Below are 144,179 nucleotides of genomic sequence, written 5' to 3'. Positions count from 1 at the left end.
AAATGAGACAAGACCAACTGACGAAATAAGCTAAGAGTGGGGATTTAGATTTATTGTAAAGAAAATCAGGTGCAGGTGGAATGTGATGAATTCTGCAATTCTTCAGCATTAGGAGGAGGAATCGGAAGAATCTCCTTCGAGAGGATGTACATGATGATTATTTGTGCAAAGTGACCTTGTGATCTAAAAGCCATTAATTTGCTAGCACAGAACATGATCGCCACCGCGTGGTTGCTGGTAGAATTAGGCTAATGTAATGTGTTCCCTAATTAAAAAGTAATTAGTCCTCCTGCTGTCCTCAGCAAAGGTTTTTGCATGCAGTTTTGGATGCAGCTGGGAGCTCGAAGGGGATGGAACAACGCTGGTTGCTCCCTTGGGAATGGAGGTTGAGAGCTAAGGTTCTAGCATGACTGGGGAGAAGGGATTTATTTTGGAGATGTTTAGCTTCCAAAAATGAGAGTCTTACCTCTGTATGTGAGCTACGTATTTTGTAAGTTCCTGAGTTGTCATAATTTGACTTTATTTGCATAAGATGATGAAAGATATATCCCAAACAAAAGCCATATGGGAAAAAATGTATTTTTCTGTAAATCTACAATAGAAATTGCCCAAACATTTTTCTTGAAATTTCCCATGAAAAAATCATCCTGGTACAAATGCCTAGAGGGGACTATCCACAACATTAATCATAGTTTAATAAGAAAATAACCTTACGCTTCCTTAGCAGTTTTCTGAGAGAAATCTCTGCCTCTGAAGGGTAATTTTTTGTGGAAGATATCTGTACGTAGGCTATTTTGGCTGAGAAGTCTTTCTCCTTTCGCAGAGGAAGAGGGAGAAGATTAAGCCCCTTACTCTTTAACCATCTTATATAAGCATCTTCTTATCTTAAAACTTCAGCTCAGTTAAACAAATTTATCAGCAATATAAAATGCACGCCTATAGCAGGGAATGTCAGGTGATGTTTTTAATAAGCCTGGATGCTATTCCTATCTGTATTTTTGTGAAAGTTGCCCACTACTGTAGGCCAATAAAGCCAGGTACAGTGCAGCCAAGTACAGAAGAAACCTTCCACACGTCAATATTGCTGTATCCCTCTGCATAGGGAGCTTGAGTTCCGTGTGGGACAGTTGGGCTGTCTGGGGATGGGGATAGGGTCCAGGTCTTGTAGCCCTAGCGTGCAGGAAATTTCTGCAGTGTGGACCTTGGCTTTGATGAGGAAGAAGGTTTTGTATAGCATGTAGTGAGATCTCGTTGATGTTGTTTGGTTGGTTTTCTGCATCTTTGTGTTGGGTGATAAATCCCTCCTCTCTGAGAGGAGCTGGTCCCTTCTCAGAATACCTCTGCAGTGCCATACTGTTTCTAAGCTATTCAGAGAGGAGATCCAAGGGTGGCCAGCACAAACTTTACTCACCTATAATTTAATTTAATTTAGAACTTAAAGCCCTGAAAAGTTAAGTGCGTGCATTTCACCCACAGCATACTTAACCTTCAGCACAAATAAACCGGTACCGACTGCCCACCTTATGGCGGGAGCTTAAGCTAACGTTTTTCTTCTACCAAATGCTTTTCCATCACACCGAGATCCTGTAAAGGACAGGAATAAATATAACCAGTCACCTCAAAATCAAGATTGGAGGTGAAGAAATATAACTGCAGCGCAGTGTTACCATAGTAACAAAAGCTCTAAAGTGATCTAATCTACTGTTAAATTCCGGCTCAGAGATGAACAAAATCAACATAACAGAATAAATGTTACATTAAAAAGGGAATGAGGATATTTTGAGTGTGCTATTATGTTTGTGTCCCAAAATATAGCATTAAAACCATATTTGAAAAGAGGGGGAAATTTTAGGCTTTAGAGTTGCACATTTATCATATTTGTTTCTAATTCGGACTCTAATTAATATCCTGTGGGGTTAGCTGTCAGGTGACTTTTTAACATACTGCCTGAGTTTACTCACACAGATGTACTGCTTTTCAGAATATTCCCCTCCTGTCACTCTGGTTGCACAGATGGAGAATGGTGGTCTGTATGCTGTACATCCCAGATTTTTCAAGCCATTCAAGCCTCGCACCCCTTGCTGTTGCAGGGTCTAAATGAGTTTGAATGCTGAATCTCTTCTAAAAACTGGGTTAGACCATGAGGAGCCTCTCAAAGGGGCTTGCATTGCTGTACAGAGCTGTTTTCAGCTTGTGTTTCTCTTCGTGGTGAATGATGGTATGTCAATAACTATTTTCATTCTGTTTCAAAAAAGAAGCAAATCTCTAAAACTTCCCATGAAATTCATTCCCCCCAAAATGTTCTTTGAGACGAATTGAAGTCCTGAAATATAAAGGTTTCTTGCATCATTTCTTGGTGTGTCTGAATACAGACACCATGAATACCTGAGCAGGCAGAAAATACTGATTTTCTTTCGAATTTTGTTTTAATATCATTAAGGACACTGGAGCTTCAGCTATCAATGAAGATTAGCTGTGATTTTGGTTTGGGGGACAGGAGGTTGTTTGTTTTTTTTTTATGTTAAGCGGTCTCTGCTTGTGCTGTAAGTTTGAGATTTTAAATACCTGCTATTTAAGCATTTCTAAAGTAAATAAGATGAGAAATTCATAGCAGTAGTATAGCTGAGTTCGATATAATTTTGATATATGCGTAATAATGTAAAAGTAAATAGAAAATATCTGAACTAGCACCAAGACATTGAAATAATTTCCAAAGGAATTAGATAATAGACATTTTTAAACATTTGATATAAAAAAAAAATACATTGAAATGACTGAGTTTGACCAAAAAACCCAGTCCCTCTGAATCCAAGCATCTGGCATATATTTCACAAGAAGATGTGTCTTTATGATCAAAGGCACCCCAGAATTTCTCTCTGCTTCATACTGAAGAATAAATTACCTTTGTATGTATTTCAAAAGTAGGTCTTTGACTGCATTTCATCAGCAAGAAACAGGTGAAAATAGAGTTTGCAGAGCATGTCTTTCGGTTTACCTTAATAGCTTATAAACAGCATGTGAGCAGCATGTTTTAGAGTTAAGTTTTCCTTTTCCAATGGGAGGAGATGTGCTCTTAGAAAATGACAACTCATTTGCATGCAATTTACACAGTGCATTTTTGCAGGAATACATTTGACTTTTTGCACTTTTCTCTAGTAGTTGCACTTAATTTTCTCAGTGCAGAATAGAAGCGTTAAGATCAGATTTTAAAAGACAGATCCTACATTCTTTGCATACATAGACTTAGGAGCCCTATTTGCAAAGAAGAGAGGCCCCTCTTTCTAGCTCTGTCTTGCACACTGTGTAAAATATAATAATTTTTTTCCTGGTATCAAATCATGTATATGTTTCTTTCCCCTTTATACCATGCTGATCACTGTGGTATCTTCTATAAAGGTCTTGCCTCATTATTGAAAAGTAGGAAAAGTAGAGCTATTTCTGAGGCAATAATCCTTGCTTTTATGGTCTATTCTCCTTCACACTGATTGCTTGAATTTGAAACTCTCATGACATTTTGCAGGCAATAAAAAACAGAGGAAGAACGTGTTTCTTTTTGCCATGTATTCTTATTAAGCTAGGCAGAGCTGCTTACAAACTTGGTGCAGTCACTGTCACCAAATCCAGGTAAATGAGGAAAAAGAGCAATTTCTGTGAAGGATGGAGCTAGAGTTTCCTTCAGCTGCTTTACAGGTATCCTTTTGCTTTTTCAGCTCAGTTTGTCCTCATTCTGTTTGAGCCTTCACTGAGCTTGAATGGATGAAGTTCTCTGGGGAGGAAAAAAATACCATCATTCTCCTCTCGCAAATTAGGCACTAAAAAAAAATATTTTAATGTGCAGTGCAGTTTCCAAAGGTACTGGGATAACTAAAGAGTCTCTGTGCCCCATGTACATTAGGATGTATTATGCTGTAATGGACTTTTTTGGAGTTCTGTTGGAGCTACATGGTTTCCTCACATTAATGTAGTTAAGTAAATAGTGCAAGATGATATATGTTGATACAGAGGAACAGAATCAAACTCATGATTCAGTTTTCAGGCATAATCTCCTCAGCAGGGTTAAGATCCCTGTTGCACGTGGAAGACACCAAAGGATGCAAAAGAATATTTATTCTGTTTCTTTTCATACTTTTTATATATATTTTATGGGTTGCTTCAGGTAAAGATAGCAACATGCAGAGAATCTTATAGGTGAGTACCACTGACATCTTCATTTTGTCAAACCTGAATTATGATTTTAGTTACATTTAGAGATTCTGTTGTTGTTTCAATCCCTATAATTCTTGCATTGTGCAGTCATATTTTAAATGGACTGAGCAACATAATTTAGTATTTAATAACTGGGAAAGGGAAGATATAAGTGAGAGCAAAGGGGTCTAGGCTTATTACAGAGGAAGCAGGTGGTTTATGATGCTGTGATAGGATGGGAATGTGAGAAATTTGAGATCCCAACTCCTCACCAAACTCTGAGCAATTTTGAGTAGAATTTTGTAATCCTGAGAAATGGCCTGTTAAAACCTTTTAGTTACTGGGGACCTTTCTCATGAAGCCTGTATCCAGCTGCCCAGAGCAGCAAGCTGCTCCCAGCCAAATTCAGACTTAGCATAAAAACGTCTAACTTCTCAGAAATATGTGGCCTAAATATAGTGGGGAAAGAATCTCAATATGAGTAAAAGTGGCAAAGAAGAACAGTGTTATATTTTATAGATCCACAGTACAAAATGAGCGAAATATAAATGTCTAAATGGACAGGAGACAAAGTTAGCAAAAAGAAAAAAAAAAGTAAAAAGAAAATGAAGATCCACAAACTAAGGGGTGGCTACCCTTTTATTAAGTCCGTGTCTGTTCTCTTGGTGTTTCTCATTGCCAACCACTTAGCAGACAATGAACACAAGACTGTCTCTTACTGGGGGTGATCAATGGTCCATGTGTCTTGTTTCTGATATTGGCCAGGAGCAAATATTTGTGAAAAAAACAGAGAGGCAGAGCAAGTACATAGTTACATTTCTCCCAGCACTTCCCCAGCTTCTGGTAGTCTATAGCCATTGACTAGCAGATCAAGCCCGCTGTTGTAATCACGTCTTTCTGGCTGTTATAGGTCATTCCTTCCATTAACTTATCTATTGCTTTTGTGGTTTTGTCTTTCTAGACCTGTTTATACAGCTGGCTCGCACAGTGTCCTTGGCAATGATTTTTGACATTCTACTTATACATTGTGGTCAAAAAGATAAACCTGTTTTCTTTTCCTAGTTTTAAAACTGCTGCCTGATAACACAGAAATTAGGAAGCATCAAATCAAACTGGGGCATAATGAATAACTTGTTCTCTAAACATCTTTGCAATGACATTCCTTATTTTTGCATGATTCCATCTTATCTTTCCTTGGTCATTCATTGTTTTCCAAGTTTAGAAAGACTTAGTCTGTGTGATCTTGTATATAGATGCTGTGTTGTTTCTTGAATCATTTGGTTGTCCTTATCTCTTTTCTTCTGCTGCCCTATCCTGTTAGAGACAGGGTACCCAGAAAGGCATGCAGTATTCAAGCTATGGGAACACCACGGGTTTATAAAGTGGCGTAATGATGCTTTTACGGCTGTTTTTCATTCCTTCTTAATGATTCCTACCATTCTATTTTCCTTGTTCATTGCCCCTGACCTGTGAACTGATATTTTCAAAGAACTATCCATAATGACTCCAAGAACTTTCCTGGATGTTGAGAGATAATTTAGAGTACATTAATAAATATATATATATTTAGACTGGTTTTCCTCAAATGCTTTGCTTTAAATTTCACCTGACATTGATTGATTTCTCATCATTCAGTACTGTGAAATCATTCTGCTACTTGTCGCAGTCAGTTTTGATTTTTAGTACCCTGAATAATTTTTACTCATGAAGAAGCTCTGTTGCCTTACTGTTCATTGCTTTCCTGAGCTTTAAATATGTTGAAGAGGATTCATATGGGCCCACAGTTTAGTTTCCCTGTGTTATGAAAAATCACTATTTATTCTTATGCTTTACATTCTACCTTTTAATAAGACATTTATCCCATAAAGGACCTTCCTTGGAGTTCCATGCAGTTTAATTTTTTTAGAAACTTTGGTGAGAAGCCTTGTCAAAACCTTATTGGAAATCCAAGTAGAGCAGAGCAGATCAATTGAAACAGCCTCATCCTCATCTATCATCTCTTTCAGAGAGCTTGAAATACCCTCAGGAGATGTGACTTTGTGTCTTGGCTTTTCTATGTTATATTTATTTGTCTGCCTGCTACTTCTTTCTTTATTACAGTTTTTATCAATTCACTTGATATAAAAGTCAGATTTGCTAGTCTGAACTTTCCTTAGTTTTCCATTAATCCCTTAAAGAAAAACTCAGAAGTCCATGTGTCTCTGCTGAAGCCTGTTTAAGTGAGGAGTACACTGTGATTTCTTTTAGGACTCTTACAGGAATATTACTACTTACTCTTTTCTGATTTTAAACCTTCCTTCTTTACATTTCAGTTTGAGGCAGTTTCTCTGACTTTTCTCCTGTAAAGAAATTGTGTGCCACCTCTCTTAATTATTTCCTAGCCAACATTGAAGTAATTGGCTTCAGTTCTCTGATAAAGCACAGTCCTTTTGACCAGTTATTGCTTCTAGAAACTCTTCAGCAGACATGCTACTACTGATATATTATTTTGAAAAAAAACTCTTTGCTTTTTGTAATTTTATCCTTAAAAATCTCTTTTGCCTGTCCGTATTATGGTTTTCAAATTTGACTTCCTAACATGCCCATCCCCATTTTCGTCAGCTCAGTGAGGCTTCCAGTTCCTGATCTGTTGAATTTGCTGGAAGATTGACTGTGGCTTCCAATGTGATTTGTTATCCTCCTTCCTTCAGAAGAAAAAAATGAAATGGTTAACAATATTGACGTGCGAATTATCTCCGCAAGGCACTCAAATCAATCCTGTGCTGAGGGATTCCACCACCCCCACTGCTTTCAGGAGACTTGATGAAACATGAGGATAAATGAAGACAGGAGTGTGGGCTTCACTGTGCTGCTGATGCACTGCTGGCTGTAGTCAGTGCTGCTATATCTCTGGAGCTAGCACTACTGGCAGTGGGTAGACTGAAGCTCGGTAGCTTTGCTGCCTCCTCCCCTCTGCCTCAGCGTAGCCTACAGCAGAGCTTTTTGCCACCTTAGGTGTCTGAGGTATGCCACCTTAGATGGACACCAGCTTCAAACCCAAACGTAGCATTTGTCGTTCACTTTGTCTGCCTCTATATGGTTTCTACCAAACATCCATATATGTTCTGAAATCAGTATGCCATGAAAGCAGCTGTGTGAAGACACTTCATAGAATCACAGAATGCTATGGGGTTGGAAGGGACCTCTGGAGATCATCTAGTCTAACCCCCCTGCCAGAACATGTCCACCTAAAGCAGGTTGCACAGGAACATGTCCAGGCGGGTTTTGAATGTTTCCAGAGAAGGAGACTCCACCACCTCCCTGGGCAGCCTGTTCCAGGGCTCTGGCACCCTCAAAGGAAAGAAGTTCCTCCTCATGTTTAGGTGGAATTTCCAAAGTTCAAGTTTGTGCCTGTTACCTCTTGTCCTGTCACTGGGCACCACTGAAAAAAGACTCGTCCCGTCCTCCTGACACCCACCCTTGAAGTATTTATAAGCACTTGTTATTGAAGTGCCTCATTTATTTTGCTACTAATATGCCTAGTGCTGCTACTGTCATCGGTAGAACATCTTGCAAAGAAAATGCTTCTTTAAAAGGAGAATCGGCAAGCTGGTTCACCATCTTGGAAATAACGAGAGGGAAAACTGTAGGTACATGCTGCCTTGACTATACAGAAGGCTTGCTTTTCCATTTTAAGGTGAGCCTTTATGAATATCTTGGTCAGAGAATGCAAGGGTAATGGCAGGTGGCTGAAGGGAGAAAAGGTGATGTTTGGGAGTTGGACTAGATGATCTTTATGGTCCCTTCCAGCTCTAAAAAATTCAGTGAAAAATTCAGTGAAATTCTATAGCAGAAGGTTTTGTTGGCAGGAAGCAGACTTAAGTTTAGACCTACAGCCAGTTTATGAAACAAAAAAACAAACCCACCCCCCAAACCAGATTTCATCAAGAAAATATTTAAGAAAAGACCAAATATTGAGCTTCTCTGCATGGGATACTCTCTGTGCGTGTACTTCAGGTTTGCTTCATCTACTGTAAGAGCTAGCAGCTGCGTTTTAGGTAGATGTTACGACACTCACCAGAATATCCTTTCTCATGAGCTACCCTGCTGCCTGCCAAGTCAGTCCAAAGCTGGACCTCACAGCATTTAGGCTTCAGGTTTAAACTTCAGTTTCGTATACTAAATACAGGGACTATATCTGCATAGCTAAGTATGCCTCAGGTGCGGTAAACACAGGAGTTGCGAAGTTTGTGAAGAAAACTGTAGGATGTTATTCGTTAAAACTAAACTTTGGGAAAAAAGCCTTTCTGTGAAGATATCTAGTTTCAGAATCTTTCAATGTCGAACAAGGTATTTAGGCGACTATGTTGTAAAGCTTGTAAGAACATAAGGTCTGAATGAATTAGGGCTTTCTGCTTAGGAAATCACACATAACTGCCACAATGTTAGTAAGTGTAGTATTTCAGATTTCAAGAATCTTTTTCTGTGAAAGTATTCAATATTTAATGACTCTGAATTTGGAGTTTTCCAAAGCTTTTTACAGGTTTCACTCATATTTTCTGTCTGACTCTAATATCAATTGCTTTTAAAATGGTTAAACAATCCTTAATAAGTATGGTTTCTACAGTCTTGGTTTTGCATTGGCATTCCTAGCTTTCCATATTTATAGTAATGACATTTGTTAGGTTACGTGTCAGTCTTTATCGGTTCTTCCTATTCACTTCAGTTTCACTTTTGCATGTGGAAGACCATTAGAAATCTCTAATGGGTTATTTAATCTCCTTTTAACTGTAATAAAAGTAATTTCCCTACTGTAGACCATCTCTAATCCATGGATTTCCCAGCCTAGGATATTGCCAGGATATTCTTAATATGCATGATACCTTATTCCTAATGCTGAGTGTTGCTGTCATTATTTCACTGTATCTTTTCATTAATTTGATGACAAAGTGAGTTTGGATGCTTAAAATAGTCTTACATTTTCTCCTGAACAAGCAGGGTATAAGTTATTCTGTCAGGTTTTAAACACTCCCCCCTCCCTCCCCCCCCCATCAGTCACTTCTAGACTAGTCTTTGGACTAGAACACTGGTTTGTGTTTGTTGTTGACCTTGAAAATAACTTTTATTCTTTATAAGCTACTGTATCCCACTTGCACCTTCAAAATTGGGCCCACCCATTCACAAAATGTATTCATTTCTCAGAGTTTTAAGATTTCTAGGCCAAACGTTGAGTTTGGAGTAAGGGAAAGGGGGGGATTATTCTCACTTTGAATATTCTTTTCAGACATCTTTCCTTTAAACTCCATTTCTGCAGGTCTCTTACATATTTATATACAGTAATCAAATATGTTTTTGAAATGTAAAAGATTCTTGCAAAACTTTGAAATTATTTCCTTTTACGTTAAGGTATCCGCAACAGCCACCACTTGTGTTTTACTCAGCCAGGGTCTTTCTCAGGTCTGAAAGGCAGAACTTTGATACTCTTCTTTGGCTACATCTAAAGTAGCTCTCGCTCTGTGCACCAGTAGATCAGTAAAAGAATATCAATGTTTAGATCTGTGATGCAAATGTCAGAGAAAAATTTGCACTAAAAGCTAGTACAAAAGATACCGGAGCTGTAGAAAGTTTCCATTGATTTGTATTAATATTATACCTTTGTGGGTAATTAAGCTGTTAACCTGTCAGCTTCATATGAAACGTTTTTAGCAATTTGTATCTCGTGCCTTACCCATAAAAGATGTAAGGCAAGTAATGATTTAAGGGCCTGTTCTAAGATGATACCACCACAGTGTTTCTAGTACTGTACCCTTTTCCATAAAGTTAACAGGCATTTGTATGAATCTGGAGTTCTCCACAATTAATTTCATCATAATACAAGTAAGTGTAGGATTCACCCATGTTCGGAGAGAGAAAATCAGACAGGTTATACTTACGCTTGTTCCTCTGTTGGGAATACAGAGCAGGTCAGTTGCACTTTCTTTTTCTAAAATACACCAAAAATTCTGCTTAACACTGAATTTCGGGGTTGCTCAGAGTGTTTCACATACAAGCGAACAAACATTGTGTATTTCAGAAAGCTGTAAATCCTAGTACGGGGCTGAAAAGCAGCCCATGGGAATGTAGCCTTGGCTGGCAGTCCCTCTTTGGGCTGACAGTTCCTCTTCTCGGAGAGAGGGAGGAAACAACTTCCAGTGTTTCTCCTCTGTTTGTAGACTGTGGGGTTAGTTAGTATGCTGCAGCTGTGCAGATTTTCATTTCTGATAAAACTTAGCCTGAGAGGTATTTGCTGATGATTGTCAACAATCAAATGAATTATAGATGATGTTGGTAAACAAAATGCTGCCTTGATGAATGATGAGTTGGCTATACTATGACATGACTGCTAAGTCATTCAAAGCACTGATTAAACCCATTACAGTAAAATAATCACCATCCATTACCTTTAATGTCGTGAACTGACAACCTAGTTAAGGCAGCTGATGGTGTCAGCAAAATGATTTGTTGGTCCTCATGTCCGATGACAATAAATCACTTCGATAAATCAATGAACAGTAGCAATAAAACAATATATTTTCATTTTTCTTGACATTCAATTACAGAGTGTGTATACAGACTTATTCTTAAACACTCAGTGATATGGCAGGATTCAGCATCCACCAGCAACTAATACATACAGTTGTTGAAAAATTGTTTTGTCCAATCATGTTTTTCCCTTAGTTTTGTTTTCTGCTGCATCTGCTGTTGTGGTACACCACTTGTCTTACAGATTCATTCTCAGGTATAAAAGGTAGAATTTTTATATTCTTTTTCACTACATCTGAAGAAGTTTCTTCTTCTAAATAAGTTTCTCTAGGTGTAGTATTTTTTTCAAAATATCAAGAATGGTGGTAGCATTCCTGGTTTTTCTCCTTACTAATAACACCTCTAGGCTAACAAAGTCTATAATTTGGCTTGTGAGTTAAAATAGGAAGTGCGCTTAAGTGTATGATCAGCCAGAACTGAGTTCAGGCTTCTGTGTTGCTTGCAAACGAGCAGTCCATGACACTGCCAAAACCCAACTCAGCCAGCAGCCGTGGTCTTCCCTCTGTTCTGCCATCATCAGAGCTGTGCTGAGCACCAGTCCTGGCAGGCAAACAGAGGCTATTTTATTTTAGAAGTATACGTCTGTTATCTACCCATTTCTCCCTCCCTTCATAGATATGTTCATGTATGCATATGTGTTATCAAATTTTGGGCATGCATCAAAGTACCAATCCCTGAAGTCAATTGAAATGGAAATTATGAAGGCCAAGACACCTCCCAAAGACTTGAAATTATCGTGTATTTTTATTAGGTAAGGCCTTGTGCTTTTTAGCTATAGGTTGACAAGCCTAAAATCCTTTTTTTTTTTTTTTTTTTTTTTTTTTTGTTTCCCTTTATTTTCTTCTTTCGGCTAAAGTAAAGGTTTGGAATACTAAAACATTTTTCTCTGGCTTCATTCCTCTGCCCTATCCATGCGCACATACACCTTATGTATTAAGGTTAAATATAACTTAAAATACACTGAGGAATTCACAGGGCATAATTTTTAACATAATTCAGAGAAATGCCAGGTGGTTAATAAGAAGACAAAGATGGAAAACCAGATGGCTGTGGATCCTCTGTACTGAGCGCTCTTGCCGTTCATGTGCCCCAAGTCTCTCTACTTGGTTGGATTTGATTTGTTTGTGTCACATTTTTATAGTGGGGAGTTTGCCATCAGCAGGAACAGGTCTTTTCCACATACATGCAAATTGAAGAAGGAGGGTCTGTGGAGGATTTTTTTCCCGAGTGTAGTACCAAAGGTTCATAGAATCATAGAATGGTTTGAGTTGGACGGGACCTTAAAGATCATTGAGTTCCAACCCCCCTGCCGTGGGCAGGGACACCTCCCACTAGACCAGGTTGCTCAAAGCCCCATCCAGCCTGGTCTTGAACACTTCCAGGGATGGGGCATCCACAGCTTCTCTGGGCAACCTGTTCCAGCGTCTCACCACCCTCACAGGAAAGAATTTCTTCCTAGTATCTGATCTGAATCTTCCCTCTTTCAGTTTAAAACCATTAACCCTCATCCTGAGGTTGAAAGGAAGAGCTCTGGCTGAGGAAGTAGGTAGCACATATCACATCTACGTTGACTAATGCTTAGAGGTACAGCTTAAGTTACTTTAGTATTCTGGGCCTTGTCTTTAAATGGTTGTGTTATGCACAGTAGGAAGTTCTAAAGATATACATCAACTTTTACATGGCTGATTTTTATTTCACTGATACAAGTTTGAAAATCATGGCCAGTGTGCTTTTCTGCACCACTCATCTGGAGAGGTCACACAGCTGGGCACACAGGGTTGCATGGGTTCCCAGTGTCAGCTCCTGCGCAGTATACCAAGCCTCCTCTGAAAACAAGATTAAATTTTAATTTGCTTCTGGACCCAGCTCAGTTTGAGGAGGTGATTTAACAGGGGATCTGTTTCCTTGAGCATTTGGCTGCTGAAGACAGAAAGATCATCATGGCGATGAAACTTTTTTGATGTGGCTATATCACGTGGCATATGAAAGATTTTCTCATTTCTTTCTAAAAATGGATCTGTCAGTAAAGAATGATTGGTCTCACTGGACATATGGGCAGTTAGAACTAGAAAAGCTGAATGTCACTAAGGGATGGTAGAAATGAACTGTTTGATTATAAATTATTTTTTATGTCATATTTAGATTAGAATATAGAAAATGCAAGTAGTCAATATGAGTTATGTAGCAGACACCAGAACGTGTCAAGAAATGCTCTGGTTTTTGATGAAAGTAAACTATGATGGAGACCCTGCACTGACTTTGCAGGAGGCATAAGTTGTCAATACTTAGTCCAAAGGTAGTATCTACAGCACATGCTTCTGAAATTACTACTTTCAGAACATTGTGGGATATTTGCTGTGTAAGGGTTATTAAGAGATCATTTGAGATAACCATCTTCAATTTAATTCTGGAAAACCTCAGTAATTGCTCAGAAAATGGGCAGTAAAGTGGACTACTGTCCTGTATAGAATCATCTGCATGTGAGATCTACACAAGCAGTTAAAGTTTGTAAAAGGTAGAATTCAGAGAGTTTTTGTGAAAAAGTCAAGTGTTCTCAGTCTTTCTATTAAGTGCAGTGGATTACTTGTGATCATCAGTGAGAACTGGTTTATTTTCTGTAATGGTGATTCATTTAGCTGATTCATACACTATCTTCCAAACTGTGCACGTCTGTATGTTCAACCTCATGCCCTTTTCCAGGAACTTCTTGGCACTCCGGTGCCTTGCCTTGCAAAGCAGAGTGTGTGCCTTTTATCACCAGGCACGCTCTCACTGAGAAACTTGTGTCTTTGGGCTCTATTTTGCCTGGTTCATACTTGCTCTTAATTCATCAAGTCAGCTTTAAAATGGTCAGAACAGGGCTGGGAGCATGGCCTGGAGGCTGAGCTTCCTTGGCTGCTGGTGGTGGGGTGCTTGAGCATCGTGGATCAGTTGGTGCTCCCTCCCGGTGTCACGCTGCTGTGGTTCCTGCTCTTGAAAGGAGAGGAGGGGAACGGTGTCTCCACCGGCCCTCTCCTCTGTTGCCTAAAGCTTGGACCAAAACCTGTGGGAGAGCAGGCTTAGGTGCTCCCTCATCCCAGCCTCATCCGAAACACCCTGCCAATGGCCTCTGGCAAAGTAGTTCGTTTTGAAGTCAGGGCTGAAAATCAAAGCAATTCTGTCAGTGTTGAGGTGAGCGCAGGGCGTTAGAGTCCTCACCAGAGACTGACAAATGTCATTTGGTTTCCAAGCTCTGGAGCAAAGTTAAGATGGAATTTCATTTGAATCTGAAGCAGGTCTGGCCATTTCTAAGTTTGACTTGGCTACGGGGTATTTCAGTTGGTAGAGACACAGACTAATCGGCAGTCTGCCTGCGGGGAACAAGAGCATCTGTACAGCATTTTTCAGGATATGCTGTTCCATACCTTGCTAACACTGTAAAGAATAAGAAAATGGGTGATGCGCAGTAGAGAAACTTTAAAAATAACATTCAGCTGATAATAGAGTTAGGGTCCTAACTCTGAGGAGTCATGTAATGCTTTTTTTTTTTTTTCTAAAATGAAACTATCACTTTTTGTACCTTCAATGGCTAAATTACAAGATTGTTGCACTATGGTAGTGCTTACATACTGTTCCTTTGGAAAGCATTCGTCGCTGTGTACTGTGTGTGTCTGAGAACATCTACTTGAAAGGGAAGGATTGCATGGATGAGGCAGAGGCAAGTTGTTACAAAATGTGCTTTCCCACTCTTCATTTTAAAATTTCTGGAGATCAGGCTTCAGTATTTCTGTTATTATTGCTTGAAGGTTAACAAGAATATGACACAACATATTTATTTAAAATATGTATTTTTACATAGGCATTAAAATTTTAAATATTTTTAAAGTTGTCTATCAAAATTACTTTCATTCAGTGTATATGAGGAGACCCTATTATATATGATAGGGTATTATATATGGTAGTATATATACTATATGATAGTCTGTGATGCTCCTTGACTCAGGAAAGGATGAATATATTAACCTTTTTAAAATGTCATCTATAAAATCCATGCAATGAAATAGTTAAGTATGTAAGCTCCATCCAAATCAATAATTTATTTCTTGGTAAAATTGGCTCTGCTGTATATCATTGCCATGTCTATAAACATTTCTATAGCAACCTTAACAATTGTGTCTGTTTCCTTCCAAAGCTGCTGTAGAATTTTTGAAGGTGTCCTAATTTTTTTAATAGCACAAATATTAGAAGCTGACCCCAAAGTTTGCTTCCCAAAGTCCTTCTGGTCTTGCTCATGGCTGGAGGAAATGAAAAATGAAAGACTGAGACTGCACAGTTCCTGTCATCCAGCTTGAAAGATATAACAAACCCTGGTGATCCTTGTAATGCATCATTCAGTATTGCTGTGTGTGGCTCAGAGAAGATTTGGCTCATTATGGCAAGTGCAATTTGAAGGTGTTCTCCAAAACAGGGGGAAAAAAGAAAAACAGGCAAGCACGGTCCAGGAGAGAGGATTAAAAACAATAATAATAATAAAAAGGCACTGGACAACATCTGAAATTTAGCTAGAATTAGTTTTTTGGTCACATTTTATTTCCTCGTGGGCCACTGCCGCCATCAGAGCAGCAGTGTGTGGAGTGACTTGTGACACAGCTGGCAGTCAGCGGCGCCTTGGGGCTCGGGCCAGCAGGGATGCTGGCTACTGAAGCATCCTCTGCTCCTCGCAGAAAGTGCATCCCCACCAACTAGGACAAAGATCAGTATAAGGACGGTGAGGGGGAAGGCAGGTGGGAGAAGAGGAGTACAAGCACATCCATCCCATTTTTATAACTCTCACAAGTGCTTTTCCTTTGTCTTTGACGCCTGCCCTAGAGTACACGCAGCACACTGTTAAATAACATCTTGTCACAAAGACCAAAGCAATGATTACTCTGACTAGGTTATTAAGGCAATTTTATTTCACACTTGTCTATTAAGGTATAGTAAGTAACCGTACAGCAAAGATGATCTTCCGGGAAGAGAATGAGAGGTTCTTTAAATTGCCCTGTTTTTTAATATCTTGCCATTGAAACCCTCAGAGTGCCGGACTGCAATCATATAATAATATTTAAAACAAAACAAAACAAAAACCAACCAGACCATCAAAAAAAACTTTGTTAGGAATGCATTTGGTGTCACTGCTCACCAGCAGTTTATCAAACAGATTTTCCATTTTGTCAGCTCAGCATATGGTGTTCAAAACCTGATTTTTTTTTTTTTTATTTTTTTCTTGCTAGAGGGTTGGGTAGAACAATGTAACCAGCTATTAAAAGTGTGCTTCCCAGGACTTGTTGGGGAAAAAACAATTAAAACTTACATTTCATCATTAAGTTTGCTGTTTTGATTAAAAGGTAAAAGTCATTCACTTTATTTCCTTGTAAGGCTTCCTTACTGGCCAGTAATCTCAATTTATACCTTCATTTCTCCCGTAAGAAGAATGTACGCAGGGCTGGGAATTTGGTATGTATTGAGAATACATTTGTTTTTCAATTTTGAATTGGTAAATCGGAAAGATTTACCAAAATATCAGTGAGATTCAGAGCAAATTAACTATTAGGTGAAAATACAGTGATAAGCAAAGTAGTATATGTATATTTACATCCTATCTTGCAGAATGTTCTCCAGAATAGCTTTTATTTTGGATCTATATTGGAATATCTATGTTAATGGAGCTTAAGAACACATTTATCTTTCTCACAGCTGTAGCCAGTTGGTCACCCATGGTCTCCATGATTCTCTTTATTTGCGGGGGTCCTGGCAGCTGGACACCATCTCCTGTAAAGGGAGAAGGAGGAGAGGACACTTTTGGAGTATATGGCAAATGAACCCTATGAAAAACATCCTCCAGCAAATCTAGCTGTACCTGTGTAAGATGCTCCTGGCATCTGCTGACTCTCTGTAGCTGTGGTGCAAGGGCAATGTGACCTCGGCATCTCAAACTTGCATGGACAGCTTTGTTGTTGGGACTTCATATTCATCACTAAGTGAATAAATCATCCCTGCTGTGGCATGGACGCACTGCCACTGAGCCATCCCTGCTTCTGGTCGGTCACTTTTAATTGGGGGACACTTATGTGACACCTTCAGCGAGGGAGGTTCATTTATCAGACAGAACCTGGAGCCTGTCTTTGCTCCGGCTCAGTCAGTCCTTGGGAGAAGGATTTCTGTGGGCAGAGCCTGACGATACCAGCGTGGGTGCGCCACGAGGCTCTGCTTACAACCGGCGGTAACAGAAAGCATTTCGCTGATGTTAAACAAATTGCCAAAAGAAAAGGACTGAAAAAAAAAAATTAGCCTTATCTTTTTATTTCACCTGGGGGAAAGATTTCCTGCGGTAGAACTCCCAAGTGGTGGGGGAGATAATAGTTCAGTGGCTCTGTGTCGCCTTGTTACACAGCTCCATGGGAGGCAGTGCCCCCTCAGTTGAAAAAAAAAAATGCTGCTTTCCACAGCCTAATGAACAAACTCCTTTGTAATGTGCACACCCAGCAATCAGGGAGAAAAAAAAAATACCTCAAAATGAATATATTGTTAGTGTTCCCAAAGTGAACAGGAATAAAACATTTTGTTGTTCAGATACAAGACTTTAATTTTTTTTTATATCCTATTTTGTTGTCCCCAGGAAGGGATCTGATTTCTCTTGTCTGAAAAAGGTTGTGAACAGTAGAAGGTTTTGTCAATATGAAGAAATGCATTAGTATCTTCTCTATCTTTGCATTAACCTGAAAACAGGAATATTTCAGGTTGGGGTTTTTTCTGACATCTGATTTTTCAGTGTTTTTTCCTAAATAATCCCATGAATTGCAGAATTTGTGTTGTTATGTCATTCCTTGCGTAGCCTTGTCCTGTTGAAACATTTACGAATCTTATAAAACACAAGGGATCTCACTCCAAATGTTTATTTATACTGGGAGCCACGTTGTCTGTCTCAATTCACACAGGTTTTGTTTCCTTTTTCCTGGTGGCCATTCTGTCATCCCACACCAACAGCAAACACTCAAAGCAAAAGGCTTCACAGACCAAGCACAAGTCCTTTTCTAATGTATTTTCTTTCAAGGTACCTTGCAAATATCTGCAAAGACACACAAGGACAATCAGGCTTGATCAGAAAAACCAGCTGTGTCCAGACTCTGACATGACGTGGTTGTGAGTTGGGAAAGGCAAGACAGATACCCAGCAGGTTTGTATGATGACCCAAACCTTTGGCACATTTTTTTTCAAATGATCGTGAATTGCTTTAGCTTAGCACAAATGAAAACTGATTGTAGCCCCCTTCACTCCATCTGACCCTGTTCCTATTTCTGTAATGAGAGATATCTTCAGAGGACCCATTAAATGCATTCATGGCAGGAAGAAAGATAATGGTTGAGGAAAGTTGAATAGTTTGATTATTTATTTTTTTTAAATGGATAGCATGGGTTATTCGTTAACCTGCTTTGCTCTGATGGTTAATGAGACATACTGAACTCCAAGGAACAGAACAAGAGTAAATGGGTTTGTCAGTTATATCCTTAGTACTCATGGCACGGGACAAGTCTGTAGGTCTCTCTGCAGAACACCTCCCCGGGTAATAGAATATAATTTTTTATATATATATCTATTTGGTTTATGTTGTTGTTTCATATATATTTGAATTCTGCATTGTGCTAATGCTCAGTTATTGGGCGTGGGTTACTGTGTTCAGCTGGGAAGGATAGCTCCTGGGAACTGAATTTTAAGGATGTTTCTGTTGTAACTACTAGAAACGAGTTACCACATGGTAATGAGAACCACACACTACACCATGAGGAGGAGTCCAAAGTCAGTGCAGAGTGAAGCACATTTCTGTGAGGCTCTTGGCTTCACGTGTTCTCTGACATCTCTCCTGTCAAGCCAAAAAGATGGCATGATGCACATCCAGCATTGCTTCATTGTGATGATGTAATGATTAACTACAGGGGCCTGCAATGAGGTAAACTTGTTAAACCAAGTCTGTAGTGTGCAAATACAAAATGTGACGTAAAGCCAGAGTAAAAAGTATTCAAATTCAAACACATATTCACAAAGAAAACTCACGAGTATTCTTATTGAAGGTGCTTATCTGGCTGCCTAGAAAGATACTTGCAAGTTTATGAACTATCCCAATCGTGACACCAGAATGGACTGAATCCTGCTTCAGAAATTGCAAAGATGCTGTAGGAAACTGGTATCATCATTTATGCTTGTACTTACTAGGTTATGGTTACACATACTGTCTTTCTCATTATTTTTAATTTTTTGCAGCTTCTTTAACGTAAGTAAATCAGTGAAGTATTTCACCACTCTCCTCCTATGACTCCGTACTAGATCCCACATGCATTTGTGATTTAATTAATGGTTCCCTTAATTAATCATTGAGTGAAAGGCCTGAAGTTTATTTGTTTCTAATGTATGCAGTCCCTGTGGTTATTAATCAACTAAGAAATAAATCCAAAAATAAATAAATAAATGAAATGAAAAAGAGCAAAAAATTCTGCATTTATAATATTAAAGTGAGGCAGTCAAAAAGCCAATGAATGCCAGAAGATGCTTTATTATGAATTGTCAATAAATATAACAATAAAACTTTTCAATCTCTAGAATCCTACCATGATCACATCCCCTTCCATTATAGAAGGGATTTAGTACCAGTGAAAGACACACTGCAAAATGATGCCGCCTTCATGCAAGATGGATGTGCAGTATCAGCAGCCCGCACTCCCACACTATTTAGGTGTCAAATGGTCTGTAGACTTGTAAAGCTAAACGGGGTGTTTGCAAAGAAATCTGTCTGTAAAGGTGCCACAACTGTAGTAAGTCAGCCTGGGAATGGCTCTCATGGCTTTCCTGGTGCCTCCAGGAAACTCTTCTGCAGCAAACAGTTGTAACACTCTCCTTACTGTGCTGCATCTTTTTTTCGCCATGGAAAGCTTTGTAAATTTGGGGGAAGTTGTTCCCTGCCTTTTCTAATTGCTGACATGAAGATTACTAGTTCCTGGGCTGCACTATAAACACAGCCTTTTTGGGCACACCACGGCAAACCTGTTATCTCTTAGGCCTGTGGTGACAGTAGGTTCTTCCATGCTGTAAGTGGGTAGGGACGCTGTCTGGTCTTTTGGCAGTGTCTTCTTGGACCTCTGGGTTGTTCACATCTTTTTGTAGTAATTCCTGTATCCAAGCTAAAGTTCTTCCATGTTTTCTTGCCACTGGCAACATTCACTTAAGTGTTTAGTTAAGGGAGACTAGAGTCCTAAAGCCTCCACTGCTGCCCAGAGTCTGTAGCTGCCTCATAGGGACCAGTCCCATTGCAGTTTGCCTTTTGCCATTGTTTTGAGCAGCTCTTTGGACCAGACCCGACCTCTGCGCACGGCGTCTGCCAGTCATTGACACCTCTGTAGCAAGCTGCTTGCTTTACACGGTACTTCTGTAGGCTAATGCAAACTCTAAACAAGATCGTATTTTATTTTCGTGCAGCTTTTAACCGCAGGCTGCTCCTGCCAGCTGGCCTCAGAAGACTTATTTTCCATCACCTGCAGTTGGTCACATTTGCCCAGTCTAAGATTGCCCAGTCTAAGATTGCTGCTTATCACTGTTGTTTTAATGATATTGCATCTGGCGCCGCAATCCAGCTGGGATCCAAACAGTCGTTCATTTAATAGCAGAGCTGCAAATATGGCAGCTGAATGATAGGTGGCTGACTTCGGCTGTGCACACGCTTTTGAGAGTCCTTGCTTTTCCTGAAATTGCACTGCAGACACCACCCTCTAAACCAAAGCCCCCTGCACCCTCGGTCTGTGTAAGCACTGCTCACTCCTCTTTCCTCCTGAAATAGATGCAGCACTGGGGATTACAGATGGCTCTATTTCACATCCTCCTTGCACCTCTCCCTCTTTCACTCTTCATAGATGTCTTCATCTTAAACCTATTTCTTTGTGTGTGTGGGGTTGATTTTTGTGGGGTTTTTCCCACTAAACTATGGTTTCGCTGTGTTCTCTAAGCACTTGGGTTGCCCAAGTGGGGTGGCAGTATTTGGAGTTGCCTCTCTGGAGGGAAAGCATTGCTCTCTCAGCAAACTCTCCTGTAGCTGGGATCCTGGGTTGGTAGGGAGTCATCTCCGAAACTACAAGTAAATGAGAAATTTTTCACTTCTGAAGTTTAAAAATCTTGCTACTTATTTTCATGTAGGTACATGGTAGGTCTCCTCTGGCTTAATTTGTTTGGGATCACATGCTTATCCAATGCTTCTATCGGACATTTGGTGTTTGAGTTATTGTTCTTGGCAATGGTGTTTTGGTATTTATCTTACTTTACCTTTTCTTCATCCCAGTGTGATGGCTAACTCCCCCCCCCCCCCCCCCCCCGCCCCTTTCAGTTCTTTATCCTTTAGCAGCCATCGCTAGTTCTGTATACAGACTTTGTTTTCCCCGAATTTATGTTTGTGCCAGATTCTTTGTGAGAAATTCAGCATGGCCAATGGTCTGAGTCACTCTATGCTAATCGCCTTCTCTGCCTCGCTGTGTATCTCACTAGGCTGCCTCCACCACGTTTCACATACCACACGTTGGCTCATAAAACGAGAGGATTTCATGTGGTAAATCTAAGTTGCTCTTTATTTAGCGGCTTACTTCAGAGGTGCTGCAAATGCAGCATTGACTCCACCTGTGATATATAGGTTTATGTCATGGCTCTTCCCTCAAATTCTTCCTCCTTTTTTTTCATTTTATACACTTCAGGTCTTAACAGGGAGACCATTCCTAGGGCAGAGACAGTAGTTTAAGCTCTATTTGCCATGATTATTTAGTACTTTTGCAAACAGCTTGCTTAGTTTTTCTGTGAAAGGCTGTTCACTATGCACCCGGACAACAGTCTGAGTCTGTGCCAGACGGGGAGTCATCCTGATGAATATCACATCAAGGGAAGTGTGCTCCTGGAGTTGTATGACTGTCCTGTATCATTTTTCTCTTCTGGGAAAATTTTACCTCTCTTTTCTCATCCACTGAAAAAAAAAACCAACACCAGCTTTTTAACAGGAATAGGATTTTAAAATCTGTTTGGTGAGAGGGAGTCCGGGTGCTGGACTGGGACATAAGAAGCCTGGGTTCAGTCCCTAAAGCTGTTGCGGAACTTCGGTGACCTAGTCCAAGACACGTCTACCCACTGCTTACCAGATCTCCTCTGTAAGGTGACTCCTAGACATCATTGTCTGCCAAACCTATTGTAAGTGGTTTGGATTAGGAGGTGGTATTCTTCAGCTATGAGAGTAGCTATGTCTCAATACTGTCCCCTCCAGCTTTGTATAAAATGGGCCCAGACCAAAAAAAAGTTGGCCCAGACTGAGGAGGGAACACATTTTTCAGATGAGGTTGGAGCTTGATAGAACTCAGGGGACTGAGTTTGCCCCAAGGAGAAATCTTTCTGTACACATGGGCTGTGCAAAATCTTGATGGCTGCTTGTTTGACCTTGTTTCTTCTGTGCGCATCAGTACTGCCTTCCTCAGCTTCAAAGGTGAACACTGAAAGTCTAAAACAGTATTTGTAAAACGCACTTTTGCTATACAAGAGAACGTAACAAGGCTTGTGAGATCCACAAGCCCAAAAATGGTTGAAGGATTTTGATGTATTGAACTTTTAAGCCACAAGTTTCAAGGAAGCAGTTAATATACATCTATAATATTTATGTTATGTATGCAATGCAATGCTCATTGATTTCAGGGTCTTGTGCCACACAAACAAAAAATTATTTTTGCGCTAATCCTGTAAATGAGAAGTACTTTTCTTCCCATTTTAAGGTATGGAAGTTAAGATGCACATGGGTATGGAGGTTATGTAGGTTTGCAATAGATTTATTATTCTGTGTCTTACTCAGAAACCTAAGCCAAATAGCCGGGAAAGAGAGAAACAAAAACACAGTATGATGGCTTGAGCACTGTCAATAGAAACCAAATATTTGAGAATTTCAAACTTCTTTTTTTTAACTGTGGTGAATTTGGTTATAGTGCATGTGCATTTTTTTTAATTGCATTTGTCAAGATTATGTATATATTGAGAACTCTAAAAGAGAGTCAACAAAGATTAGTCAAAAAGTCAACCTGAACTACATATACTTATATATATCTTTGGTGTTAAGTTGGTGTGTCTAATTATTTGCAACTTTTCTTTGCCTCAAGAATTCTCATGTCTTATTCAACATTTTACTCTGGGGGGTTTTACTATTAAAAAAAAAAATAATTGATATTGCTATCACAGGAATAGATGTAATATAGCAATCTATAAAAATATAAGTTGTTGTGTGAAAGTAGTGCAAACTGTCAGACCTGGGAATGGGTCTGGCAAAAAACAGGGGGGTGGGTGTAGCCGTATGTAGAGAACTGCTTGGGATCCATCATCTTCAACAATTCAAATCATTATTCCTCATTGTGGATAATCAACAGGGGGGGGAATTAAATATGCAGTTTTATTTAACAGAAATATTTTGAAGATGTATGGAATTCTTTGTGAATAATTCATGCTCTTTAAGATCAGAAGCGTTGAAACAAAAAAAAGGTGGGGAATTCTGCTGGGACGTGCCAGTTTAGAAACAAAGCCGCGCTCTTTCCACATGTAAATGCAGCTGAAACAGGATGGCTGTAACATCAGGGGGAAAAAAATCTTTGCTAAAATGTCTGTAGCAATATAGATGATCTCTTCTTCAGAAAGTAAATTATTCATTTTGTCCTTGATCAATTCCAGTTAACATGTATTTGTGGCTCACAACTGTATCTCTAAAACATAAAAGTGACTCACGGGGGGAAAAGAAAGTGAGGCTTGGGGAAAAGAGCATCAAGGAAACCCTGCCACAATGTAGCCTTCTCCATCTTATGCCCCTACCAGGCATCTCTGATTAAATAACCCTTTCAATGACTTTGGCACTAACAAGTTATTTAAATTTTCCTTGCCTCTCTCAGTACCTTGCTCTACTTATTTTTCTACCAGATTAGACATAAAATTGAAATGAGAAAGGAAAAGAAATAGTGGAACATGCTTTCTATTTGGGTCAGTTGAACAGCAGTGGACGGGTGACAGCACTGTCGCCTCATGGAAACTTTTGTGTGCTCCCTTCTGTGAGCCTACACCAGCAAAGTAATGTAGGTATCAATTAATATTTTTTTTTCTATATCTGCAGGTAGAGTCCCTAGTTTTGCAGTCCAGCCTGAAGTCAAAGGGAATCTGCTGGTGCTTAAAAATAGATTCTTCTTGTTTGAAGAACTGTGACTTTGTGGCAAAGGCAAATTGTCCTCTGGCTGCTTATTGTAGGGTACGCTGAGCAGCTTGTCACTGCTGGGGAGCGCCAGCCAATGGACTGCCTTGCAGAGTTAGTCCACCGTTCACATTCTAGCAGTACTTTCTGTTCTCCCCATCACAGAGAATGCATGAAGGAAAGTGTTCTCCAGAATTGGTATGTCTGTTTTTCATGGTGACTTCTGGATCATCTGAAGATCCCTTTCATCTAACGTTTTTAGCTTCTCTGAAAAGCAGATGCAAGCTGTTTATGTTCTGCATCCAGCACCTGAAATTCTTCTGTAAATGTTCCTATATACGAGCAGAGTCCTTCTTCCCATATGCGAGCTGGCTATTAGCATACCTCCTCTTGTTCTTAGGGATGAACACTTCTGAAAACCCAGGATAGGACACCTTTGGCTGCATGGGCGTCTCATAGACATGGAGTAGAAGCATGATGTGTCCTAATGCCAGGACATTTTCACTACCTAGGTTATAAAATAACACTTGGCTGAGAAGCCAAGCAGAACAGAAACGTGTCAGTCTCTGAAAATATTGCTTTACCACCTGTTTGTTACTTTTTCTCCGAGCGCATATAAATAAAACTATAGTTTGGTGGTGAAGTTCGTGCAAATCAAACTGTCTGAACAGTAAGCCATTTTTGGAACTGCCGCAGCGTGCCCTGCACCACTTCTTTCCCATTTTACATGCATGCAGAGAAGGTCAAGCAGCGAATTAGCAGACAGCTTTGATGATGCCAAAGACAACAACCTGCTTCAATACATTATCAAATAATAGACTATAAATTATGTAAGCACTGAAATGCCAAGCAGCAAACAGCATTTCCACTGCTAAATAGAATCACCGAATTCATTAACCGCTAACCCTGATGATGTATTTATTTTGAGGAGCCTGAACATTAACTCTTCGCCATCATCCTTCCTTTTCTTTCTGCCTCTCTATCAAATGTGCTCACTTTTTTTGATCATGCTCCCTCATTGTGCGATTGTCCATCAAGCCCTGCCTCCAGCTTGCAGAAACCATGTCTCAGTTCATGTTCAGACCAACTCCATAAGCTGACAGATGTCTAAGGCAGCTCTGGAGGGGCACCACACAGGAGCAGAAAAGTTGACTGTGCGAAGCTCAGGAGTGAAATGCCCCAAAATGGAGCTGGCAACATAGAGCTTTGATCCTTTTTTGTGCTGCTTATCTGCACACTTTACATAAGTAGATAACAGAGAGGTGACAAAGCCAGAGGCTGTGCGTGCATCAGTGTATTACCTCCTGACACAGAGGACCTGCAGCCTCTGGGAGAAGGGAACCCCAGTGGCCAGGGCTTTCAGTTTCTGTGGTAGTGAGAAGGTCTCAAAGGAGATGGAAACAAAAAGTTAAAGACATAAGAGGCAAATTTTATTAGAGATTAAACTATCATTAATTTTTTTAAATAGAGAAACATCAATGTAAATAGGATAGACAGAAAAGACATTTTAAAAGTTTTATACACAATTCTTCCGTGCCCTATGCCCTTTCAAATAGATCTGTATTTCTAGGCTTGGTTTCTGCTACTTTATAAACGGCAGCAAACTCTGCCCAGAGTTCTGTTTACTGGGGTCTTTCTGTCCCTTCTGGAGCTGGGCTGGTTGCTTCCCATCTCCTTCTATGCAAGGACATGTAGCAATAGGACGAGGGGCAATGGTTTTCAACTAGAGCAGCGTAGGTTTAGATTAGACATTAGGAAGAAGTTCTTTACAATGAGGGTGGTGAGACGCTGGAATAGGTTGCCCAGAGAGGCGATGGAGGCCCCATCCCTGGAGACATTCAAGGTCAGGCTTGATGAGGCTCTGAGCAATCTGATCTAGTTAAAGATGTCCCTGCTTACTGCTTACAATGCTTACTGCATTGGACTAGATGGCCTTTAAAGGTCCCTTTCCACCCAGCACATTCTATGACTCTGTGATTCCGGAAGCCCCTGTGTGTGCTGCAGGTGTCCAGCCCTGGGCTGTTCTTCTGTGCTGCTGCTGCCATACCTGACACGGTCACAGCCTTCTCTCCTGGAGCATGCCCAGATCTTCCCCAGGGAAGACATCATCTCTCCTCCCTTCAGAGATCTCTTCAAGTCCTGTCTCCTTAAAAGATCATAAAACATAATTGAAACGAAGACAGATGCTCACCAACCAATGTACTGTGTGGTCTGCACCATCTTTTTGCTGATATCTCCCACCAGCAGTGACATTGCTTGCAGTATCTGGCATGCTTTAATGTAAGTGATCCAGCTTGTGGCAGCGGGCATTACAGTCCTAGGAAAAAGAACTGTAATGCTATGCAAAATAATCTAATGCATAGGAGGATGTACAGCCGCACTCAACTGGAACTTCTTATTCCCAACGGCAGGTTGTGAGCACCTTGGTTTTAGGGAGCAAAACCCACCTCATTAGTAAGAGATTGATGCACTCAACTTGAGAGAGTCCTCCAGAAGCTGATGCACCCTTAGAAAAGTCAGGATTTTATATGCAAACTTGTTTTCTACAGAGACAGTGGCCAGATAGTGTTCTGCTAATGCAGTTGTTAGATACACAAGGGCAAGGAATGCCACATATGCAAAATATCATCATCATTTATTGACAAAATGCTTCATGGACTCAATGGACTAAGTGTAAATTAGGCTAAAACAAAACCAAAAAAATCAGGGCAAACTTTAATGAACAAAAATCCGTAGTCTAGTGCAGTAGTTGGTCCCTGTTTAGGCTTGGCGAATGGCATGAATATTAGGTACATAACGGGACTCAGAGGCAATTGTAGAGCTCTATAGGGAAATGTAGTAGTTCATATACTGCTTCTATACAGACTGCTATCAGTGCACTATTTTGTAGAACCGCTAAAATTCATTATCAAAAGATAAAAAGCATAAAGTTAAAATACATCAGAAGTATTCGATTAAGGCATTTGTCTCTGAACATTTTACTTGCTAAGCTTTTTTCTTTTAGGGAACTGTGCAGATCTTAAAAACTTCTCTCTCCTTTTCATGACCACATACAGATTTTAGGAAAAACTAGTTCTGAAACAAAACAAAACAAAACAAAAAAACATTGGGTTTGCATTTTATCTTAATATATCACTGAACAGAGAAATGTTGCTAAAGCCTCCAAAGCAAAGACAATTTGCAAATTAATTTCTCTACTAGTTTGAAAACATAAACCATCAAAAAAGCATGCTGTGTCTTGTGTCACTGTGTTTCTGTAAGAGATCCTAGGGTAGGGGACATGTATAAGGATGTGTTTTATAGCTGAAGTTTGCTGTGATGATTTCTATGCTTGTGATAATTTGCAAGTAATGTTTTTTAAGGCAGGGCTGTGGTTGTTCCATATCTTAGTTCAGGTGGTCTGTCTTTCTTCTTCTGCAAGCAAACTTGAAGTGAATGATCAGAGAAAACATCTTTCTTCCCTTGTTTACTCCATGCACCAAGACACCAGAGTTGGTCTTTTGGTTATAGGTGCTCAGAAGGAGATTAGTTTAACAAAGCAGAAGGAAAAAGAAAATACTTTGATGCATTTCTTCAGGACAGAGAAGCCGTCCCTTGCCAATGCAAGCCCCTAACTGAGGAATGTTCTCAAGCAAGTATATAAGCTGAAGCATGAGTTGTCATTTTGATATGCATGAAACAATTCAAATGCATAAAATTTGACATGTACTTGGCAAGCAATGACTTCAACTCTTAGTAATGAACCGCTGTCCTTACGTGAATCTGGAGGCAGTAGGGATATATGACTCAAGAGCTAACTACTAGAAAGTTTCTCTCATTTCTAGAATTATCAGTATCGGCATATTTCAGTGCTACAACTTTTATACAATACAGTGAGTATGTCAGGGAGAAAATTTAGGACATTAGCATAAATAAAGTATTCCAATTAGCATAGTAGAAGGTCCTTGGCTTTTGTAGAAAGCTAATTCCCTTTGAGTCAGGGTTGGCCATTGTAGGGTCTCACATGCCTATAATTGGTGACAGTGTTCCAACTAAGGATCCGTTATTTTGTCTCCAGGAGTGATTATAAATGGACACCTAAAGAAGAGGAAGAGCAGGCAAATTGTGTGATACTTTCCCCCAATATTCTCTCAGCCTCCAACTTCATACAGCTTTGGGGACTTCTAAAGCCTCTTGTTTCTTGTCCATTTAGCAACCTTAAATCATCTCTCTTCCAAGTATTTGTCCAATCTTTCCTTGAATCAATGTTTACTTTTCCACCCACAATATACTTTAAGAAGGAATTACACAGGTCTGCTATCTGATGTGTTAAAAACCAGCTCTTCTGGTTTAGCTCCTTCTGGCTTCATTTGATACTCCTTAGTTTTTGGAATGGAAGAGATGGTAAGAAAGCTGATTACCATCCATCGAGTTCATGACACTCCTTATTTTGTAGATTTGTACCAAATTCTTCCAAATCAGCTTTTTTTCCCCAGACTCTTAGCTTTGGTTCCTGTGTCCTAGCTAGTGTTTTTGACCAGGTCGAAATTGTCCCACTTTTTCCACATCTATTTGGCTTCCCTAGAAGCCTTTGATGAAGGACTTTATCAAAAGCCTTTTGGAAGTACGAATAGATTATGCCAACTAGATCCTTCCTTTCTGCAAGGATCTGTAAGGCAGGATTTTCCTTTGTAGTTCCTCACAAGTCTGGCATTTTCCCATTCTTTGTAGCTGCATCCTTTATTACAGTTTCTCTTAATTTGCCCAGTGCTGCCATCATGATTACAGGCCTGCATTTCCCCAGGTCTCCCTGGGACCTTTTCTTAAGGACTGACTTGACACCCATTCTTTAGATTGGAGGATGTTTTAAGTGGTTAATATGCTTACACATTGCCGTTAGTAACTCAACTACTTGATCCTTGAGTTCTCTTAGGCCTCCTGGGTGACTGCCATTTGGCTTTTGCAACAAGTTACCACTCACCTGGAGCTCAGGTTAACCAGTGCAATTGTATTTTCTATCCTCACTGCCTCTCTGATTCCTCTCAGCACAGGGCAGTCAGTAACAGAGATGCATCCTAAGGGATGTCCTTATTGCTAGAGGGTTCATGGATGTGGCCCAGTGTGATCATTTCCCCCTCTGCCTTTTCTAGTTATGTTTCTGGAGCTAATCATCCTCTACAAGCTTCTCCCCATTCTCTTCCTGGGAAGAAGCATTTAAAATAAATGGAAGAAAAGCTGAATGCTGGACCTTTCCCTGCATCCAGCCTGACCCTGCCCCATGGTGTGCTATAGTCGGTTCCCTTTGAAGGTGGCATCTGACTTCAGAACTAGGTTGAGCTGAGAAGCCAAGTACAGTTGGGACTGTGGGATCTATTGTTTCAAGCTTTTTGCAGAATTGGGTGGATTCAGAGTTTTGTATCTGAGAAATGTTTGATTTTTTTTTTAATGAATCTGGCATGCTAATCTCATCCTGGGATCTGAAGACTAAGCAGGAGCAAACAGTATTTACTCCTCTGCCTTGTCCTGCTGCCAGAAATGTGCCACATTGCCCTCTGACAGATCAGTTGGAGACAAAGAAGAAGAAAAGGGATGAAACAGGAGCTATTTACAGATGCGAGGCTTAACTGGTGCTGTCACCTTCATACATGGCAGAAATGTCACCTTCTCCTACACACATTGGAGGATGCTCCCTACAACAGCTGTGGTCTGTCAGTGACGAAAGCCAGAGTTTGTAGTAGGATGTGAAAGTGTGAATATTGGCCACGATCAGCCCTGGGAGCTTTTTCCTGCTGGAGCTGGCATGCTTTCTGCCCAGAAGCTGGATGACTTTCTGGTGCTCTGTCAGCTGATACTAGCTGTAGATTTGGCCAAGTCTCCTATCTGAAGGGTACATTTGAGCTGAGTTTCTGTTTCCCCAAAAACTTTATACACTTTTGTAGAGGCTTGTGTACTTACACTGTTATTCATGGTTTTTCTTTAGGCATAGGTGTGCCTCCTGTTACGCCAGTACAGCAGGGTTGCGTAACAACCATGCAGAGGCTAAAGATTTTAATTTCTTAAAGTGTTCTTTCTTCCCCAGAGAGTCTTTTTTAGTCATTTTCTTCCTTATTCAAAATTCAGTCCTCTTCTCACAGTTCAGTGTCACTGCTAGCATTTGATAAAATCACTCCTATAATGAATTTGAATTGAGATATATTAGGGTGACCAGTGGCTTAATGGCTCAATGGTAACTACTCCTTGAATCAGCTCCTGGGTAACAAGCCAGGTAAGAATAGCTCCTCATCTTGTGTGCTGCACTACCTGAGGTTCCTGCAGGCAATCATTATTACGTGCTACTTCCATACACTGTTTGGCCAGATAATGCCTTGCAATTAGGCCTTAAGAGCAAGCAATGAAAAGCTCTCCATAAAAGCTGATTATATTAGAGCCCAGCAGCACATCTGTAGCACCATTCTCTGAGATTTGCTGCCTTTTTGATGTCTCACTATTGCTGCTCTGATCCAGAGGCAAGCTGTTTATCCAGACTGCTGCAGGCCAAGTCTTCAGCAGTGGTGTTCTGACATAGCTGCACTGAAGTCAAGGGAAATATGGCCTGGCTCCTTTTCACTTATATCCCTTCATATTCCATAACATTAGTTGTATCCTACTGGTACTTCTCCATTTCTTTTATTGCCACATTCATCTTCAACTGGTATAAATAGTATGTCAACATTAACTCAATGGATCCATTGTTGGAATCAGGTTTGCTTCATGGGTTTTGTATAGACAATTAAATGTTTTATAGGGGCTATTGCAGATGACACAAAAATAGGAAACCTTGAGGGTCTAGTGAATGTCAGTACTCTTTGGGAGTAAATCCTCACTGACCCTCATGGTTACACTGCCATGCATGGAAGGGATGGACAGCTTAAATTGGTCCTAACGGTAGCCCCTATCTTGAGCAAACAGAAGCTGCTTTGCTCATGCAGAGTAGCAAACAAGCATAACTGGCTCCTGAGGACAGCACTGCAAGCTCAGGTTTAACAGATTGTGCTGGACTGGGGAATCTATAAGGAAACTTTCAGCCTTTCTGCAGGCCAGGAGCCACCTTCTCACTTCCCGAAGCTGCGGTGGTTTGGGAGGGTGCAAAGCAATGTTCATTTGCTTTGGATTTAGACAAGTGACAGTAATCTCCCTGAGGCTGGCAACACGGCACTCTCTCTCCAAGGGCACACCACATGTTGTTTTGAGAGCAGAGACAAGGTCACTTTACCCACATGCCAGGCCAATCAGGAGTTATATGAGTAAGATTGGTTAGTGCTGAGCGTGAGCTAATGAGTCCTAATGAGATTTCTGCTTAGCCTGGAGCACATGCAGAACAGGTTTGGAAAATACCATGAAGATACTTTTTAAGAGACACAGTACAAAACCTCACCTGTGAGCTCTTTGGTCTCCAGGCATTTTGAACCTCACCCGGACTAGCAATAATTAGCCAGGGCGTAGTCTTCATCACTTGGCTTGGCAGCGTTTAACAGATTGGGCTTCGCCTTTGCAGTCCACCTTAAAAACAGCAAAGATGATTGTGAAAGGTAAAATAATTTTTCAGCCTTCTAAAGGTAGTTTGGGTTTGGGTGGTTGTGCCCAAATTGTTGTCAGCTTAGTCCAAAAGGTACTTGGTTTTTGTTTTTTTTTTATCTCAGACAGATGTAACGCAGTAGGATATGTCATTTGTTGATGAATTATATCATGCTACACCATGTCATGTGAGTCAAAAGGATAACAAAAATTGTAGTAGAGGCAAGACAAATGAAAAATGTTGGTGGGGTATGGCTTTTCTTTCTGCTTTTAGTTTACAGCATTCAATAGATTTAAATCTTTTTTGGATATCTAACACTTTTCTCCTCTAACCCGTCAGTGAACCATATCCCAGCATCATGACAAGGGTAGTAGCAGCCAGAAGAGCCTTTCTGAGTGGAAGACACGTAATATGTGAGGGTGTGCAGGTGGGCAGGCTAACACAAATCTGTTAGCGCTTTTTATCCCCTACACAGGTCAGGATCTTCTGGTACACTGGCCAGGTTTCAATGTGAGTAGCTGCACATCTGTTGGGACTTCAACTGTGGCTTGTAAAGTTCATTTGAATCCTTTAAATAGCAAGTAAGTCATATGTAAATGCCAGGTATGATGGAGTTTTAGAGACAAGGGGAAGTTGAGGTGTTGACTGGGATGTGAGGAGGATCTCTGTCCTTCCCCAGGTTTCCCCAGATGGATGGCAGTGAGGTCCCCAGGGCACAGGCAGCAGTGCTGCTTCTCCACTGCCAGTTCAGAGCTGAATGTGTGGAGAAGCACAGTGCAGATGCCAAAAGTGGCTGCAGGTGGGCCAGAGGGGAAGTCAGGGGTCCTGTATGTGTGCTTGCATTGTGGGGACCCAAAACACAGCTTCCAGGCTTGGGCACATCACTGTGGGGATACACTTTGGGCACAGACCTGAGCCTCACTGGGATCTGCCTCTGGAGATCTCTGTTCTGCTCTGCGCCCTGGTGGATCTACCAGGCTGTGGATGTGCCCTTAGTTTCCCTGACACTTAACCAGCATCATCTGTAAAATGATGCTAGAGGTCTTTCTGTGCCATAGAAGTGGGGGAAAAAATGGGCATTAGAAGTGCGAGGTGCTTTGATAACATGGTAATGAGGACTGTAAGGTACCTGAGAGAGATGGAGAAGTTTCTTTTTCATCATTTGCAGAATCTCATTAGTCTACCTGCCATTTCTTTCTTTGCCTTAGGAGTAATGGCAGGACCTCATTCTTCTCCTTTTGCAGAGGGCTGTGGCTGACCTGCTCCCTGCGCACTGACAGCACTTGCAGGCAGATCAAGAATCAGAGGCTCCTCTCTGTCACCTTCCGTGCAATAACCTGCTTCCTGGCAGGGAAAAAAAAAAAAAGGTGTCAAATGAAAACTATTCCAAAGCGGAATATATCACTGGGCAGTCCTATAGCACCAATTCAAGCTTGCTGAAGCAACTGGAAGCTGCTCCTTTTTTATTTGCCCCGGCTCCAGTTGCATAAAGACTTAGACATGCCCAGCTTTCCTTTCAGTGCTCATTTGCTTACATTTAAGTGCATGTGTCATTTTTCATTATTTTATACGCTAAGGGGCAGATTCTGAATTTTTTAGTCATGTTTGGCAGAACCTTGTTCCATAAATAATCTTATTAACTTCACTGGATCCGTTTGCGGAAAATAGTACTGTTCAGCAGAGCTGAGGAGACCCAGCGGGAAAAGCAGGGAAAAGTGGAAGAGGAAAATGGCTGCCAGAGATTGGATCAATATTTAGGTTTTAAAGTAGCTCTACATCAGTCACTAAATGCAGTAAAATATATTTATTTTTTTTAATTTGCTGTAAAAGCTTCAGCAAGGAAAAACCTTGGATGCCCTTCTAGGGGTGCTTTAAAACAAAGGTGAAATATTCATTCTCACTGTATAGTGTTAAAAAAAGTCTTGGTGGCTCTTTGGCTCCTAATTATCACCTCAGGCAACTTATTTAGCCTACCTGTCATGAAGGTAAAAAGTATACAACACACTGTAACTCTTGCAAAGTAATTGAACCACTTTTTTAGCCTTTTTCTATCAATATTAATAACCTACACTAATTGCACAATGCTTTCTTTTTTTTTCTCTCTTTTTTCTTCAATCTGCTACAGGGATTAGTTAGTCATTTGCATCTTCTTTAGAGGCCTTAACAAATGTTAATTTGTCATTCTTACCTCTTTTTTTTTATTTTTTTATTAAGTGTCAGAATGAAATGAATTTCCCGGAAGGATATTTAGTGTCTTTCATGTATCAATCAGGGCTGAGCTCTTCCTTTTCTCATGCAGAGGTGGTTTCTCCTAAGCTGTATGAGGTCAAGAAAAGAGAAGGTATAGTTTTACGCATTGCAGAGTATCTTGAAAATAAAGACATAAGAAGTAGAAAGTTAAGTGACCTCTGATATGCTCTAAAGATATTTCCCTTTCAGACCTCTTTAAAGTATTTCAATGCCTGAAATGCTCATCTAATTTGAATGAATTTCAGCAAAGTTAGTTGCTCACCAAACAACAGGTTGTTTGTACTCTCTGTGGGCTGGTTGTAAGTACTAGAGCAAGTTTTCTCCTTAGTTATCTCCGTACTTCAATCCTTGAAATTCCTCATGTATGCTCTGCCAGGCTGCTCTCTTTCTTTAATAGGAGATGCTAATTACGTGACATGGTGTGGAGGCATCATTAGGGTAAAGTTTCTTTAATTCATTTTATTTCATAATAAATTGTACTTGAAAGTACTAATGGCCTCTTGAATTTCAATGAGTGAGAAGTTTAGGTTTGCTGCTAAACTGCATAGCTTCCCAGACGGCAGGCTCATGAATTTGGAAATGGTGGACAAGAAGCATTGCCGGTTTATTTTTTCATGCTGACGAACATTCCTCCTTTATTTATGGATTAAAGACTAATAGCTGAGTAGTACATTGTAACTGCTCAAAAGCAACTGACAGTGTAGATTTGAGGAAAAGTGTGAGTAGTCAGTCTCTATTTTAAACATCCCAGGGAGATACTTTTTTTCTGAGCCATAAGTAGAATCACAAAAGAATTCAGGTGGAAAAGAGACCTCCGGAGGTCTCTGGTCCCACCTCCTGCCCAGAGTGAGGTCAACTGTGAGGTCAGACTGGGTTGCTTAGGGGCTTATTCAATCTGGTCTTTTAAACCTGCATGGAAGGAGACAGCACAACCCCTCCAGCAACCTGTGCCACTGCCTGACTGTCGTCAAGGTGAAAAATTATCTCCTTGTTTCAACTCATGCCTGTTGCTTATTTTTCTCCCACCCCGCACCTCTGCAGTGAGCCTGGGTCCATCTCTTGGTCACCTCCTCATGGGCACTGGGGACTGCTGTTAGGTCCCCACAGGCTGTCCCTTCCCCAGGCTGAACAAGCCCTGATCTCGCAGCTTCGACTCACAGGGCGAGGGCTCCTGCCCTGACCACCTTGGTGGCCTTCCCTGAACTCCCCCCAGTTAAACGATGTCTCTCTTCTACTGCGTGTCCCAGACTGGATGCAGCACAGTTGATGTGGTCTAGAAAGTGCTGAGTAAAGGGGAATAATCACTTCTCTCAATCTTCTGGCAGAGCTGCTCCCTGGCCAGGCAGTGCCCAGCCTGTATCACTGCAGGGAGTTTCTCCTCCCCAGGTTTGGGCCTTTGCTCTTGTCCCTGTTGGATTTCATGAGGTTCTATGGGTGCTAACGTGAACAGTGTATGGTTATTGTTGTCTGTAGGCAGGTCTACTTGACACTGCAATTAGGCAAGGTTTCTCTTGTCTCACATCTCTGGCCTTCAGGTACGCTTTGTTGTCTGGGAAAGGAGTCGGGAAAGAATACATGATGCAAAGTGTGATTCTAGGCAGGCTTCGGTGTCTCTTGTGTGTTATTTTGGGTCTAGTCAAGCCCACTCACGGACAGTGCAAAGGAAAAGTACTTCTATAATTGTGCTTCTACAGACATGTGGTAGAAACCTAGCAGATGGGCTGTGTCTTTTATTATCGACTGGGGGTGAACAGACCCGAACCTGGGGAGCAGTACTAGATCGGGTGGCAAAGACTATTCTCTGACTTCAGTAGCATCTCTTGCATATGTCTCACATGGTCTGAAAATACATGAGGTGCTTCTATCCTCACAGAAGTGTCAGCCAAGACGCCAGAAGTGTCCCAGGCCCTTCTGCGCTGGGCACAATCACAGAATCACATGGGGTTGGAAGGGACCTCCGGAGATCATCTAGTCCAACCCCCCCTGCCAAAGCAGGTCCACCTAAAGCAGGTTGCACAGGAACTTGTCCAGGCGGGTTTAGAATGTCTCCAGAGAAGGAGACTCCACACCTCCCTGGTCAGCCTATTCCAGGGCTCTGGCACCCTCAAAGGAAAGAAGTTCCTCCTCATGTTTAGGTGGAACTTCTTACATTCAAGTTTGTGCCCATTTCCTCTGGTCCTATCCCTGGGCACCACTGAAAAAAGACCAGCGCCATCCTCCTGACACCCATCCTTTAAGTATTTATAGGTGTTGATCAGATCCCTCCTCAGCCTTCTCTTCTCTAGACTAAAAAGACCCAAGTCCCTCAGCCTCTCCTCGTAAGGGAGATGCTCCAGGCCTCTCATCATCTTTGTAGTCCTCTGCTGTACCCTCTCCAGCAGTTGCCTGTCCTTCTTGAACTGGGAAGCCCAGAACTGGACACAGGACTCAGATGGGGCCTCACGAAGGCAGAGTAGAGGGGGAGGATGACCACTCTCGACCTGCTGGTCACACTCTTCCTGATGCACCCCAGGATGCCATTGGCCTTCTTGGCCACAAGGGCACATTGTCGGCTCATGGTCATCCTGTTGTCCACCAGGACTCCTAGGTCTTTCTCCTCAGAGGTGCTCTCCAGCAAGGCAGTGTCCTTCCCCACTCAAACAGATCAACAGGGCCTTTTACCTCAGGTGCTAAACAGGTTTTAAGGAGGAGGGGTGGGGGTTGGATAACAGGGGGGAAGCAAGAGACGGTGGGGTCAGTTATTGCTGCATTAAACACAAGGCCATGTGGTGTGCTGCTCTGCAGAGGTGATATTTAATAAGGGAACTAATCACGGCCAAGTTTTGAAGTCAAAAGCCAGGCGGACGCAGGAAATCTGCATAACCATAACTCCATACAATTTCTAATCCTTTCCTTACAGTAGTGTGTTTTCTCGAGTGAATGCGCTCCCTCTGGTGGCTAATTTACTGTCTCCATTTCACTCCTTTTTTCAGAGTTAAGGTTGCACATGAGCAGTTGGCCAAAAGAACTTAGAGAGCAATAAGCTACTGCTTTTATTAGGCTAGTTTAATGTTTTATGTTCTCAGTGCTGAGGGCACAGATAAAGTCTGGCCATTCAAATGTATTTAAAAATAATCCCCATTCATGGAAAAAGATGAAGCTAAAATATATATATATATATATCTGTTCAGAAAGACTATTTCTGGAAAGAAGCCTAAACCACTATATTTTTATCAGGTAAATGTTCTGTTGGCCTGAGCGCTATGCTTTTTTAAAACCCGAGTTGTTCATTGATGAAAGGTAAATCAATGATGTGTCAGACTCCCTCTTATTAATTTCCTCTAAGGCATCTATCTGTTATATCTCGCATTGCAAGCTTTTCTGGACAGAAACCACCTTTTTCTGACCATAGCATGGTAGTCAGGACAATAGATGCTACTGCTCCTGTAAAGCCATAGGAAGAACCTACATGCTGGAAATCACCAGCAGAGTGAGAAATCTCCACTCTGAAGGATAAACGTCTTTTGGGTGCAGTCTGTATGTTAATCTGTGCATACAGTCAATTTATTTGCCTACGCATTTTTATAGAATGCTCATGGTTAAGCAAAGCCAGTGTTACAGTGGCGTTCAGTAATTAGCCACTATTCGGAGGCTGGGAAGCATTAGCAGAAAGTGTATTTACTTAATTAGCTGTCATGTTTTGCTTCAAAAGAGAGAAACACCTGCAACTGCTGCAAACTTGCTTGCCTGTAGGTTGATACACTCCAACACCTGGTAAACTTCCTGCCTTACCAAAAAGAGCTGTTCCCACAGCTCCAGCAGCTGGATTTAAATGCTGAGCCAACCATGTCAGCACGGTGGAGGAAGGACTTAGGGTCGTTTCAGTATATTTGGAGCAAGTTTAGCGAGGGCAAGAGGGAGAGAACTAGGGTGGTTCATTTTACTTCCTGCTGCATCCCCAGCAATCCAAGCAATGGCATGGCCTGGGACAGGCGCTGCCATGTGGTCAGAGGATGGGAGCAGCAAAATGTCTCAGTGGTTCTGGCTCAGTGCTTGCAGAATTGGACCAATGCTAAATTTAGAGGCCAATGCTAACTTTAGAGGCCAGTCCTACCAACTGGAGACCTTTACTACTGTCTTAAAAAGATGCCTCAGCGACCATTTAACCCTGAATTAACTGTCTGTCCCAGAAGCCATCTAATTACATAATCTATAAAATCATTGTTGAGTTTCTGTCATAATTCACTTAATCGTGTGTCTGATGCTGCAGTGCTTCAATTTGAGGAAATTTCTGTTTCCTTACTCAGGAAAACAGTTTACGCTCTCAAGACTAATTTGCCAGCTGGAGCATAGTTCTTTTGCAAAGGGGTGCAAAGACAAGGCTCTTATAAATATCTGAAAGCACCATCATCTCTGCATCTAAACTTTCAACTGTATGTACGTCAATGCCATCCAAATCAGCTGTCTCTGTGAGACAGGTCTTTGCTGCTAGCACATGGTGCTCTGAAGGTGGCAGGTCTGTGGAGACACGGGTTTGCCCCCCGCGTTGCTTTGAACAAGCTACTGAGGAAAAGGTATCAAACCCCATTATGGCACAAAGATGTGGGAAATATTTACGACTAGCTTTAAGTAGCGTTCACAGACTCCCTGCAACAAGCCCTCTGGGTTTTCAGGCATGGTGATAGCTCCAGCCAGGTGCTCAAGAAGCCCTTATGAGTGCAACCTCCCAGAAAGAAACCCGGGAGGTATCTTTGTATTTTTTTTCCCCTGCTTTACATAGGTTTTCTTCCTAAGATGAGACAGTTGTGTTCCTGAACTAGTAACATAGAATCATAGAATTGCCTTGGTTGGAAGGGACCTTTTGGATCATCTAGTCCAACCGTCAACCTGACACTGATAAAACCCATCAGGAGAGGGTCGTCAGCTGATTCATCCATCCAGGGGACTGTAGTGATGTGATTGTGTGTCATTTGGCAGTCGTGAACAGAAATCAGGAGAGAGACTCCCAGTTCACAAAATTAATAGACACTGGAGTCTATTCTTCAAGACCTTAGATCACATATATAAAGCAACTTGGAAATCCTCTTGAATCTCTATTTATCCTCAGATAGTTTTAGTGTGGTCTTGAATTAGTGCTTGCTCTAATATGAATGAAATGTTAGTTCCATTTGGCATAGTACTCTGATTTTCTTGAACTTAATGGATTTAACTGGATATTTCCCTAAAAGTCTTACCTCCATAGTGTTTCAAGAAAATCTTGGGGGGGTTTTTATTACTTATTTTTTATTATTTAGTACTCTGCATCTCGCTCTTACCTGATGTAAACGAAAGCAAAGCAATGTGTACTGTACTGATAAAATGGCTTCACCAAACAAAAAAGGGAAGGAGTTAGCCTCCCTCCAATTTTTCTTAATTATGCTCATGATGTGCTGCTGGATCTGACCTGATGTTTTAAAAACATCTATGGTTTACTAGTTGTGTTAAAATAAAGCACACTTGGTATAGTTTTGAAAGTCACTAATGATTAGAAAGATCTCTTGTAGCCCTAGTGATATTTTTTGATCTCCTGACTTTTGCGTATAGAAGAATTGTTACTACCATCTGAAACAAATTTTGTAGTTTGATATATGAAACTCAGAGTTAATCAAATTGCAATGTCCTCGTATCAGTGCAAATTATTTTGACATTCAGAAAATGTTATTGCTTTTAAAACTGTCATAAATATTACTATCCATTTTGTCAGTATAAGATGACCGTTTATATTGATGTATTTCAGGATGAAGAGATACAACTTACATGAATTTGTAACCAAATGTTCTTGTGCCCTGCATATTCCTCAGGCTTTGCCTTTTGTTTTGGGTTGGTTTTTTTTAACCTACAGCTGCGGAAAGTAGAGGCTTACAAATCAGAAAAATGTCAAATTAGTTATCTTCCTGGCATTTGTTTAATCCTGAAATGTATAGTTAGTCCAACTTGCAGTGGACTATAGCAATTTTTTATTATATGGGAATTTCTTTGACCATAGGACTTAGTTCTGCAGTTTTCATCCCATTGAGTATGAAGGAAAGTAAAGGTGGCACTCATTTCAGAAGATCTTGTAGGTTTAATATTTTTTAAAGCAAGGAATATTTATATATTTGAGGAAAAAGTCACTAATATTTTAGAAAATCTTTTTTTCTGACGGTCAATGTCATTCTCATGAAACTTTAACAGCTTAGCAAAATAGACTGTGTTTTACACATACAGCTAAATGAATACTCTTAGAATTTATTGCAAGATTATCATTGTTAGAAAGAACAGATTGTGGTGATTATTTTTTTTTAACCTTTTTTATGTAAATAATCACTGCTCTCATCTTGAGTGGGTTTAAGTGAATGGGGAAAATAACAAATGTTTGGTGAGATTTGTTGAAATTAGGGTAACTTAAAGAATCAGTTGAATTAATTTTGAAAATAATAATTAGGTCCTTTCAGAAACATCTACATTTTGATGCTTATTTTAAAGGTGAGAATGGTAGAATCTTTCGGCCAGCACACTTTAGAGAAAAGGTGCTGTCTTGTGCCTCATTATATTTGTGTATGCTTTTTGATTATGGCAGAATAAATAAAAAAATAAATAAAAAACCAAAACAACAGCTGCTTTTAACAAGATTAAAATCCTTCTGAGCAATGTGAAGGATTGAATGTGAGTCAAGTTCAGCAGAATTACCTATGACAATCCAGCTCCAGCGCTCATTTAAAATGCATGTGATTTAAAAGCTCTGTGTCTGAAACAGCTATTGACACATTAGAAGAAAAACAAACAGACAAGCAACCCCAACAATAAAATACCCGAAAAAACCCAACATTATCAAAAAACCCTCATCTTTGTATGTCAAAATTCTCATTTTAGGTATCTTGTAGACAAACCCTGGTTCCAGATGATAGCCTGGAGTAACAGCAAAGAGTTGACCAGGTCCCTTCCCCAAGGATTAGTATTTGTAACAAGAAAGACATTTTAGCTCAGTCAAAAAGTAAACAAAACAAATAAGGACTCCAAGATGGGATTCAAAGTCCAGGCCTTATGTTGATATAATTGAAGCTGTCTTCATCCTGTTGTGTCACAAATAGGCATTCTGTATATTTCTGGATGTTTTTCCAGATGATGAAATTAGCTTACCAGTCCCCAGGGACCATTGGGATGGTGGCATTTTCTCCTGTTTGGGTTCCTATAAAGGTGCCAAGGAAAAGAGGAGATAAATCAGCAAGTACATGAAGAATAATTACAGTTGAAAAACAAGGTGTGTTATTTAGTTCTGGCTTTAGGACTGTATAGCTTTTAACCTATCAGATATATATTATATACCCTATAAAAAAATAACGCTTTTCTTTTGCCTAGGAGGAATACAAAAGCAGGGGCTCTTGGGTCCAAGAAGGGGAGCATAAATAGTGTCCCTCCTTCAGGGACAAATGTGCCTGGGCCATAGAAAGTAAAAATGTTTGTTGTCCCTTGGTCTGACCAAACAAAGGATGCAAAATAGCGTAGCTGAGAAGGAAGGAACTTTTCCAAGTGCAGAAACTCAGTGTGTCGAAAGCGCCCTGGTTACTTCGGCTGGGGTCCGTGATTTCAACACCACTTTAAATATAAAATACTTTTCTCATGGAAAATCAGGATTGCTCATCTCCATCCCTACTCTAAGGTCATAAAGGATCTGGGGCATGAACCAAAACTTGCTGAGAAGTCATCCCCCAAGAGCCACGTGGTTCATCCCAGCTTTTGGGGCGGGTCTTTCATTCAGGGAGTTGGGCTGGGAGGTCTCTGTGTTTCGTCCCTTGGAGATGAAGGAGACAGGCGCAGATGTGAAGACAGAGATGTCTCTGGTCCTCGCCTGTCTGCTGGTTTTCCTGGTAGGCTGCTGGGGATGCCAGCACCACCCCTGCCGCTGCACGGGCAGGGTCTTCATTTGTCAGGAGAGCAAGGTGGTCCAGGTTCCCCGGGACATCCCCACGAACACCACCGAACTGTAAGTAGGCAGAGGGAACTGTTGGAAGCCTGCAGCCTTGTTGCTGGCTCTCAAAACAAACTGCTGCTTGGCAAGCCAAGGGTCGGGCTCGCAGGGAGTCGCTCGGGAGACTTACGCCAGCTGTTTGGAGAGCACAGCCCTTCCTCTGACACTTGCTTAATTACATCTCAGAGCTCCTCTCTATTACTCTGATCGTGCTCATTTCAAGATCTCTGTTAAGAAAAGATATGGTACGTTACAGTGCAAAGCGCAGACTAAATTTTAAACAAGCTTCCTTGGTGCTGTGACAGTAAATTGAAGCATAAAGCCTAAGCTTTCTTTACAGCTTGCTTTAGCGTTGTCGAAATGTGTCGTGCAACTTGTCTGCCCCAAACAACTTGATGATGAGTGTTTGTTTGTACTGCGGGAGCTTTCCAAAGGTTTGTGCTTGTTTGCCAAGAAGCGACTTAATGTTTTCTTTTTGAAATCATGAAGGCATTACAGAAGGGACTCTGATAACACCCAGAGAGCGATCCTCCTCTACCCGAGGAGCAGCACGACTGCAGTTGGAGAGGGCGAATAACATAAAGATACCATACCGCGTTACTCAAGGAAGGGTTTTGTCTATCTTAAAGCTTCTCTTTGTTTTCCATAAAGTAACATGAGCAATTCTGTATGATAGCTGTTTTCTGTGTCAGTAGCACAGGCGAGCAAAAGAGCTTATGCAATGGCAAGTACATAACTATGCATGCGATTGTTTTCATTTTAACTTTTTTAAAAGCACCCACAGCCGTCTTACATGGTTACGACCTAAAGCAAAAATGAAAGGACTAGTCCCGGATAAACCCTTTGATTAATAAGTGGAGTGGCAAGTTTGGAGGGAGGTTACAAGGAAGAATAGTATGTCACTCGTTGGAAAAATATACCTCTATCCTGATTTTACACACACCACAATATATCCATAGTTACTATCTGACAGTTTTCTTAGGGCAGAAGTTTTGTTTCATTCAGAAAGAGGAGTTGTGATGCTCACTGAATAAGCAGACTGAGGTAAAAATGTTGGAATTAACCACGGAAGGTCAGTAAAAGTTTAAATCATTCTTCCAACTAGAGGAAAAAGTAATCCACCTGTGATTTAGGTCATCTAAATGTGTTCCAGACATACACTGCTAATTTTGTTTAATTTTGCTTTGGCTGTTTCTTTAGATTACACAGTTAAGATCTGCCTTCTAGGGATTAAGAAAAAGCAGTTGATAATTTCTGCAAAGCAGTAGAGTTTTATACCACCAAAAAGCACCTGTTAGTAAAATGGGAGTGTGTATTCTGTGAAACAGGCAGACGACAACGCTGGTGCCACTGAGAACAGGGAACGAATCCTTTCTTTTTGCACTTTGCATATATTGGAGTTGGAATCTCTCAGCTTGACTCTCTTCTCACTTACACCAACTTTTGGTTTATCGGGAGGCAGTTCTGGTCCCATTCAGTCAGTATAGCCCCGGGACTGATTTCAGCATGGCTTAAGAATTTGTCCATGAAAATCATGTAGAGTTGCTTTGAATATACCAAATGTTAGTGTTGCTAAAGCGAGATATATTAGCTGAAAAACTATTAAGTAAGTGACAGATAAGCCTCAGATTTTCCCTTCAAGGTCAAAGGGGTGCCTTCCTACGCATCTCTCTGCTGAGTGCCCAGCGGGGTGATTTGGGTGACTAAAATAGACTTTGCTGCTCCAGATGCTGTTGCAAATGCACTCTTGGTAACAGAAAAACTTTGCTTTATGTTTCCTCAAAAAGCCTCAATGAGTCAAAAGGGTTTTAAAATTGGTGTAGCAACTTGAGCATAGATGGCCACAGTGTCTAAGGACACAAGTGCAGACGACTTCTTGCGAAGTACAGCTCCTGCAAGGTACTTTTTTTCACTTAAGAGCTCATTCTGGGAGTGCTGGATGCAGCTGATGTTCATTTGATGTAAAGGAGGGGGGGGTCTCTTCAGTACACTTCACCTTCTCTTATGTGGTTTTGATAGCTTTCCTAAGCTTTCCTAGTGCCTTTTCTATGTTGAATAATATGCCTGTGAAAGCTTTACAGAGTGAACAGGAGCCTGATAAGCCTCAGGCACTTCTCCTGTTCCTGTGTGGTTTTGTTCCACTACAGCTGTTTCTTAAGTTGGGACGCTGGCATGTGGCAGCCAGCTCTGCTACTTGGTAAGAAAACTCAGAATAAATGTAAAAATATTGCCCTCAACAACCATTATCTCTGGTGTTTGCCATGGCTGAATTTTTTTATTACTATTTTTTTATTTTTATTTTTTGAGGCCATTGACACATGCTGTCGTCATGGGTTTCTTTGTTTCTGGTTTGCCAACAGCGAGAGCTTACGCTCCACAGTGAACATGAGCTCTGTGGCATGGTACGAGAGCTGGGGTTTTGCTCCTGGTTGGATTAGCACCTGCCTTAGCAAGAGTGTTGCCAAGGGGAGGGCTGGCAGCCTCTTAACAGTGAGGGATTTCAGTTTGTACTTACCATGCGGAAACAGAGCGGGGATCAGAAACCATGGATTTTCATTACTGTTTTTGCTGCCACATTTACTTTTTCACTTACAGGCCAAAATCTCACAAGAGGATAGTTACAACTTGGTTTGTACATTGCTTCTTGCAGATTTGCAAGCTCTCTGCAGCTGGTGTGCTTTGAGTGTTTGCAGGGGGGACGTTTTATAGATACCAAAATGCCCGTGAGAAATGTAGATGGCTCAGACCATAAGGAGCCAGAGGCTGAAAATTCAGATGGGAAATGTAGGTTCATCCGTGTTAAAGTATTAACTATTAATTGCCTCACAGAGTGATAGAGGGCTGACAGTTTACTCCATGAAGATTTAAAACAGTTCTAAAATCCACTGTCAAGCTTTGTAATGCATCCATAGTATTCACTAAGATTTCATTTAGTCATTAGAGGTCTTGCTTTGAGGAAGTGATACAAACAAAAATAACTTGTTCTCAGAAAAGAAGGGATCCTTCTTAAGATTTAGCAGACTACTTTAAACTGAAACACACGAATATCAGCTGGGAACACAACTCGGAATGCCAGGAAAAGCTTACTCATTCTCTTACAGCACCCTTCTTTGCTTTTGGGTTTGTCATCTCAGCAGTGCTTGAAGTCACTGTTACGGTATCCCAGGGAAATGGAGAGCTCTGCTCCAGCAGCTAGATCCAACCATTGGGGCAGCAGGCTATAGCTCTGATTTGACAAAGCAAAGCAACAGTATGAGGCAGTTTAAGAAGGGAGGTGAAAAAGGGCATTTCGTCCAATTCTGCTTGCAGTCCTGAGGAGTTATGTGAGAGAAAAGTTAATATCAGCATTTTACCTGCATCCCGTGACTAAAAAGGTATCAAGAAATCAATTTTGGTCATGTTGTATTTGTTACAAAGAGAGACTGCCTGAAACAGTAGTTACTGAAAGTAACTTTACTCAGTTACTTTCCTAATTTTCTCCTGCTTCTAAGCTTTACTTCCTTGATGTTTAGCCCTCCTTCGCTGGGCTACAAGTGCGGCAGCCGACAGCTGCGTGTAGATGTTGACCAGTGGGTTCCCTCTGCCTGACTGTTTCCACACCCTGGGGACTATATGAGAAACATCTCTTGAGAATGGAAGCTCCCCAAAGAAAGCTTGCAAACTTGGAAATGTGACTCAGCTAATTAAAGGGAATTGTTTAACACTTTAGCTTGCCAGAGGCTTCAACAGGAGAGTGGTGCCAGTTTTAGAAAGGAGCAGCTGAGACGACTGAAATAATTGACAACAGAGACGGTCCATCATTTGGCACCCATCTGTCAAAGTGCTAAGAGAAAACTGCAGGTAAAATAAAGAAGGCCTAAACTTGATCAGCTGGTGTTTTGTATTTCAAAACCCATTCTCTGGCTTCACTAGCCAGTTTAGCCATTGTCAAGAGTGGTTTAGAGATATAGATATAGAGTGTTTTCTCCCAGGCATCTGCAAACTATAAACAGTGGGATTTTTTACTTGCTCTCTGCATAGGTGTTTTTGTACGATTGCTCAAGGATATTTATTTTAGACTATCAAGTCAAGGCTGAGTAGATGTCTGACCGCTAAAACAGTGGCTGCCTTGAAATAGCAAGTTCTGTATTATGTACTGAGTCAGACGTGCTTCCCTGCGACAGAAGCTGCAAATGATGTGAACAGTAGCTGCAACACTTACTGAGAGCTGAAATTAGGATATTTTTTTTATGCTTTCACACTTGAAGTTGAAACAACATTGAAACCTGGGAACAATTACAGTTCTTGCTCAGGTGTTTATACTGATGGACTGACCTTAATCTGAGAAAGACAGGGTGTGGAGAGGATAAAGCCAGCTAACAAAATGAAGACCCATGAAGCTTTCAAGTCCCTGTGTTATGGTGGTTAATCATATGGTTAATCAATAAGCCCACATATTATCAGAAGGGGATGAGAATATTTGCATAGCAGAGCATATTCAGAACATATTACATGCTATCTAAAGATTTTTCTTTTTTTTTTTTTTCATTTAAACCAGCTTTGTTTCTGTTAGGGCAGGAAAAAGTCTGCAGTTAATGCTACATTCTTCTCTTCCTGAATTTATGATCAGTTCACACTTTGAAGCAGAAAGCTATAGAGATTGCTGTACAATCACTGGCTGTATATTGGTGGAGTGGTCCAACGCTTATGCTGGATTCTGTATTTGACATTTTCATTGGGAGGATAAAAAGAAATAGGCAGAGCATAAGAGAGAAAAAAGAGAAGGAAGAAAGTGACACTAAAGAAGGATAATAAACTCTGCAGGGCAGATCCTCAGCTAGTATAAATTACCAAGTACATATCTCTATAGAAACATCCAGTTTCCAAAGCTTCAGGAGCTTTTCAGCACAAGGAGGTGTGCTGCACACAATAGGAGATGCTCTGCAGTGCAGCACTCTCCGCTGGCTTGCTCGTGATACTATGGCAATAAATACATAGGCATGGCTTTCACCCGACTTACAATAACTGCAGCTTGATGCCTCTATGAGAGATGTATGACCGAGTCTGAAGATGTATAGATACATGCATATGTATATATCTAATGTATCTTTGAAATGAAAGTGCATTCACTTAAAATTTAATGGCAAGTATATGACTTGTTAAATCACTAAGTTTTTTGCAGGGACACACAGTGAAAGCCAAGAATTGATTTTGTTTCCGTGCAGCATTGAGAGGGTACCAAGGTCTACACCAGCTGATGCCCTTCTCTGGGGTCAGCTACAGGGAGATTCTCCCAGTGTACAAGTTCTGGCTTTTCTGGCCACCTCTGTCTTGTCGACACATACCAAAACCAGAGGGCCCGTGTCACATCCCCACACGTCTGATACCAGGCAAAATGGGTTCCTAGGGCTGGTCCATGTCCCAAAATAAAGCCTCTCCATTAGGCGCTTTAGGTATAGTCTGTTTCACTTCGTACAATGGACCAAAACATGCCTATTGAATGAGATTATCATCAATGTTTTTCTAAAGTGTTTGGAAAATTAGACTAATCGTTTGTAGGTGTTACATTTTCTCGTCTCAAATAGGGTGTCTTTGTCTTGGGTGCCTCCCCATTCAAATCTTGTTTCATATAATTATAACCTAGAAGAATTTGACAGTAATGTTATTCATGAGATGTGAGCTGGCAAATACCAAGATTTAGTGTAGAGGCACAGCAAGAGAGAAAAGTCCTGGTAAGATCAGAAATAAGTAGCTTTTAAACTAAAATATGGTTAAAATGGGGAAGTTGGTAAGCCTAGGGGACATTACAAAGTAGGATGGAGGCCTTTTACATCTCTGACGAGAACATGAATCACAAAACAGATTTGAGGAATCATGAATTCACCAGTGTTATGCAGCAGTTAATTTTCCTTTGCTCTGAATGATATGCCACGCTAAACTCTTCAACACTATGGATGATTTCTGAGCTTCATTTACTCCCCTTACTACAGCTTCTCACAACTCATCAGTTTTCACTGTACAGAATTAAAATGTTGTATTTTAGACTTTGTTGCCTTCTCTTTTCTAATACTAAAATGTATTAACTTAGTATCTCATCCCACCTAGGGAGGCCAAGACGTTTGGCTCAGGGAATCCTATCGACACTCATATGTGACTATCGCTGCCTGGGAGAGCAGAGTTAAAGCTATAAGGGAAAGTTCTGAAGAGTGCTTTTATGAGTTTGAAAGACATTACAGCGCTTATGTGTTTCTGTTGTAGATGTTCGGCTTCGCCCAGTTGCCCTCCAATCCCTTACATAGGGAGCTCGGGGTATTTATGCAGAAGCAGATGCAGAAAAGGGTGGGTGCGTGCCCCTCGGGCTCTGACCCAGCAGGGTATGAGCTGCTGTACTGTAAGAGCCTCAAAGCCAGGACAACTCATTCGTTATCCCTGTATCTGCGTTTGTCCATACAGTATGCTTTCAGCTCCTCACTCGGGTTTATAAATGACAGCTCGGGAATGAGTTAATCGTTTTCTGGATCTGGCCCTTAGCAAAGTCATATCAGCATTGCAGCCCTGAAGAATAAAGCTTATTATCTCCCTCAAAACCCAGGCCACGCCTCTTAAATTTAAAAAAAAAAAAAAAAAATCTTTAAAAAAAAAAGCTTCTTAACTGTTTGATCTTGCCGGCAGCATTTCTGAGGTGTAACGGAAAAGAGAGCTCTAATGGAAGGTATCTCTAAAAGCTCCAAATGGAATTCCTCTAGAAGAGTATCACACACGAAATGTGTCGCCTGATAAGCCAGCAGGAGAGTCTGCTGTGCAGCTCAAGGGTTTCCCTTGCAGATGGCCAAGGGGGTCCCATGGGGCTGGCGTGTTGCTGAAAATACTGGGTTTGTGGAGAGCTTAACAAGGGCGAAAGACGAGAGCGGAGGAGGGAATGCCACAAGAACAGAGAGCAGTGTTGCACAGAAGAGAGATGCCAAGTGAATACACATCCCGAGGGGGACCGCTGCGCTAAATGCCAGCAGTTTGTGTGCAGGAGGGGGCCCCGCAATGCCAAATCGAATTATCTGGCGTAGCAACGAAAAATAAACAAGCCTGTTAGACACCCAACTGAGCAGCGAAAGAAATCCACGCAAAGTTCAACCTGCCTCACTCTCTTCTAACTTGATGGCTTTTTAGTTAGTTCTGCTTAACTTTCTCGAGTGTCCTTGTGCCAGCAAGCTAGAAGATAATTGGGGTAGGTTCACAGCTAATTTAAATTGTCATAGCTTCATTAACTTTAGTGGAAAGAACTAAGTTCATTTTCACTGTCTGGCGATGGGGACCTCTGTCAGCCACGTGTTGTTCATTCTGGCAGCAGCTGATTGGTAATTAATATGTATGTGTGTTTGGTAAACAACATACTTTGGGCACAAAAGACAGGTATTATTTTTCATCTCAGTCTATTAGTTTTACACAGCGAGGGGCAAGCACTTTGGTAGGAAAAGTCACTTTTCTTTGTTTAAGACCTTGACCTTTTCAGACAAAACCTGTAAATTATTTCACACACTTTGCCTGTAGTTTTATTGGACTGGTCTTATTAGCAGTGAAATTTAAGTCATTAAAATGAAGCTTATTTCAAATTATAGGTCAGAGTCAGGCCTGGATTTCATATAAGATGATTTCTTCTAATTGTCTTGCATACACTGTAATAAGGACCCAATTTTTTGCCTTTGCTCAGGTGCAGCTTCCTTGATTTTGGGCGTCTAGGGTCAGAAAAGCTTAAGATTTGTTTGCTTTTGATTAATGTTTTCCTCCAAACATCCTAAGGTGTTTCAGAAGCTTAGCCTGGAAAGTATGGATGCTTCTTATCTCCCATTACCTTATCAAGCCACTCAGATGTATTTGCTCCTGGTTAGCTGAAGGAGAAATTACCAACTGTTATTATATGCAGAGGGAGATATGTTTCTGAGTGAAATGCCTTCAACCCAACTGAGTACGAAAAAGTCTTTTTCTTTTTCACAGGTATATTTCCATGACTTTTGAGCTTTTTAAGCCTCTGTCTTTGCCCGGACTAGGTAAATAATGCTATATCCTTGACTGTAACATATTCAGAACTTGCTATAGACAGGGCAGCCTCAATTTTAAACATATACCTGCTGGGTGAGCTCGAGCTGAAGCTTTCACCTCTGTCCGCTCTCTTATCTACTCAAGAATGCTGTTACTAGTCAGCATTTTAGCACGTTTGCCTGGAAATCCTGTTTTGTGAATGCCTATGGAGCATTGCTCTGGTAATGATCCTACTGACATAAAGTTTCCTCAGAGCACACATGAAGATGTACTTTCTGATATGAATCCTTGTCTAAATACAGTCAGTTAATCAGAATTAATTTGTAAATATTTGTTTGTAAGAAATCTGTGAATCTTCAGTGGTTTTCCAAAACCACTATGTGCATAAACATGCAGTGAGCAAAACTTCCCAAGTTTTCAATGTTTGATTCATCTTCTTCATGTGAGTGGAGCAAGGAGGGAATACCCTTTCAAGTGATGGTCAGCAGATACATATTTTTATTTGAAATAGTAGTGTACAACGAAGAACTGGATTGACTGTGTGAAGACTGGTAAAGGAAGTGGTGCTTGTTTTCTCAGGAGAGTTTCTGGTGTCCTGTATTTATGTTCTGAACGTAAAAATGTGGAATGCAGTGGGATACCCATAAAGCCTTCCCTCAGTCTTACCCACAACCAGATCCTGCCCAAAGTAGTGAAGGGAATAGCGCGCATGTGCACAGGGTGTCCATCTCTTCTTCCACTGGTTTGGCTCCGGGTAAAGAAGATGAGAATGGAAAACAGCAGCATCTATGTGTAGCTGTAAATGATAAAATGGCCACGGTTCAGGTGGGAGAGAGTAGCGATGGCAGGAGGGACTTTCTGCCTGTCCCTTTTTCCCAAAACCAGGAGCATGGGATGGGAAGAAGTGATACGTAGTTATTTGGGGTTGGTTTTCTTCGCTGAAAAGGATTGTCACATGGGCAGGCTATGGATTATAATGGTTTTCTTTACACATCTTCTGAAAGCCTTGTAATGATTTTATAGACTGTGCTATGCCTTGTGCTTAGAAACGACGCCTGGTGTAACACTCTTGCTTACTCTTGGCTTTGAGAGGTTTGGATTTCAGTGCTAACCCTTCTTCAGGGTAAGCTTTGATTTCTCTTTTCACTTGCACCATAACATGATATAAATATATTAGGCTCTTGCCTTTACTAGGCCAATATGAATTTTTGAGGAAAGAGCCTTTGTCAAAGGGCACCCTATTCAATGGGAAGCGCTGGTGGCTGAGAGGGCCACGGGCACTCGTTGAGGTATGAAAGCAAATCTGGCTCCAGCAGCGGAAGCACTGCCCATGCTGCTTCCTCTGGCATCTCCAGTCTCTCCACTGCTGGAAAAAGGAGCACAGATCAGCCAAATCCATTTTTTTTTCTTCTTGTTAACTACTAGGAAGCGATCAAGTCTGAGGGAGTCTTTCCTCGGAATGCAGTCTCCCAGCAGGAATATTTATAGACATACAGAAATTTCTGAACAAGCAAGGTGTACGAAGAGGGGCTATAAACGCCTCTGCTATGGGAAGACAGCGGGTTGACGCTAAAAAACCTGCCTTGTCCCTGTAGTTTTCTTTGGCCAACAAAGCTGCTATGGAAATTTTTCCTTTCCTTTTTTTTGGCAAGTGGAGAGTCATAAAAGAAGTACAGGCTGTGTCAGAAAATGACAGCAAAACAAGAAATGCCCCAGCAGAACAACAACTCTCTCAAGGTGGAATTGCTGGTTTGGGGAAATACTCACTGTATCCGAATCCCAGGAGCTGTAATTTTCTATCTCCAGTTTATTGTTGCCATGGCAGATGAAGCCCAGACCTCATTCCTCAGTGCTTTGAAATTGGCATTAGCGGCCCCTGTGAGGGAATACCCTACAAGAAAATCTAGGGTTTGATTCCACCGGCGTTCGTACACATCCTAATTGCTTGCCCAAGCAGCTCGGCTGCCTTCCAGTGGGACGAACCACAGGTGTGAAACTACCCATCTGGACATATTTGCAGATTCAGGACTTTGTGCTATTGCAGTAGACAGAAAACCACTCTAGAGAAAAATAAAACGGGTATTGAAAGCACAAATGGAATAGGTAGCCAACTGTTTAAATATATTTTAAATTATTAGGGGAGATTTTAATTGTTTTAATAAACCATATGGAAATGATTTTTCTTAGGGCTCACAACCTTTTCTATAAATATTAAGAGATTTCACAACATTCCTGGTAAGTAAGTAAACATAATTTTATCCATTACAGAAACAGAAAAGCTATAGGATGTAAAGGACGAATAATTTCCCAAGAGTACAGGGTAACAAATCAGTGGTTTAGCTGGGACTATAGCCCCTTCAAGACCTTATTCACCAGACCATACTCCTATGGCTATATATTTCCTTGTACAAAAGAAAAAAAAATTACCTCTTGCACCTTCATATTCCTTTCTAATAACCATTTCTCATCACAAGAAGGCTTTATGCTCAGCAGCATGAAACGCAGGCCTGCTGCTGTGAATCTCCTAAATAAGGCAGTACAAAGTCATAGCTGCACTATTTTTTAATGTTTAAGTGATGCGTATACCGTTTCGGGGTTTTTTTTACCCAAATATATTTTTACTGACATGGTACGTCTGCATCATCACCTTTTCCGCTTCGTTCTTTTCTGTACTTTTCTCGTATCAGTTTCTGTCACTGTGTTAGAAGAGCAGCATTTCACAGTAGTGTTACAGTCAGTGATTTAAAGACAGCTGAGGTGGAGATTTTTGTGGGCATTTCAATTACGGATGACTGTTGACTCTGTTATGGTCAGTAGGGCTGCCTATGGAGCACTAATTGGAAGGTTTTCACCGTTTGTGCGTTTAGCTGCTATCTGTATACATCTCCTTAGCTAGAACCCTTCATAAATACATGATGACACATCTACAGGGCTACTTTTTTATATATAGTATTCATGTAGCAAACAATATTACTTTGGTTTCCTTGATTTCCATACATGTTATTGCTGTGTTATATTGGTGCGGCTGAGCATATTTCATGGACCCCACTGGGCCCTATGAAATCAAGTTGGTTTTTGATCACTTTTAGCCTGGAAGTTGGAGCACGTCTCTCCTGGGCTTTACAGGAGCACTGCAGGGGCTGGACACAGAGGCATGAGTCTCCAGGAGGTGCTCATCAAGGAGGGCTTGCCCTTGGGACACACTGATGCCCTGGTCTGGTGGGGATGGCTGTGGACCAGCAGCATCTAGGGCTTTGCCATTTTGTTTGTCTGTCAGAGGTGTGAACGCTGTCTCGAAGAAACGTTCCAGTGGTGCTGGAAAACAGGGAGACTGGCTCTTTGGTCAAGGCTTTGAAAGACTATTTTTTTTCCCCTCCACGTCAGGCTGCCAAGAGGCGGCCTTGGTTCTAGGTATGGATTCATCTGTTTAGCGTCCTCCAGGCTGGACGCACATAGCGGTGGTTATCAGCAAAAATAGGGAATGAGGCAGGGGGTGCTTCAGAAGTTCCTGCTTGCGTCTCCTTGAAGATTTTTTGCATTCCGCAGAAAGCTTGTTAACCTCTGCTTTGGAGGGATGGCAGGCTGCTATTTTTATTAGCAATGCCTTGCTTGCCAGCTAGGGTACGTCTTTACAATGTTCATCATATAAAGGAGTTTATACATTTCTGTAATGCACCTTATGCTACTGTCCTGCTTATATGAACAACAGCTTCAGGCTTCAGCCTATGTTACATAGAAACACTCAGGGTTTTGTTTGTCTGAACTCAACTGATTCAGGTTGGCCCTCGATCCTAGAAGCCTACAGTCCCAGAAGCCTTAGTCTTCAATGTGATGTCAATTGCTTTTCTTAAAACACCCCAAAGAAGGAAAAATCTTCTTGGACTTCTAATCTTGGACTAGATGATCTCCAGAGGTCCTCTCCAACCCCGTATCACTCTGTGATTCTGTGAAAAAGGTGCACCTAGACTATACAGAGGTCTAAATTTCACCTTGACCATCAAGTATAGCAACAGTGTAGGAGTTTCCATGGCACTCAGTTCCCCCAGCTGGAAAGTCCTTTTCCAGCATCAGTATCTGTATTTCAGCAGCTGCTGTAACAGAACCCAGTGACCATGCTTCCTCTGCTAGTCTGCCTAACAGCATCCTTCCAAGTTCTGCTTGGCTTGCATTGTCATCTGAATGTTCTTCCCTCTTGTTGATCTTACTGAAGAGGTAATAATGGCAAATCCTTTCTGGAAAAAAAAAACAGTGTCAAACTGATCACTAACCATTCCATGCCATCTCAATGTTGAAATAGCAATGCTCATTATGTCAGAGGTTACTTCTGCCAGATGAAGGGATAATCAGCTGAAACATCTGTGTGTTTCAGAGGATTACCCTTGAGTGAAGGAGGTAGGAAAATCAAAAAGCATACACGCAAAGGCAGACAATATGTTTGTTGTGGCTTTCTATACCTTCACTGCATTTTATTTGCTCTTTTGTAACTCAATATATGGGCCCTAAATATTGTTTTGGTGAATGATAGTAACAGTAGCACTTATACAAACTGCAACTTTTGCCAAAAGCAGCATAAAATAGTCTTTTAAACACTGCAGTCTTATAAACAAAGCCCTAGGAAATAAACATCCTTTACAACTGTCAAACTCGGAGCAAACTTTCATTTTCTCATTGCCAAAAGCATGCCTCAGTCTGAGAAAGTGAGAGAGAATGACCACTATCATGCCTACTCTTTGAACAATCTTATTTGCAAGAATAGATACGGATGTAAAAAAAAAAAAAAAAAAAAGTGGTTGGCTAGTGAGATGAAATAACAAGCACTACATCTAACCTAACGGGTCAAGGAGTATAAATTAGAGGCACATTTTCTCAACAAAGTAATCAACTACAAAATTCATACATTCTCTCATTTTTTGCAAGGCCAACTCATCTTTAAAGCTTGAGACCTTTTACCATGTAAAATAGAGAAAAAAAGTAGGAGATCTTGCAAGGAAGCTGCAATTAGAGTAATATAGAGTAAAGTAACGATGCAGACCTTTGAAATTCATCTGAGGAAAAATGTAACGATTCTGGAAGGGTATGTGTGAAACTTTGCAATGACATTTCAGGTTCGGTGGTGATGCTGATTGTCATTTTTGCTGGCCTCAAAGCAAAAGCAAACATGGTTAACCAAGCCTCTTGCAGCAACTTCTATCAGCTAGATAAGATGTTCAGCACTTAACGTACAGTACATTGGCTGATTGTGGATGTCGCCGGAGAAGAATGTGAGGCCAACTCATTTTTTTTGTTACAAACGCTGATGGGGACGATTCCATCTCCACATATAGAGATTATCATTACGTTGCTGATTGCTTAACCTCTGTTCCCGTTATTCAGGCTTATGCATGCTATAAAAGGTCCATCCAATATATGCTGAAATATCAGTGGAAAAATTCCTATTGATTTCCGTTAGATTGTGCCATAATATTGGGCCCAGTCTTTCACTGCATTGCTTTAGCACATGGTCATCAGTACTGAGGTGTCAGCTAACAAAAGCCACCGAGCTGTGGACATTTTTCTCATATTACTCATAAATAGCTGTGTACATAAAATTAAGAGCATTAGACAAAGTCAAGTTCTTATACAATTTATAACCCCTTAATTATCTTCTGTCACAGCAAGTTATCATTGTTTTTAATTAAGCAAACATCCTTAGACTGGCAAGATGTGCTGCTTCATGCTTTATCCCTGCTGGAAATGTTTATTTCTGTTTTGAAATTTTAATATAAAATATCAGGGAGGTGGAAGGAGAGCAGAGGTTTCAAGCACCCTGACATCCGGTACTCTATATTATGTTTCCCTTGCTCTGTCCTCAAGGTGAGCAGTCAAGATAAGCCAATGATCTGCAGCCCATCTAATTTGTTTTTCCATCATTTTCTTAAGTTGTTTTATGTGCAATAATCATTACAGTGTAAGTGACACTGCTGGGAAAATCAGTTCTTCCTCACTGAATAGAAAATAACTTACGCTGTACTCGAATCATAATTGGTGTTTTGTTTATTTTGTCGGCCTTGCAGCTAACTGCTGACTACTTTGGCCAAGAAAGTTCTGCGTCTTCTGGCAAAGGCACTGCTTGCCATAAAACATTATGAAATCTACTTCCAATTGAAATGTAATAAAAACCGCTTATGGATCTACACTGAATTTTCTGTCAGATGTTCGATATTACATCCTTGAAGATTAAAAAGTCTCTGAATATTTATTAGCAAGATGGAAGGCTATTCCAGATAGGCTTTGAACCACACTCATCAGTGGAGCATGTGAATGACTTTCAGTAGTACATCTGTCATATATTCTATTATTATAAGATTATTATTTCCCTTTTGCTGTTTATCTATAATTCAACCACAACAATGAAAAAGACACTTATGTGCTATATGTGGGCACAAAGCCCACGTAACTGATGTCAGCTTTTCAACCTGAGGATGAACAGGAGTTAGCAGAGGTTATCAGCACCATGCATTGTTCTCTCACCTCTGGGGTGTCATGTGTTGTGCCAAAAACCTCTTCAGTTATACTGTATGTGATGAAATAAATTCAGGGATGGCAGTTTGTACTTGGCTAGATTTTAATGAGAAAGTTATATTGGAAGGGGGGGGAAAGGGGTTTTTAAAGTGCTTTGGTTTCCTGTGCAGCGCTTGTGCTCCAGAGCTGATGCTCGTAGTGTTTGGAACAAACCCGCTGTGATGAAAGGGGAGTTCATCACCAGTGATGAACAGCAGAAGCCCTCCACATGCAGACCCAGGGCTCGTGACTTGCGGTCCAGCTGAGACTTGAATAGCTGTTTGGAACTGCAATATGCTTTTCCTGGGTTTCATTATTGGGGAAAGAGGCCAATATTAATCGAAACAAGCTTAGCTGAAGTAAGGTCATTCCCCAATTACCCTGCGTAAGGAGGCAGCCAGGATTCTCCATTTTTCCCTGCCCTTGTAGGTGGTGTGTCGTGTAGCAGGAGTGTCTGTGTGCTGTATCCTTACATGGCCAGGACACATCTGGAGACCTGTAAGCACCCATGCAGCTGTGTGCCCAGGCGAAGGTGCCCCATGTGGAGTGGGGACCCCATTCCTGGGAAGCTCCTGCTCGGCTCCTCGGTGACCTGTGCCTGTGTCAGCAGAGCTGGCTCTGGAGTGAGTCACTGCAGCTTCCCCGGCGCGAAGTCTCTCTGGGACAAACAAAACAAACCAACCAAACACAAAGAGGAAAACAAGGCGCCTGTGTGCAAACGCCCCCTCCCATTGCCAAAAACCTGATTGCAGTTAGTGGCGTCCCCCTCGCTCCCCTCCAGTGGATAATCCTTGGCTGACTGGGGGATAGAGAACTCCTGAATTCCTTTTCTAACCTAATATGGGGACAGACACTTTTCCAGTGATCTGAACAAGAATCTCTTCACCTGAGCATTAAATCCCATATATAATGAAGGATACTTTGTCCTTGTTTGTCTATTTGGTTCCATGCTCCCTATAAATTCCTGCATTTATCTTCAGGACAAAGGATTCATTTCCTGATTTATTTATTAATTTTATTAATTTTTTTTTCCTGCTGGGGAAAGGGAAAAAAGAAAGGGAGGCTGTGTTTGTGTTTGGATAACCAGGAACATTTTCCGGCTCTGTATCCAACTCTGCGTACAGCTGTTCAGGGAAAGATACTGAAAAGCTGCAAGTGGATTCTTGTGCCACCTTATCTCATTTAGACAAGAGAAGACACCCCTTGGCTTATAATGATAAGCTACAGCCTTGATCGATTTGATCTGTGCTTTTGTCCTTCTTCATAATTTGAGCTATTGATTCTATTTATTAAAACTAATTTAAAAAACACAAGCCCTGAGTGCTCTGCTCTTCCAGATCAGGCTGTTCTGGGCAGTCTGATCTGAAGCTAATCCTTTCACTGCTGATTTATTTTCACTCTGTTTTCAAGCAGAGTTCTGTTCTGTGTTTCATTTTTTTGTCCTCTGTTTCTCTCTCAGAAAAAAAGACATTTAATTTCACACCTCCAGTTAGAGCAGGGGGGTCTAGATTCCTTTTTCTGATATATGAAGCGAGCTCAGGAAAGTTTACCTGGCTCATTCATGCAGGTTTTGCTCGGATGGTGGCCCCTGTGTATTGTTCTCTACTGTCTTAAATCAAAGCTCTACCTTTGTGCTAGAGAAGAAATCTGTGTATTTATTTAAATGCACTCTTCTTGCCATATTGGAGTTAATGGGACTTACCATGTTCCTGAATTAAGGCTCAGCAGAGGAAATCCTTTCCCTGCTTCTTCCTGGGAAGCACAAGTCTGTCTAAGGGCTGGAGGATAGTTCTTTAAAAATATATACCTTTATTCAGATTTAGAGACATCAAATGAAGCCCTTACTATTAAAAACAGATAAAAAATAAAGCCTTCAGGAGCTAGGTATCTTTAGTACCAAGCTGGATTTGAGTCTCTGGCCAAGGATCAGCATTTAGTGGTATTTATTTACTGTCAGTGCATTTTGCTGGTGATGTTTTAGTACCCTTCTTTCCCTCAGTTTAACGCATTTGTTTAAAGCTTCAACCTTCAAATTCTTCAGGTGGTTAAAAGCTCTCTGGGTGTCTTGATTGAGCAGGGATGCGTATCATGCCTGCTGCATCTCTCGGTGTTTGCTGCTGTAGCATATTCTCTGCACAGTAAAAACACTCACAGTCTGTTCCTAATTTATCCTGAGGTCTGCTTGGTCATCCTCTCAGTCTACAGCCTGTGATTTCTTGTGCAATATGTCATAACTATCAGCCAGAGTCAATCAGACAAAATATAAGCCTAGATACCGTCATAAAGAAAACAGGCATGGGGTAACAGCCTCCGAAGCCTTGGTCTGCTTTTAAAAACGTTCCTCTTTACTTTAGAATCAATATGGACACAGAAAGATGGAATCAGTATTGCTGAATTTTTTTTTTGTAGGTTTGAAATGCCTTATGTAGTGCTGTAGGAAGATATCTTTCTTTTGACTTGAGAGCCACAGGTAGGGTATTGATTGGAAACTTGCTACAACCAACATTTAAGCAAAACCTCAGCTGTTCAGATACGGTAAGAAAGTGAAGCCCCTCAGCTTGTTTATGATGCAGTCTTGCCCCAAACACTTCACAGAGATGTTGTATATCCCAGCAAGGATCTTCTGCAAGTGGTCAGCAGCTCAAATTTGGCCCATCAGCACCAGCCAAGGGCATGCTAGATGCTCTTTCCCCAGTCCCCTGCCTGGCCCCCGGGCAGGACTACAGCCCAGCAGAGGCAGATGACCCATCAGTTTTTCCACTGTAGGAAGAGATCCACTCCTCTGCCCTCTCTCTCCCTGCAATATAAGCCGTGGCTACAGTAAGGCAGATCAAGTATCCTACGGACAACAGGGATTCTTAAGAGCTGCTAAGGGTAGAGTAAGACTAGGGCAAGTGTTTAAGGTGTATTGCCACAATACTCCTCCGGCCTCCAACTAATTCCAGCCCAGAGGATTGCCTGAAATTCTTGTTGTTTGTTTAGTAACCCTAAATTATCTCTTCTCAAATTATTTGTACATTCTACCCGTGAGCCTACATAAGCTTCTTGCATCCATGCAAGCTGCATGAAGGAGTTCTGGCAGCCCATGTACACCACATGAAGAGCCAGGTCCTCTTATTTGCTTTGAATCCAGCTGCCTGTGGCCTCACCTCTATGCTTTTGTAATGGCAGAGCTGATAAAGCATCAGTTCTTGCCCACCCTCTCCAAGACATTTTGTAGACCTTTAGCATCCCTTTAAGCTTTCCAGGCTGAAAATTCCCAAACAAATTGGTTATTCCTCTTATGGAAGCCAGTTCATGTCTTTGATCAGTCTTATTGCCCTTCTCGTTACCTTTCCCAATACTAGTATAACCTTTTTGAGATGAAAAGGATCAGAACTGCACCCTCTATTCAAAGGCTGTGTGAACCACTGTTTTTTTTACTATAGAGAAGGGAGAGGAAGGTTTTAGGAAAAGAGTGCAGCCAACAGGTCACACAAAGCCCTTAAGCATTTAGATTATTATGAGCCTGAATCTGCTTTACAGTCCACCTCCCAAAGTGGGGGAGGACAGCAAGGGATAACTTGAGATTTCACAGTGGCAGTGCATTTCCCCTGTTTTTACAAAGATTATCAAAATGACCTAGCAAAAGAATTTATGGAGAGCTGAAGCATTATTTTAATACTTTTATTGTTAAAGAATACTAAAGTGTCCTTGTTGTGTTTATTTTGGAAATGCCTTGTAGAACCAATTCTGTGCAATGAAACAGGAATCTGAAGGCGGCACTGATTCAGTTTTACCCTTTGATCTTCTGGCAAAGGGAGGCATCTAATCCTTTAATTGTTTTAACCTAAGGAGCAACCCCTTCTTCTGTGATGTACAAAAACTTGGACTAGCTGTAAATATTGAATGTTTTGATCTAGACGGAGAGAGCCTGCTTCTGAGAGTGCCATGATAGATGGTGTTTGCTTGTGCTGAACTGGGTAATGTGAAGTGGCGATCCCCATTTTGGCAAAGCTGTCCCAGGCCGGCTGCAGTGTAGGTCCTTTGCTGTTCTGATGTGTATCTCAGCAGAAAGGTACATAGCTTTGCATCTCTGCCTGGCTCGGGGACGTCTTGAATAGGGTGATATCTTGCTTTCATGTATTTATTCATTTCTTCTTGATTGTCTACCATCCACAGTATCCTCTAGCAAGGAGTTGCATAGCTTACCCACATGCTGTGTGAAGACTGGGCTTCTCCTGCTTTGTAGATCTTCTCACCCAGCTCTTGTTTTACTACTGTTGTCGTCATACATGTTTGTCACCTGGCTCCTCTCTCCCCTTCCAGATCGCTTATGACTGTGGTATACAGGCCCCAAGCATGTCTCCGTGGGATGCCACTTATGACCTTCCTTCACTGAGATGACTGTTACATTTACCCTTGTTTCTTCCAGTCAGGTGTTATCCAATTTTACGTAAGAAGTTACTTGTCAGTCATTTAGAGAGCTAATGGAAGGATGTGTAGAAAGGGGGCAGAAGTCCAGGCTTCATCCACTGAGGATAGACGTTGAAAGGGATATATTTTCCCAGGCAAGCTCTTTCTTAGAGGTCTTTCATAATCTGCAGCTGTGCCATGAGCAGGTCAAGTTTCTCCTCTCTATTTCACTTTTTTGTCACCCTTTTTAACAGGACCATATATGTTCATTATTTTTAAAGTGGTCCATTGAGAGTTCATGTTCAAGAAGCACTCTGAAGGTGAAAGCGCTAAGCACATCTTTATTCTGAACGTAAGCCAGTCTTTCAGGTGCCGGTGTGGCCAAGCTGGCATCTTTCTGAAACAATAATATTCACTTTGAAATGAATTAGAGATCCATGCTTGACACCTGTGCAATCTTTGTGTTACTGGGAAGAGACCTGTCAATCTTAAAGGAAATAGTACAGTTAGAATTTTTAAGGCTGCTGGTACACTAGCTGCTATGCTGTATTTATTCAGGGTCATCATTTTAACATCTGAAAATAAATCTATGGCTAGTGGAAGGTAGATAGAAAAACTCATCATTTGCAGTGGCAAGCTAATCCTTGCTAAAATAATGGAAAACATAATGTTTGGGGGGATTTTTTTTTTTAGTACAAGGAGACGTAATAAGGATTCCTGGCTTTGTCATTCCCTTTATATCAAATTGTTGAAGTCTATGGGGAAGAGATCTCAATAACAGAGAAAGACTGTGAGGGAGAAGAGATGTTCCCAGGAGAGAGCGGGATGAAATTGAAAGAGTCTATCCTCCTGCAATTCATATCCTTGTGAATGTTTCCCTCAGCAATCTCTAATGAGCTGAGAAAAGTTCTTGACATGGAAACTGCGCGGCTTGGAAGAGCACCAGTGACATGGGAATGAGTGGCGAGCAATGACAGTAAGCAGAAATGACAGGACTGGAATAATAAAATTAAAAAAAAATTAATAAAAAGTGCAAAGTGTTGCAGGTTCCACTGGAAAACCTCCTCTTGGCAGTTGTCATTACAGCAGGATGACTCTGAGCTCTCCTGTGCTGGCAGGAGCCTGTTACTTGTGTTAAACTCATGGGCGCTCCCATTCTCAGGGTGATGGGTGGTTCATCCTCTTGCACAGGAGGCAGCTCTTCCAGGAGCCAGCTTCTGCCCCCCTGGCAATAGTCAGCTGAGACATCCAGATTAGAGGAAGGTATGACTAGAGGGGATGAACAGGAGGTTTTGCTTCTTTGCATGGTGCTAGAGTAACAAAAGGTAGGGATTTTTCACCTTTGTCACTTTTAGCCTTATTTCAAAAGATAAGCATCTAAAATGTAAATGTATGCTTCAGTATGTAAAAAGAAGGAAATGCTCCATTCACCACAGTGGGAGAGAAATGGGAGCATATGGCATAGGCCCAGCGTGTTTCTGCATTTCAGAATAGTTACATCAGCACAAGTCTCGCCGGTGCCCTGAGAACAGCAGAGTACGTGCCGTTCACATCCAGGACCCCTCCTTTGGGAGATGCTGTTTTCCCAAGACTGCCAGTGGAGTTAGCTGTGTTTGGCACTCATGCTGGTCTTTGGAAAATACAGCACGTATTAGATATCAGAGAGAATATTTACTTTTACAAAGCTCGTACTCGGATCCAGAGGAAAAAAAAGAGTGTGATCAAGTCTCCAAGTGCTATTTCTTAAAATGTTTCTGACCGCTCTGGCATCAAGGAGTATCAGATAGCTCGTTACATCTTGAAACAAGCCTTTGGATGTATTCAAATTAATCCAAATATTTGGTGGGGACCCTGTTGCTTATTAGGCTGTGTGGGGAAGGACTATTAGGCTAGTTAGGGAATGTAACAGTGAGTGTCTTTCTTTTTATTTTATTAGTATTCTGTAATATTTTAGCTGTGTCCCATTAAGCAATGTAGGTATAGTGCCTGTGAAGATATGGATTTAGAAGGAGGTAAAAAGCACGCTAGCTCTTTCTAATGAATTTGACAAGAAAGATACAGTGTCAGAGGTAAGTTATTTGGCATTTTGCTAAACCACGATGGTTCAGCAAGACATTTTGCCAAAAAACTTTCTCTTTGTCTTTTACTTTCACTAAGGCATCCAAGCCAGAACTTGAGGAATTTGGTCCCTGGACAAGTCCTCTCAGTCAATAAAAATAGCATCATGTATGGAGGGCCTGCCAACACAGAAAGTCTTGAGGTCTTAGAGGTAGAAACTCTACACGCAAAGAACACGTGTCACCTTTCTGCTACGACCTCAGCTGGTGAACAAACCACTGTTCTCTCCCTGCTGCGTAATAAGATTTTTTTGACACATTCTTGGGACAGGAAAAGAGTTGAAGTGGCCAGCTGTGTGTGAGCTGGATGGCTATTCTTGCTCGGAATCAAAAGACAGGAAGAAAGTTTTGAAGACAATACCTAAAAAGCCCCCCATCTGGTTGGGCTGTGGACATTTTCCATAACCTTATTTGCCTTGACAAGTTGCCGACGAGAAAGAATACAAAGTAAAATGCTCTTTGTGCAAGAACAAAATACTCAGTTCTTGTACAATACTTTTGTTAGGAAAGTATGCAGAGATATTAATATAAATAGACGCAGCACCGAGGGTGTCCTCAGAGTGAATGAATTTTTAATGGCGCCTCACCATAAAGATGGTTGCAGATATCAAGGTCAGATTTTAAGGAAGTTGCACGTTTATCACAGACTACATTTCTCAAAGGCCCATGTGAGTAAGCTGTGAAGAACAAGGATTTGCTCTTCTAAAAGTAGTGTAGTGTCTTACAGGATAATCAATACTAATAAAGTATAGCTGTTTGTAAAAATAAAGCAATCGCTATTTTCTGGCTCTCTGTAACCAAGAAGGGATAACTTCATTCACTTGTGTTATTTATCTTACACAAAACACTTTTCACAGCATGCCTTTGACATTAATAGAAGCAATTTTAACTGTGCTTTCAAGCTTACTGCTGGCCTGTTTTTTTGTGGGTAACTCATTCCAGACAGTTAAACTCTTCCCGGATGCGAAGATGGTAACTGTGATTCTGCTCTTGGGCCTAAAGAGGACCCATTTGTTGTCGCAATTTGTGCTCGGTGGCAAACCCTTTTTTCTCTGTTGTGTGCATACTGTAGAGGGGTCCAGAGCTCCAGCTTTGCTTTGCTTGAGCTCTGAGCAAGCTTAAAGACAGGAGGAGGTCCTTCCTGCCGAGGGGGGCATTTCTTTGCGCTCTGCTTTATCTGCTGCTCAGGTGCAGGACGTCAACTTTGGCCTTTGACTTGCAGCTGCCCGGACCCAGTGAAGGGACCAACGTCCTCATGTCAGAGGATGCTCTGCTCTAAGCCTGCTCAGGGCAGACGTCATTTGTGTTTGTTACCAACTTTGTGCATTACTGCTGCTGGCACCTAAATCTTGGACAACATCGTTTGCAAAATTGGTTGACATACACAGGCGACTGGTCTGAACAGTCACAACTCTGTTCTTCTCCAGCTTTATCTCAGGGTAAAGCAACCCAGCCCAAGTACACTGAAATAATTGCACTAAGTGTAGATCATTAAGCATCTCAGATCGAGTAAAAGTCTTGGTGTAGCATCTGTTTTTCTGACTGTGAATTTTGCGGTCTTTTGGGGTTTTTTTCCCTCCAAATTCTGTGCGTTTTTTTTTAATCCCCATTTCCAGATTCACCCCTTCCTATTCAAGCAGAGGCATTTAAAAGCATCGTGGAGCTTTATTTTTAAACTGCCTGCATGTGCGACCTCGGAAAGAAGCTATCTGCAGCGTCGTGGGGGGATGTACGGTATTACTGAGGACAGTGTATTCTTTGTCCAGAAATGAAAAGGCTATCAGTGCTGAGACTAAACATTCCATGGTTTTGGAAAAGTAAGGCAAGGGAGTCAGGGCGGGGGGAGTAAGCTTTACAAGTATGTTGCTTAACCACTTTTGCAGTCTTTTAGATGCCTTTTTTTTTTTTTTCTCACAACAATTTTCTGTCCTTCCTTATCTCTCCTTATCAGCTGTTGGCTGCTGAGGGGCACTGTGTGCAACTTATTAGCTGACCTAAGCAAGGTCTTGGGGGAAAAACAAATCCCACAGCCACTTTGCTGTGTGCCTGTGTGAGCAGCATCCCAGCTCTCCTGGGGAAACGGGCATTTTGTTATCCCTGTTACGGTATCGTGGGCACTCACTCTACAAGTGAGATGCCAACAGGACATCAGCTGTGGGATCTTAAAATGCTTCCCATCAGCTTTTTCCGGCTGGCTGGCATTATTACACCGAGCAAGTCCTCACTAAATTTAGAATAGGATTGCCATCAGTACTATTCATTATCCTTTTAATCTAATTCAGAAAAAGAAAAGGAAATTGATTTTTAAGGGAGGCCACTGGTAAAGATTAAGGAGTCATTTTTCACGAGCTACTGCACATACTGCCTTTTAGATTCAGACCTGCAAAGCAGACAGGCATGGCTAATAACTTTATCACTGCAGTTCTAATTGTATTTACTTTGGCTGTACATTGCTGTGTTTAACAGCACACAAACCAAAATATTTTCTTTCTCAGAGATGCCCCTTACATTGCTCCCTGACCTGAAGAGATTCCCTGGTGCCATACCCGAAAGGAGGACATGTTACCCTCACAGAGTTATCCTGCATTTTTTCAGTCAGATATAAGAATGGTTTTCCCTTGTATTGCTGAGCATGGCGTTATATGGTATGGAGTATCTTCCCGCTTAGTTTGGGTCACCTGCCCGGTTGTGTTTCCCCCCACCAAGCCTATTGCCCACCCCCCGGTCTATTCACTGCAAGGGCAAAGAGAGAAACGGGCCGCCTTGATGCTGTGCAAGCACTGTTCAGTAAAAGCTAGATTAGTGCATTATCAGTACCGTTTTGGTCAAAATTCTAAACCACAGTGCCGTATGAGCTGCCATGAAGAAAATTAACTCTCTCCTAGCCAGGCCCCGTACAGCCTGAAACTTGGGAGGAGATCTGTGGTTTCTGGCTTCTCCATAAAATGCATATTGCCTAATTTTTCCTTGGAATACTCGCCTTTACCTGCTTTTATTATCCCACAAAAGGAATAAACCAGCTGTACAGTCTAGATAACTTGTCCTTTTGCGAGCAGTCGAAGGGGATGAGCAGCTGCTTTAAGCACATTAGGTGAATGCAGTGATTAGGTGCTGCGAGCCGGATTGTGCATATTAGCAAGGGGTTACGGTCTCTGTCTTGTAAGTCCATTTACAGGTGTGTAAAGTAGGGGCTCTCAGTCTCTCAAATGCGTGGATCATGTCTTGGTTGAAAAAACAAATTGCAAAGCTCTTCCTCCATTATTCAAGCATTCCTGTGCCATCAGGGTCTCCTTTTTGAAATGAATCTGTCATTACATGAATAGTCATTATTGGAAAAATACTCTGTTTGGCTTTGGTTTACCTTTAAGATGATGGAGTAGCTCTCTGAAAAGATAAGCCAGTAGGATGGTGGGAACAATGTTTTGTCGCTGCCAGTGCCATTTCTTGTGATCCTGTCAGCCTTATGAAGTGCCAACCTCAGCACCTCCCGGAATTGAGGCAACTAATATAAACCTTTCTCTGTTTTTAAATTAAAGCCTCATGAGTGTTGAAAATAGCTTTCCAGCATGATATGAATGCACTCTAAAGGCTTTAAAACCAGAAAGCAAATAAACCCAATCTTTTTGCGTTTAGCTTGATGGTTTTTGAAGCCTGATGTTTTTAGCATCTGATTTATGAGTTTTGGACTCCTCTCCGCTTGCTGACAGGAAGGGGAAACCAGAGCTATGTCTGAAAGCAGCAACAAACTGCTTAACAGATTACAGAGGTCTTCCACCTAGGCAGCCGACTAGGAAAAATACTTCCATGTTCATGAATATCTGCAAATGCCTCTTTCTAGTGAGATGTTTACTAGAACCAGACCCTAGTCACAGTGAAGTCATATGGCAATATGAACCCATTTCAATAAGCTAGGGGCTTACAAATGTTCTTCATAAATTTAAATTAAATTGCATTTAGCTCAAAGGAATCTCATGATTCATTCCAGTGAGAATTAGGATGAAAGTTTAGGGCCAAAATGACACAGAACAATTGATTTACACCATCTGGGATACAGTCTGCAGTATCTATTTGTCTCCTATTACAGCATGAAAAGCAAAATAGTCCTTCTCTCTTGCATTGACTAATCAAGCAAAACCAGGAAAAAAACCCAAAACAAAATGGGGGGCAGGATTTTGTTGATTTTTGCATTTAATCAAGAGCACACTAAATAGGTCATGGCATCATTTTGTGTTCTCCTGATGTAAAGCAAAGACTTATCTGTTGCTTGTGCTGGAACCTCCAGCACATCTCCAAACCAAGAAACAAAAACAAAGAAACAACCAAAAAAAAGTACAAAGAGTAAATTAAATTCCACTGTAAATCTTTGTTTGACAAAATACACGTTGCTGCAGAGGATTAGAAGGTGATAACATCAGTCTATTAGCTCAGAGATTAAAGTAGAATGTTCTTCAAAATCCTATCACATTTATTTCTTTGGAACCGAATTTAGTGATTTAGCGTTATGGTCACCAAATCTTTTTGGCTTTTTATTTTATTTTCCTTTGGTCCTTAAGTTATAAAGTTTATAGTATCTGCTTGATATAGTTCATTGTAACATCATGAATTTGCAATTTACATGAGCCAGGGAAGATAATTCTACAATGCACACACTTTCTGATTAACTGTGTGTGACTTAAGTAGATCTGAGAAATGAGTTTTAAAGAGTGTTTTGAAAGACCTAAATACAGCCATGCTTTATGAAGCAGAAATTAATTATTTTTTTTTTAAACTAGTCTAATTTCTGATAATCAGTGCAGTCCTTTGTTGTGCAAGGTTATTGCCGGTGGTGGTGGGCGTTTGCCAAGGAAGAGGGCTGGGAGGAGAGGGCACCAGCACAGCGCGGGAGTGAGTTCTGGTGGAGAATTTACACAAAAGAGCATCTTCATAATTCTTCCAAAAAAACCCCGTGTGGGACCAGGGTCTGAGAACTCATTTGATGAATATCAAATTCATCAAACTGGGCTCCCCAGTTCAAGAAGGACAGGCAACTGCTGGAGAGGGTACAGCAGAGGGCTACAAAGATGATGAGGGGCCTGGAGCATCTCCCTTATGAGGAGAGGATGAGGGACTTGGGTCTTTTTAGTCTGGAGAAGAGAAGGCTGAGGGGGGATCTGATCAATGCTTATAAATACTTAAAGGGTGAGTGTCAAGAGGACGGGGCTGGTCTTTTTTCAGTGGTGCCCAGTGACAGGACCAGAGGAAATGGGCACAAACTTGAATATAAGAAGTTCCCCCTAAACATGAGGAGGAACTTCTTTGCTTTGAGGGTGGCAGAGCCCTGGAATAGCCTGCCCAGAGAGGTAGTGGAGTCTTCATCTCAGGAGACATTCAAAACCCACCTGGACACGTTCCTGTGCAACCTGCTCTGGGTGGACCTGCTTTGGCAGGGGGATTGGACTAGATAATCTCCGGAGGTCCCTTCCAACCCCATGTGATTCTGTGATTCTGTGATACGCAAAATGCATCATTTTGCACATAAATGGCTAACCTCACAAACACAGTGTATTTACATTGACTTGCTTAATGTGCACACTTCACGTGTTTCCTACGCACTTTTTTTTTAGAGACATTTAGCAGAAATGACCCATATGGGTACACTTTTTTTTTTTTATCTTGTAATTTACCGAGTTTTTTAAATCACCCATACCTTGGGCACCAGATACTGGAATAATGACATCCAGTCCTCCATCTCTTCGTGATGAGGTCAGTCTGATTTCTGTCACTGGATTCATGTGGGGCTGGATGGAAGAATATTAATTTGTCTGGAGGATTTTTATTTTTTTTTTCCCTTCATGTCTTATGTTTTGTCTGTCTGAACGACTTCAGCTGCAGAAGACTCTATTTTAGGAAAAGTTCCATAACTCTCTTCATAACTGGAAATGTTAGAGGGTTATACATTTTGCCAGTACCTGCTAATTTCTCGTTTGCATCGTGTCCTCTATAGGCTTTGAGATTAAGTTGACACTATGGTATTTCTCTTATACTAGACACAGCCATACAGAAACATGATGTATTTGGGTTGTTTGCTCTTCATGGTGATATAAAGTGGTGTGAGCCACCTGTGACAGTGGCTTCACATTAACTCAGACCCCACTGTTTTAAATAACCAGGTTTAGATGTCTCTATATAAATAAACAAACCAGGCAAGGGCTGAGCGGGAACCAGGAAGTCTGCGGCAACCAATCAGGTGTGGAGGGGGCGTGGCCAGGAGCCGTGAGGGGCTTTAAAGGTGCTCAGAGCAGATGCTTGGTGGGAAGGGTTGAGGTGAGTCTGAGGGGAGGGTTGGATGGCACTCCATGAGAGGCAGAGGATCCCCTGCCCTCTTGTCACCGGGCAGAAGGAGGGGAACTAGGAGAGGATGGGGGTCAATGGAAGCAGGTACCTTCCTGTACCTGCTCAGGGCAGCAGGAGAGTCCCCTCCAGGCCTCCCCCCCGCTTCCCAGGTGCCCTTACAGAACAGACAGGGGCCTCTGGAGACAGATGATGAGGGAATGGAGGATGCTGATAAAGCCCCCTCCAGGGAGTTGCCAAAGCAGCCAGCTCCATGTATCAAGACTGCTTCTGTGAGGAGCAAGAGGAGAGGGCGATAGTTCTAGGTGGTTCCATTCTGAGGGGAACTGAGGGTCCCATGTGCAGGCCGGACCCTTCCCACAGGGAGCTCTGCTAATTAGGGCTATAACCGGGAAGCTTCCTGGCCTGATAGGGCCCTCAGATTATTGCCCTCTTTTGATCTCAGGTAGAGAGGGATGAGTTAGAGAACAGAAGTCTGAGGGCAATGAGGAAAGATTTCAGGGCCTTGGGATGACTTGTCAAGGGTTTGGGAGCACAAATCGTGTTCTCCTGTGTCCCTCCAGTTTTGGGGGCTGATGAATGGGTTAACAAGAAGACCAGACAGATCAGTGCCTGGCTCCAAAACTGGTGCTACCAGCAGGGCTTTGGGTTCTTTGATCCCAGTTTGATTTACAGGACCCCGGGCCTGCTGGCAAAGGATGGGAAAACCCTATTCTGAAAGGGGAAAAGGGTACTAGGCCAAGAGTTAGCAAGGCTCATGGCCAGGGCTTTAAACTAGAATTGAAGGGGGGAAGGGGATAAGACCAGGCCTACTAGTAATGAGCCTAGGGGTAAAGGGCCAAGGATGGCAACTCCAGAAGGGTCTGAGCAGGGTCAGGTGGGAATTAGGGCTCGTCCCCCCAGAAAAGTGGCAGGACAATTAGCTCAGCTGAAGTACATCTACACCCATGAGTACTGAGAGAACTGGCTGATGTTATTGCTGGGTCACTCTCTGTCATCTTTGAAAGGTCATGGAGAACAGGAGAGGTGCCTGAGGACTGGAGAAAGGCATCACTCCAGCCTACAAAAAGGTCAAGAATGAGGACCCAGGGAACTACAGGCTGATTAGTCTCAGCTCTGTCCCTGGGAAGGTAATGGAGTGACTTGTCCTGGATGTCATCTCCAAACATCTTGAAGAACAGGAAGTTATTGGAAGTGGTCAACACAGATTTACCAAGGGTAAATCATGCTTGGCCAGTCTGGTAGCCTTCAATGATGTTATAACTGGATGGCTGGATGAGGGGAGAGCAGCAGATGCCATCTACCTTGACTTCAGCAAGGCTTTTGACACTGTCTCCCATAACATCCTCCTTAGGAAATAAGGAAGTGTGGGCTAGAGGAGATGGCAGTGAGGTGGATTGAGAGCTGGCTGTGTGACAGAACTCAGAGGGTTGTAATTAATGGAGCAGGGTCAAGTTAGAGGCCTGTAACCAGTGGTGTCCCCCAGGGGTCAATACTTGGTCCAGTTTTGTTCAACATATTCATCAGTGACCTGGATGAGGGGACAGAGTGTATCCTCAGCAAGTTCGCTGATGATCCCAAACTGGGAGGGCTGGCTGACACTCCAGAGGGCTGTGCCGCCATCCAGAGTGACCTGGACAGGCTGGAGAGCTGGGCAGAGAAGAACCTAATGAGGTTCAGCAAGGGCAAGTGTAGGGTCCTGCACCTGGGGAGGAAGAATGTCAGGCACCAATACAGGTTAGGGGTGGACCTGCTGGAAAGCACTTCTCAGGAGAAGGATCTGGGGGTCCTGGTGGCTAGTAAACTATCCATGAGCCAGCAATGTGCCCTTGTTGCCAAGAGGGCCAATGGAATCCTGGGCTATGTACGGAAGAGTGTGGCCAGTAGGTCGAGGGAGGTCATTCTCCCCCTCTACTCTGCACTGGTGAGGCCATAACTGGAATACTGCATCCAGTTCTGGGCTCCCCAGTTCAAGAAAGGCAGGGAACTACTGGAGAGAGTCCAGCATAGGGCAACAAAGATGATTAAGGGATTGGAGCATCTCCCTTATGAGGAAAGGCTGGGAGAGCTGGGACTGGGGACACCTTATGAATGCTTATAAGTATCTAAAGGGTGGGTTGAAGGATGATGGAGCCGGATTCTTTTCAGTGGTTCCCAGTGACAGGACGAGGGGCAAGGGGCACAAGCTGGAACAGAGGAGGTTCCATTCAAACATGAGGAGAAATTTCTTTCCAGTGAGGGTGCCAGAGCCCTGGAACAGACTGCCCAGGGAGGTCGTGGAGTCCCTTTCTCTGGAGATCTTCAAGCCCTGCCTGGATGCAGTCCTGAGTGATGTGCTCTGGGCAATCCTGCTTTAGCAGGGGAGTTGGACTAGATGATCTCTAGAGGTCCCTTCCAACTCTGACAATTCCGTGATTCTGTAAAATAAGATAGTTCTGCCCTAGTTGGGCATCTCACTCTGGGTTTTCATTTCCATGCCATACACTGAGTGTTTAGGCTTTTCAGTGCTTTTCTTGCTGGTTCCTAAGTGTTAACATGATTTTTTAGACCAAATACTGTGTTCCTCTGTTAAGCACATGTTTTTATTTATTTGTTTGTCTTGACATGAAGCATACTTGAATGAAGGTGGGCTGTATTAATTTCTTTGACCTTAAATAATGCCAGCAATAAAATCAAGGAAATGCTTTTCAATTATTTTCTCCATGTACCTCAGAAAGAATTGATACTGAACAGCCAGTATCTTAAGTTAAGTAAGGATTGATTCTGGGAGCCTAATTGGTGAGATTTATTGACAATACAGCATTTGGCTAGTTATAATAGACTCCTATTCATTATACAGTTGATAATTCAACAAGTAACTGATTCTAATTTTCAGTGTTCGTTATACCATTAGGGCTGACTTTATTAGCCTACTCAGGGATGTTTAAAAACAATTAACCTTAATTTTTTAAAGTAAAATGTGAGACTTCAGCTATTAAACTTCAATCCTGCCTTAACTGCTCTGGGGCATTAGACACATGGCTCCTGAATTCTGGCACCTAATTAGTGCAGGATAGCAGGGTATTCAACAAAGAAACTCAAGGTTTGATTTTTACTTGTGTACACTTGTGGCTTTACTTATAGATAACCTCATCTGTGAATGAGGTTCTCTTCTTAATTAGTTTCAGGACCAGGCTGTAAACTCTTGTTGTGGTGAAGCATGGCATAGGCCAGTGTTTAATTAAAGAATGGCAAACCTCCTGATGATCTACGCCTGCAGAGAGATGATTCATTTTAGAATATTGCCATAAAAAAAAAAAATGTAGGTGGCTTTTCAGACAGAGCCCGCTTTCTAGGGCTCCGAAATTAGGTGTGTGTCTCTACAAAGGGGAGTTTAGGAAAGGTTTCAAAGCAGATCAAAGTAAAAGAGTTTCCTGATGGATCAGCTTTGTAGCACTAAGCCTGCTGGCTGTTCCACGAGGATCCATTGTACCTATCAGCACTCAGAAAGCACAGCCGTAGCTTTGCATGCATTACACCGGCCGTGTTTTCAGCGGGGCTTTACAAATTGCCTAATCCAGGTTAGCGCTTTTCTGGAAGCTCTTTAATCCTTCTAACGTTTGCATAACAATCTCAATACTGTAATTCTTGTGCGACACTGTGTTGGAGCTCTTTCTGACTTACATTAATGATAGTACAAGAATAATGGAATGCCAAATTGACTTCATCATCTTTCAGGACTGAGAACGCCATAAATTTCAATGTTTAAAAAAGGGGGGGAGGGAGGGGGGCAAGTTCACTTCTGATGTAATCACAGTGACATCTCTAGAGCTAGGTGAGGTGTGCGTTGACTTTGTCTTGTTTAAGTAAATATTAACTCATATTTGGGAAGTTAAATGAGGGGACAGAGTCTACTAAAGACTTAAAATTAAAAAGTAGAAACCTTTCACAGTGGTGGTGTACCAGAATAATACCTTTTTTTTCCCTAAGACTTTGATTAAAATGTGATAATCTCCCATGAAAATTCTAAACTAATCAGCTGAAATAAAAAATAGATGAGGATTGCATGAATACTTTATGTGAGTGGTAAGAAAGTAAGTCTCTAGTTTTGAGGTATTGTGTTAAAATTTGCAGGACTACACAGCAGGTAATACCAGGCTGGGTTCCCATTTCTGTGAAAGGCAATCCCAACCAGCCATGCAAAACCAGTTCTGAGATGATAAAAATGAGGGATGGCCTGACAGGTGTGCACACTGCAAAAAAAGACTTCCATAGTAATTCAGAAAACAATTCATTTCCATGGGAAAATAGATGATGAAACTGAATCAGAGGTTGATATTCATGTATGTAACACAGGTGACTTTTTTAAAAAAAAAAAAAAAAATACTAATTTTTAACAACTATTGCTCGATGCAACCAGTGTTATATGATGTCTTTCTTATTTATCTGCTTGGTGTTTAGTACCTGGGAGTTTGAATATGGCATTTATTCTCAACAGAAAATACAAAAGTATGATATGTCTCCCTACAAAATCTCTGTGGGCTTTCTCCTGTCTCAGCTATGCTCTCTTGACCTGGCACCTAGTCATAAGCTTATCGTGTGAAGCATGTATCTTGATGAGCAGGTCGTGTTAATATATGCAATTGTTTGTGCTCACTACCTATGAATGATTAAATGTTTGAAAGAAAACAATTACCCAGATAACACCTAATTTCTCCAAGTAGTAATAGGAACCCTACCTTTCATTTGCTGAGTGCCATCAGAAGTTTTGCAGTCCTCTTTGTTTATTGTGATAAAAGGAGATGAGTCCAGGTTGAGAAAATCTTTTATGTGATATTTTAAATGTTTTTTTTCTTCATAAAGCATATTCTGTGACCTTTAAAAAAATTATTAAAATGTTGTCTTGGTGCATGTGTGACCAAGTTGTGTATTCCAAAGTCCCAATTTTGTGGCATATTCAGAACTAATTAGAAGAGAGACTGTGAGAAGCAATAAAGGGTATTAAAGCTGCACTGAGAGGAGATAGTAGCTGGCTCCTTAAATTATCTGTGCAGCAGGTTAAGGCTTATCTTGCATGAGAATGCAGGTACCACCTTACGACCTTGGGTAAGCAACTCTCAATGGTCTGGCTCCACAGGGCTGCTTCATCCTGTGCTTGAGCATGTCTCAAAAGAGAAGTCAAGATAAGAAAGACACTGTCTCCTCCCAGCACACAGCAAAGCTGTGGTGACTGGGTCTGGATTTCTGACTGGAGTGAACAGGGGAATGGCAAATACTGATGCTTTTTCCCCTGAGGAGCTCGGGAGGTAGTCCAACACTGTGCTGTAACTTTGGTCTAGGCAGGCAGTTGGATTCCCACGAAGCCTTTGAACACTACAGCTGTGTTTAGATGCTGAAGCCTTCAGCCCGGAAACTATCCTTGTACCTGTGATAAAGGCCTCTCCTGTGCTGACAAGGCTACCACACAGTTCTGTGTTGTGAATAATGAATAATCACCCCATTTTTTCTATTTTCAGGAGATTTGTCCTCACCAAGATGAGAGTCATTCCAAAAGGAGCTTTCGCAGGACTTGGTGACCTAGAGAAAATGTATGTATTATGTCAATATTTACCAGGAAACAACTATTTTACTCCAAGCAGCAGTTTCTGATGCCATTTCTTTTATGTCCTGTGAGCAAATCCCTGTCTCTGAGCTTCATCTAGTTTCATCTTTCTGTTTAAAAAAAAAAAAAAAGAAACTTTTTTTTACCACTGTGTTCCAAAACATTGCTGTCATAAATACATTTTTATATCAGCAAGCAGGCGGTCAGTCCTCGGTCACAGGGTTGGTTCAGCATGGAGCATCATGGTAATTAATAAATACAGTGCCATAGAAAAAGATCATGGGGAAACTGATTATTTAGAGAAATTTGGAATGAAACAGTGGAAAGATTAGGGAGGAAAGCGCTCCTGTTTGTAACAGGTCAGTCAGTTCTCTTTTTGCTGATGAATAAATAGGATTGTTTTGTGCATGTTCAGGGTCAGCTGGCAGGATGTGTTAGAATTTTCTTATGGGCGATAGATCTGAAAATCTTAGCACATAAATGGTGTAAGCACCTAATTTCTGTGAATTTTAATGGTAAGCCTGGAGATGCATCTGTTCAAAGGTGCTCATAATTGTATCATACATTTATTAGTATACTATTGTGGATGTATTGCAGCCCTCCACCATTGTAAGTTATTCATATGTTTCCTACTATTCTTTTGCAACAGAAAATCTATGGGTTAACTGGTGCTAGCACCGGAAATGATAACTGTCACTGTCCAAGCTGAATTGTTATGGGGCATGTATGACTTTTCTGAATTATTTCATAAATAAGCAAATAACAGCATTTTGTTTAGAAACATGCCCAATGTTTACACCCTGGCGGGAGAGGGTCACAAACAGGCTGTTCACTGAAGAGGAGTCTGAGCGGGGAAATGCACTTAAAGGCAGTGCCGTTTTCAGTGCTGTGAGTAATGGCAAAACTAAAAAGGAATTGATTGCCAACATTTCTCTGCATCATTTCTACCCTTTTCCCTCGTCATCTTGCCTAAGTAAGGGATTTAGCAAGCAGGCAAACACAGAACAGAGGAAAGGAAAAGGATTTTAAGCCTATGGATGGATGGATAACAAGCAGGGAACATGCAAGGATTGAAGAGCTGCTGGTCAGCAGCTGGTGATAAAGCTCATGTGGCACCTGGCCTTCTCTGAAGCATGAGATCCATTTCACGGCACCACCGCAGGTACAGGAGTCTTCTACTGGCACATGGTACACACTAAAACGTCTCTAGTTGCGGCAGCCCACTCGTAGATCCGAACCCTCATAACCCTCATCAAGCACTTCTGTAAACAGTCATTTTTCTTGAGAAAAGAAGAAGAAAGTCTTATTTTTTGTGGCCAAGAATTACCAGTTAGGAAGAAGATCAGCTCTGCATCGCCAGTTTTGTTGGCACATGCTTCTCCCCAGTCCTGAAGGGTTCCTTTTAGCCTAGTCCTTGTGGAAAATCATTGAGCTCTCTGGACTATGAAGTGGATTGCAAAGCACATTGTAAACTGCTCCCGTTATCTTTAATTACTCAGAAACCATATGTCAGATATGTATGAAGGTAGCGATTGCATTGAATAGGATGTCTCTAAGTGGTGATTTATTGTTAGCCAAAAAAATTATATATGGAAATGAGCTCAATTTGAAAATATATCTATGTACTGTTAGTACATGGAGGAGAAATGGGGACAGACAGTTTATAGCAAAACATCCTTGAAAATAAAAGTCTGATAAATATGTAAATGAGACCAATCAACATCAACAAAGATGCGGTATTTGCAGATGATATGGCAAACAGATAAAATTTGAAATAGCTCACAAATCCTAAACCTAACCCGTAAAACATTAATCAGAAATATTCATGATAATGTAGGGACAAAAAAGTGTGTAATCAAGTGATAGATTTGCATATAAAAACACAGCCTTTGTATGAAAGCCTTTTTACTCTTGCAAGTTCATGCATAGAAAGGAAGATTAAAGCAAACTGTAGTCTATTTAAGGAAAATGGCTGTTAATAATGTGATACCTCCATATGATAAAATGTGGATAACCTGATGTATACAAATGAGATACTTCAATGTAGTATATGTATGTGCTCACCTAGAACTAAATAGACTGAAAACTGTGACAAAATTTCCTGAGGGTGTTACTGAAGAAAAACAGTATCTTGTACAGTCCACCGTATCTGTACACATGATTTCTCTTTACCATCTCTTTACATTTTCAACTGTGTTTCTCAGAACGGGGTGGGTTTTAAAGCCCAGAAGTTGCAGGCAGGTGGCAGTCTTTGGAATCATCCATTGGGGATGAGCTACTTGAGTACAAGTTAAATCGGAGATGAGTCCTGCCTGAGAATCTTAACTCTGTTGTATTTATGGTCAAAGTGAATGAAGGCTTTTGAATACAGTGACCAAAAATTTCTGGTTTTCAGAAAAATTTCATTCAGCACCATTTTAATTGTTCCTGCTTTCTCTATGCATTTGAGTTTCTTCCTAACTACCTGAACAGCTAGGAGCTTTGAACAGATGTATTTTGCCACAAGATGTCAAATATTTCCAGACACTTCCAGTCAGGCTCCAGTCACAGTACCCAGGAAAGATCTTATTTGTTTTCCATTTGGAGTGTCCAAGGACTCTGCAGAATGGGCGCTAGTGACCATGACTCATAATGGAAAAAAGTAGTGTGACCTGGAAATGTCGGCACGGTGCACCTGATCTGCCCTCCCTTGTGCAGTTCCAATCTTAGTTACCAAGACAAAATCTTTTGGGTTTCATGCAATTTTTTATTATTATTTATTTTTATTTGGCAAAATACAGACTGGAACTTTATTTGGCAAAATTGTCATTGGAATTTTCAAGTCTTTTGAAAGAGTAAGAACCCATTTGAAACACCTCTAACTTGTAATTTTCTTCTCGCCCATCTGAATTCCTTCAGTTACTGAAAAACCATGAAATATCCATTCTGCAGACTGTCATAGAAAGAAACAGCTTCCCCAAGTATGTTCTAGGAGAAAGATCTTTTCTCCCTAGATAAAATGTTTAAAGTTATGAAATAAACTGACAGGCTCTAATTATCTGAGATTTCTCTTAGATGCAACTTGAATTTTCTTATAGAAAACTGCTTCAGAAACTCACAGATCTGAAGAACAGCCTAACCAGATTGTTGCTAGCAGCTCTCCAACTTCTGCACAGCTCTGGCTTTGTGTTAATTTAGCAAATAGGTGTTCAGGGAAGCAGATTAGTTATTCTCACTACATGTTTAGTCTGCTTCTCAGTCTTAGCCAACTGGAACGTGGCAGCTCATCTGGACTTCTGCTTAACCAACCTGTTTACACGCCCAAAACTAATTAACCCTCCAGTTACTAAATTAAAAATCAGCCTCATGCAGGCACATGCCTGGCAAAATCAATTCAACATGCTCTGCAGCTGCTCTGTCATCTTCAACCTGCACTGAAAATGCTTAATTTGGAGGAGACACACTCTGAAGCAATATTAAGTCTCCCTTTTTCTCTTGCTAAGCTTCCTTCTGTTACTACGAGGCAGCAAAGTAGATTTGTGAATGTTGGTCTGACAAGGCCTGACTTGGGCATAGTGTTTATAGGAAGTTTGGTCTGATTGCCTTACCCCATGCAAGCCAGAGGCTTCACGTTTGTATCCTGAGGCACGATTCCCTTGAAAATTCATCATTAGGTTTTTATTCTTTTGGAGGGTTTAAGCTAAAACATAATGCTTTGTTTCATCATTTGCTCTCAAATCTAACCTGTGTGTGGCCCAAGGAGATTCAGCCCTGTGGATGAAGTACTTCTTGAACCAGCAGATGTCACAGAGAAAAAAACATCTTTATTGGCCCTGCTTTGTAGTTTGGAATAATGGGAAAAGGGGATTTCTTCAGCAGATTTTGGCAAAGGGACATGTTAAGAACATGAATGGTGCTATGGTTAACAGAGCTTGAAGCTCCTTGATGAAGTCTGAAAACCCTGGAAGGTGTTGATGGAATCTGACAGAGTTGACGCTCCTGGAAACTGGTATCTTATGTCTATGGAAGACAGCAAGAATACATATACCTGCTATCTACAGCTTCCTCATGGATTTGTAGAGAAAATAGCTCTGAATCGTGTATTTATTTAATCACTCAGTGCATTCAAGCTTTCATGGGCTTTTTGGCTGGGACTGTTGTTCCAGTGATGGTTCATATGAACAAATACTGCTGGTCTGTGACCTGGATACATGATAGGAGGCAGGTCACACTTTCCTTTGACTTAATTAACTCAATCTGAGTTACCTTTTATGTTTTACCTAAACTGAGGTGAGGTACTTGGGGAGGGTAGAAACCACTCAGCAGAGTATTTTGAGGCACGTGCTAAAGTACATTGCTGAATCAAGGCATATCTCTCTTCCTGTGAGTGGGGAAGGAGCAAAGATCTTGGCTGGATTGTAAAAGTCTCATCAGGAGAATTCGGCATAGTGGGAAATCTTCACTTTATTTAGCAAGTTTTAACAGCCTGGCAAGTTGGTGAGTTCGCCATCCAGACCTTCTTTGGCAGTAGCCATCAAAGCTGCCTGGGCTAGCAAATGGCTAAAGGATGTCCATCATCCCATGTGCTCCTGAAGTCAGTTTAATTCAGCCCTGGCACGTGATTCTATAGCACTTGGGCAAAAAGGCCAAAAGATTCTATAAAAGGCCAAAAAGATGGGAAGGAAGGGGGGGAGGCAGAAATCGCATGATTCACCTAACAAGACTGCTCAGCCTTTTCTGCTACCAAGAAAGGTGGTCAGTATTTTACAGCTTCTCCAATTTTTCTTGGGCAGTCTATTGTGTGCTGCCTCATTCGGTATGCAAAAGGCTGTGATTAAATAAGATCATTAAAGCTATTTTGAGAAAATGGTTAGGATTCAGTGTAACCAAGACATTTGGAAATTGATTCTAGGCAGGAGTTCCTTTCTATCTTTTGTTGCATCTTTTGAATAAATCTGCTATTTATTTTCTTGCAAGGAGCAAAATATGGATTTGCAGGATCTGCTGTGATAGATAAGTTAAATAGTGCATGTTTACAAAAATATTTATTTACATCCTTAAGGTGAAAGGGGGACATGGTGCATTATGTGTACCAAAATATATACTGAATCAGGTAACAATCACACTTTGGTAATAAATACTCCGGGGTATATTCTCAAGGTGCAACTCCATGGATATTAAATTCTAATTTACATTAGATAGGAAGTTATGTGTAACATTCTGCATCTTAAGGGCAGGGCATGAAAATAAGTATGCTACTTAATGCATTTAAATTAGTCTAAATATATATTTTTCTCTCAGGGAACAGAGGGCTACAGTTCAAAAAACATTAAGGCGAATAACCAGCATAAGCAAAGAAATTCAAAGTTCAGGCTGACATCCCGTGGAATAAATGTTTTAATGGGGCCACTCTTATGATATGAGTCTTCCTCTCTGCCTGCCTGGTCTAATCCTGTGCGAACTATCAGGCACTAAGGGCTGCCCGGCCACGGCAGGCTGGTGGTCATAGAATCATAGAGTGGTTCAGGTTGGAAGGGACCTTAAAGATCATTGAGTTCCACCCCCCCCCGCCATGGGCAGGGACACCTCCCACTATACCAGTCGGGCAGTCAGCAATCACAGGAGGCTTCTGGTTCCTGCAGGTGGACTTGCAAGTCCAGATGCCCTCATCCCAACTAACTGTCCACGTTTGATGGTGATCAGTGGTTTTGAACGTGGGGTGTTTTTTTTTTCTATCCTGGAGGGGTTGCTTGCATTTCAGGCCTCTGGTTCAGCAGCAAAATCACGTAAGAAAGCTTATCCTCTATCTGCGCCGTATGCGTTCCTCAGCCCAACAGCATCCAGGGTGACAGTCTTCATTTGCCCATTGCTACACTCTGGCCTTTGAGATGGGTTCCTGCAAATGGGATTTGAAAGGTGAACAGCTATGCCAGCTTCTCCCAGGGGTCCTGTAACACATGGTTGGTGGAGAAGCTGGGCAAAGCAGTGCCTGGTGCCGCTCTCTCTCCGTGTGGCCATGAGCAGCTTGGGTACATTTTCTTCTCGAAGGAGTGCCGTTACTTCAGATGACCTTTCTGCAGCCTTTGCAAATAACATTCTTTGGACAGCAAACTCAAGTGTTTGGTATGAATACATAGGAAGCCTGGCGTGCTGTTAATTCAATTCATTTCCTGAAAGTAGAAGCTATGCCTTGTGTTCTAAACATAGCAAGTAATGAAAGAAGATGCGGTAGTTTTATTATAATCTATAAATATTTTGCTGCATCATCACCTGGCATTCTGCTTTTCCCTGCCAAAGCTTATCTGTGGAAGAGATCTTACCCTTGCAGTTATTGATGTCGTCCCTTGCACAATTACAAAAACATGAAGTAGACATTTATTATCTATGTCAGCAACTCACTGCTGATGTCAAAGAGCAGAGATTTTAATTACAGCTTTGCGATATTTCAGTAAATGCATAACCTGATCTCAATCTTTTGCTAATGCTTGGGCGGAACAAAATCACAAATAAAGTAAAAACCCTTAAAAAAAGCAGCTAGGAAATGTAAAATCAGTTCATAGCATCCATATCAACATTTTCTAACTTCCCTATTTAAAAAGTCCCAGAAAATCATGCTAATATTTGCATATTTTAATTGAAACATGTTAGAGTACAAGAAAGGAAGTATTCCATAATTCTCTCTGTGTGGTTTGGTATCTTGATGCTTGCGTTCTTTGATAAAATAGATTTAGAAAGGGAAAAAAGAAAATACATTTTGTCATTACTTCCTTTTGTTGAGCAAGAATGAGTTTTGTGGTAATGAACTGTTAGCAGAATCTGGATTTGTTAACTGCATTGATATGAAGCCAGCGTTAGATGCTGAAGCATTTAATGGAAGAATCATCTTGGACATCATTTCTGGTCCCTGTTTTACAGCTGTCTAGACACATAGACAGGGAAAGAAAAAAAAAAAAAGGGAAATCCACTTGCCTGAACGTATGCTAAATGCTTTAATGCCTCTCCCCAGTGACATACTGTTCAGATTACCTGAATTCATAAAAGACGAAACGTGGGCACATGCTTGTGTGAGTTTCCCCTTTTCTTTAAGGGGAGGCTTTGATCCAGTGTTCTTCTGCCTTCCTCTACTCAAAGAAATGAGATAAAATTAAGTGCAGGCTAAATGAAGATAGCACTCTTGCATATCTAAAGGTAGGTTCTAAATTAGCCTCATTCATTCAAAATGAGATTTAAGGGTCAAATGAACATTTCTAAAACGAAAGTCTTGGCCCCGTGGTCAAAAAAAGTCTCCAAATGGGTATGTTAGGAATTATTGAGAAATAGATAGGGAACAAACCAGGAAGTATTCACCAAGATGAACACGTTCATGGATGCTTTCCACCTGTGGAATAATGGAGCAGGACAGGACGACTCAGTCTGGAAGGAAGACCTTGGATGGGGTATATTGGAGTGGTCTGTAAAGCAGGTTTAGTATAGGGAAGGTGGTCAGGAATGATCATTCCTGCCCTTTTTAATACTATAACTGGAGGACAGGATTTCAAATAAAACTAGCAAGTGACAAATCAAAAATTAAAAAAAAATTTAAAAAAAAACAAAACAAAACCCTGAAGGCTGTATTTCTTCACACGACGCGTGATTCGGCTGGGGAGCTCTGCGTCGAGACTTTGCTGATACAAAGTGTCTCTGGTAGAATTTGGGGAAGAAAATATGTCTCGCCTACTTACTCACCAAACACAAAGACTGGAGCATTCAGCGGGATTTTCTCAATAGGCTTGCCCTGCTCTTGCACTGTTTTCTGGGCTTCCCCCACCGCTGCTTAAGCAAGACACTGGGCTGGGGACTTCAGGTTTGGCATGCTGTGGTGGTTCATGTGGCGACACTTGCTTTCTCTGAATCATTCAGCTTTGGAAGGCAGCCTCGCTCTAGGTCCTTGCCTCAGAGGCATGAAGCTAATTATTACAATTGATAAACGTAGCAAGCAGCCTTAGAACTGACAGGCATCCTGTGGTGCGGAATTAATACAATAATATTTCTTTTGTCCTGTGGGAAATGCTTTATGCATACTGAAGAGGCTGATACATTTGCTTACTGGCCCACTTTCTGAAATTGATCTCAGGGGCTTTTTGGGTGGGTTTTTTGTTTCAAGAGAGGCCAGAACTGGTGTTTTAAAATGTAAGATGGTTGCCAGCACAGTCAAAATTTTTTCCCTCAACAGTGTCACTTCTTCAGGTTCCATCTCTTCCTTCCAAGAGCTTCACTCTAATTTGGAGTAAAGGAAGTTTCAAATTGTGATTTATTATGAAACTCTTGTACTTTCGGAGTAGAATCAGTGACCTTCTAAGTGACTTTGTAAATATAAAATTACATATTTCCTAAGAAACATAAAAAAAATTCTTGTGCTGGCTGAGCAAGATATTTATTAAACTTAAACGTGTATATTAGAAAATTAAATGAGAACTCAGAATTGCTGGTTCTAATTATGTTTTGTATTTTCAAATGCAATTCATAGCTCGTACATGGCAAAAGGTGGTTCTTCTCATGTGATGTTTCAGAACATTGCTCTGATTTAAATAACGATTTTTCTTGTTAAAATAAGTATATTCAGTTCTATTATCGCTAAATAATTTGTAAAAAAAAAAAAAATAATTATATTTTGTGTATTAACTACATATAACTGAAATTTCCGGAAATATTCAGAATAAAAAGTATTGACTTGAAAACGAAGAGAATTGTAAGCACAAGATTAAATCGAAATGAATACAAGTAAGCAGCATTAAACTCAACAAATTTTTTTTGAGGGTTGTAAGAGGATTATTATAAAAGGGCTTCTTTCTAACCCAAAAAAAAAAAAAATCTACTTTCTTATGTGGAATCGAATATCAAAGCAATTCGGAGAGGAAATGTGTATTCAGAATTACAGTGGTTGCACCTCACTTGGTTGTTCAGCTCAAACATGTAGCACTTCTACCTCCTCCGCCTGACAGGCTGGTGAGGGTCTTGCGGCTCCTGATAGACCATGGTGCTGTGCTGGTGGGTGTCCGCGGGAATTCAGGTGATGGTGTATCCCAAGAGGCATCATAGTGCTATCTCTTTCCAGATATATCCAGCTTCTGGGTTTGCTTTAAAAAGCCCTGCTATTAAAAAAAAAAAAAAAAAAAAAAAGAATTATAAGGGTAAGTTCTTTATTCATGTGAAAACAGGTTTTTATAGGATTTTTTTCTATTAAACTCATGCACGTATCCTAACTGTGCCAGTGAGTTGAGTGCAAAAGGTGTGACCTACTTGAAATTGTGCCCGATTTGCTCTAAATGGGATTTTCTTCAATATTTATTGTTGCCGCTACTAAATATTGTTTGTTAGAAGGAGGAAGGCTGGCACCGGATTGGAAATGGTAATTCAATTTCAGGAGGATTTCAGAAACACCTTCCCGTATTAATTTTATCTAGCTTTTCTGTTTATTTGAGAAATAATGTTAGTGGAATTGGCATGTTGCAATGAAGGATTGTTTCCCGTCGGTATACAAATCCTGCTACAAACCTCAGCATTTATGGAAAACAAATGTTGAGATGAAGTCAAGACATTTATTTTCTAAGCAGGAGATGTTGATTCTCTGACAACATGGCCTTTATTTCTATTATGCCAAATGATTGATGTGGATTTAATCATTAGTTTGATGGCTGCTTTGCTCACTGGAGAGGCAGCTGAGTATTTTATCATTATTAGTGAGCTGCATTTTGATTTTTCTATCAAAGACACTGCTGGCCCCTATTCATCCCAGGTGTGAAACCAGAGATTCTTTGTGTCCATTGTTTGTCTTGTGACCAAGCCAAGAACAATTTGCTCACAAAATACTGTGAATATTTGGTTTGATTTCTCAAGCAGGAACATGTTTTTGATGAAAAGTTTTAGATATGTGCTTGATGCTTTAAAAATAAGTAAGAACACTGTACCTTTTGTGAGTAAACTGCATACTGCATGGTAGAAATAGATAGGTATATATATACTTGCAGACATGCGTATGTGTATATATACACATAGAGTAGTCTGGAAAAGATTTTAATTGCTAGAATTTAGAACAGAAGACAGATACTAAGCTATAAAATATTTTGAATGCATGGGGAGCCAACACCACAGATGGAAATTAGAAATGATTTCAAGAGAAATACAGAATGCTGAAAAACTGTTGGTGTCTGTGCATTTTCCAGTGCAGTCAGCAGAGGATTAGAAGCTGGGGACAGTGACAGGCTGGTGGCTTTTCCAGTTCAGAAACTCCTCCCTGAGAGCCACCGATGGCAATTGCTGAAGGAGGACGTTCAAGAGAACACTTCTGGAACAATTATGGAATAGCTCATCCATATGGAGAATTTATTTTGTCCATCTCATAGGCTGCTCTCTTCTAAGGAAGAGAAATGCACCTATCAAATAACGAGCTGTTCAACACAAACTCCTGAAACAGTCTGTCCATGTTGCCTTTGTGCTGTGAATTTTCTCCACTAAAACCAGGAATAATGCCGAATTTCACTTTTGTACTGAATTAAACTAGTTGTGTTGTTTGGAACCATCATTTACTTCTGTCTTGCCTGTCTGCTCAAAAGCACAAAGATTTACATCTTTATCTGGAAATGTTTATCCTTTCTAGTGTAATTATGAAGTGAAGGTGCTTATTAGACATGTCTAATCCCTTTGTCAATCTTGTCTTTTGAATGAGATTTTATGATGATACGGTTTTCAGCTTTATTTTCCATATTATAAGGACCTCTTGTGCTGGATTTTTAAGATTTTGGCTTTTCCCATCTGTGCTGTGAGAAGGGGTGAGCACAACATGGTGAAAAGTATTTACTTATTTATTACTTCTGTTCCAAATTAGACAATGCTCTCTAGGAAAGCTGGCAGCAGCATTGCTCCCTGGAGGAAGGGGGATTGTGTATTCCCTTTGCCGGCTGGTAGGCATGTTGGGAGGGGAGCAGCTTTGAGGAGCTACAAGCGGCAGGAGGTTTCCAGGCCAGAGATGGATGCGTGCCACTCAGAGACTGAGTTGGGGAGCAGGGAGCATCCCTGGGGGAGATGAACAGGGTTTTGCAGGAGGGCTGGGTAGAGATTACTGAATAAGTCATCGAGGAACTCCAAACCTTCTCCAAAGGCACTGGATGTCAGGGGAGAGGGGGTATAAATTCTTCACTATTCTCTTCTATCTAGCCAATTTCCTTTGTGCTTTTCCTGCTTTTAAGGTAATTATCCTAGTTTCTATTCTGATAAAAAAATGCCTTTTTTGAGCTTAAAAGTATTTTGTTCTTTGGAGCATTCTGTACAGAGGAAGGTGAAGAGATACTGCCTCAAAGCTCATGGAGTGCCATCGTATGGCACTATCCAGACTATCCTGGCATTTTATTTTCACCATGTGGCACGGTGTTCCTCCGTTCCTGAAGCCAGACCCTCTGTTTGGGGACCCGGAGCTGCAAACCGGGATGAGCTGAGGCTGAAGGCACAGCCGCAGCAGAGAGATGACCTCCGGTGGGGAACAGAGAAGAGAGCCAAGCGGCACCAGGTTTTTACAGAGGCGAGTAAATAGATCACAGTTCATCTGTGACAGCTGCATGCCTAGGCATAATTGACAACACACAGTATTTAAAAATAAGCTTGTTTTTGCCTGTGTTTCTTGGTAGCAAACTTAAACACGCTAACAAGTAAAGCTGCTTTTCATGAGCCTTCATCTGTCAGTACCGAGGAGCCTGTTTTGTATTCCCAGGACCCAGAGTACCTCTGAATAGCACATGATGTTTTCATCCTACTGTGCTTTCAGGGTAAGAGATAACATGTTAACAACTGAAACAGGCTGTAAAAATGAGGTGGAAATTGTGTCAGTGATGGGCAATCGCTCAGGTCACTAGAAGGAGGACTTCTAATGGGATCTCAGCTAAGCACTGCACAGCTTTAAATCCCAGGGACCATCTTCCTGTGAACTGGCCAGTATCACCTTATTCCAGGTTTCGGGGATCCTTCCCACACAGGGAGATTGATTTCAGATGTAGCTACATTGATAAAGAGCTGTGACATTTATTTTTGATGGTGTGCAGTCAACATCAGTCCCAACGATGTGAGAGTAAGGTGTCTTTTTATCTGCAGACCTAAGGATGCTCCTGTTCTCCATATTTTGTTAATTTGTTGGCAGGTTAAAAGCTTTGTGCAATCTGGGTAAGTGGCAAAGCTCTCATTTGCCACGACTCCTTTTGTTCTTAGGAGGGTGAGTAATAGCAGAACAGTGGCCATCCTTTGGGGAAGATCGTCCAGGAGACTGCTCCTCCTCTTCTTGCTGTTATTGACTCTCAGTAGCCTTTTTAAAAATCTATAGAGCTTACTCCAGCACTGACCTTGTCTAATCGTATTGATTGTTAGTAGCTGAAGGCTAATTATGAAGCAAGTTGCTATGGTAATTCTTGAGTCATACGAAGAGAAAATGCTACTGAAACCACTAGTGCGTGGTGACTATTAGCATAGTTAAACAAATTAAAAAATATAATTCATTCAGATTTATGCTGGAATTCAAATGAAGATACAATATGCAACAAGGAGGTTTTTCCCTTGCTATCTCATTTTCCTCTTTCCTCTTTTATTTGTTGTTGAGTGAGTTATGCATAATTGTAGGACTAAATGACAAAGTAGACTTTGGGTTGTTCTTCCCCCCCACACACCCCGCAGCCCACACAAAATATGTGACAACAAGCTTCATGTGACAGGAGAATGACTCAGGCGAAGGGTAATAGGACTTGGAACTCCCCAGATTTCTAGGTCACTTGTTCATATCCAGTCCGCGTGTGTGTGATGAATGGTTTATTTTCACATGGGTAGGTTGATGGCTTGCGTACCAGGAGATGGTGATCTCAGCCCGTGCCCTCTGGAGATGGTGATTCATGGCAAGCTAGGGCTGCTGCAGCTGGCCATCAGCAGCAGCCTCTTTTGGCCAGGCTTTGAAATGGCTCTGCAGCAGAGCCAGTGTCTCGGTGGGTGACCACGCTCCCTTGTGGGGCACTGTGGGAAGATTGGATTGCTTTGGCTGCACTGTGCCTCATCTGTGGATAAATGGAAGATTTTGCCAGTCACATCTTACTGAGTCGTTTCACCTTTTTTTTAACTAAATGTGACCCGATGGAAAGTCAAGGGCATTCTTCCCTGTTTAATGGGGGTCTTCCTTCTCCTCCTTTGGCACCTTGCTAATTAGTCATGTCACGCACAAATCTTAGCTCTCCTAACGAGTCTCCATCTGCCCATCTTTAAGGAGGAGGAGGATATAAGAGCAGGCATCCTGTTGCTACCCTTCCGGACAGGTTGAATGATGAGGCAAAATGCATGTAGGAGAGTCACGGGACTGGATGGGAGATCGGAGCGTACTGAGTTCAGGTCATCTCCAAGTGACCATGAGTTTCTCTGCCCCTCTCAGTCTTCAGTGGGTGAATGTCCTTAAATTGACTTTAGCAACACATAAAGAAAAAAGTGAGCAGAAAGGCAGCCCCTGTGTAGTATGAATCTCTTTTAACAGGTCTCATAAATACATGGAGTATTCTCTCTATGGCTTCTTGGGACTTGTATGCTCCCAGAGTTGCATTCATTCATTTAACTGAAAATAAGGTATAAAATTGATTACCAAGAAGTGTGTGCCACTTAAAAGAAAAAAAAAAAAAAAAAAACAACAAAAAACCCCACCAAACTCCCCCCCCCAAAACCCCAAAACAAACACTCCCAAAAGATAGAAGCATGTTTAAATTTATTAGGATCAACTAAATCAGACTAAAATTACTCGAACAATGAAACTGAAACATCTGGTTTGGGGCTTTGCATGGTCCTCAAGTTAGATAGGTGTCACTGACAAGTCCTGAGCCTGCCATTTTGAATGACCCACTTCACATTACCAGTAGTTTAGCCCCCAGGGTAAACACAAATTAAAAGCCCTTGTGCTTGGCTGCTGCCTAATCTGTCCTCACCGAAAGATCCTGGCTGGACGTAGGGCACAAAAATTCACCTGGGGGGGGTTTCATAAGCAGAGCCATCCTGCAAACCTATCCTCAAACTAATAAAAAGAATATAACGAAACCCTATTACCTTTGTGTAGAAGAATGAGGTGTGTGCTGGTACTGCTGGTTGCTGTCTGTTTGCTGTACCTTTCTGCATGTAAGGAAAATGCACTCTTGTCCAGGGATCCAGTCCAAATCCTTAGGGATTTGGGTATCTTCAAGATAAAACATCATTCAGAGGGAGCTCTGATCATGTTCTGTAATACGTGTTATATTTGTTTATTCATTTTCCTCTGAAAATAATCCATAAACACGTTTTGTTTTCAGTCTGATGGAAGAAACAATATAGCAGTTGCCTTTTAGTTTTTAATTCAGTATTTAACATACTCAAAACATTCCTTTAAATCTGAAAACTAAATTGCTCTCACAGGATTGCCTTTGAGTGTGTGTACTTTTTTGTCCTTTTGTGTATTGAGCTGTGTGCTTTCTAGAGACAATACTTATTTAAAATTAGAGGAAAATACGCACTGCTCTAAAATGTAGAATTTTAGTGCAAATACAGATCCAGTATATTAAAACCAGTTGATTTCCATGCCTTCTGCTGCAGAGTCTGAAATCTCCTTCAGTCTCAACTAAGGCAATGATAGTAATCAGAAAGGATGGATTCCATTTTCTTTTTTATTTTTATTTTTATTTTTATGTTTATTTTTAAGTGTATTCCATCAACATGACTTTTCCAAATGGTAATTTTTTGTGGTTTGGGATCTCTTCGGGATTTTTTTTTTTCCCTCCTTCATCAGTGGTATTTTTTCAAAATATTTTACTGGAAACAAAAAAGGTTTTGCTAGGCTTGTGTACTGTGAAAACACTGTAAGTTCCAGTTTGTTTACATCAGTATAGGAAGACAGACAGAAAAATATTGTTAAGTATATGCAATGTAGTACAGCAAAGGAATAGACACTGCAACTTCTAAGGAAAATATCCTTTTTTTTATTCAAACCGAGTTTCTTGTTCAGCCTCCTTGTTTAAGTACTATGACTGGGGAGGAAGATTCCCTTGATGAAGAAGGAGGAACTACTTCCAATAAGGTTTTTTGCATCATCTGTAGCTCAAACGAGTTGGTTACGAACCAGGATAGTGTGGAGGAGAAGGGCTCCCAAGGAGATCAAAGTGCTCTTACATAGGTGAAACAGGTCATTCCCAAGTGGCCAGGAATTGCTTTTGGATCCTCAAGGGTTTTGCCTCCTTTCTACGGAGACTCCTCTGGGAGAATCAGTACTGAGGGCTCCCCATTGAATGGCTGAGCCCAGTCTGAGGACTTTCTGATTTAAGCACTACAACAGCAGACGATAGCAGGAAGCCTTTGTTTGCCTGGAGTTTCCACACGCCTGAGTGCAGTGTATAGATCTGGCAGAAGCCCTTGGTGGCATAAATGAGCAACTCCCTCATCAATGGGGTTAGATCTGCAGAAAGGTTGCTGCTCACTGATAGTAGTGAGTAAGCACCATTGTGTGGCCATGGGACTATTATTTTAATTGCTGTTATTAAAATATTGGGTGTTCACAGACATAAACATAGAAACACGTTAATAGATTGGATTTTGGACCAAGTTTTATGACATATTCCCTTCTCCCTATTAAAAATTATAGAATGGTTTGGGTTGGAAGGGACATTAAAGATCATCGAGTTCCAACCCCCTGCCATGGGCAGGGACACCTCCCAACAGACCAGGTTGCTCAAAGCCCCATCCAGCCTGGCCTTGAACCCCTCCAGGGATGGGGCATCCACAGCTTCTCTGGGCAACCAGTTCCAGTGTCTCACCACCCTCACAGGAAAGAGTTTCTTCCCGATATCTGGTCTAAATCTCCCCTCTTTCAGTTTAAAACCTTTGCTCATCGCCCTATCTCCCCCTTCCCTGATCCAGAGTCCCTCCCCATCTCTCCTGTAGCCCCCTTTAGGTACTGGAAGGGGCTGTAAGGTCTCCCCAGAGCCTTTTCTTCTCCAGGCTGAAGAACCCTAACTCTTTCAGCCTGTCGTCATAGGAGACGTAAGACTTTCTTATCTGTGTGCAGTCTTGCAGTGTTTGCAGGTGAAGAGGGTTATTTCTGTCAGGGAAACTCAGGTGGAAGCATGTGATTTTCCAGGGTTTCATAGTGGAGATCTGTTCAGTTATTTGTCAAGTAAGACTCTAGATGTATTGAAACAGGCTCTGCTTTGCTGCCATTAGCCACTTGGCAAAAGGGTTAGGGATTGCATGTAATTCCCATGTTTGTATAGTATGTCATTTCTGTATCCTCCAATATAGAACTTGAAGATTTGGGCTTAATGGTAGGGTTTTTTCTGCTTATGATAGCACAGTATCACAATCAGATACATAACCCTCATTGCACACTTGTTTTGTAAAACTTTTAACTCAGTAGCTTCTTGCTGGTGCTTGTGTTTTCTCTGGCAGTCTGCTACAAGGCGCAGAGGTTTGGTTTTAACGTTGGAAGCATAAAAGAGTATCCCTTTCCTGGGTAGGTTATATCTGAGGGCCCCAATCATGCAAATATTTATGCAGTAAGGTTTTGGCTGAGCCTGGAGCCAAAGCTCAGGAATAAGAGTTTGTAGGGTAAAGGCGTCAGTTAGACACAACCCAAAAGAGCAGCAAGTGTTTTTTTTATGGAAGGGGAGGTGAATGCAAATAGAAAAGAGGACAGCAGGAAATCGCTGTGCTGGAAAAAGGTATTTCACAGGGAGACTGTAACATTGAATAAGAGAAACCTAAACCCCTTCAGGAGGACATTTGAAAGATGCAGTGAATGGTGTTAGCAGCTGGAAGATAAGTCTGTGTTCGTAATTGTGTTTAACATTAGGCAATGCTAATATTTTTCTCATGATGGGTCATGTCATGGAGATTGATTTTCACTGAAGTGGGTGTAACATCCTGCATGGTTTGCTCTGGTGAATACTCAGAGTCCTCTCATAAACCTGGAAAGGTTTTAAATGCCAGAACTGAGGAAGTAAGATGGATTTTTTTTCACAATTTTCCCTCTTAGCTGAAAAGTTTAATTGTGCGTCTGTGAGGCACTTGCTATTCTGGATCTTCCCATTTCTGTAATGCATTAGAGTTACTAATGAACTGTCCTCTAGAGGCATCTCCTGTGCATGTGTGCTTCCTTAAAGCATTTCAGAACTCTCTGTTGAAGTGTCTGGGAACATCTGCTTCAAGATGGTCTGTTTGGAAAGGCTGTAACTAGACTTTGGGCCCTGGAGGCCACATGTTCTCCCAATCCAAGACAGTTTGCCTGTTGATTTTCCCAGGAAATTATTTTCCCCTTTTCCTCATTCAGCTGCTATCCTGAGTGATTATCCCAAATGTAATATCCTTATCTGCCTGGGTCATCTTTATAAAACTATTCATCATTAGCTGGCTATCAGAGCCAACAGAGAAGTAATAAAAGGTAAGTGGCAATAAATGCTGCTAGTCCATTTCCATGGAAGAAGTTATGATGTGGGCATGAAGCTTGTGTCAGCATCTCCGAACAAGGAGATCCCTTCCTCAGCTGAACAACCGTCTTTGTCTGCCAGTGTGGCATCAAGATCCTCTGGAGCCCATTGGAGAAGAGAAAGCTGGCAGGGGGAGGGGGGGGATCTGATCAATGCTTATAAATACTTAAAGGGTGGGAGTGAGGAGGATGGGGCCAGTCTCTTTTCAGTGGTGCCCAGTGACAGGACAAGAGGTAATGGGCCCAAACTTGAACATAGGAAGTTCCATCTCGACATGAGGGGGAACTTCTTTCCTTTGAGAGTGGCAGAGCCCTGGAAGAGGCTGCCCAGAGAAGTGGTGGAGTCTCCTTCTCTGGAGACATTCAAAACCCGCCTGGACAACCTGCTGTAGGTGGACCTGATTTGGCAGGGGGATTGGAGGAGATGATTTCCAGAGGTCCCTTCCAACCCCATATCATTCTGTGTCTGAGAAAAAAGTGCCATTGCTAGGGTGGGTGTTTTTACTTTAGAGACGTTCTTCTGCCTTCCCTACAAGCTTTCATAGTCAAAGGTAAAATTCACTGATGCCCGAAGGCAGGGGGCTGCAGGTACATCTGCCTCAGCAGCTGGAGGGCACCAGGTTACAAACACCACTTCTCTGGGCTGCCTGCATGGGGCCAGCATTTCAGCAGAAAGCTGTCGCTTCCTCCAAAGACCTGGTCCTTGCTTGTTTGACTTTACAAAGCTTCACGCACTTTCAGCTTTGCTGGCAATAAACTAAAACTGTTATAATACATCCCCTCCGTGCTCGAGTATGAGGAGATATCTACCCTCCCAAACTGTACTGATTATAAAATCAATTCTTATAATGATGTGGCTTCTGCTGTTGGATCCGGTCGTTATCAGTTCCAATTCTGCAGAGTAATCGCGCGCTTTTTCAGATTAGAGAGACCAATTTAAAACCGTTACATGGACAATTAATTTGATGCAACCAAACTCTCAACAGACTTTCATCTGGATTGCTGGCATGGTGCTAAAGCACCGATAGAAATAAAATCCCCTTTGCTTCCGTCTGCTATGAGGAAATTTGCATTTTATTTTTCCCGTGCCTGCATTGATTTATTTGAGAATATGGTGTCATGCCCTTTGGAGAAGACAAGAATACACAGTATTGGTGCCTCCTGATAATCTCCTTCAAAGACTTACATATACACTATTTTGCTTTAAGTGTGAAATCACTATTAATACTCAGTTAATTAAACGGGTATCCCACTTATTTAGTCAGGTCAGTACAACACGTGTGTATATCTTGAGCAAAGAGATGATGAGAAGAGTCAGTGCTTGAATTCCTTTTTGAAATGTCAATAACTGCTAAGATATATTAGCCTGTAACTCCCTGGTGTTCGATAAATCATGGTAGGGAGACAAGTTTTTCATGTTCACAGGGAAAGTGGCAGCAGAAAGTGTCAACTATCTATTTTTAAAAGGTCAAAAGTCTCTAATACTTTTAAGAAAAATAGCTTTTCTTTTGTAACCTGTTTAAATCAATGTAGTAGCATTTTGCTGTCACTTTAGAGGGAAGTTTTCAAAAGGAGATTTCAGACTGGCTTGTTTCTGATCAGACTGAAAGGAGTAAGAGCTCCTCCATCTACAACATGGAGAGAGAGGTAGCCAGGTGTTTAATTTTTCAGTTCAGACACATGGCAAGCTGTTCCTGGGGGTGCTCACCCGGTGAGTGCTGGGCAGGATTGCCTGTGTGACACCACACTTAACGCTAATTCCTTCTTCAGCTTGACGTAAATTGTGGCATCAGTCAAACCTGGCAAATTGCTCTGAAGGGTATTTATATTTAAAGAAAAGGGGGGAAAGATAACAATTTTTGGCCCTCTTTTTCCTTCCCTGAAATCAATGCAAAGCTATTGATTTGTTGCAGTGTAGAGATCCCAGTGAGGCCACTTGCTCTGGGAATCAGTACCTGACACCTCCAGTATTGCTGCTAATTGCAGGTACCTACGGAGTGGAAAAAATTGTTCACAGGAATCCACAGCTTCAAAGGCTGAGGATAAAAGCCCAAAAGGCCCAATTGTGATATATCGCAGAAAATATGAGGTGAACAGATTAAATGTGTAGCCCATGTTCGTACCCGCTCTGGAGGGGAACTTAGGGAAAGCTGCAGGAGTTTGCAGGGGGTGGGTCACACCCAGCACTACAGAGGAGGGCAGTGTGGCTGGAGAGGGGGAAATCCTCCCCTTTACACCGTGTTCCATGTCTGCAGGCACCAAACAAGTGCCTGAGAAACCTCAACGCACAGGGCAGCCGCCTCCACTAGTCTGCCATGGGGAGATGAAATGCAGAAATCCGTGAATCCCACATTTACTGTGGCCATCACACAGCCAAGCCCACCAAGTGGGCACCAGTTACTCTGTGCTGTTCCTGCTGCTGGTGTTACAAGGTCTTCCTGCTCGACAGCATATGTCCCTGGGCACAGTGTAAGGGACTGATGCTGTCATCTGCTTCTAAGCTGGTCTTCTGCCATGCATATGCTTTGCTCATCTTTTGACACAAGTTTCCACTTACTCATCTGTGTTAAACTTCCTTATCTGTATATACACACACACACGTACACGCGTATTTGTTTTAAATAGGTGCATTTCCTAGGAGGGGAAAAATGGCCCTGTCCTTGTCTGTGTGCCCTGCTTTCATCCTGAAAGGAATTCTTATCATAAAAGACATAAATGTCCGGTCTTTTATTCTTTCATTATTTTGAAATGTGAGACCACTTGGCTGCAAGACCATTAGTTTGTGAGTTTGATACAGTCTTCCTTTTGCTGTGAGACTTTGATTAGTCTAAGAGACTCTTTGTTTAGAGGACTACAAAGAAACTGCCGTGAACTATAAATTCCTTGCAATAGAATTGTTTAAAAGGCCATTTCAATGTATCTTGATTTTTATGGGTCGCACTTTGAGCGCAGCTGGTTTGAAGAGGAACACTTCTTAGGCATCGTGCTGGGCTCTGTCACGGATGTCATGAAGACGTACCCCCAGCCCTGCCTCGGGGCAGCTTTGCAGGCGGGTTAAACCAAGCCTAGACTGGAGTGCCACAAGCAGCACTTTCCTCCTACTCTTTGTTTTCTGTCTCTCTCCCAGCTGTCACTGGCTCTGGCTGTCGCACACGGAAATGCTGCACAGCAGCCAGTTGCTTGTGAATGGGTAATAATCTTTGCAGTTTGCTATGGTAGTGGCAAATTAGACGAAATTTCTAAGTCATGCGATATTGTCACACCTTAAAATCTTACGTTCTCTTTGAAGAAAAAACGAAAACAAGCATCCTTTGTGCCTTCGTAAAACATTTTTACGGAATAGTTTTTCCTCTTTTAGGTTGCGTTTGAGTCAACAATTTATGCTTTTGAGGATCGCTGTTGATTTCAATAGAGCTGTGCAGTGGAAACTAAGCTTAGTTCCACTGCAGTTTCCTTCACGCCCAGGCACTTTGCAGCCACTGGATGGTTTGGAGGTTTGGGGTTTTTTTTTAAGAAATTGCCCCTGATTGTTTTGCATGCCATCTATTCAAAGGCTTACAGGCATCAGAAATGATGCTCAAATTGCCATCTGGATTTGCTGTGATAGCTAGCAGTAGAGCTAATAGTATCATTCATTACAAACAAACAATGTAATAACAGTCCCATCTTCTCTCGTGATGACATATAATAAGATATGCATTATGAGCAATCATCTATTTGTGTGTATTTATTCTGTAAGACAAATCACTTGCACAAATACTAGCCAGTAATCCCCTTTCTCTGTTTGTAGCTGCTGCTGCAGGTATTATTTGCTCTCCTCTACAGAGGATCTGAGTCTACTGAGTGGGTCGTTTAATTGAGCAGCGTGGTTTGTACTTTCGATGCCAGAGATACCTGTACCCAAGATAGTGTTCTTTTTGTTATCCCTGAGCAGGGCGTGCATTTTTTGGCAGGTATGAATAAATTATTCACACAAATTATGCAACCAAAACCCAGACTAGTGCTGCCCATTCTTCATAGTGTGTGACTCATCTCCTAAACTGAATGGTTTTTTATTAATTTGTCCTTCTTACCTGAATGACAGCCTGCAACAGGTATATGGACACCCCAGAGGCCAAGAATAGCAATGGCCACCTGTCAGAAAATAGCACTTTAGTGCTGTAAACTGTGATTCATCTGCAAAGAACGATGATGGGTAAGGTCAGCACCACCAGGGTTTCCTGAATAGAGTGTAGCAGAGGATGCGCAATTCATTGTGGGGGACAGAGGGTTTGTCCTTTTCCCTCACCCCCCGCAATCCTCTGAACACAGAGGAAGGACGAAGCCCAGCACCAGAAGAGTTACTGCCTTCTGCCATTGACGAGTTTTCCTTTTTGTTCCCTTTTTGTCCTGAGAGGCACACAACAACGGCTGCAGTAGTTGTTTGCTTGAGATGGGAGACAGCAAAAGTAATTTTAAATGGACATACTTTCATTACCTGTTAAAAAAAGAAATGACTGTCACCTTTGTAACTGTGAATGATAATAGTAGAATTAAAACCAAGACATTCCCCAAATCTCTGAAACACCCTCCTCATGAGTGCTATTTAATTCTTTGAAAAACTTGATCTTCTGAAAACTTAATCTTTAAAAACTTGATCTTGTAAAAACAGTTTAGAGATTCCTATCTTCCTACTTTTCTTTCATTCCTCCCTTAACCGTGCATTCTCCAAGCTTTCCAAAGTGGTGTTGCCTGCTTGTGCCCTACTTCTGTCAGATCTGTATCTTCCTTTTCTCAAACTGAAACAAAGTCCAGAACCCTTCCCACTCTTAGGAAGGCAAAACACTCTCCTGATGCAGAAACATTTGGTTTTCAGCATTCCATTAAAAGAGGTATATCATCCAAGTTGTTCCAAAGTTAGATAGCAGATTGGATCATAAAAAATCATTAACCTCAACAGCCCTATCTGTCAAGTGAAGTCACTACTGTATTGTGGTTTCTTAATACACTTTTTTTTGCCTGTAAAAGGCCAACAAATCTGCAACATTTTCCCTGAGGTGTGTAGTGGCATGAAATCTCTCCTGGCTAAATGGATTTGTTGGTATTAAATGTTCTGCTTTTTCTGTGAATTTTTTTTTCTAGACAACTGATTTTTAGATTGTGGGGAATGGCAAATATACTGCTGACCGTTCAAAAAGAACACGAGTGAAACCAAACCGAATCTTACAAGTCTGAGACACCTCCCACGTTGTTAAATCTTCTGGTCTGTAGTTAAGCGAGTTGTACTCTCATGTAAATATGGCACAGGGGGTGATTGCTTCTACCATATATATCATATAATGCATTATTTTTGAAGAAAATGGGAAGATAATAAAAAGTCTTTGAAACATCCCTTGCAATGGGTGTGCACTTCGCACGGCGTGAAGGAACCCCAGTCTCAGCCAAAGCATTTTGTTGCTGCTGAAACCTAAATAATAATGAGGCATATGCTCGCATGTGAGCTGGTGGTTCAGCACTGATAAATGAAACCCAGTTGTCATTGCACCCTACCAAGCACCTGTTGTCAGTCCGCATGTACTTTTATTTTCTTGTTCTCCAGTCAGTTTAGAGCTCCCAAAGCAGAGGAGAGCTGGAGTTCTTCTGTAAAAATCTTTGAGGAAGCAGGAGGGAGAGCTTCTTGTTAAACTAAAAAATATCAAACCACTGAGGCGTTTTTGAAAGCGGAAAAGGTCAGATGAACAACTTAGCTTCTTTTGCAAGGCTTTTGTTTGTCTTAAATGGACAGGTAATTTGTCAGGTATGGTTCAGTTGTTACTCAGAAGGAAGTGGAAGATTTTTTATATTACTTGTAATAATTTTTGCAATTATTTTTTTTGACTGTGCACCTATTGTTACAATCTGTTGTTTTACCTCAAGCCTGTTTCAATCTACTTGCAACCATCATAATTTCAAAAGAATAAGATATCCAGGAACAAGTGCTGGCCAGTTTACAATCTGGCTATTTATCAAAGGTTTTATTCCAAAGATGTGTGCTATCTTTACTTTGACTTTCCTGGTCACTGGCAGCATAAGGGATGTAATTGGGCATTAGTTGTGTAGAGCAGAGATCAAATAGGGTTTTCTCCAAGGTATGGAAGACTTCTTCATATCTGTGGTCTCCAGCTTCTGTTAATAAGGATGTATCTGCTCGTGGCTTAGTTTTAACCTCTGTAGTTTATGTCAGGTCAAGACAGCAATGTGTCGTACTGCTGAAGTTTTGTCCTATTTCTTGGGAACATTTTAGCTGTCTTCTCTGTTTCAGTGGCCTTTCACCCCCTCTTTTCTTCACTGATTTAAAAGCCTTCATTAAATCTCTATCAGTAATTAGCGATGTCAGAGATCCAGTTGCCAATGATGGTTGGGCTCTGCCTTCTAATACACAGCGAATGGTGACAGCAGGAGGTGCAGGACTGCCATTACAGATACAAACTTCAGCCTCAGAAGGTGCCTTTTCCTGACTGTTGGTGTTTGCCTCAGTGGCAGCTCAGCAGTGCCTCTGGGGTCTGTTTTCTTATCTGATATCCACCTTGGTTTTAGAACTGATCAATAATCTTGGAAGAAGTTCCAAGTGAATTTTTCACTTGTCCATTCTCTGCTTCGCCTTTTTATTGATAGCATGGCTTGAAATATCTTGACTTTCAAATTATTTTTCAGAGAGATCTCACAGAATGATGCCTTGGAGGTCATAGAAGCAAATGTGTTTTCCAACCTTCCCAAACTACATGAAGTGTAAGTAATGAGCAATCTAAATTCAAAGGAGACAATTATAAAGATTCATTATAGGTGCATATCAAAGGTTTTGCAGTTTGGCTCAGGTAAGCTCTGAAGAATTCATAGTGATAGAGGAACATTTGAAATCTCCCTTTGTCTTTTCCACCTTCTTAGCTAAGTGTCTTTTTCTTTCTTTGGTCAGCCTGAAACTTACCTTCAAACCACTGCCAATATCAAAAGGTGGTGGGGTCTGCCGGTCTGTTGTTGGCTGCTCTTTGAAATTGTGCAGATCTTCTGCTGTCAAAAAAAAACATCTCAGTGTATAGTAGCACTATATCCTGGGGCAATCAGAGATATTTTAAGATCAATATATCGATATATTTCCTCTGATGTTTCATTTTCTCTTTGCAGAAGAATTGAGAAGGCCAACAACCTCGTGTACATTGATCAAGATGCCTTCCAACACCTTCCAAGCCTCAGATATTTGTAAGATCTTTTGTTCTTTGCAAATACCATAGTCACTTTGAATGATACAGATGTTTTCTGCCCAACTCACGCTGAGCATTTTCAGCGATAAGACAGGATAATGTCCCCTCTTCCTCCACTAGTTACACATTGTCAATCCACAGTTTCATCCCCAGACCTGCACACAGTCCTCAGAAAAGCTGAAGATAATGTCCTCCATGGAGAAGTCCCACACGCAAAATCCTTGAGCCTTTCTAAGCAACAGGTTGAAACTGGGTGACAAGAAAAAGAGCTGGGCCTTTTTTATGTCTATACAAACAGGTTTATTTGAAAGTCTTTGGGACAAGATCTCTCTCCTCTGCCTTTGCTATGGCTCTGCCTCTGTTATACTTTGTACACATGGTTTTAAGCATTCGCATTCTCTTTTCTTTAGCAATGGTAGTGCTATAGCAATGGTTTTCATTAACACTTTTTGTGAGATGATTAAAACCTTAGAATATAAATGTATGGATGTATGGTATAGCTTTATTTCATTAGCTAGCCTCATCAAGAATGTCACTTGCACAGCTGTGGTTGTCACATCTGCTCCCATAGGGTTGCCATCACAATTCAGTGATAATTGAATCCATCCTTAAAATAAACTGTTACCCAAAAATATTTTCACAGCTTTTAGTGCATGATCTTGACATGACTAATAATGTCTCCCTCTGCATTAGAAGTCCAATGAACTTTGTTTAGCAGTAATTGTTTATAATGGCTGTAGGTTAAATAAGCTCCCTCCATGCTCTTTACTGATCAATGGCATATAGACCCAGCAGGATGTCAGCTTAACTTTTAAATGTCCATCCACCTGTAACCATATTTTCCTTAGTTAAACAAGAAACCTTACTCATTCAAAAGAGCCTGATGAGGATTTCTACATTTGAGTACATAAGAGTAAGTGCTTAATTGTCTAGTTAGATATTTCTTAAAGATGGGATGAAATCAGGTCAGTGTTCTAATAAGTATAGCTCCCAGTAAGCTAATGAGCGTTTAAGGTCTCTGAAAGTCACTAGCATCTGATGGGTTCTGGGCTCAAAAATGCCAAGAGGCATTGGTTTGAATTTGAATTTTAAGATTTGAGATTTAAGGTTTGCACTTTAAGACATAAGGTGTATTTTAGCAGTACACAAACCATAATTCAAACCCTCATTGAACAGAAGCATGTGGTTAGAGTTGGAGTAGGATTGTCATTGTCTCCAGTGTTTTTACCAATATCTGCTTTATCAAATTCACCAGGCACCTTGATAAACTTTGTGTGTGCGTAACTGAAACGCAGATTTTCCATTGGCAACAGGGAAATAAATCTTTAAATTTGCATTGTCAGGAGGGGAAATCATATGCCTTTTCCCTTTGGTTTCAAGCCTCAGTCATTCAGCAGTTACTGCTGTATTTGAGTAATTTTGACTACCTATGAACAAAACCACAGCATTTGTTTATCCCATGTAAAATCCCCAGAACAAGCTGCTATGGGTAGTACAGTTGTCAGGGGTATAGGTGGAGAGAAAGAATGAGAGCACATTAGTCTCATACAAAATGGAAGAAATGTGAACACAGTAATGAACACACTAATTTCAGTGATTTTTTAAATGTGGGATGCACCAATTTTAGGTCATGAGGAAAAGGCAAAACCCCACTTTCAATATCTGAAGTACCGGAAGTTTTTCTCTTAAGATTAGTTGATGCTCCCTCTTTTGAGCATTTGTCATTGCACACCCCCATATACACTGACTCAAACATTCAGACATGCTACCTGTATAAAAATTCAGCTGCAGCAGCTCTACTATGACCTATGGAAGCAACAGATTAAAAATACAGAGTATTGTTTGTCTAACTAACCATTCCTTATTCCTCTTTAGCAAGAAAATTCACTAGCTGAAATCAGGTTTAAGGTTTTCTCTCTTGTGGGTACACAGGACTGAAAGAGAGTCTCCAGACCACTGTGTCCTGTTTCTTACTGGCTCCACTCCGCATATCCCATTAATTAAGTGCTTTATTGACATTCTTGCTCTCCACTGTTCCCTACTTTTTCTTTTTTTTCCAGGGGAGGCTTTCCCAGAAATTCAATGATTAGGTGACTAGAAAATTTCCTCTAATTTTATTTGTGGCCACTTAATTCACATTCATTCTCGTGCAAAAGCTTTTCTCTAATTTAAATTGATAAAACTTATCTTTGGTGTTTACTCCACTAAAGGATTTAAGCTGCATCCCCTCTGTGCCTTCATTTTAGGAGGCAAGCACCCCCTCCCTGGTATGACTATGAACAGTACAAAAGGTGCAGGCTTCATGGCTCTGAGCACCTGAACAGATGAACGTGTCTTCACTGCTAAAGGCAAGGTTTGAAGTAGCTTTGCTGGGGGTATAAATCAGTGCAACACCTTTGGCTTCAGAGGAGCTACATCAATTCACACCACAGGGGTCAGGAGCAGGACGTGAAGTCCATGTAGGAGACTTCCACATAGCTGGGTGTGATGCTGAGTTACACCATGCTCGGGTTGCTCTCTCTAGGTACAGTTGTATCTTCGGGCTCTCTCTTGGCACATTTCTGTAGGAAAGTGCCATTTTCTCCATCACTTTGTTTCACTCACTGTTGCTTGCCCTTTTAGAAACCCCCCACCCCCCTCTCCAGAAAAGGCAGAGTGTTTTACTGCTGGAAAGAATAGAATAACTTAATGAGAAAGCAGAAACCCTGATGGAAGGCTGCAAAATGGCAGTTGGTAAAGGTAACCCAGTCCTGGTATTCACCTTCCTGTGACATACGAGGAAGGGTCAATTAGTGAAAATATAAGGCAAGATGCTGAGGGGAGTTAATGGGTTGATGGTTTCTGTGTTCAGTTTTGGAGTTGTGTGTTTTGGGGTTTTTTAGACAATACAGAAGTAAAAGGTTGTAAACATGTGGGACGAGTTTAAAATAATTAAGAAAAGGGTTAAGCATCGATGTGGATAGAAACGCTATCAGTAGCTATTTGAGAAATGATAAAATTTTAAGGCCTTGAAGGGAAACTAACAAACCTTTGTACATCACAGCCTAATTCTTCCATTAACTGCTGGAAGTTAGGAAGGAATAGCAAGTGGTTTCATAAATATCTTGACACTAAACAGATTAGAAGATTCTGTCCAGCCATACATGGGGTTGTGTGTGAGTGGAAAAGCAAACCCGATGGTGGTCCCACTGGGATGCACTCCTGTTGCTTACGTGGTGTATTTTCTCCCCAGCTGGGGTCCATGCCAGCTTCCCAAATAGTCCACATTGAGGCAGCAGAGCTGGAGATGGAGGCCTGTTCTCAGAGAGGTCCTTGGCCCAAACTTCTGCTGCAGACCCTGCCGTAGACCTCTGTCAGACCTTACTGGTCTGACCCACCAGTCAGAAGAGCGGGCACAGGCACCCCCGTATCTCAGAGGTATAGCGAGACCCAGCTGCAACCAGCACAGCAAAGCAGGGGAACTCGGGTACCTGCCTGCTGCTGGGCTCGTTGTGGTTCTTCTGGAGTTTCCAGTCACAGTGGCAGTCTGTCAGGGTACGAGATGCGTGGTCTGTGATTCCTCAAGACAGTGCAGTGGCTGCAACAGAACTGTTAAAACACAGTTCAGAAGACCTCGCACAAAAAATATATATTTACTGGCAATTTTCATTTAAAAAGAAAAAGAAAAATTCATCAGTGTTAATGCCTGAGACTGAGCCTGGGCACCACAGCCCATCAAATGACCTTTGCAACATGCTGCTTGCAAGGCTTTCCCTGTGGTCCTTCAAAAATAGTTGTACAGGAGCTAGGTCATACTTATAGTCAGGCAAGAAGCTTGGGCTAGTCTTGTCAGTCCTCTCATCAGCCTCACGACCTCGTTACAGCCACTAGCTGTTGAACATTTATATGCTTTTATCTCTGTCAGCTTGGGCACAAATACATTTCCCACTTGCCCCACTCCATTTGTCGCCTGCATCATCATTACTAGTATGGCAAAAAACACTGAGGAGAGAAAAAATGCTGAAAAAATGCAATGCTGAAATACTCTAAACCTTCTAGAAAAACGCAACCTTAACTTTCTCACCAGTCTTTTAGAAGCAGTGAAGAGAATTGCTAATTGGTCTTCTTGGATATATGCCAAAGAGACAGACTGCTGCAAATTGGTAACTTATTGACCTTTTCATGGGTACAAGATTATTTATCTGGCTCTCATTAGGGAGAGCTGTGGCATTGTCTGTTTAATAATGTAGTGATGGCTTTTCAAAGCTATTTTCTTTCCAAAATTAGTTCTCGTGTAATCTTTGTCCTTTTGTTCTTTATTTTACAGTAAATGTGTCGACGTCTTCTATTAAGCAATCGCAGCTTAAAATAGAAAGATTTGAATGTAACACTCCTTTCAGACCAATTTTGAGGGCATACAGCTGGATTGGAGGAGGGGGGTGGAATTTAGCTTGCAAAAGCACACATTTTAGCTGCAAAATAGTTTGCATTGTGGAGAGCAGAGCCCAACTCCAAAGTCTTGCAGCTGCTTGTACTTGCCCGGTCTTATTTTGTGGACCTGAAGGCATGGTTCCTAAATCCAAACCTGGATTTGCTGCAGATTCAGAGAAGTCCACAGAATCACACACGCTTTGTGTGGAGTTGGCTCTTCAGTAAAAAGAAGTGATGCTCCCCTCCGTCCTTTTGCACAGCAGCCTCACGGTAGAAGACTTTGCCCCCCAGAAGTGGGTGTTGTGGATTATAGGCTCAGCTCAGCCTTCAAGGCTGGGACACACAAGTCAGAGGAATCTCTGGCTGGAATCAGGCTTACGTGCAGTATAAATTAACCAGCATGATTAAGGGACACAAAAATAGTGCTTCCTGAGTGATGTTGTATTTATCTCAGCCTACCTTGGGTTTGCAGTTTAGCAAATACCCACACAAAGTTGATGTGCTGAACTGTGTTCCCAGTTTTGTCAGACCAGCTCCTACCAATTTGGCGTAAAAAAAGAGCAGGCATGTTGCTATATCTGGAGATAAGCAGCCAGAATCTTCCAGGAATTAGTTTCTGAAAGATTTTTTGTTCTCTGCTGATCATAGTGCTATGTTTTCTTAAGTGCTGACTCCAGTAAGCCTTTTCAGGAAGACAATTAATGCTTTGGAAAGCAGCCACCAGCCAGCTGAAAAACAGGTTCTTACTGAGCTGTTTATGCATGGCAAGGAGGGACTCAGTTATAACACAGATTAAAGAGGACACTTGTTTAAAGTGAGGCTACTGAGGATGTATACGTTATATGGTAAATATATTGACAAAACTGTCCTGCAGGAAAGATATTCAGTAAATTGGATTATCTACATTCTAACAAGATTATCCACTTAAAGGCCTCTGGAGATTTGCTGGTTGAATAAAAAGCGAGGGAAGATCTAGGCTGCAGTCTAGCTAAATATTTTTTTTAGTTCTTTTTCTGCAATTAATTAACAAAAAAATCCTTTCCTGCTTCTAATCACTGTTCTGTGCCTCTGTGCAATCAGTGCTTTGTGCCACCTGTAGATTCACTTCAATATGTAATGATTTGTCAGAGATGCTTTCTTCTTCACCTCATGCTGCTCAGTTGACACCAGCACAAATTGAGCCCTGAACACTTCGGGATTACTGGAAAGATCAGGATGATGGCATCACCCAAGGCCTCAGCCATGCTTGTTCACACACGTATGGTGAAAGCCCTGATAACCAGTGAGGCATTTGGATACGTTGGGAGTAAATCATCATTGGGAGCAGGGTTTGAATAGCATATGTCAGAGCACCATCACCTTCCCTTACTGCAACACGAGGATCGAGACTTTCTCAGGAAAGTACTGTAGAAAGCAAAGCTTCTCACGTCTTCTCCTCTGTCCTGCGCGAGCCACACACTACTTAGCAGCAGTCTGCTTCTTCATTTACCTACTAAAGGAAATGCATGCCGTAATTCGTATTTAACAAGGGGCTCGTAAAAAGAATTGAGTCGATTTTTAGCATATGACTCATTTAAAATTAAAGGCAGCTTTCAACTGAAACTCTGTACATCTCCAGTAATTTAGAGAGTGTACTTTAAAATACTGTAAGGGAGGAGTAACAGGTTCTTCTTCTATTGCTTCTAATTCTTTCAGTTAGCTCCTCTTACAAAGTATAAGTGCAGAAGTACTTTAAGTAATAAGGGTCTTGTGAAATCCACCTGCTTCATTAATCATGCTTTCTATTTAACTATATGTAATAGTTTTTCAAAGGCATTTTTGCAGAGCTTTCTTGGTCACATGTGACAGCTGTTATTTTTAAGCTAATGCAATGTCAGACCGCTCTGACTCCTGAGACAAAACAGTCATGACATTCCAGCAACTTTCCCAAATTGGCTTCTTGAATATTCACTATACTTCTTTAATTTTTTTCTTGCACATAATGCATTGCTTTTTGTTACAAGAAGAGACAGATAACAAGTTGGCTTTTCAACGTCTGAGGGTATCCAGTTACCACCTTGGGGAGCTCAGAGCAGTGCTTATGCAAGGGAATGACTGTTTTATGGACCTATGTGTCACCCTGAGTGCCCAAATGCAGGATTTGGTTGTCACATGGAGGTGTTCGGTTCCAGTTCAGATTGTGAAAACTGAAAGGCTGCAACTCTCCGGAAGTAATCTACATTCATAACAAACATCAAATTAATGCTGTTACTTTTTCCCAGCCTCAACCAGTCTTTTTCATCACCATTTAACCATTCAGGAGTTAATCTGAAAAAAAAAAAAATCACATCCAGTAATGAAAGAATATTGTTATGTTTAAGTGCCAGGGTAAAAATTACCTTCCATGTACTACTAAAATGTTCCTTAAGGAACCAGTATTCTCAGTGAAAGGTTACCTTCTCTACCATCTCACATATTAAAAGTACAAAGATAAAACTGAACTTTCAAGAACTAAAATTTTCTCTTTGTTTGGTAGAGTCAAAATGAAACATTTTGGTGGCTGGGAAAAACTCCCAGGTGGGTCCAGCTCCTCCTCCCTTCTGCGCTCAGCCCTCCTTCCAGCCATCAGCAGCCACTAGCCATCTCCTGCTGCACGGCAATGTCATGTTTATCCTGCCCTTGCTACTGCTCTGGATAACAAAATTTGCTTAAATTAGGTGTGCTACAGCTCTGTGGATACCTGTGACCCTGTTTCCTCGCTGGCTGTGGGCACAGGGTTGTCCTTCAGAGTCAGCATTTCTGGGATGATGTTTCCTGGACAGGAACTGCAACACAGAGGCCAGTGATACTCGATGTGGTGGGAGGGTGGAAGTAATTAAATATGGAGCCTCAGAACCATTTCCAGTCACACAAACAGCTGAAACATTTCCATGTGTTCAGTTCCTCACTACTGGAGGTGCTGGGGAATAAAGCGTCCTAAATATCTCCTAGTTTCATGAAATAATGCTAATTCCAGTGGAATTAATGTATCCTCTATTGGAGTAGAAGGTGGAAATTGTTGAGTTGATACTTTTATCTTAAAAGAGCTGCTATGAAAATAATTATCCTGTGTCAGTGCAACTGATTTCTTAGAATATGTTTGGGAAATTAACACCAAAAGTTTCCTGAGATCATCGGGAGGGACCATGTAATTATCCAAAGTAGGGTTTCTCGCTTGAGTTCAGTGGGGCAGAATTCAGCTTGTGCTTTAGAGAAAAATCTTTTTACATCACAATATCAAGTTTCCTATGGGCAAACCCCCTCTTTGTGGCTAAACTCTGCCTTTTGTGGCTGACATTCTAAGTCCCGTGTTCTTTCTTCTTTTTTAATTATTGCTTCCTTCCTGGGGCAGAGCAAATAATCTTCATCTGTTCTCTCCCCCTTAGGTTAATATCAAACACTGGCCTTCGGTTTTTACCTGCTGTCCACAAGGTGCACTCTCTCCAGAAAGTTTTACTGTAAGTTTTAACGTCTGCTTTTCACTTTTTAAAAGCTCCCTTTGAATGTTCTCCTGCTCCAACAAAACCTTTCAAGATGTGATTCCCCTTGTGTTCGCTTATTAACTTCGCAGTAGAGTTTTGGGTTGTAATTTTGTAGGCATTGATGATAACGTGGCCCAAAAGGTCTCAGTTCTCTCTAGGTCTCCCATCTCCAAAGCATTATAATTCACACTTTACAGACCACTCTTCCTTTAAACTATACCATGAGCATGTGCCTGGATGGCCCAGGGGACAGATAACAGCCTTTTACTCCTCTTTCACCAGTTGAAATCCAAATCAGGCTGGTTGCAGTGGAAATTTGTTGCCACCTGGTGACAGTTCTCTGGCCTGCATGGGAACTATTTCTTCTCTTCCTTTGGACAAGATACATTGTTAATGCATAGGCTAAGTTCTGCATGTTCAAATCTTGGATTAGAATCATAGAATCATAGAATGGTTCAGGTTGGAAGGGACCGTAAAGATCATTGAGTTCCAACCCCCCTGCCATGGGCAGGAACACCTCCCACTAGACCAGGTTGCTCAAAGCTCCATCCAGCCTGGCCTTGAACACCTCCAGGGATGGGGCATCCACGGCTTCTCTTGGCCACCTGTTCCAGTGTCTCACCACCCTCACAGGAAAGAATTTCTTCCTAATATCTAATATAAATCTCCCCTCTTTCAGTTTAAAGCCGTAGAAGATTTCAAGCTGCAGAAACATGAATCCTGCAATTGTCTTTGTAATGGACATTAATATAAATAAAAATGCATAGAAAACATAGAGAGGGGTGACTGAATATAGTGTACACGCACATATAAGATAAAAAATAAATTTCTGTAATACACTTCAGATACGTATTTCTATGAACTGCAGTTCAGGGCTCCCAGAAACCATCATGCAAATGCAACAGATACAGAGCTATAGAGCCTTCCTCCTGTATACCTTTATGTTTATCATCAGTCTTACATAGACTTGAATTATTGTGTCCTAGTGAGCAAGAGTTTGGTGTTTTTTTCATGTGAAACTCCTCACTTTCCTGTCAGAATAAGTAGGCCCTGATACTCCTTGAGTCTCAAACTAGACCTTTGTTCAAACCCTAAGGGCCCACTAAGGTCAATAAGAAAATTCTCATTGGCTTCAGCCTTGTGGGTTAAGATAAAGACAGTTTAATTAGAACAGTAATGGAAGAGGAAAATAATAATAATAATAATAATAATAATAATAATAATAATGGTAAAAGAATATACAAAATAAAGTGATACAACACAAGTCGCTCTCACCACCCAGTGATCGATTGCCCATCCCATCCCAAGCAGTGAAGGTGGGTTTCTGTCCCCCCCGGCCAACCCCCATTTATATACTGAGCATGATGCCTATGGTATGGAATATTCCTTTGGCCAGCTTGTCCTGTCTATGCTCCCTCTCAGCTTCTACAGGGAGCTGGAAAAGTCCTTGGCAAATATAAACATTGCTTAGCAACAGCTAAAACAGTATGTGTTATCAGCATTATTTTCATGCTAAATCCAAACCAAGCAGCTACTAGAAAGAAAATTAACTCTATCCCAGATGAAACCAGGACAATGGGTGCCGCCCTCCCTTCTTATTCCTACCTCTGCTGACCTCAGTTTGCAGAATGAGGCCTCTGTGTCAGTGTCACTTAATGCAGAGTTGTGGTTGTATTCAACTGTCAGCATGAGATAATTTTGGAATCGTGCTTAATTCCAAGCTTTGCAGATAATTCATTTTGTTCCGTGCTTTCCATCAGAAACAGCATGAAAACAACCATATCCCCAGCCTAAATTATGAGTAATACTGTTTAACTTCTTTGAGGTCTATTTTGAGCAAGCAACAGAACGTATATCTGCCGTTCCCTTTTTCCTATCAGTCAAAAATGCTGAAAGAAGTGAAATGCCTACTTGTCAGTTCAACAAACTGCATTGACAGGGGTCCCGCGCCTTAAGTTCTTAAGCACACACTAAGCTTCTAAGCAACCCCATTGACATCGCCAGGGGAATTATTCGTGGGCTGGTGGGTACCCTGCTGAATCAGGCCAAAAAGGCTAATAGCTTTTCCTTCTGGTTGGGAGGCTGTGAGAAGGGGTGGCCTTGCCGCCCCTCAGCTTGCAATTTCTGGGCAATATGTTTGCTGGACGAACTATTTCATCTGCCGTGAGATTATAAGACCTGGCTGGGCTTTCATGCATTTTAATCACTTCAGCCTATTTGGGAGGAAAGCATGGGGGTGTTGGAAATGTTTCGCTCCAGCCTTTTTTACCGGGAAGGTTTGTGCTCCACAGACAAAATGTCTTAAAAACTTATGTCTCTGCCTATAATAGTTCCTCAGATTGAATATAAGGAGAAATACTGTGTTTGAAATAGCATATCCTATTTGAAGGTTCACAGAGGTACCAAAAGGTGTCATTTCTATTGTATTTTATTTTTCAGAGATATTCAAGACAATATCAATATACGTACAATTGAAAAAAATTCATTCACGGGCCTGAGTTCTGAAAGTGTGATTCTGTGAGTAAGACACAGCAAATCCATTATTCTCCTTGTAAACTCATTTATTCTCCAGAATAGGGTCAAGGAAACCAGGGGATTGGCATTATTTCCTACACTTCCAAATTCAAATTAAGGTTTTAGACTTCTCCCCTGCCCGTGAATTCTCTGTATTCTGTTTCCCTGCCATGAAAAATGAATGCTTTTGTGGTTTTCTGCTGTATTCTAATCCTGCTCTTTATTTTAGTAGCACAGCATAGAGCAAAATTTAGTAATTACTGGTGCCAAGGTTAAACATATTCCACCTACAACAACAGTTCCATGTGGTACAAATTGTGTTCAGAAAGATGGCATGACTTATAAATATTTACAGTCAGACACATCATTCAAAGACATTTATTACGCGGGCAAAATATATGTAGATGTTGTGGGAATGCAGTGTATTTGTACACAATGTTAATGCATTGATACAGACCGGTTCACAGTGCATTTTCAAGCCACGTGGTTAGACGACTCTACATTTGACTTAAGAGTCATGTATTTTAATGAACTATCTGGCTTCTTTGATCCTTTCTGTTGGTATATCAAAATGTACTGTTCGCTTGCTAACAAGCTGCCTTCATTTCACCTAGCCAGTGCCCAGACTGGAAAAAATTCCCACTGTGTGTGTGCAGTTTACCTCGCATACCGAAGCAGACAAGCAGGATCTGATTGACTGACTGGGCTCACGTTGATTTTGGTGGGAGCAAGGTCAGACCATCAATATTTGAAGAGAGGCCAGTAATAAGTCACTTAGCTGCTATCTCTCCTTTTTCTCCGTCAGTTATGCACAACTTCTGTCTACATCAAGTTCCCTGAAGTTTTAAACACACACACGTTTTTCTCAAATATATATTCAAGTCATGATACCCCAAATGCAGTGGTTTATCTTTTCTCCTTCGTATTTTCAGAACACTGAGAAACAAGTACTGTATTTGTTTCCATAATACTGCTAAGGCATGAGATAAAGATCCCAGATTTTTACTGTGATTTGACCTCTCTGTGCCACTTCAGCAGCATGAAATTGGCTTCCCCTCTCTCCCCAGGACATCCCATTCCATGAGTCCTCTCTGAGGACTTGAGGCTGGCAAAATTGGCCTGGAGGGGGAGATACCATGTCCTCTTCCAGCTGCTTTGCCCTGCCTTCTGCAACAGCCCCATTGCCATGGGCTCCCCTCAACCACCAGTGTCTGCAGGAGCATCGTGAGCCATGCAAGAAGACCTGGCCACCACCCACGTGGTCAGATGAAGTCGTGACTCTGCTGTAGTTCTCCCTTGGGACAGAGGCCCCATGTGCTCTTTGAGAGTCCCTGATTAGTTTTTCGTTGTGCTGTGATGCACTTGCCTCATTTTAGACCCAAATTTTCTGGTTTTCTATACAAAACTGAAGTCACTGTGCAATGCAATAGAAAGTTAGGGCTACAGCAACATCATTTGGTGAAACCAGGCATGTCAAGATGGCATTAGAAACACCCAGGACCCACTGAGCCCCCACGTTCTGGAGAGACACAATTTTAGCAGGTTTAGCTGTGGCAGGCTCCAAGAATATTTAAGTCAGTAATTTGGATTGCATCTGATATTGCACTACGCATGGGATCAGCACAGACTGGAACTGTGGATACATTTAGTAAAAAAATGCTAGAAATTTATGGAAGAACTTCACCTTGTTTCCAGGTCCGTATGCCACTTAGAGCCTAAGATAGAGCTCTCCTGCCCTAAAATAGGCTATAAATAGTACCTCAGGGCCAGTGGCCTCCTGCACTGGATGAATTCTAAAGTGTGTTTTAGAAATACCACTATAGTGACTTGGTGACTCATTAGGGTGAGCAAAAGCCACTGTGTCCAAGCTCTGAATCTCTGCCTCCATTGTCACTTGCTGCTAACGTAAGAGTTAGTGGAATCGGTAGGGATGCTGGTTGAAGTGAGGGGAGAACTTGTCTTAAGAGAAACTTATCTATATGTGGTATAATGAGGTCCTGGGATTTAGGTAAATTTTGGTTTTTTTCTCTTTTTACTACTTGAATGCAATTAGACAGGTGACAGGAGTGTATAGTCCACACTGTATGGCAACAGTGGCTCTGATTATATGACCTCAGTATCTCATTGCATTAGCATCGTGTTTGGTGAGAGAATGCAGTAAGTGCTAATACTGTGATTAAAAGCATATCTATCAGCCTGGCAGCTATGAATGGATAAGATCAATGTAATATAATAATTGCTTTAAATGCTATGAGCAGGGACAGGTCTCTCCTCTGTGCCTGTTCACTCATGTCTAATAGTGCTTGCAAGTGAAGGGGACGGTGACAGTTCTCCTGACACGACCTGACAGACATTATAGACACGGAGCTGTGCACATCTGCCTGTCATGGTCAAAAGGGTAATCCTTTCAGCCAGACCCACAACTGATTTTCATGCTGACCTTAGCTCACCACCTCGGACCTTAGATAAGTGGGTCACTTGCATGCTCAGCTTTCAGTGTGAATTTAGAAACAAAAATGTCCAGGTTTGCTGACAGTTTAATTAAATCAGGCCACTTTTGGCATCAGTCAGACCTGTCACTGCCTGTTGGAGAGGGCGTGAGTTGCAAAGTGACGTTTAAAGCGAGATGAAAGATTGCACCGTAAAGATGATAAATATAACTGACCCAAATGTAAATTTTAAGACCGTGAAGGGAAGAAAGGGAAGGACGTTAAATGTTAATTCGTTAATGCACTACAGTAAAAACTTGGCAGAAAGCCCCAGGAGCTTCAACTCCCAGGTTCACTACCTGTGCCTCCCCTTGCGGGCAGGAGCCCAGGGAGGTGGGACAGGGGCAGCAGAGCAGGCAGGGAGTGTAATTTCTGGAGGCAGCAGAGGCAGGAGGAATCAACCACTTCCCGCGCAGTTTGGCACCACTGCCACCCCCCTGCTGCTCTCCTACCTGGCTCAGGGACAGTCAGCCTCCCCCCCCTCCACCTGCCCTGCCAAGGACAGGAGACCACCACTGATGGCCGTCTGTTTTTCTTAATAACTGGGCAAAGGTTATGCTGTGGCCCAGTGTTTCAAAAGCACCCTGAAAAAGGTAAAACTAAGTGGCACTGATAGCACCAGCAGGAAAGACCCCTCCTGGAATTAACCTGCAGCAGCCTCGCTGACTCTGCTGCAGCCTTCCTAGGGGAGCCCCGAGCAGCACCAGTGTCTCCATCAGCTCTGCCCTTGCTTCAGAAACCTCCTCCAGCTATCATCTCTCATGGTAGGGCTCATCTGTCCTATTCCTGTCCATAGTCTCCAAAGCCTTCCTCAGACTATTGGGATCTCACCAGCTAGTATTCGTGGAAATGTCACCATTTTAATATCCATTTAATAATTTTATTTGTTTGAGATCCCTTTCACTGATTTGAATTACATACATTTTAGTTATTAAGCATGAATATGAGCAAAACTATTTGGTTTTTTTCTTTACTGCAGGTGGCTGAATAAAAATGGGATTCGGGAAATTGAGAATCACGCCTTTAACGGAACGTACCTGGATGAGCTGTAACTATTTCTGTTGTTTACTATTCTGAAAAGCGATTATTAGAAGGTAGTAACTGCTGCAAGCTATTTTTTTAATCTCAGGTTGTTTTAGCATCACTATCTTTGTGTTTTTCAGAAATCTAAGTGATAATCACAACCTAGAAAAATTACCAAATGAGGTCTTCCAAGGAGCCAATGGACCCGTTGTTTTGTAAGTAATATTCAAATATTCTTTTTCTTGTTATTAACTCCCTAGAAAAGAACAGAGAAGAACATATGAATGGCAATCTGGATTTCAACATCTCACAAGTCTCGGAGTTCAAAACTGGAGGTGTAGTTCTAAATATAAAAAAAAAAAAAAAAGGAAGCCGTAACTGAAATTTCAGTCTAGATCCGTGTTTTCACTTTGTCCTCAAGTTTTTGGAAGTATTTGGATCCAGGGATATAGATCCAGATTCCTCTCCACAGCTGATTAAGGTCTGTAAGGGAGTAGTTCTGCTTCGTTTTTTTTCCAGAGAAAAATGCTGTTAGTTTTTTGTTTGAGTAAAATCAAGAATAGGTGAGCGGTGCTTAAATCCGAGTTGTTTACCACTGAAGGTGTGCCCCTGCATCTCTGAAGGTTAGTTCTAAAATCCCTCTAGGGATAGGGATTGGGACGTCCCGTCCCCTGTGGAGATAGGTGTGAGATACATCTCATGCAGCTACAGCAGGATGTCTTTGATGGGTGATAAGCTGGAAAGCGAGGTCTCAGCAGTAGAGAATCAGCAGTAGAATGGTTGTGGATCTCAGTCACCATTACCTCGAGCCACGGTTTGCCTTGGGGTCTGAAAATCCTGTGAGTGTGCACAACTGCTTGTGTTTCTGAGCACAAGCCATAACATGTAACAGTGGCAACAGAGGCATGGGCATCTTTTTTTGTCTCACCAATTCATCAGAGGTTTTCTCTCTTCCCATCCACCCTGGATGTCCAGAGAGGGCTAGGAGTCACCCAGAAAGGGTGTAAAGGGGTCATTGGAGCTATTGGAAGATTTTACACAGAGGCTAGACTGGTTAGAAATCTAAAAAAGAGGGAGAAAAAATGACTGGTTAACCTTGAGTTCAGATCAGAGCTTTTCTGAAGGCCTTTTTTCCATGTTGTGATGGTCAGTGCACCTATGATATAAAGATCTATGGTATGGGTTACTACATTCTGCTCTGCTTCCATCACTCACTCAAAGTGTCTTCCTTCTTTGGAAAAGACTGCCAGCAGAGCATCTTTTCAGCTATAATATCATTGATGTTTCTTTGGAAAAGCGTTGTTTCCTGTAGCGAAAAGTAAATGTGTTTTCTTTGCAAGCTGTAGCTGATACAATCGTATTCTGGAGGTTTATCAAATTGATTTGGTTGTAGTTCAGATTCATTTGATAGTTCAATTTCTAACGCTGAGTTATTTGTGTAAGAAGTTTTCTGTTCTGTTACCAATACATCCACTATTCTATGGATGGGAAATTACCTTTTTATCCTGACTCAGATCATGAAAGAAGAGCTTTCTCACTCATCCGTCACTGTAGTGTACACCAGGAATGCACTTTCACTTGTGGAAGTGGTTGACCCATAATCATATCTTTGCTGGTATGAATAGCGTTGTTGCAATCGAATCTGTGTTGCAGACTGCAAGGTTTTATTAGAATGAACATCAGGATGTTTTAACACTTGATCTTTCTGAACCAGTGGTGTACAGTCAATCAACACCAACTTCTGTTTTATATTTCAGCACATTAAAATAATGTGAAAGAAACCCAAACACAAATAGTAATGACAGAAAGCACAAATCTTAGCCCTTGTACAGGCTACGCAGTTTCACAAATCAATTCCTCTCTCAGGCTTACAGCTCTTGGCTGAATTAGAATATCTGTTTTGGAAAGACATCAAGTTTTGAGTTAAAGGATTTCAGTGCTGACAGTAGGCAAGTAAATCAAATGGCTAATTACTCCCACACCTATACGCATTCCTTCTACACAGAAACACTCTGTATTTCCTACTTGGAGTTTCATAGCTTCAGTTTTCAAACAGATTGTTTCATTGAATCATCTTCTGGTGCTCGCAGAGATGTAGTGGCTTACATCAGTTCTCACTGAAGTCCTTAGGAGTTCTCTGGCTGCATCCTGTCTTGGATGCAGGGCAAGATATGGCTGTGGTCCTTGCAATTTGTCTTCAACAGGAAACCCACACACAAGGTCACAGGAGAGCTCCAGTAGATCCCTAACTCGACAGCTGAGTCCCTGAAGCACAGCCAGAAATCGGTTCAGACACAAGTACAGAGAAAATTGTTCGCGCCAACCAGTCTGCCCCTCTCTGATTTCTGCCCCACCAGCCATTTCTTGCTATTTCTGTATGTGCCTTTCAAACCTCATCAGCTGGTCGGTATTTTTGCTAATCCAACAGAGACTCCCAGTGGGAAAGGGCAGTGATTGGAAGAGAAGTCAGGTTCATTTTGCTGTTCCTGCGCCGGCTGCTGTCAAGGCTGACGACTAGCAGCCAAGCAATAATATTACAAGAATATGTATTCTAGTCACTGATGCTTTCTGGTTTGATTTTCTACTGCCACTTTACCGTCTTGTTCATCATGCTTATTTAATTCATCAAGCCTCTAACTAGAGAGCAGCGCCCCAAAGAACCTCTGCACTAAGGTGTGCGCGTGGTGACTCAGTGGAGTAAGTTACTAAACCAGCTGCACAAAGACTGTATTTGCTGTTCAGGGGCTTGTCAGTGATGTATTGATACCTGTCCCTAACAGACATACCATCAAACCCTGCAGGAGTTTGCAGAGCACCTTCCCTGACTGGCTCCTGTTCCTGTGCAATAATGAGCATAAAAAGAAAAAAAATTAAAAGAAAAAGAAAGTATTTTCATGGAAAAATATTAAATATTTATGAAATTATTTAGAGATGTCCAGAGATCCAGTAACATTTTAGCTATTTTTAAGTCTAGGTGATATTCCTATTCATATTTACTTGTTATTTCCACCCAGTGTAGTAACAGTTTGGACTCGGTAAAGATTTTTAGCTAACAACCCGAAGAAAACATTTTCCATGCTTCTGTTCAGAATTACAAGCCCTTGTGAAGCTTTATAGGCTCTTAATGATGCCATGAGTGATGCTGTCTGTGGATTTATTTAGGCAGAAAACTGCTGTTTAGTTGTCGAGTCATGAGCATACGCTCCAAGTGACAGTTTTCATTTGGTAGCCTACTACGGGCAATAGTCAGTCCATGAAACAATCAAGGTTACTCATTACAACCTAATTACCTCTTCAAGTGTCTAAGTCAGAAATCAATAGCCCAAAATTTCTCGTCAGGCCCAGAACAACTTCAGGACCACAGCGTGGCTTCTCTTAGTCCCACCTGCAGAAGTTCAGAGAAGCATTTCTGACTCCACCGGTCTGTCTTGCCCTTCCAGTAGAAGTCATGGCCCCAGGTCAGGGTCGCAGAGTGGGGTCTGTGTTTGTTCCCCTGCTGCCACAGTTCATGGTCCAGTTGTTGAAGGTGGTACATCCCTTCAGAGCCTGGGTGCAAAGCCTCAGCTGTGGGCACAGCATGGACACAAGATCATCTTAACCAGTTTTACTCACCGCTTAATTAACTGCTTATAAATTTGGTAGACTCAGACACTCTAAGCTAAAGACCATGAGTTCAAACAGAGCCATTTCCCGGTACTAATTTTGTTTCTTCGAACAGAGAACAGGTGCAAATATGCATATGGTACATAGCAACTGTCTAAGCTTTATTACACGCTGCTAAAACCTGGTCTCTGCCTCACGTGGCACCACTCTACTGCATTAATATGATAATAAAAACAATTTGTGCATGTTGGGTAATAGAGATCAAATAACATGTTGTCCTGACATTGTACTGTTATGGATGAATTGGAAACTGTAACTTGTAGGGGGCATGGAGAAAATTACAAATATCGTCAGTCCAATTCCTTGATTAGGGAAAATGCCTTTCTTTTGTTGGAGAATAAAGAGCGGAGCAGCCTCAACCACCACTGCGTCCTGGATCAGTCTCAGGCAATAAGAGCACAGGGGCTGAGGGAGGACGGGGTGATTTTGGGCAGTTCATTTTTACTATTGCTCTTAAAACCGAGCGGTTTGCTCTTCTGCTGTCACAAGCTGAGGGGACACAGTTTGTGCCCTAGGGGAATGTGGGGACGCTTGGCCCCAACTGTTACACCCTGGAGCCATGGGGATGGGCTCCCAAGTACCTCTTAGTCTGGAGATGGGGCACCCTCGGGCCTACTTCCCCTTCCCCACCTGCGTGGCGAGAGTCAAGATTTAGTGTTTGCACAATGTGTTTCCTTTTAAAAGCCCCACTAATGCTCTTTTTAATGCGTTTCATAGCTGCTGCTTCCATCGCTGCCTTTGATAGCCGGTCCCACACAGTAATTGCCTTCCACATAAATACATCTCTCCTAACCTCCTGCAATCTTGCCCCTTTCTTCACTTCAGTCTGTGCTCCCTTTATTTTTTAAACCTCTGGAAATGTTTTGTTATTTTTATTCCTCACAGTTTGAACCATGTCACCTCTGTCTCTTTTTAATCTCTTTTTCTTCCTAATGAGTACAAAACCTGATATCCCCAACCTCTTCTCACATCTGTACCCCCTGTGAGCTTCTCTCTTTGTGTTTATTGCCTTTTCCACAGCAGCTTCCCGTGATGCGATGTTTGTGTAGCAAACCTCTGTTGTGATTTCATCAGCCTTTTTTATCTTTTAACAGTATTCTGGGATGATTGTTGCATTTACTGGGTATTTACTAAACCCAGAATCATATGGTACTAATGGTTTATGTCCCTGTTAATTCTTACCCAGAGGGTTATGGGATTTTTTTTTTCTTTTTTCTCAGACCAGACTAACAATACTTGATTGTTGTTTGCAATGGATATTAGTTCAGGTTTCCTGGAGGAACACCTAATTTATCCCTGGTTCCTCTTTTCAGTGTAGATTTCCAGCTGATCTCTTTCCAATCACTACGCTGAAAATGAGTAGGACAGTCTAAAACACGTACCCACCATCGAGCAAAAGAAAATTTGCTTTTTACCAAGATTTTCATATGTTTTCTTAAAGGGATATTTCAAGGACAAGAATCAGTTTCCTTCCAAGTCATGGATTAGAACTCATTAAGAAGCTAAGAGCAAAGTCTACATACAATTTAAAAAAGCTTCCTGATTTAAGCAAATTTAGATCTTTGATTGAAGCAAACTTCACCTACCCTAGCCATTGCTGTGCATTTACAAACTGGAAAAGACAAAAGTAAGTGATTTCATTTTTTTTCTCTTTTTGGTGCTTCTCAGCAGTTGACAATGAATAAAATAAACTTCCTCAAAATCTGGATAGAAATGGTCTCTTCAGTGCAAGTAAGTAAATGGGTAGAAATAAATAAATATACAATACATACAGGTTTATGCATGCTTCACGGTGTGCTGCCTCTCCATTACAGGGGACTAACAGATTTTGATAGCTGCGTTACCATCGGTACCTTCCCCAGCTGCGGCTGTAGCCCCCACCTCTCACAGGTCCATCTTTCATTGGGACCTGCCATCCTGGGTCAGCCTTGGAGCCACGCTTTTCAACAGGAAAAGTTTGCCAGCTTTTCAGGAGGTAGCTGAAGGGAAAGCTGGGTTTGCAGAGAAGCTGCTCAGTATTTGGCCTCAATTCAGGAGGGTAACAGGACTGCTGAGTGACCCTAAACTCTTCTCTCAGCCGCACTGGTGTTGGAACACTGTCCAACCAAGTGCCACAAATACATTGTCTGTCAAGTCTATGTACACAATGTTTTTGGACGTGGTTTCTGAAATGGTTAGCCTAGAGCAGACCCCTTTTACCCAAGTCAACAGAGGGGGGAGTCTTTTTAGACTCCCAAAGTAATTTTCCGTGCTTGTTTTAATTTTCCGTTGGCAAGTTGCAGTGAGACTTCAGTTATCAATGATTCTTAGTGAGTATTTTCAGCTGCTCAGATAAGACTTTAAATGTACACATTAACTAGTTGATGAACCTGCTGAATTTGTGCCACTGGAAAGCCTGAGGAACCGGTACCTGCGGAAACCCCTGTTATTGTTCAGAGTTCTTCCTTTACTGGATGCCCTCAAAGACTTAGAATTTGCCACGAAAAAAAATTGTGGATCATTGTTATAATTCAAGACTTTGTCTTCAGAAGTTGTCTAAAACTTCAAAGAGAAGTAAAACCATGCAGAGAAAGCATGAACTGTTAGTAGCTTCTATTATAATACTTACAGCAGCCATTTATTCTACTTATAGCATTCTGTTGTCATTATACAATGAAGTATAACTGATCTTGCTCGTGCTGATGACTAACAAATATCACCCACGTGTGTCTGCGAAACTATCTGTGTAAAGAGTGCAAGTCTGGTGGTGGTGGAGACTGCAGTTATAAGGGAAGTAGCTGATCTAATATATCCCCCATTGCCCATTTTTGATCCAAAATGCTAAACTTTTCGCTAGGGCAGTTTATCAGTCGGAAATATTTTCCCATATTTCTGCAGGCTTATGCAGGCACGGTGCCTGGTAGCTTGCTAAGTAGAAATGGATCCAGTCCTTCCAGCACTGGTGGCAAAGCGGTGTTTGCCGAGGAGTCCAAGGGAAGCATGTTTAGTCCTGAATCTGCAAATGGACTTTGGTATCACTATGATTTATATTTTTGAAGGTACTTGGCTTCTGGGCTGCTTGGGCCAAATCAAGACCCAAATCTCAGAATCCACCCCTTTAATTAGGCAACTGGCGTTTTCAAAAACAGAGTAACACTTACTATTCTAGGAAAGCTACAGGAGGAAACGACCCTGACCTTTTGGTAGGCTCTCAGCCGCTCACTTAGGCTTTAAATAACTTCCATGTCACGCTTGCCCCAGGAAATTGAAGCCCACAGCACTCACTTCCCCCTTCGTGTAGCCCCACTCTGCCCTGGCAGGTAAGAACCCAAGGGGGACACTGCCAGCCCTTCCCACAGCCTGGGCAAGGGGAATTTTGCAAAGAAATGCCAATGAGCTGTGCAGCGCTCGCATAACCCAAGCGCAGATGGCCAGCAAGTTGGGCGGGAGCACCACACGGTGGGGGCACTGCTTCTGGAGCAAGTCTGGTCACAGTTTCACGGTGCCCTATAGTATCAGGTGTGATGCAACAGTAAGAAATAGTATGCAAGTTGGAGGTGCTCTTTATGGTATATGATATATATGATTACTTGAATAAACGTGCGTGTGAACTGCATCACCCTGGTCAACAGAACAAAGTTGAATGTATTTATATATGTCTTTAATAGTTACCAAAATATTAAGCATAAATGCAAAATTATTAAAACCAATTATTTAGATCAACTCTTCCTGTTAACTGTGTTAAGACATAATTTAAAACGTTAATTTCTTTCATACAGTCATGTGTCTTGTACTGAAATTGGTGGGAGACTGACATCGTGTCTCCATCTTAAAGAGAAAATGGATGCCTTTTAGTTCTGTCTGAATACCGAAGGTATCACCCTACGCTTCAGCAGAGATGAGTCACGCGTACAGTAGCTGCACCCGCTTTCATTTCAAAGCAGTTTCCTTGGCAGCTGGCACAAGCTGCGTGTGCACTGAAGATTGCTCATTTTGTTTAAGAGTTATTAATAGTTTGCACTGCTCGATCACACAGTGTGTACTATTTCTTCGGTGAGAGCTGCGGGCATGATGGTGGTGGTGAGAACCGTGATGTGACCTGACTTGCTGTACACCTTCACAGGAGACGGTCGTTCTGCCGTGGCCGTTTGGGTCTCAGAATATTCCAGGTAGTCCAGGGAGGATAAGAAAGGTGCCCTGTCATCCCCAGAAGTGCATTTCTAAGGATCATGAATGACAACAGTTGGTGTTCACCTGTAAAATCTGGGAAGGAATTAAGACAGGAATGCGTGGCCTCTTTCTGGCTGTCCTGTTTATGTTAAATTGCCCCTCTTTGAGACTTCTGCAGCACTTGAGAACCTTAGATAAAAAAAGTTGCCATCGTGGATCATGCTCCATCACCTCTCCCAAATCCATCTGCACCAGCAAACAGGGGCTGTTGTGGTGACGGAAAGCTTAAGCCTCTTACAGCTTTCTAAATTTTGGAGGATGCCGCATCAAGCACAAGACACAAATTAAAACGTAGGCAATTTTGATGCCTTTCTTTTTTTCCCCCATTCCAATGAGGATTATATGATAAATACTGATCTGTAGGTTTATCCCACTGGAATGTTGTGTTGCTGGCCTAACAGAAGGTAAACCGCTTTCCTGGGACAAGCCCGGTGCAGCATGTTGAACTCCCCTCACGTTTTCCTTCTGACTGGAAAATAATATCCTTGAAGTGCGGGTAGGGCAAAGCCTGGATGTTAAAACCCTCAACTTGACATAAACCATTATGAACTTGAGCAAGCTTTTGGCTTTCCTTGACATAAAGATCACCTTCTGCCTAAAAGAATGACATTGATACGACTCTGTCCTTACAGTTGATCATTATTCTTCGGAGGAGCTGTCACTTGAAATCCTACTTTTTTAAAAAATGTGGCAGCATCAGGAGTCGTGTTTGGGCCTCGTCTCATGAGAACATAATATCAGTTGCTCACAACTCACTTGATGTCACTTTTCAGTGAGGATGATTGGTTTGAGATAGGGCTTAATACAGAACCTAGGTCGGGACTGTTTATTCTGCTGAGCGCGTTTCTCGGCACACAAGATCCCGCTGTCACTGGATCCAGACAAAGCACATAAAATAACCACTTGTACAAAGGTAGTCATTTTTGTTTCTTTTTGTCAGAGCGCTCTGCAATTTTCATGTTATTCTTTAAGTTGTTCTCTCTCTAGTTTATTTTTTCAGGGGGGTTACTTGTTAAAGAGTAGCAGAAGGTTACAAAGAGACTGAATATAGGAACTGTGTTATGATACCTACAAACCAATTCTCAAAAAGGAAGCAAGGACCCACGCCTTGCCCCCCCAAAAAAAAATGTTTTAATGTGTTGCTCTGAATGCACTGCACGGCCCAAAAATCCCAGGGCAAAGAAGCGGTGAGCACTCAGTACCAGAGGATGCCTCTTCTTTCCCTCCGGAGCTTGCAACTGCCCATCTTATGGTGCAGGTAACCCACCCGAACTCGAAGCAAACAGAGCAGCTGACTCCGCGGGACCCTGGTTTTATTTGGGACTGCTGGCTGTAAAATAATTCAAGAGTTAATACGCTGTAATAATCTGAAATATTTAATAGGCCTCACATAGCTGTCTTACCAGGGGATAGATTTAGCTCCAGACAGTGCCTCCGTAATTTGGGAAAAGGTTTATTTTTAACTCACAGCTGAGAAATGATTGGATAAAAGCATTTCCCTCAGTGCATTTACAAAGAACCACCAACTGCAGTAGCTCTCGGTGCCCTTGAGTGCCTGTTGCACTCAAAACTGAGGGACTTTCTCTCCCGTTATTGCTCCTTGGAAGCATATATTCCCTTTCAGCTAGAGAACTGTTGATATATTGATCAATACACTGGACCCCTCACTCATCCTTATGCGAGCAGAACACAGGGGATCAAAATGTAATGCCTTGTTATTGCTGTTGTGACCTTCATAGTGCATATTTGACCTCACAGAAAATCAGTTTTCTGCCTCAGTTGACAGGCAAGATAAAAAATATTGATAATAGTAGAGGATGCTCAGAACCTCATAGGAAATGTCCCTCACCTTCTGGTGCTGGGCCTTCATTATTTTTCCTTTCTTGCAGACCTTTTAAACTCAATTTTTGGAAGATGCAGTGAGTGCACAAAGTCAAAGGGTAAAATTAGGTTACAAAAAAGAATTCTCCTTTTTAAGCTGCTACCAAATGTTTAAAAATTTCAACCTAGCTTGCCTAAGACGCTCTGCTCTCAACCATCCTGCAAGTCAGGGTGGAAGGTAAGCTGGGGTCCTGTCCTACAGATTTTACACCTAAATTGCTGTCTAGGCTGTAGATGAAAGTAGGCAGAGCTGAACTATGTTGGTTTTGCTACACGTTGCCAGCCGGTTTATTCCCGAACTCAGATTAAGTCTGGATCGATTTGCATCCAGCTATGGATGCAAGTTTCTGGGACAGCAAACTTCAAAGGCAGCCTAGGAGAAGCAGCTGTTTGAGTCTGACCCTTTATTTCCTGTGGATACACCTTGATATTTCTTAGCTTGATGGAGCTGATTATCTTTCTGTCATCTCAGCCAAAACATTTGTTTCTTCCGTTGGTCTAGGCATGGAGAAGGACATAGAGAGGACATATACTCTAGGAAGTAAAGCCAAACACAAAACTATTAAAAAATTCCAGTTTTACCTTCTAAGGCATTTTTTTCTCAAAACCCTTTTCCTTTTTTTACCTTTGCTATTGAAAATTCTCAAAATATTTTTAAAAGACTTTCTAACAGAAAGAAAAGCAGCTACTGTTCCTAAACTGTTGGTTTGGTTTGGTCGGTGTGGTGTGGGCTGGTGTGGGTTGGTTTGGTTCGGCATGACTCGGCTTGGCTTCATTTTGCTTGGTTTCTAATTCATTTTCTTTGAAAAACAGTTTTTAAAAATGTTCTGCCACGTCTTGTGTTTGAATCTATGTTGGCATCTGGCTTCTAGAGATTATCTGGGAGCCTGCATGAACTCACTTATGCTGTTTATTTGTGACACTAGCCAGTTACCAATATGATACGAGGTACTTAAAATGAATGGCACAAACTGGAGTTATTCTGTGCCTGGAGGAGTTACAAGATGGAATATGGCACACTAACTGTCAAAAACTTTAGGAAAAAGGGAATTCAAGCGTAATAGTAAGGGATAGCAGCGTTATTGTGATTATACAGACTCGTATATTATGGGCACAGCTGAACTGAGTCATTCTTCAAAGTTCAGTCTTACATCAGAATTCATCATCAGGTATTGTCCCCATGCAAGAATCAGCTTATCAATGACAGGCTATGTGAGAAATTTGGTTGAAATAAAGGAGTATTCTTACAGAATGTGTTATCCAGGTGGATAACGGCTTCATGAGTGTTAGTAAGGCAGCCATCAAGCTTTCCTTTCCCTTACTTTTTATGATGTTTCCAAATCATTTACATTTTCATGTATTATTTTATAAATAGGGACCAGCCAGACTATTAATTTCCAGCTCCAGAGTAATCTATATAATCAACTAACCAGAAAAACTGAGCTGTTAATGGAAACTGGACAATTTCGTGTTTGTCGTGTATCTCATGCTGTGTCCCTTAGTTTCCAACCCTACTCTTTTTACAATTGCAGCACTGAATTGCATCCGATATGTCTGGCCAAGCAAGACCTTGATGAGCAGCCTGGCGATAAGATACATAAACGATCCGCAGCTGAAGATTACATTTCCAACTACGACCTAGGATTTTACCCAGCAGAGAATGAATTTGACTATGGTTTATGCAATGAAGTCGTTAATGTAGCTTGCTCGCCTAAACCTGATGCTTTCAATCCATGTGAAGATATTATGGGATACACCGTTCTGAGGGTCTTGATATGGTTTATCAACATTTTGGCTATCACCGGGAACATTGTTGTCCTCGTTATATTAATAAGCAGTCAATACAAGCTCACCGTTCCTCGCTTTCTAATGTGCAATCTTGCATTTGCAGACCTCTGCATAGGTATCTATCTGCTGTTTATTGCATCTGTAGATATCCAGACCAAAAGCCAGTATTACAACTACGCCATAGACTGGCAAACCGGGGCAGGATGCAACGCTGCAGGATTTTTTACCGTGTTTGCGAGTGAACTCTCAGTCTACACACTGACTGTGATAACTCTGGAAAGGTGGCACACCATCACCTACGCCATGCAACTGGACCGCAAGGTTCGGTTTCGTCATGCTGTGATTATAATGATTTTTGGCTGGATGTTTGCTTTCACGGTGGCACTTCTTCCCATATTTGGAGTCAGCAGCTACATGAAGGTCAGCATCTGTTTGCCCATGGATATAGAAACACCATTTTCTCAGGCCTATGTTATGTTTCTTTTAGTGTTGAATGTACTTGCATTTGTGATTATATGTGCCTGCTACATCTGCATCTACTTTACTGTGAGAAACCCTAATGTCATCTCTTCAAACAGTGACACCAAGATTGCTAAGCGCATGGCCATACTGATCTTCACGGACTTCCTCTGCATGGCACCAATATCCTTTTTTGCAATATCAGCCTCACTCAAGGTTCCTCTCATCACAGTGTCCAAATCTAAGATCCTTCTGGTTTTGTTTTACCCCATCAATTCCTGTGCTAACCCTTTCCTCTATGCCATTTTCACAAAGACTTTCCGCAGGGATTTCTTCATTCTGTTGAGCAAGTTTGGTTGCTGCGAGATGCAAGCCCAAATTTACAGAACAGAGACCTCCTCATCTGCTCATAATTTCCACACAAGAAATGGCCATTGCCCTCCTGCATCAAAAAACAGTGATGGGACTATTTATTCATCGGTTCCTCTGAATCACTTGAACTAAAATGCTTGCAAGAGTTTGTGTCTGAGGCGGTGTGATAATCCCTTTCAACTGTGAATTTGAATAATGACTTCAGCACAGCATGTAAACTTATTTTTTATGAGGAAAAAAAAAAATTATTTCCACTTTGCTATTTTTGTTCAATGAACAGCCATCAGAGATGACAAATCATCCTCATCAGTTCTTGAAGGACAAAGAACAAAACTTCAGTATGTGCCAAAGTGTTCTTGTAGAATTGTCACAAGAAATAAATGAGATTATAAACTGGTATCTCCCACCATACAGGCAGAGATTCCCTTCGTTCTAGGAAGATGTTAGCTGCTTATTGAGAATTAAATAGCGGTTATATACGATTGAAAGAAAAAAAAATATGTAGAGTTAATTTTTTTACCTGTGAAATGTGTTATAACAATGACAGATAATTAGCTATTTTCATTAATCGTATCTCCTGGGTTTACAGGAGACGGCCAATTTAACGCCCTCCTTCAGCACAGACTTACTGGGAATGAGAATATCCTGTGTTGTTTCCATTTCTGCTGACCACAGCAGAGGGGCAAGGAGGCATCTCCAGCTATGCTGATGGTTGCTGTTCCACGCTGCATGGACCTGCCTTACTCTGTACAAAAGTGTCATTTGGGGTAGGATTTGTGTTGATCTAGATTGGCAGGCTCAGAGGACCAGACTTCATCTGAGTTTGGGTCGAGGGATTTAGTTTGAGGTTTGTTTTCAAGGTGAAAAAAAGAGCAAGAACGAGAGCAGGAGAAACCCTTCATAATAAGGGAGATGTTTCCTCAAGTTGGTCTCACAAAGTTGGGTTGCGATCTCTCTTGTGTGGCTGGGGCCTTTGGGTACAGTAAGATGGGCCAATGGGCTGCTCTAAGGCGATACCTGGGGCAGGTTTGCCCTGCAGCAGCATCTGGGCATTGCAGCGGGCTGTGTGATCCAGATACGGCTTTGGAAAACCCGAACAAAAGTTTTTGTGGAGTCCTAAAAGTTCTCTTTCCCCTTCCCTTTAAAAAATAAAAAAAAATATATATATATACACATTTTCCTTCATGAGCACATTATCAGGTGATGGTCCAGCTTGAAAGACCTGAAAAGAAAAAAAAATCTTAGTCAAGATTTACTGATTTTACAGGGTTTTTGAAGAATGTATCAATGAACATACAGTTCAGACTTTTTACATGATTTGAACATCAGACTTTTTTGAGGGTTAATCATTCCAAATCACACCAAAGATTTTGGTGTGATTCACACCAAAGGGTTAGGTAGGATTTTTCCTTTTTAGGTAAAGGATTTAGGTAAAATCCTTCCTTTTTAGGTAGGATTTTTCTCAAGCTGATGTGTGTCTATGTGTGGGTATGTGGGCATGGTGAGGGGTCTGGAGAACAAGTCCTATGAGGAGAGGCTGAGGGAACTGGGCATGTTTAGTTTGGAGAAGAGGAGGCTGAGGGGAGACCTCATTGCCCTCTACAACTCCCTGAAAGGAGGGTGTAGAGAGGAGGGTGTTGGCCTCTTCTCCCAAGGGAATAATGGCAGGACCAGAGGAAATGGTCTGAAGTTGGGGCAGGGGAGGTTTAGATTAGATAGTAGGAAGAATGACTTTCCTGAGCGAGTGGTCAGGCACTGGACCAGCCTGCCCAGGGAGGTGGTGGAGTCACCATCCCTGGAGGTATTTAAGAAATGTGTAGATGTGGCGCTTCAGGGCATGCTCTAGTGGCCAAGATTGTGGGGGTCTTTTGTGTGTGTATGGTTGGACTCGGTGATCTCAGAGGTCCTTTCCAACCACGAAGATTCTGTGATAAGGAAAACAGAAGGACAGGAATCTGGGCATCCTTCCCACCTCACAAACAATTCCTGGTTTTGACCCATGAGATTATAAATCTTTGGAGTCTTCATGGTTAAATATGATGAGCCTACAACTAAGTATTTCCCACCTACAGGTCCTAAAATTTCAGTAGCAATTCTTGATTCTTCTATCCATAATTTCCCCTGTCATCAGCTTCACATTTCAGCATCTGTACCTGATGTGAATAACTACAGGAGGTGATTATTCATTCAGCCCTAACCAGGGAAGGAAGTCTCAGCTCCCTAGTGCATAAAACAGGGGAGATCAAAGATAGTGCGTTTGGGGAGGAGGGGGAAAATTTCATTACTCAAAACAAGTAACATTCCCTCCAAGATCCAGGAGAAGGAAGAATGAAAGAGCAAAACAGGAAAGAGTTCAGCTCTGGGAAGCTCTTCTAATGACTCAGAGCAATCATTTCTCCACGAACACTTTATGTCATATATAATATACAGGTATGCAGCCATTAAAATCCATCCCAGTGGAAGTGTCTGAACGATGATCTTCCAAAATGACAAATATTCTAGTTGCATTAAAAAAGGCTCCTGGATCTATTCTTGGGCCAAAAATGGGGGGTGTTTTTTGGCAAATACTAGCCCATTTTTATTGATAAGTAGGTGAAATTCTTGTGGTGCGTCACGTTTTTTTTTTGCCTGGTCCCTGACCGTCTGCAGAGGCAATAGGATGGGACCTGGCAGTTCAGGAAAGCACAGACATGGTCTAGAAGGCAGCCTTGTAAACCCTCTCACAGCTATGCCAGGCACTATGTGAGCTTGGCGCAACTTACCTAATTCATGTGAAACTGCTGCCCAGACATTTGCAGAATCAAGCTCTACTTAAAAATGCTTTACAAATAAGCACCCCTGAAGAGAGACTTTGCAGGGTTGTGCCTTGGAGCCAGTTAAACCAGGGACCAAGGGAAGAAGCCATCTATGGCTCTTCCTTCAGAGGAGACAAGGGATGGGTGATACTCAAAGAGCAAATAGAGCCTGCATAACCAAACACCTTGCCTCTTCCCTGGCAGGAGGACGGTACAGAAGTGCTTGAAGGACATGTCATCCTGCCCACACCCACTGCACGGGAGCTGTGGTGGCAGCTCAGGCTCTGGCAGCAGCTCCAAAGCTAGGAGGCTGGCCCTGTGGTTGACATCACAAAAACCTTCTTCTTGTGGTCATCAGATCACCTTGGCTTTCACTATTCTTTGGATCTTAATTTTAAGCATCTTCCAAATTGTGAGGGGCATTGTAGGACCTGTCCCTTTGTGGGACAATGGTCCATTTCTAGCAATTTTTAGAGCAGTGTTTGGTGGGGTTTTTTTTTCTTTGAAGAAAGCAGTATAATAAAAAAAAAAAAAAATTGCAAGAGATTTTATTCATGCTTGCAATGTAAAAAATGCCTGCTGGTGTCTGGTGTGGATTTTCTCACCACTGAACATGTTTATGTGTCTAATCTTTAAACTATTTTACATTTCCCTTTCTGTAATCTATTTTAATAAAAACTAATATGAAAACAAAGTGCCTTGAGAACAGGTGTACAGTCAGAGATGCGCTGACAAAGTATGCAATAAATGTTACTGCATATCTGGAGAGCTCCATTTACGCAGCACAGCCTCCACAGTCGGGTCACTGTGACCCATGAATGAAGCTTGGCTGATGAGGGACTGCAAAGAAAACCCTCCTGGAGCCTCCTGGAGAGCTAACAAAGCACAGAAAGGTACGCTTGAAACCTCTTAAACAGATACACTTAGCGTCACTGACCTGTCTTTGTTTTAACCGATCTCTTCTATTAATTCACATTTCTTATGAAATAAGACATAAACCACTGACAGAACCTTGATAGGGATTTTTCTCCTTTTTAATGGCTCTTCTCATACGCTACACTCTAATTCTCCTTCCCTCTTTTGTATATCCAGGGCTTGGAAGCTCTGTTTTGTTGAGTCTTCTGTTCAGACAAATAAGTGTGTATTTGTGGGTGCACACGTGTGCAAGTGTGTGTAGGAGAGACAGGCCACAGGTAACAAGGAAACCAAGTCAGAATCAGAATCAAAATCGTAGTGGTTGGAAGGGACCTCAGAGATCATCGAGTCCAACAAACAGTAAAAAAAAAAAAAAAAAAAAAAACAAAAAAAACCAATACACCACAAACAAAACCACCACCCACCACCTGAACACACAACACAACAACCAAACCAAAAACCATCACCCACCCACACAGCACCCCACCACAAACCAGTAATCTTGGACACTAGAGCATGCCCTGAAGAACCATGTCTACACGTTTCTTAAATACCTCCAGGGATGGTGACTCCACCACCTCCCTGGGCAGCCCATTCCAATGCCTGATAACCCTTTCAGTAAAGAAATGTTTCCTAATATCCAACCTGAACTTCCCCTGGCGCAACTTGAAGCCATTGCCCCTTGTCCTATCATCTGTGACTTGGGAGAAGAGACCGACCCCCGTCTCTCTACAGCCTCCTTTCAGGTATTTGTACAGAACAATAAGGTCTCCCCTCAGTCTCCTCTTCCCCAGACTGAACAACCCCAGCTCCCTCAGCCTCTCCTCATAAGACTTGTGCTCCAGACCCCTCACCAGCTTCGTTGCCCTTCTCTGGACCCGCTCCAGCACCTCAATGTCCCTCTTGTGGTAGGGGGCCCAAAACTGGACACAGTACTCAAGGTGGGGTCTCACCAGTGCCGAGTACAGGGGGACGATCACCTCTCGGTCCCTACTTGCCACACTGTTCTTGATACAGGCCAGGATGCTGTTGGCCTTCTTAGCCACCTGGGCACACTGCCGGCTCATGTTCAGCCGACAGTCGACCAACACCCCCAGGTCCTTTTCTGCCAGGCAGCTCTCCAGCCACTCTGCCCCCAGCCTATAGCGCTGCCTGGGGTTGTTGTGACCGAAGTGCAGGACCTGGCACTTGGCCTTGTTAAACCTCATCCCGTTGGTCTCGGCCCATCGATCCAGCCTGTCGAGATCTCTCTGCAGAGCCTCTCTACCCTCCAGCAGATCAACACTGCCACCCAGCTTGGTGTCGTCTGCAAACTTACTGAGGGTGCACTCGATCCCCTCGTCCAGATCATTGATAAAGATGTTGAAGAGAATTGGCCCCAGTACCGAGCCCTGCGGGACACCACTCGTGACTGGACGCCAGCTGGATTTAACTCCATTCACCACCACTCTCTGGGTCCGGCCCTCCAGCCAGTTTTTAACCCAGCAGAGGGTATTCCCATCCAAGCCATGGGCAGCCAGTTTCTCCAGGAGGATACTGTGGGAGACTGTATCAAAGGCTTTGCTGAAGTCCAGATAAACAACGTCCACTGCCTTTCCTTCATCCAGCAAGCGGGTCACTTTGTCATAGAAGGAGATCAGGTTTGTCAAGCAGGACCTGCCCCTCGTGAACCCGTGCTGGCTGGGCCAGATCACATGGGTGTCCCTCATGCGTTGCATGATGGCACCCAGGATGATCTGCTCCATGATCTTCCCAGGCACCGAGGTCAGACTGACAGGCCTGTAGTTCTCTGGATCATCCTTCCGGCCCTTCTTGTGGATGGGCATCACATTTGCCAGACGCCAGTCGGCCGGGACCTCCCCAGTTTGCCAGGACTGCTGGTAAATGATGGAGAGTGGCTCCGCAAGCACTTCTGCCAGTTCCCTCAGTACCCTCGGGTGGATCTCATCTGGTCCCATCTTGTTTGCATCTAGGTGTTGGAGCAGGTCCCTCACCACCTCCCTTTGAATTGCAGGGGCTTCACTCTGCTCCCCGCCCCTGCCTGCTAGTTCAGGGGTCTGGATATTTAGGGAACCCCCTATCCTACTACTAAAGACAGAGGCAAAGAAGGCATTTAGGACTTCAGCCTTCTCCTCATCTTTGGTTACTATGTTACCTCCCTTATCCAGTAGAGGATGGAGGTTCTCCCGAGATCTCTTCTTGCTATTGATATATTTATAGAAATTCTTTTTATTGTTTTTAACATCCAGAGCCAGGTTGAGTTCTAGTTGGGCTTTGGCCTTCCTAATCTTTTCCCTACATAACTTTGCTATACCTTTGTAATCTTCCTGCGTGGCCTGCCCCTTTTTCCAAAGGTCATAAATTCTCCTTTTTTCTCTAAGCTGTGACCCTATCTCTTTGCTCAGCCAGGCCGGCCTTTTCCCCCGACGGCTCGCTTTACAGCGCGTAGGGATGGCCCGCGCCTGGGCTTTTAAGACTTCCTCCTTGAAAAACATCCAGCCTTCCTGAACACCTTTGCCCTTCAGGGATTCCCCCCATGGGACTTTTCCAACCAGTGATCTGAAAAGGCTGAAGTCCGCCCGCCGGAAGTCCAAGGTTGAGGTTTTGCTAGCCCCCTTTCTTACCTCTCTAATAATTGAAAACTTGACCATTTCATGGTCACTAAGCCCAAGACGGCCTCCGACCACCACATCTCCCACTAGTCCCTCTCTATTTGTGAGCAGCAGGTCTAGAGAGGCACCTCCCCTGGTTGGCTCACCTACCAGTTGTGTCAGGAAGTTATCTTCCATACACTCAAGGAACCTCCTAGCCTGCCTGCTCTCTGCTGTGTTGTATTCCCAGCAGATGTCCGGTAGGTTGAAGTCCCCAACCAGAACAAGGGCTGGCGATCGAGACACTTCAGCCAGCTGCTTATAGAATGCCTCGTCTACCTCCTCATCCTGGTTGGGTGGTCTATAGCAGACTCCCAGCACCAGATCTCCCTTGCTAGCCTTGCCCTTCATCTTTACCCATAAACACTCAACTCTATCATTGCTGCAATCAATTTCCATACAATCAAAACACTCCCTAACGTACAGAGCCACACCCCCACCTCTCCTTCCTTGCCTATCCCTCCTGAAGAGCTTATAGCCTAGCTCTGACTTCCAGGAAAAGCCTTGGAGTTGTCCTAACTTGGAACCCATTGCTAGCTCACTCCAACTGTTGACAATGTTGGTTTACCTCCCTACCCTTATGTGGCCCTTGCATTTCAGTCTCCACCAACCCCCAGAAAAAGCCCAGTTAAAGAGTTATGTCTGTCTTTGCCCTTAGGGTGTCATCATCAGAGTGACATGAAGAGGTTGTGTTGGCAGTAAATTTGCTGCCTTTCATGACACAGTAGACAACTTTTTCATTTGCCTGATAGAAGCATCGCTCCTCCAGGCACATAGGAGGAGGGAACCCATACCTGACGTCCCCGAGAACTGCAGATCTGGTGTCGTGATGGGAAGCGAGAAACGGGGCCACTTCAGCTTGGTGGACCAAAGGCCACATCATGAAAATTGCCACCACAGCTAAACGTAATGGGAGCAGCTGGTCAAAAGCAGCAATAAAAGCAAAAACCTGACTCAGTAGAGAAGGTGAACCATGAGCCATTTTCTTTACAACGTTGCTCTGGGGGTTGCACAGATACGCCAAGTAGGGTTTGCTCATTAGAAGGCAGGTCTACGTTTGAGCTTGTTAAGAATGCAAGATGAGGCTTTGCATCCCATTTAGCAAGTCTTCAAATCATTTGACCACATTTCTTTCCTGTAGATTCCCTCCTAATCATTCCACTGAGGACACAGCAGATAATCTTACATTTAATTTATGCAGCTTTGTTGTTAAGAAGAGTTAATAATGTGAAATGATTTATCCTCGAGGAATAATTTAACTGTCCCTCCCCCTCCCTGAATGAAAGAACAGAAACAAAAGGTGGGGCTGGTTCAAACGGTCAAGTAAGCACATACAAACCTCCTCACAGATTTGCATCTTTAATACGGGCATGTGTGATCTCCCATTGTGTATGCAAATGTGACGTGCACAGACACACTTTTCTTCAGAGTGAGCTTTTGGTCTGAGCACTTGGTTGCAAGCAGATACTTGAAAATCTGGGCCTTATCCCTTAAAAATATTCAAGCGCAGGAGAAGGATTTTATAGCTGTCATCTGGATAATTAAACTCTTCATTAACAGTTGTTCTCGAACCAGTAGGTGACCTTTAATTAGGGATGAAAGTACTCAGGAATGGATTTAAAGCATCAAGAAACTGCAGAGGACCTTTTGCTCCCCACCCCCCAAAGTCCATTGGAAACCTTTTGTAAAGCTTTGGTTTTCCAAGAGAAATGATGCTGGGTGAGGGACAAATGCGTTTCCAGGTCCAACACGTGAGATGAATGCTTCACTTCACCTTGGTGTAACTAAAATATTGGTTTTTCTTTTTCCTGTCTCATGCAGACTTTGCCATGTGTTACCTGGATCTTTGTTACCCCCAACCTGGACACCTGCAGAAAATTGTACCCACAGCTAAAAAACAAAAGGAAAAATTAGGGAGATCACAGTAAGAGCAGTGCACAGGTGGACATGTGCTGTATTTATGAGTGGGTGGAAGATTGGAGGGCAGGATGGAGCAATACGGGCTTTTCTGTTGAGTCATCCAAATATCTAGTACTAAAATTCTTCATTAAAGGGGCCATTTTGGCTGAAATATAGTTCCCAGGGAACAAGCAATAGAAATTTGCATGGGAAAAATCGTATCAAGAGATAAACTTAAAAAGAAGTTCAAGGTTTTTTTCATTTTATCGTTAAAGAACTGTCTTAAAGAAAAAAAGCAAAAGATTGCTATAAATAGCGTGTATATGCTGTCTCTGGAAGAAGGAATAGCAGCTCCTTTAGGGCCCATCCGGGCTCCACACTGCACCGTCATCACCACTGCAATTCTTTGTATTGCTTTTGAGCTACAAATGCCTAATTAGCTTTAAATGCTCCCAGTTTCTGGTTTTTTCGTGCCTATGCTGTATGGACAGGCATGTGCCCCTTGGACATTTGTCTTCTTTCCTCTTCATTGCATCGGCTTTACTCCATCTTGGTCCTTTCCATGACGATGGTTCATGCCGCCCGTGCTTAGAAATGCGCTGCTTTTACCTGCAGCCACATAAGGACAGATTCCCTGCCCCTTAGAAATATTTCTTCATGAATCAGCAGTGGGAGGATCTGAAGTCTGCTTGTTGCTCTCGGTGTCCTGGTGTGGACGTGTCTTCTTCCCCTGCCTTCCAGTTTCTATCTCCCATTTCGGGTATTTGTTTGAGTGACTGTTGTGAGGAAAACTGGCCCTTTCCCAAGCTTGAAACGTTCTGCTTTGAAACAGTCACTGTTCGAGCCAACCGACTTCAATAAATCAGGGTGAAAAGCCCAGATCCCTCTCCCTGCCTTCTGCACATTCCCTGGACTTTGTTGGGAAAAAAAAAAATATCTTACTTTGACATCGGTGATTCAGAGTTTTCCTTCCCTTCATGGCTAGCTGCAGCTTTGGCTTGTCCCACAGATGTCTCGGTGGCGTGAGGCACCGCCTTCGGGAACGGCTGAGGAAAGAGGAGAGAGGAATCACGGTCTGGACAAAGTGGGGCCATCAAAAGCTGGAAAAGTACAGTCAAATTAGGGCAGTTTTTAAACAATCCCCACGTGCCCCAAGGGCTGCCTGAGCCCACATCAAGGAAAAGCCCAAAGCCTTTTTTTTTTTTTTTTAATTCCTGCACCAAGGTCTGCACTGAGACAGGATTCACTCTGCTGAGGCATCCCTGTGTATGTCTATACGGCATGAGGCCGTGCCAAAATACCAAGTTGGCAAGGGCACCAGAAACAGTGGTTTTGCTCAGAGCTCTACCTGTGCTAATATACTGCTTCTCAGCAGAGCTAACTTGCCTGGACTAGGCAAAAATTGAGTTGAAGTAGACTTTTTTTCCTAGAGGGGGCATATTCACGTCACTGCGTTTTCTCCATGTTGACTTAACCAATATTTGAGGATTTTTTCCAGCGACTTCAGCTTCTCCCGCTACCCAACATTACCTTTCTCCTGGATTATTTGTTCTTTCTTCCTTCAACGACCGCTACTGCCCACATCACTGTTTTTAGTAGCAGTTTTCCTTCCTCCTGTGGACGGTGGCGTCTTTTCGCGTGATTCCACCGGAGTCACTACTGAAACACTCATTAGTCACCGAAAAAGCTTTCAAGGCGTCAGTATTCTATTTTTTCACATAAAGGTGTTGTTTACCTCATGTTAACGCTCTGCCTACAGATTTTTTTTCCATGCGTTTAACACCATCGTAACCAGCATTCAGCTTCAGCACGCCATTGATGAAGGCACCAGCTCAGTAGCATCTGTGGTCTTGGTGTCACTCTCCCTTGTGCACCTGTATTAACATAGGCAAGCATTGTCATTCTCAGCTCCTCGAAAGTGACCTCCCGTTTTGACTGCCCTGATTGTAGGTGCTAGTCCTGTCTTGACGTTCATCAGTGCCAGCAGAACAGATCTGCTTTTGTCCATGAGTAGGGCCATCTGCAAAGTCATAGGAAACGGGAGGAAACAGGTGACCTGCGTTCAGAACAGCCCCATCGTTTCTCAAAAACCTGGAACAGCACTTGAAGAGCAGCCAAATCACAATATGTCATTACAATTTGGCCTCTCTCCTTGTTGCTTCAGGTAAATCTCCGTGTGTTACATGGCATCACCACCATTGCTATCGGTGTCCCAGAACTCACCATGTCAGAGCTGCACTCTGTAAAGCACTGTGGGACCTCTCATCTGAAACATGCATGCATGCATGCATTTGCCACCACAAGTTAAAAAAGGTCACTAACAGTTAAGTAGTTAGGTAATTAGGCAACTAATTAGGCAACTAATGAGATCTGACCTAATTTCTGGAAAATAATTGTCCAGGAATCCTTTAGTTTGTTTCCTCTTTAGGAATAATTCATTAACAAGTAAATTTTTTTTCTTTCTATAAGGGGTCCCATGTGAGTCATAGCCCAAGTCCCTTCTTGCTTCTTTCATAACTGAAGATCCAGTGTCACTTTTCCAATAGGTGAGAGACAACGCCAGCGCTCTGTCTGGCGTCCTCTTGGCCAGCAGACACAGATGGCGATGCCTAAGGCTGTGAGCGAGCTGAGGCTCTTTGCATAATGCAAGCTTCCTCCGCTCATCGAGTTACCGCAATCATCTCCACACTGTCTCCTCACTCTTCCGAAGCTCAGGTTAACAGCTGCATGGACGCAATAGTGAAGATCTTCAGAGGGACCTAGGGAATTAGGTAGCCAGCATTAAAGGACATTCACGGGGAGACCTCCTTTGAAGACTTGAGTTTTTAGCATCCCTTTAGTCTTGGAAAACTGTTCAGGGAAAGGGGTTATGGTTTTGCATGAGACAAGATGATCATCTACCCTATTTTAATTAATACTTACTTATGCAGGCTAGTCCCCAGCGGTACCCTTCTTACCTTCATGGCTTTCTCCCCCTCCCAAAAGACCACAAGAATAAAAAGGCTTTTAAGGGAAAAGTTGCTGCTAGCAGAGTGAGGAGAATCACAAACGGGAGAAGGAGGAAGAGAGGGATGGCACCCAGGAAAACAAGATGCGATAAAGCACTTAAGAGGAGCTTTTGCCACATGTAAGAAGTAGAACTATTTTCTTAAGGCTGCACCCAGAAACCAGACAGTGTTGAGGCAAAATCTCGCATGTCCTTTGCTCTTCAGGCAGCAAAGAGAAGATGGCTGTCTGAAGAGAGAGTCCTAGCGAGGGTTTCAAAGGGTTTATCCCTTTTTTAATGTTGGCAAACTCTGAAGAAATAGTGTTGAGGAAGGAGGGAGAGAGAAGACAGGGAGAACGAAATTTCTCTTACTTAAAATAAGTCTGTATAAATAATTCTTATGAAGGGAGTGAAAAGAATTGCACTGAGGAGGCTCATAAAAAAACAATGTTTAATTTTTCTAAGCTGGGCCTCCTGCGAGCAATGCCCTGCGCTGAGACTAATATTCATCCCTGCTCAGAGAACCAGCACAAGGACTATTTCCACAATAAATGACCTTTAAAGCGGGCCTGACAGGATGTGTAAGTTTTGTGCTGGCCCTCTGCACTGCAGCGAATTGCATGTTGAAGAGGGAACGCTTGCCCCTGTGAAAAATTGCCCACGCCTGCCCCGTCACCCCCAGCCACTCCCAACACACATTTGTTTGTGTCCTTTTGGCTTTGAGGCTCCGCATCATGAAATAGCACCAGAGCAACATACTCTTTAAAAAAAAAAAAAAAGAAAAGGCATGGTAAATCACAGAATGGTTTGGGTTGGAAGAGACCTTTAAAGGTCATCTAGTGCAACACCCCCTGCAATGAGCAGGGACATCTTCAACTACACCAGGGTGCCCAGAGGCCCATCCAACTTGACCTTGAACGTTTCCAGGGATGGGGAATTTATGACCTCTCCATAGGCAACTCCTGTGTCCTGGGATCGGGACAGTCTTTTTTGAGGTGAAAGTTCCAGAAAGGGGGCAAAAATGCTACAGGAGCACCTGAGCTCCCATCTGCTCTGCCTGCATGGAAAAAAAAGAGAGGAGAAAGCCTGGGCAAAGGGAAGGTGTGTTGGAGCTGAATGTCCTGGCTCCCAGCCTCTCCAAGCAAGCACCCTCCCCTCTGCAGAGGGTGGTTGAAGGGCCAGAAGGTGGTGAGAGGGCAGGAGAGCCCCACAACATCTTCTCTCCTCTCAACAGCCAAGCAGCTGGGCTGGCCATTGCTTCTGGCAGGGATTTATGTGTATTCTTACCTAGAAACAAACCAAATGAGCTCCTCTGCTCAATTACAGAGGAATTTACACACATACACAAAAAAGCTTGTTTCATCACTGAGCACCACTTTTACCACTTTGCCGAATGCCGCTCACTGCCTCATCACCTCCAGGCTTTATATCCATCTTTTCCTTCGGTTTTCATGAAACCAATCCATTTCTAACCAAGTCCTTCCTGCCGCCAGAAAGCCTGCCTGCAACGAGCGTCCCGTTTGTCACTCTCACGGCGCTCCCGTACCTGCGCAGGGTACTAATGTCTCCACTAGCGGCAAAGTAAACTCTCTTCCCACCTGGTGTCTGCACACCGACTGGCACGCCGGGACCCCATCCCTCACTTCTCCCCGGACGATCACGTCAAAAATCAACAGCCGCGGCGCTGTCTGGGCGCCAACTCGAGCCTCTTCTTCCCTCCTCGGAGGTCACCGGAGCTGCGCAGCCCCGCAAATGTACACATGTATATGCAAGGCGTGCTTTCCCCAGGCAGCATGTCAGGCGCTGCAGAAGGAGAGCAAGCCCTCGGTGCTTTTGCAGAATTGCTTTTCATCACACGCCACCAGAGAGCAACTTGCCGAGGACAGCATGCGAAATATTCGAGCGTCTATTGTCCCTGCCCACCGTGCAGGCATTAAAGCAAAACAGAAAGTGGGGGGGCTGCGTGGAGGAGAGCAGACAGAGGGCTGAGGAGACCCTGCCCCCCTCTGGTTCACACAGCTCCTTCACCCTAGTGTAAAATTTTTTTTGACGCAAATGTGGATGATGAGCAAGAATGGGGCTGGGGAAATAACCACATTGTGCTTTGCTACCGCGTTGTTCTTGCTACTTGTTAAGAGCCAGGACACAGCAGTGCGATGGTGCTCGAACAGCATTAACTACTCAACAGCGTGATCTGCGGGCTCTGCGGGAGCAAGTTGAGCCTGGCAGCTACTTGAGAGCTGGCTCTGGCGTTTTTGGGGGGAGGAGGACTAGCCCTTCTGCTTCCACCCCAAGCCTACATATTCTCTACGTGCAGCATTTTAAAAGCTAAAGCATCCGCTCATTCAAAGCAGGAGAAAGCAGCAGGTCCAGCAGTTACAGGGGTCGGGCAGCACTCGCAGTGCCTTCGGCTCTGCCATCATGACAGCTCCTTCCTGCCATGCCTCCTTCCTTAGTCACCAAGCTGCACCACCTCTCAAGGAATACATATTTCCTTACCTGCTCTTCTGCTTCTGCCCTCTCCCTCCTTGTTACGTCTCTTCGAACCGATGCTTTTGCATCTCCCTCTTGATTCAGCACTTGCACCACCTGTAAGGGACACCAGTTATGGAGTTACAAAGTAATGTCTGAAACAGAAAAACATTGCAGTCCAGAAAACTCTCTTTAAAAACAAAGAATATGTATTTCCTTTGAATTTTTTTCTGTGTCTTTTTTCCTTTACAACATCCTTAGTAAACAGGAAAGGCACTGTGAAAGGGATACTGACAGTTTTCATTTGCTTCAGAGGTGACTCTGCATCAGAGGAAACATTTCAATGTTCTCTTCCTCCTCTTTGCACATGCATTTCCCTCCCCTTTTCCTCTGCACACACAAAAATACTCTGGTTTTCTTTCCCTGTTTCCATTCTGTGCCTACAAGGGTAGAGACAGTGCCCGGCTCTGGGGCAGATGGTTCACTTCTGGTGAGAATAACCTGCGCTCCTCAAGCACACAAACAACTTAGAGGGAAGTTTTAAGGGGCTCAAGGCAGGACACCTTGAGATCTTGGTCAGCGTTCCCAAGGATGAGCAAGAGGCTTACAGGTGTGACAATTGGAGAGATGTAGAAGAAGAAATGGAAGGAGAAGCTTTGGCCAAGACCAAAGGATCCCTGAAAGCATTTGTGTCCTGATTTGGGGTGGGGCTTTTGCAACTAAAGCCTAAACCCTTCAGAAGAGCTAGGTTTAGATAGCTTGAGATGGAGTAGAGATGCTAGCAATTATGAAAGCTGATCACATTATTTACATGACATTGGCTGGCATTTACCAGCTAATAAGAGCAATAGCAGGGTAAAGAAAGCTGCTGTATTTTAAAATCCCTGCCAGAAAAAAAAAAAGCCCCACTGCTGGGCAGCCTCTGGCCACAAAATCAGGCTGGCTGGATGCACGCACCTCTCACTCTGCAGGCAGTCTGGCCAAGCTCCTGGCACCAAGCAGCTGCTCCAGAAAGCAGAAGTGCCAATTGCTGGGCAATTGCTGTGACCATGCATTTCTTCCCCCCCCCTCCATGTTAGCTAGCTCTTTGCATGTGTTGTTCTCTCTGCCTGGTCAGCCCTGCAGGCAGAGAGGAAGGGCACAGCATCGGCAGATGGGGACCTGGCGACGGGCAACCACTGTCCGCTGGTTTTTGCCAGCTGGGCTTGGGGTGGGGCAGAGGACAGGGTGAACTTCTGCAGGGCTCCCGTGCTCACCCAGCACCAGGGCTTTGTGACCACTTGCTATTTTTGGTACTTGCGATGTTTCGTCACGGTTTCCTAGCCATTCCCTTTAATGGGATTAACTCACGGTTGCACAGAATATCCAGTCTCAACCCATCCATATTAATAATGCAGAAGCTTCCCTTTCCTCTTAAAGTAGAAAGCAGCTGTCCTGGATTTCTACAGCACCCAGTGCTTTGCATATGAATGGGATGGCATTAGGTACCGCTGCTGCTCAATAGCTGTTTCTGTCCTGTCCTTCAGCATTATTTATAACCTGATTGCTCTGCTTTCTAGACTCAACCCAGCCGTCTGCCAGGAATGGAAGGCTTTCTCCTCAGAGCAGTGAGTATTGCTTTCTCCTTTCTCACACCTGCAGCCTCACAAGATTTTTTTCTGGACAACTCAGTTAACCCTTTCTCTTGGCATGATTGAGGGTGAAGAAACTGCAAGCCTCATCCTCCAAACCTCTTCCCTTAGGGGAATTAGACCAAAATTATTCCACCCATAGCTTTTTCTGATTTATCTAGTAGAAGGATATGAGCTTTTAGTGCAGCATAATGAAAATGTGCACATGGTACTGAAAAACAGGACTGACTTGTTGCTTTCAGTTTCAGCAATAGTCCTCACATCGCAACATACACTCTATAAGTTCAGTCAAGCTTCTCTTGACCTCTGAGCCATTTTGGACAAATGGTATAAATTTTTCTGCAGAGGCTTACGGTCCTGACACGTTAGAGGTTGTTGTGAAGTAAAACTTACTGGGTTATGCAGTTGCTCAGGCCAGAGATCCTTTCTGACCTTTCATTTATTTTTCCTTCTTGGAAAGTAAGGTACCATTGACCTGCAGGGAAGTTTCTGTTTACCAGCCAGTTCAATTGGAAAAAATACTATGGGTGAGTAATTCCCATGCCTTCATACCTCAGGAGAACGTGCTCATTATGCTGGAGAACTTCTGACCATGCAAAGCGTTTAGGTATGTCTTTAAAAAAAAAAACCACAAAAACAAACAAACAAAAAACCCAAAACAATCCCTTTTCCATAGTAACGCCCAGGTGCTGGCTGCTGTCAGGATACAGCTAGGCACCTCTTGTTCTCCTCCACATAAGTCCTCAGGGACGCCAGCACTCCAGGCACACGTGCACCAAGTGGAAGCGCTCGCTCACTGCTCTGCTTCTTCCCTAACGTCTTTGATCAAGTTCAGGTCATCGCACCCCAGAGGAATTTATTGTGATGGGCTTTCACAGCAGCCACTTTGTGCTAGTGAAATAATAAAAATACAGAGAAATTCTGCTCTTGCTTTGTGGCAATACAATAGGCTTTTACGCTGGAGGCTCAGGCTTGGAGAAGGACATGAAAACCAGGGCTGACAGAAGTTTCTGAGTGACTCAAAACTTTTGAACGGTCTCAAAATCAGACATTTTGCCTATGGGAATACAGCAGAGCTTGTGGCCAGGAAAGCTGGTGTACAAATGACAGGAATGCCCTATTGCAACATCAAACTCTTGGGGCAATCTGTGCGTAAATGGCAGAGGTGCACAGTCCCAAAGAGGTGGGTGAGCAGCACATGGAAGGGCATCCAACATGCTTGGATACATCCCATGTATCCCATCCCATCCCATGGGCAGCTCACCCATGCCCTGGTCCATGGAAAATGTGCCACTGATGCCAATAAGAATGTTTCCAGCTGCTGAACATCAACATTTTGCCTTCTCAGTGATGTCCATGGCCTGGAGAGATGCTGATGTTTCCAGCCCATGTCTTGTGCACCTCAGGCTTGTGAGGTGGTGGAAAGGGGCACCCTCCACCATGATGCAACCCCCCTTTGTCTTTGGGAAATATCTGAAATACCCCACAATGGGCACAAACTGCAGGGGACAGCAGCTCCCTCCTGCTGCTGCTTCTGGCTCAGAAGAGAACCATGGAACAAAAGGCAAGAGGAATAAGCCATGTGAGACAGGGCCATCACAGGGAGCCAGGGCCACGATGCTCAGCTCTGCCTCAGCTCACAGTACGCTTTGGGGTGGAGGTTTTTGCCTGCATTGGCCACTGCTCCCAGACGGCAAAGCAGCCTCTGGCACGGTGCTGTCTCATGGATACTTCCCCCATCCAAGGTCAGCCCCGTGCCAGGGAGTCTCCTCCTCGGCACTGCTGCGCCTGAGAAATGAGTTACTCCGAGACTGACACTGCAGCCTGCTCCCACACACAGCTGCAGAGCGAGTTATTTAACTGCATAGATATTATTGAAGTACAGACTGTAATGCCTGTTTTCTTTCCCAAGTGAAAAAAAAAGGAGCATTACATCATGCCTATACTGAGAAATACTCCTTCCTTAAGGACAGCAGCAGAAAGCTTCTCAGAAAGTGTGATAGAAATGCAAGGGTGCTGGCAGGTAGGGATGGGAGAGGCCGGCTCCTTCCACCCCAGTGCCTCTGACCTTGTCCATGTCGTTCCTCTGCACCCTGCCCGTGGGACATAACTCGTTAGAGAGAGAGGATGGGATGTGCGAGGGAAGTTCTGTGGTGCCTCCACCTCCTCTGCTGCCAGTGCAGCAATCATGCCTCGTACCAGACATTTGCAGAATTGCTGGAAGGAGTTCAGAATGATGGAGATATTGTGACCCACCTGCACAAAAACACCAAGCTGCCCAGCATCTCCTGGGGGTCTGAGGAAAGCAAAGCACCATGAAGATCCCCACAGTGCACATTCAAATTTGGCATGGGAAGGTAAAAGGGGACCTCAGGGGATGCTCGCGTGGCTGGCCCTGACCCATGGCCAGCACTGCTAGCCCCTCAGAGGGACCTTGGCACAGGCAGGTGATACTGAACTTATCCCACCTGCAAGCACAGTGCTCAGCGTTTGCTGCTCTGCATATCAACAGCATCTGAAAGGTTCACAGGAAAAAAAAGTAGCTATAACTGGGTTGAGTCAGATCACCCACCGTGACTGGGGTTGTGGTTTCTCCTGTGCTATGTAAAAGATCCCCAGATTTCATTTCTACTGTCCATGCCGTTGAAGCTGACAGGAGTTAGGATGCATTTAATACCAGGTGAGAAGTTGGAGACAGTGCTGCACATGAGTGAGCCCTTATAGGAGTCTGACAGAAGAGATTTGCTCACAGCAAAAAGGCAGACATTCGTCTTGATATATCTCCTGTCACCTACTGCTGCAAATATGTCATTTTGTTGCTCTTTCTCCTCCCTCTCAAATAAGTGTTTCACCTAGAAGGAAATTCAGAAAAAGAGATTAGTTTATTTCCAGCCCGATAACAGATGCACATTCACTTCTCTCTCTATGCATTGGTAAAGATTTAGAGCATGCTTTCAAAGGGGGCTTTTATGCATTTCCAGAATTTTCCATTTATGGGAAAAAAGATTAATTACATCAATAAAAACACAACGATGTGCTCTGGGTGTAAAGTCTGCTATACTGGGGCACCAAGTCTTCTATAGGGGCCAGTTCTCTGAGGACCAGCTCAGTGTC

General features: G+C 42.2%; 1 protein-coding gene across 1 annotated transcript; it reads left to right on the top strand.

Moving 5' to 3' along the window:
* The first annotated feature begins 41,502 nt into the window (after positions 1-41,502).
* On the top strand, positions 41,503-125,848 carry FSHR (follicle stimulating hormone receptor). Its single transcript, XM_074168038.1, has 10 exons — positions 41,503-41,760; positions 74,636-74,707; positions 98,864-98,938; positions 99,332-99,406; positions 107,223-107,294; positions 109,758-109,835; positions 113,301-113,369; positions 113,485-113,559; positions 118,449-118,634; positions 124,630-125,848. The coding sequence occupies exons 1-10, from the start codon at positions 41,576-41,578 to the stop codon at positions 125,846-125,848; spliced, it is 2,106 nt and encodes a 701-aa protein (XP_074024139.1). The 5' UTR covers positions 41,503-41,575.
* The last annotated feature ends 18,331 nt before the right edge of the window (positions 125,849-144,179 follow it).

Source organism: Numenius arquata, chromosome 2 (genome assembly GCF_964106895.1).
Source record: "Numenius arquata chromosome 2, bNumArq3.hap1.1, whole genome shotgun sequence".
Taxonomy (NCBI): Eukaryota; Metazoa; Chordata; class Aves; order Charadriiformes; family Scolopacidae; genus Numenius; species Numenius arquata.
Note: the sequence above shows the minus strand (reverse complement) of the source record. Positions and strands in the feature narration are given on the sequence as shown.

Bases quoted from the DNA above. Each gene is read 5' to 3' on its own strand.
- FSHR (XM_074168038.1), top strand. From the start codon at position 41,576: ATGAAGGAGACAGGCGCAGATGTGAAGACAGAGATGTCTCTGGTCCTC. The intron at 74,708-98,863 runs GTATGTATTATG...ATTATTTTTCAG, and splicing joins CTTGGTGACCTAGAGAAAAT to AGAGATCTCACAGAATGATG. The intron at 109,836-113,300 runs GTGAGTAAGACA...TCTTTACTGCAG, and splicing joins AGTTCTGAAAGTGTGATTCT to GTGGCTGAATAAAAATGGGA.